The sequence below is a fragment of the Rhinoraja longicauda genome, chromosome 37 (assembly GCF_053455715.1).
Source record: "Rhinoraja longicauda isolate Sanriku21f chromosome 37, sRhiLon1.1, whole genome shotgun sequence".
Lineage (NCBI taxonomy): Eukaryota > Metazoa > Chordata > Chondrichthyes > Rajiformes > Arhynchobatidae > Rhinoraja > Rhinoraja longicauda.
This window is the reverse complement of record NC_135989.1, coordinates 1999194-2143372: the sequence shown is the minus strand read 5'-3', so window position 1 is coordinate 2143372 and position 144179 is coordinate 1999194. Positions and strand designations below refer to the sequence as shown.

At 45.7% G+C, this 144179-nt stretch overlaps 2 protein-coding genes across 3 annotated transcripts; one reads left to right on the top strand and one right to left on the bottom strand.

Moving 5' to 3' along the window:
- Nucleotides 1–24534: 24534 nt before the first annotated feature.
- Nucleotides 24535–93672, top strand: znf653 (zinc finger protein 653). 2 transcript variants are annotated; one of them, XR_013549444.1, is made up of 9 exons: nucleotides 24535–24821; nucleotides 38464–38513; nucleotides 41094–42023; nucleotides 45731–45815; nucleotides 58955–59066; nucleotides 66586–66700; nucleotides 77990–78089; nucleotides 86965–88183; nucleotides 93651–93672. XR_013549444.1 is itself a non-coding variant. In XM_078429565.1 (8 exons), exons 1-8 carry the CDS (start codon nucleotides 24541–24543, stop codon nucleotides 87140–87142), a joined length of 1851 nt encoding a protein of 616 aa, XP_078285691.1. In that variant the 5' UTR covers nucleotides 24535–24540; the 3' UTR covers nucleotides 87143–89540. The 2 variants fall into 2 exon arrangements, 1 of the variants encoding a protein (XP_078285691.1); XM_078429565.1 differs by lacking the exon at nucleotides 93651–93672 and having other exon boundaries at nucleotides 86965–89540.
- Nucleotides 93673–113690: 20018 nt separating this feature from the next.
- Nucleotides 113691–114524, bottom strand: LOC144610564 (cysteinyl leukotriene receptor 1-like). Its single transcript, XM_078429371.1, has one exon. The coding sequence runs from the start codon at nucleotides 114522–114524 to the stop codon at nucleotides 113691–113693; it is 834 nt and encodes a 277-aa protein (XP_078285497.1).
- Nucleotides 114525–144179: the final 29655 nt, after the last annotated feature.

Sequence of the window (144179 nt, the reverse complement as noted above, 5' to 3'; positions counted from 1 at the left end):
ATCTCCTGTTCTCGTGTTTCCAAATGGGATGCAACAAGGTTTTTGCTGCATTGAGTAACTTAAGATGTCTTGCTGCAGGAAAGGTGCTGGAAGAACCCTGATGCGGCTGTGCTGGTGGCTGGAGATTTCAATAGGGGAAATCTCAAAAAGGTCATGCCCAACTTCTACCAACACATCACGTGTGTCACCAGGGGGGAAATAACTTTGGACCACTGCTACACGCCGTTCAGGAAAGGCGACAAGGCCATTTCTCTCCCTCCTTTTGGAAAATCTGACCATGCTGCCATTTTCCTGCTGCTGGAGTATAAACAACGGATAGTACGGGGAAACGGCAGTAACGAGGGACGTAAAGCGGTGGTCTGACCATTCAGAGGCCAGGATGCACTGAGCGAAGTCGATTGGAACATGTTCCAAGCAAGTTCCAGAGACGTAAATGAGTTTGCGGAAGCGGTTACGGACTTCATTGCCACAATAGCCGATACCATCATCCCCACGGTAAGGGTCAGTATCTTCCCTAACCAAAAACCATGGGTGGACAGGTCTATTCGCGTGACCCTGAATGCTCGCACCGCTGCTTACAACTCCGGCCTGGCATCCGGCAACATGGACGACTACAAGGGAGAGTCCTACCGACTGCGAAGGGCAGTGAAGGATGCAAAAAGGAGGTACCAGGATAAGATGGAGTAACAGATGGAGCAGCAGGACACCAGGTGCCTTTGGCAGGGGTTACGGACAATAACTAGCTACGGGTCCAGCACCCCCTCAACCGGAAGTGCCGGCTCCTCCTTAGCTCATGACCTGAACTCTTTTTATGCACGGTTTGAGACGGGTAACACCACCAGCTCGCCGTCTAAAAACAGCACCGAGGGGGCGCTGGCTAGCGAGGCTGGAGGGGGATCCACCGCCGGGGATGTGCACACATTCTCGGTGTCCGAGCATGAGGTGAGGTGGGCTCTGATGCGTGTGAACACGAGGAAAGCTGGAGGCCCAGATGGTATATCTGGGCGAGTGCTAAAGTCTTGCGCTACTCAGCTTGCTCCAGTGCTCACCACAATATTCAACCTCTCCTTGGCCAAGTCCGTGGTCCCTGCATGCTTCTAAAGATCCATCATTGTACCAGTGCCAAAGAATGCCTCTCCAGCGTGTTTAAATGACTACCGACCGGTGGCCCTCACCTCGGTTGTCATGAAATGCTTTGAGAGGCTAGTCAAGAAGCACATCTGCTCCCTCCTTCCTCGCAACATGGACCCACTACAGTTCGCATACCGTCCGAACAGGTCCACGGATGATGCGGTCTCCCAGGTTCTACACACCGCTCTCTCTCATCTGGACAGACAGAAGGGGGGCTATGTGAGGATGCTGTTCATTGACTTTAGTTCAGCTTTCAACACAATAGTCCCCAGCAGACTGGCTGAGAAGCTGCTGGAACTGGGGCTTAGCACCCCTCTGTGTGCCTGGGTCCTGGACTTTCTCACCGCCAGGCCCCAAGTGGTCAGGATGGGGGAACACACATCTAGCTCCCTCACCCTGAACATAGGATCCCCCCTACTGTACTCCCTGTACACACATGACTGTGGGGCCAGGTTCAGCTCAAACTCCATCATCAAGTTTGCTGATGACACTGTGGTGGTGGGCCGGATCTCCAACAACGATGAGAAGGCCTACCGGGAGGAGGTGGCTGATCTGGCACTCTGGTGTCAGGACAATAGCCTCCTCTTGAATGTCACTAAAACGAAGGAGCTGATTGTGGACTTCAGAAGGGCTAAACATCCAAGGACGTACACGCCACTGGAGATAAATGGGTCTTCTGTGGATAGGTTGAGCAGTTTTAAATACTTGGGAGTCCGCATCACAGAGGATCTGACGTGGGCAACGCACATTGCCGCACTGGTGGGTAAGGCAAAGCAGCGCCTTTACCACCTTAGACAACTGAGGAAATTCAGAGTGTCTCTGAGGATCCTTCATTGCTTCTACTCTGGGGCTGTAGAGACCATCCTGTCCGGCAACATCACAGTCTGGTTTGGGAACAGCTCTGCCCAGGACAGGATGGCCCTGCAGAGAGTAGTGCGTTCGGCAGAACGTACCATGGGAACTACACTCGCCCCCCTGCAGGACCTATACATCAGGAGGTGCAGATCCAGAGCAAGCAAGATCATGAGGGACCCCTGCCACCCCAGTAACGGACTGTTCCAGATGGTACGATCAGGCAAACGCCTCCGCTGTCACGCTGTAAAAACGGAGAGGATGAGACGGAGTTTCTTCCCACAGGCCATCAGGACTGTCAACTTTTATAACCCCAGAGACTACATTTTTGTCTACACTATAGTAACTTATTAACTTTATTTATATGCTGTAACTGTAATTCTTTTTTGTGCACAATCCGCAGGCATTGCCACTTTCATTTCACTGCACATCATGTATGTGTATGTGACAAATAAATTTGACTTGATAAATTTGACTTGGACAATCCAAGTCCTTATGTGACCATTCTCATGGAAGTTATGATCCACATTATCAACAGCTTTCCTTTCTCCAAGGCAGCCCATTGAAGGAGCAATGTTTCCTTTTAAAATAAAGAACAATTTCAAGCTTGTCTTGTTGTCCTCAACTCTATCGTTAAAAGAGGCTTCAGAAGCTGGTCGGAATTTTCAAATCAATTTCATGCACAATCAGTAAAAGAACTGCATTGTTTTTCCCAGTCGTTAAGCTGCCCAAATAACGAATTACTTTGTGAGAAAGGAGAGCTGTTTAGATTGCTTGCACCAGTAGTGGGGAAGAGGGAATGTGTGTGTGACTACATGCCCTGGGCACATTGTAAACAGCTGCAGTAAGAGGCAGCTGATGGAAATACAGCACAATTGATCATTTCATTGATGAGGGCAGAGAATTTTTTTTAAAATGTTTTTCTTTCCCTTCTTTCATAGTCAATAACATATGACTAGCTTATGCCAGCAGCAGGAGAACTCCAGCACAAAATTTAGATATTTACTCACTCTTGTTTCAACAGATTTTTCTTTACCGATGAACGAACAATAAACTTACCTCTTTGCAAAAGAAATAAATGGCTTAGTGGTTGAAAAAAAGAGAGCTACACAGATGTTAGTTTGTCAACATTCTTTGGTCTAAAAGTTTTCTTTTATTTAACATAGGGCGGCATGGTGGCGCAGTGGCAGAGTTACAGCCTCACAGCGCCAGAGACCCGGATTAGACAATAGACAATAGGTGCAGGAGGAGGCCATTCAGGCCTTCGAGCCAGCACTGCCATTCAATGTGATCATGGCTGATCATTCACAATCAGTACCCCGTTCCTGCCTTCTCCCCATACCGCCTAACTCCGCTATCCTTAAGAGCTCAAGATTCAATCCTGACTATGGGTTCTGTTTGTACGGAGTTTGATATTCTCCCCGTGACCTGCCTGAGGTTTACCCGGAATCTCCGGTTTCCACCCACACTCCAAAGACATACGGGTTTGCAAGTTAATTGACTTGGTATAATTGTAAATTGTCCCTAGTGTGTGTAAGATTGTGTTAATGTGAGGGGATCGCTGGTTGAGCTGACTTGGCAGACAGGCCGAAGGCCGCAGTTTCTGCGCTGTATCTCTAAAATAAACCAAAAAATACATGATTTTCAGACCATTCAGCTCAACTGATTTTTCTCAATTCCTACGTAAGTAATTTCCTCAGGAGCAATTCTTCAGTGCTTTTAGAGACAGGGTCATACAGCAGTGAAGCACGTCCTTCGGCAAAACTTGTTCATGCCGACCAAGATACTCCATCTAGGCAAGTCTAATCTGCCTGCATTTGGCCTACATCTCTCTAAACCCTTCCTATTCATGTACCCTGTCCAAGTGTCTTTCAAATGCTGTTATAGCACCTGCCTCAACTACCGCCTCTGGCAACTCGTTCTGTATACCCATCACCCTGCTTGAAAATGCCAGATGCAGGAAAAATGTTCCCAATGTTGGGGGAGTCCAGAACCAGGGGCCACAGTCTTAGAATAAAGGGGAGGCCATTTAAAACTGAGGTGAGAAAAAACTTTTTCACACAGAGAGTTGTGAATTTGTGGAATTCTCTGCCACAAAAGGCAGTGGAGGCCAATTCACTGGATGAATTTAAAAGAGAGTTAGATAGAACTCTCGGGGCTAGTGGAATCAAGGGATATGGGGAGAAGCGAGGCACGGAGTACTGATTGTGGATGATCAGCCATGATCACATTGAATGGCGGTGCTGGCTCGAAGGGCCGTATGGCCTCCTCCTGCACCTATTTTCAATGTTTCTATGTTTTAAAATGTTGCCCCTCAGGTTCCCATTAAATCTTTCTTCTCTCATCTTAAATGCATGCGCTCTAGTTCTTGATTCCCCTACCCTGCATAAAGACTGCATTCACTCTATCAATTCCAGTGATTTATACACATCTGTAAGCCTAAAGGACCCTATAGGACAGACCCATATCGTGGCAACATCCTTGTGAACTTTCTTTATGCTCTTTCCACCTTAATCACATTCTTCCGATAACAGGTTAACCAAAACTGAACACTCCACCATCTTGTACAACTGCAACATAACGTCCCTACTTCTATACTCTATACCAGGCCAATGAACTAAACACCTTCTTGACCATAACGGAGAAAGGGATTATCATTGTATAAGTAGGATAAACAAAAGGACACGAAGGGCTGGAGTAACGCAACAGGTCAGGCAGCATCTCTGGAGAACATGGTGTTTCAGGTCGAGATCCTGCAATAGACAATAGGTGCAGGAGTAGGCCATTCAGCCCTTCGAGCCAGCAGCACCATTCATTGTGATCATGGCTGATCATTCACAATCAGTACCCCGTTCCTGCCTTCTCCCCATATCCCTTGACTCCGCTATCTTTAAGAGCTCTATCTAGCTCTCTCTTGAAAGCATCCAGAGAATTGGCCCCCACTGCCTTCTGAGGCACAGAATTCCATAGATTTACAACTCTCTGACTGAAAATGTTTTTCCTCATCTCCGTTCTAAATGGCCTACCCCTTATTCTTAAACTATGGCCCCTGATTCTGGACTCCCCCAACATTGGGAACATGTTTACTGCCTCTAGCGTGTCTAATCCCTTAATAATCTTATAGGTTTCAATAAGATTCCCTCCCATCCTTCTAAATTCCAGTGTATACAAGCCTAGTCGCTCCAATCTTTCAACATATGACAGTGCCGCCATTCCGGGAATTAACCTAGTGAACCTACGCGGCACTCCTCTTGTCATAAAGGCCAACATTCCATTGGCTTTCTTCACTGCCTGCTGTACCTGCATGCTAACTTTATGTGATTGATGAACAATGACAGCCAGATCTCTTTGTACTTCCCCATTTCCTAACATGACACCATTCAGATAATAATCTGCCTTACTGTTCTTATCACCAAAGTGGATAACCTCACATTTATCCAAGAAATTAATGTATATGTGTATGTATTAATTAAATATGTATTAATAAATTAAATATGTATTGATGTACATTCGGATGATAAACATAAGTTGCCTGAGAGTGGTAGAGTTGCTGCCAAGTCATCCTGCATCCTCATAGCATCCACCTCACAGTTCACACTGCCACCCAGCTTTGTGCCATCTGCAAATTTGCTAATGTTACTTTTAATCCTTTCATCTAATTCATTAATGTATATTGTAAATAGCTGTGGTCCCAGCACCGAAACTTGCGGTACCCCACTAGTCACTGCTTGCCATTCTGAAATGGACCCGTTAATCCCTACTCTTTGTTTCCTGTCTGCCAAAGAATTTTCTATCCATGTCAGTACCCTACCCCCAATACCATGTGCTCTTATCTTACCCACTAATCTCGTATGTGGGACCTTATCAAAGGCTTTCTGAAAGTCCAATCTATGATATATACAGTAAACCCTTGTTATAATGGACCGTTTGGGGGGGGATGATGTCCGTTCTTGCCAAATATCCACTATAATCGAGTCAGATGTTTTTATTATATACAGTGCCCTCCATAATGTTTGGGACAAAGACCCTTTATTTGATTATTTGCCTCTGTACTCCACAATTTGAGATTTGTAATAGAAAAAATCACATGCGTTAAAGAGCACATTGCCAGATTTTAATAAAGGCCATTTTTATACATTTTGGTTTGATCATGTAGAAATGACAGCAGTGCTTATAAATAGTTCCCCCATTTCAGGGCACCATAATGTTTGGGATGCAGCAATGTCATAAAAGTTGATGAATGCTTTTAATTTGTTTTGCTGAGGAACCAACTGACTTTATCTGATACAAAACCAACAAAAAAGTGGATGCTGAACTTTCGAAAACAGAAACTTTGAAATAGTCAGCAGATGGGGCAGCATCTGTGGAGATTGTAATAATCAAGCTTTCAGCTGGATGACCTTTCATCATGTGTAAGAAGGAACTTCAATCAAATACCCCTCATCAGGTGTAAGTTCTGCTTCTCTTTCCACACTTTCGACTATTTCCAGCATTTTCAAGCTTTCTTTTTGATTTCAGCACCTATATTTTATATTTATTTTCACACAGACGTGCATGGTCTATTTCTCTTAAATTTCAAGTTATTTAATTTGCGGTGAATTGATTGAAATGGATTAAAACACAAAGTGCTGGAGGAACTCAGCAGGTCATGCAGCATCTGTGGAGAGAATGGACAAATTATGTTTTGGTTGGAATTCTTCTTCAGATTCAGACCTTCTTCGGGTCTGAAGAAGGGTCCTGATCCAAAATATCATCTGTTCTTTCACCTCCACAGGTCTGCCTGACCTGGGAGTTCCTCCGGCACTTTTGTATTTTGCTCAAGATTCCAGCATCTGCAGTTTCTTGTGTCTTTAATTTAAATTGATGTTGTACGGTGTCATGGCCCAGTCTGTTGTACTACCATAGCAAGTTCAAGCCTGGAATATTGTTTATCTGAGCAAATATCTGTGTTAACAAGAGTTGTCTGCAGTGTTAAAAGTTACTCCTTCGCAAGAACAACACTAAAGTCATCCAGAAAAAAATAATGACATATCATATCATATCATATATATACAGCCGGAAACAGGCCTTTTCGGCCCTCCAAGTCCGTGCCGCCCAGCGATCCCCGTACATTAACACTATCCTACACCCACTAGGGACAATTTTTACATTTTACCCAGCCAATTAACCTACATACCTGTACGTCTTGATACCTGATCAGGTACGTCTACATACCTGATTGCTTCAGAGCTTCACCCTATTCATTCCTTCTTTAGTAATCCCACTGCCAACTGAGAAAGCCAAAGGTACTGAGTATAGGGGGTGACTTTGTAAAATGCAGCAACACAGTCTCCAATCACCCTTGCATTTACATGTGGAGTGCTGCATCGCCACCTATGGAACTCCAGTGGAAATGCAGATTATGAGTTTGAGTTTAGTTTAGTTTCTCGTCACTTGTACCGAGGTACAGTGAAAAGCTTTTGTTGCGTGCTAATAACCAGTCAGCGTAAAGACAATACATGATTACAATCGAGCGATTCACAGTGCACAGATACATTATAAAGGGAAGATAGACACAAAAAGCTGGAGTAACTCAATGGGTGAGACAGCATCTCTGGAAAAAAGGAACGTTAAACGTTCAAGAACAAATGAAAAGGGCAATTGTTAGCTGTTTGCTGGGTGAGAACGAGTACAGATAACAATAGCCTGTTTTCTTTATCATCGTTACTTTTTTGCAGGTCTTTCATTCATTTGTTCTATATCTCTCTATCTCGTCTACATCTCTCATTTCCATTTCCGCTGACTCTCGGTCCGAGGAAGGGTCTCAACCCGAAACGTCACCTGTTCCTTTTCTCCGGAGATGCGGTCTGACCTGCTGAGTTACTCCAGCTTTTTGTGTCTCGCTTTGGTTTGAAACCAGTATCTGCAGTTCCTATACATTATAAAAGGAATAATGTGAATAGCATTTAAAGCCTGTAAAGTCCGATCAAAAATAGTCCGAGGGTCTCCAATGACGTAGATAGTAGGTCAGGACTGCTGTCCAGTTGTTGTTTGGATGGTTCATTTACCTGATAACAGCGGGGAAGAAACTGCCCCTGAATTGGGTTTGTCATCCTGAGAAAATCAATGAAAATATACAGTACATGATGACCAGCATTGGAAACCTTCACCTCACCTCAGAAAACCCATGGATTTATTTTCCTTCTGCCCTCATACCGAGAAAATCTTGTTCTCGCAGCAGGAAGAAATCACTTTCTTAAAATGTTTCTTTGTGACTACTTCTCGGCAGGCTTTAAGTCAATGGGAATTGGGGTTTTGAGAATGGGAGATGAGTGTACAAAGGGAAGGGAAGGAAAGGAACAGGGCACAGGGTGGGGGGAGGAGAAAGAAACATAGAAATTATGTGCAGGAGGAGGCAATTTGGCCCTTCGAGCCAGCACCACCATTCGTTGTAATCATGGCTGATCATCCACAATCAGTAACCCGTGCCTGCCTTCTCCCCATATCCCTTGATTCCATTAGCCCCTTGAGCTCTATCTAACTCTCTTTTAAATTCATCCAGTGAATTGGCCTCCACTGCCTTCTGTGTCAGAGAATTCTACAAATTCACAACTCTGGGTGAAAACGTTTTTTCTCACCTCAGTTATAAATGGCCTCCCCTTTATTTGTAGACTGTGGCCCCTGATTCTGGACTCCCCCAACCTCGTGAACATTTTTCCTGCTTCTAGCTTGTCCAGTCCTTTTATAATTTTATACGTTTTTATAAGATCCCCTCTCATCCTTCTAAATTCCAGTGAATACAAGCCCAGTCTTTCCAATCTTTCCTCATATGAAATTCCCGCCATCCCGGGGATTAACCTCGTGAACCTACGCTGCACTGCCTCAATAGCAAGGACGCCCTTCCTCAAATTAGGAGGCCAAAACTGCACCCAATTCTTCAGATGCGGTCTCACCTGGGCCCTGTACAACTGCAGAAGGACCTCTTTACTCTTATACTCAAATCCTCTCTTTATGAGATGGTGGAACAATTAGGAACGCAGTTGGGTAACATCCTTCCCCCCTCATTTTTTTGTGTGCCTCCCACTCCACTCCCAATTCTCTCACCATCACCATTTCCATTTTTACCTCCTTACCCTTCCCCAAGTTCCCTTCCACCCACATCCCTCCCTCCTGCTTTACATTTCACTCTTCTTTCCTTATCTAACACCCTTTTGTCTCCTTCACTTCAAGCCTTGGCCACTTGCTCCACATATCTGCCAAGCAAACCCACCTCACCTGTATCCACCTATCACTTGCCAGGCTTTGTCCTGCCCCACATCTCTTTTCAAACTTTCTCCCCCCTACTCCAATCAGTCTGAAGTAGGGGCCCCTGACACAAAATATTGCCTGTTCATTCCCTCCCCAGATGATGCCTGACCTGCTGAGTTCCTCCAGCATTTTGCATTTTTTTAAAGATTCCAGCATCTGCAGCCTCTTGTGTTTTCTGTAGTGAAACAAAAGATTTGGTAACAATGGTGGGAGAGTGCAGCTATGTGAGGGAAGCACATGTGTCCTCTCACATCCTAAAGACGTGTGTGTTTGTAGGTTAATTGGCCTCTGTAAATTGTCCCTAATGTGTAGGGAGTGGATGTGAAAGTTGTCTAACTTAGAACCAGTTTGAATGGGTGATCGATGGTTGGTGGGACGAAGGACCTGTTTCCATATTGTATTGTTCAATCAATCAAACGGAAACGTTTTTATTTCAGTCTGAAGAAGGGTCTCGGCCTGAAACGTCATCTATTCCTTCTCTCCAGAGATGCTGCCTGTCCCGCTGAGTTACTCCAGCATTCGGTGTCTATCTTCGAGTTAAACCAGCATTTGCAGTTCCTTCCTGCAAAACATACATTTCCAGGGTCAAGGTGCGAATGAGGAAAAAGTAGTGCTCTGATGAGTTTTTCTAGCATTGTCTTTCACTTTCCAGAGAGAATATGTGGTCCAGTAGTGCAGCTGTAGAGTTGCTGCCTTACAGCCCCAGGGACCCTGAATGGATCCTGATGGCTGGTGCTATCTGTACGGAGTTTATGTGATCTACCCATAACCGCGTGGGTTTACCCCGGGTGCTCCGGTTTCCTGCGTTCCAAAGACATACCGGCTTAATTGGCTTCGGTAAAAATGGTAAAATTGGCCCTAGTGTGTAGGACAGTGCTTGTGTACAGGGATCGCTGGTCGACGCACACCCGGTGGGTCGAAGCGCCTGTTTCCACTCTGCACCTTTAAATTAAACTAAACTAACTGCAATAAGTCTTATTAAAATATACAAAACTCTTGAGGCATTGTTAACACATGCAGATCACAGAAAAAAGGGAATGAAATGAAATTGCTCATATCTGCCACTACTGAAAACATACATTGAACCCAGATTATTTTCCTTGAACTAAAACAAACTACAGTACAAACAACGGGGTGCCGACGATGGCTGCCTGGCTGTCTGTCTTTTCTTTATGTTTTGTTATTTTAAGTATGTGTTAAAAGTAGGTTTTAGTGTTTCTTGGTTTGTTTTGTGTAAGGGGTCGGGGGTCTGGGGGAAACTTTTATCAATCTCTTACAACACAATACAATACAATATATCTTTATTGTCATTGTACAGGGGTACAACGAGATTGGGAATGCGCCTCCCATACGATGCAATAAATTAATCAGCTAATCAACAGAAATTTAGACAACCCAGAGAAACAAAATTAGAAACAGTTCAAACAGTATAAAGTGCAAATAGGTCTGAGCCGGGTCGATGTGCATCGTGATCATCCGAAGGAGACCGTTCAAGGGGAGGCACTCAGCAGAACCGGTTCAGAGCAGCTATAGCTCTGGGGATGAAGCTGTTCCTAAGTCTGGAGATGCGGGCGTAGAAGGCCTTGTAACGTCTGCCAGATGGTAGACGTTCGAACAGACTATTGCAAGGGTGTGAAGTCTTTATGAATGCTGGTGGCTTTCCTGAGGCATCGTGTGTTGTAGATGCCCTCCAAGGCTGGAAGCTGTGTCCCGATAATCTTCTGAGCTCTGTAGACTACCCGCTGAAGAGCTTTCCTCTCCGCCTCTGTGCAGCTGAGATACCACACAGAGATGCCATGCGTTAGGATGCTCTCTATGGTGCAGCGGTAGAAGGTCGTCAGCAGCTGTTGGGGTAGACCAGACTTTTTCAGTGTTCTTAGGAAAAACAGTCATTGCTGTGCCTTCTTGACCAGTGCAGCAGTGTTATTGGACCATGTGAGGTCCTCCGAAATGTGAGTGCCCAGAAACTTGAAGCTGGACACTCTCTCCACACTGTCCCCGTTGATAAAGATCGGGACGTATTCCCCATTATGTGTCCTGCGGAAGTTGATGATTAGCTCCTTGGTCTTAGAGGTGTTTAGGGACAGGTTGTTATCTGAGCACCAGTCCGCCAGGTTCTGCACCTCCGCTCTGTAGTGTGTTTCATCACCGTTGGTGATCAGCCCGATCACCGTTATGTCGTCTGCAAACTTGACAATGGTGTTGGTGTCGAATGCAGGAACACAGTCGTGTGTGAAGAGGGAGTAGAGCATGGGGCTCAGAGCACAGCCCTGTGGTGTGCCGGTACTCAGGGTGGTGGTGGAGGACAGGTGCGGGCCCATTCTCACTGCCTGCAGTCGCTCCGTCAGGAAATTCAGGATCCAGTTGCATAACGACGAGCTGAGGCCTAGCTGGTGGAGTTTGGTGATGAGCTTGGTGGGGATGACCGTGTTGAAGGCAGAGCTGTAGTCTATGAATAGCATTCTCACGTACGTGCTCTGTCTCTCCAGGTGAGTCAGGACAGTGTGAAGAGCCAGAGAGATGGCGTTCTCTGTGGATCTGTTTGCCCTGTATGTGAATTGATGCGAGTCCAGTGAGGCAGGGATGGTGGATTTGATGTGTGAGAGGACCAGCCTTTCAAAGCACTTCATGACTATAGGAGTTAGGGCAACCGGATGGTAGTCGTTCAGGTTGGTGATCTTTGCTTTTTCCGGCACCGGCACTATGGTAGCCAACTTCAGGCACTTGGGGACCTTAGCCAGAGATAATGACAGGTTAAAGATCCTGGTGAATACATCAGCCAGCTGTTCAGCACAGTCCTTCAGTACCCTCCCTTGAACTCCATCCGGGCCTGCAGCCTTGCGTGGGTTGACCCTATACAGAGCGCCCTGAACTTCCTGTGTGCTCAATGTTAAGACCTGTCCCTCCGCTATGGCCGGGGTTATTCCACTCAAGGTGGTGTTGCCAGTTTCGAAGCGGGCAAAGAAGGCGTTAAGCTCGTTGGTTAGTGTGATACCACTGTGGGGGCAGGCAGGGCTGCTCTTGTAGCCAGTGATGTCCCTGACACCCTGCCACATGCTTCTGGTGTCCGTGGTGTTGAAGTGGTCTTCCACCCGTTGCCTGTGGGTGTCTTTGGCCCTTTTTATACCTTTGTTCAGGTTTGATCTGGCAACACTGTATGCTGAAGTGTCACCTGATTTAAAGGCATTGTTGCGTGCCCTCAGAAGGTTCTGTACCTCCTCATTCATCCAGGGTTTCCGGTTTGGGAACATCTTTATTTCCTAGTCCACTGTGACATTCTCCACACAGCAGTTGATGTAGGAGAGCACAGTGGATGTGTATTCCTCCAAGTCTACCTCTGAACCACAGGTCGCCTGTTGTGCAAACAGGTCCCAGTCGGTGCAATCAAAGCAGTCCTGGAGTTGTAGGGTGGCATCCTCGGGCCATATTATGACCATCTTTATTGTAGGTTTGGTCTTGCGGATGAGGGGGTTTGTATGTGGGCAGTAGAAGCAGTGAGAGGTGATCGGATTGTCCCTGGGGTGGGCAGAGGAGAGCTCTGCAGGCGTCCTTTATGTTGGTATACACCTTATCCAGCGTGTTTGAACCCCTGGTAGGCCACTGCACGTGCTGGTGGAATTTGTGGAGCGCGGCTCGTAGGTCGACCTGATTAAAGTCCCCGGCAACAATGAAGGCACCGTCAGGGTGGGCATCCTGCTGCTTGCTGATGGCCGAGTGCAGCTGTGCTAGCGCTAGGTTAGCATTAGCCTGTGGGGGAATGGATGCGGCCATGATGATGACCACAGTAAACTCCCGAGGCAGATAGAACTACCTACATTTGAGCAGTAGGTACTCCAGGTCTGGGGAACAGTAGCTCTCTATTGCAGAGTGGGTGGTGCACCAGTCATTGTTGATGTAGATACAGAGCCCACTGCCCTTACTGTGACCGGAGTCCTTTGTTCTATCGGCCCGATGTAGTGACCGGTCCGTTAGCTCCACAGCCCCGTCGGGGACCACGTCTCCGTAAAGATCAGCGCACAGCAGTCTTCCAGGGATCGCTGGAATTGGTGTTGATCCATAGCCTTACCTCATCCAGCTTGTTGGAGAGTGACCGGACATTGGCGAGAAAGACGCTTGGTAGGGATGGTCTTTGTGGAGCCCTCCATAGCCTGGCCCACCCCCACTCTCCCTCCATAGCCTGGACTGCACCCGATCCCGCTCTCTGTCCGTAGCCTGACCTGCACCCCACTCTCCGTCCATCGCCTGGCCTGCACCCCACCCCTGCTCTCCGTCCATCGCCTGGCCTGCACCCCACCCCCGCTCTCTCTCCGTAGCCTGGCCCACCCCCGTTCTCCCTCCGTAGCCTGCACCCCCACCCCCGCTCTCAGCCCATAGCCTGGCCTGCACCCCTGCTCTCTGACCGTAGCCTGGCCTGCACCCCCGCTCACCGTCCACGTTTTTGCTTCCTCTCCCTGCACTGTCTCCGTCTCCTTCCCTCCAGTGTGGTGGTCCAGGGGGCTGTTCTGCTTAGCTCCGTCGGGATTTTGGTGAGGGTTCTGTAGTACTCACAAGCCAGCCTCTTGCAGCCACGTCCGATGTTGAGCAGCTCCGTGCGGCTCCATGTGTGATCTGCCTTACGTGTTACATCGACAGACATGCCATTTTTTTCCGTGTCGTATCACCGTCCCCCATTGTGGCCTAACATCGTGGTGCGGCTCAGCCTTTCCTGGAGACCGACCCGGCTCTTCAACACAGGCGCGGCGCGGAGTTACCATCGTGGGGCTGCGTTCCCCTTGCTGGGGATCGACTGTGGAGAGCTCCAACCGCGGCCCTGTGGACTTTAACATCTTGGAGCCCAGTTTAAACATCGCGGTCCCTGGTTAGAGACTGAGTCGGGACTCCAAACCGTGGTGAGTTTCAACCGTCTCAATTAGGGCTTTGGATCGCCGGCTGCAGGAGCTTTGATAGCCCCGATGGTTCGACAGCCCCGATCGTGGAGAAGAAAGAGGGAGAGAATGGACTTTATTACCTTCTATCTCAATGAGGAATGTGGGGATGTCTATGTTAAATTTCATGTGGTTGTGTGACTTACTGCTTTTCACTTGGTGTGGCTGTATGTTAACTCGAATTTCACTGTAGCTTATGGTACATGTGACAATAAACCCATCTTGAATCTCTTGAATCTTGAATCTCTTGAATCTTGTGGGAACCAGATGTAACCATAAGGCATTGATAGCGTAGACAGCCGTAACGTTTTGCCATGATGGAACTATCAAATAATACTAGAGGGCATAGTTTTACGGTGAGAGGGACAAAGTTAAACAGAGATGTGCAGGGCATATTTTATACATAGAGGTGCCTGGAGTGCTGGTGGAGGCAGATATGATAGTAGCGTTTATGCGGCTTTTGGATAAGCACATGCAGGGAATGGAGAGATATGGATGTGTGCAGGCAGATAAGAGGTTGTCTCGACATAGGGTCAAAGAGTCACTCGGCACAGAAGCAGACCCTTAGGCCCAACTTGCCCATGCCAACCAAGTTGTTCCACTCATACTGCCCACATTTGGCCCATATCCTTCTAAACATTTCCTGTCCGTGTACCTGACCAAATGTATTTTAAATTTTGTTACAGTACCAGCCTCAATTATCTCTTCTGGCCAGAAGGGCCTGAACCTGTGCTGTACTATCCTGTAAGTACAAAACCCATCTACAAAGATGATATTCAACCTTCATTCTAATCGGAATGATGGACCCAAAACAATTTAAAATAGTGGGATAAATAACATTGACTGCAACACTCTTGTCTGCTCCTATATGTTCGATTATTTTTTATTCAAGGTACTGCATATAATGGTTCAAAATGAGTATTTCTTATTACAAAATAAACTCATAGAGTAAATAAGATTTGTGGGGAAGTGAAATCATTTTGACAAAACATTGGAATTGTAGGACTGCAAGACACAGATTGAGTTTGGAACATGGAAGTTATTACTACTTGTTGGCAGTAAGGCATTTGACAAAGTTCCACATGGAAGGTTGATTCAGAAGGTTAAATCGTTGGGTATTAATAGTGAAGTTGCAAGATGGATTCAACAATGGCTGAATGGGAGATACCAGAGGGTAATGGTTGACAACTGTATGTCAGGTTGGAGGCCAGTGTCTAGTGGAGTACCCCAAGGATCTGTGTTGGGTCCGCTGTTGTTTGTGATTTACATCAATGATCTGGATGATGGTGTGGCAAATTGGATTAGTAAGTATGCAGATGATACGAAGATAGGTGGTGTAGTTAATAATGAAGTAGATTTTCAAAGTCTACAGAGAGACTTGGGCCTTTTGGAAGGGTGGGCTGAAAGATGGCAGATGGAGTTTAATGCTGATAAGTGTGAGGTGCTGCATTTTGGTAGGACAAATCAGAATAGGACGTACAGGGTAAATGGTAGGGAATTGAGGGATGCAGTGGCACAGAGGGATCTGGGAATAACTGTGCATTGTTCCCTGAAGGTGGAATCTCATGTGGATAGGGTGGTGAAGAAGGCGTTTGGTATGCTTGCCTTTATAAATCAGAGCATCGAATATAGAAGATGGGACGTAATGTTAAAATTGTACAAGGCATTGGTGAGGCCGAATCTGGAATATGGTGTGCAGTTCTGGTTGCCAAATTATAGGAAGGATGTCAACAAAATAGAGAGAGTACAGAGGAGATTTACTAGAATGTTGCCTTCAGAATTAAGGGACAAAAGTTTAGGGGTAACATGAGGGGTAACTTTTTTACTCAGAGGGTGGTGGCTGTATGGAATGAGCTTCCGGTGGAAGTGGTGGAGGCAGGCTCGATTTTATTATTTAAGAGTAAATTAGATAGGTATATGGATGGGAAGGGATTGGAGGGTTATGGTCTGAGAGCAGGTAGATGGGACTCGGTCGGAGAAAGTGTTCGGCATGGACTAGAAGGGCCAAACTGGCCTGTTTCCGTGCTGTAATTATTATATGGTTATATGGTTATATATATATCAGCGAAAACATTATGACCTGATGAGCCAAAACATTATGACCACCTGCCTAATATGCTGTTGGTCCTCCGTGTGCAGCCCCATAGGCAGCAGGGTGCGATGACCTGTGTATTGTAACACATTCCTCTCGTGACCCCCATTTAAATTTTCTGTGACTTGTGCCACAGTAGACCTTCTGTCGGTTCGGACCAGACGGGATGGCCTTCGCTGCCCTCGGGCATCGATGAGCCTTGGGAGCCCAACACCCTGTCGCCGGTTTGTGGTTTGTCCCTCCTTGGACCACTGTCGGTATGTATCATTACTTCTGACCGGGAGAACCCCACAAGCCTTGACATTTCAGAGATGCTCTGACCCAGTCGTCTGGCCAGAACAATTTGCCCCTTGTCAATGTCACTCAGGTCTTTACTCCTGCCCATTTCTCCTGCATCCAACACATCAACTTCAAGGACTGACTGTTCACTTGCTGCCTAATATATCCCACCCTTGACAGGTGCCATTGTAAAAATATAATGAATGTTATTCACATCACATGTCAGTGGGCATAATGTTTTGGCTGATCAATGTATATATTGCACAAAATGCTGTAGTAACTCAGCAGGTCAGGCAGCATCTCAGGAGAGAAGGAATGGGTGACGTTTCGGGTCGTTCACATTCACAGCCATTGTTCGACACCCCTTCAGGCTGCCAGCCATTACGCCATATAGTGAGGTAAACTTCTTTGGAAAATGAAATAGACTCTGCCATCCTTGCCTCGAGCTGGACCAAGTTTATTTTGATTGGTTGAAAGATACAGGATGGAAAAAGGTACTTCGGCCTACTGAGTCCACGCCAACCATTAATCTGCTGCTCGCAAACTAGTTCCTTGTTATGCCACTTTTGCAACCACAGGCTACACATCAGGGCCAATTCATACATAAACTCACACCTCTTTGAGATGTTGGAGGGAACAGGAGCATCCGCAGCAAACCCACACGGTCGTACAGAGGATGTGCAAACTCCATACAGACAGCACCCGAGGACAGGATCAAACCCGGGTCTGAGGTGCTGCGAGGTGGCTGCTCTTCCAGCTGCATGATCGTGCATCCTCAGCTTTATTTGAGAGAATATAAAAGCAGATTTTACAGATTCCATGATAGGATCTGTGCCCCCCAGCACAATGAATTGATACATCATGCAAGTCTTCAGGATTGCATGTAACAGGCATGCAGGTTTTAAATCAACTCTGTTTCAGACTATGTTGACATGGCCTGTACTGCAATGGGCTGGTGTGCCGTGTGCGCAGCTCAATCTTTCCTCAATGACAAACAGTGTTGACAATGAATAACATTTAAACATGTGGGTTATTTGGCCTCAGAGCTCTATGCCTGTGTTAATGTTATAGATAAAACTTAGAGTCAGAGTCATAGAGTGATACCGTGTGGAAAACAGCCCATCGGCCCAACTTGCCCACATCGGCCAACATTTCCCAGCTACTCCAGGCTCACCTACCAATGTTTGGCCCATACTGTAACCCTCCAAACCTGTGCTATCCATGTACCTGTCTAACTGTTTCTTAAATGTTGGTATAGTCCCAGCCTCAACTACCTCCTCTGGCAGCTTGTTCCATACACCCACCACCTTCTGTGTGAAAAAGTTACCCCTCAGATTCCGATGAAGTCTATTCCCCTTCACCTTAAACCTATGTCCGCTGGTCCTCGATTCACCTACTCAGGGCAAGAGATCCTTTACATCTACCCAATCTGTTCCTCTTGTGATTTTACACACCTCTATAAGATCACCCCTCATTCTTCTGTGCTCCATGGAATAGAGACCCAGCCTGCTCAATATCTCCCTATAGCTCACACGCTCTAGTCCCGGCAACATCCTCGTACATTTTCCTGTACCTTTTCCAGCTTGACAACAGCTTTCCTGTAACATGGTGCCCAGAACTGGACAGAACTTCAATCCACTTTTTCTCTCCAATGCCTGTCAAAATTTTTTCCAAACATGAAGTGGTCGACTGTTTGAGCACCATTGCGGGGCATGGACTTACCATCGGAGCGTGCGATCCCTAGCCTGGGATCGATGCGCCAACTGCGGCCTGCGGACCACCATCGAGAAGCTCGCATCTCGGGTAGAGACCGATGTCGGGTGCTCCAAATCGCAGGTTTTCGACCAGCCCCGGCTGGGAATAGATCGGCCGGCACGGGGGAGTTGAGATTCCCCCCCGATGCGGGAGCTTGATTGCGTCAACGCGAGGGTCCAAACTCTGCCGGCTACGTGAGTCAGGATCGCTCCGTCAACAGAAGGCTTGAGGCCCCCGACCGCGGGAGAACAAAGGGAAGAGATTGATCTTTTTTTCGCCTTCCATCACAGTGAGGAAGGAATGTGGAGGAGTCACTGTGGTGGATGTTTATGTTAAAATGTATTTTGTGTGTTCTTTTGATTTTTATTCATATGACTGTATGGCAAATTAAATTCCTCATATGTTGCAAAACATACTTGGCTAATAAAGTATGATTATGATTACTGCATCTGGATCTGAAGACATCCTGTTGATACCCGAGTACAAATGTAAGAGAGTAATAATAATTTGAGTGGTAACTTTTTCACACAAAGGGTATGGAACGAGCTGCCAGAGGAGGAAGTTGAGGCAGGGACTATACCAACGTTTAAGAAACAGTTAGACAGGTACATGAATAGGACAGGTTTGGAGGGATATGGACCAAATGCGGGCAGGTGGGACTCGTATAGCTGGGACATGTTGGGCGCTGTGGGCAAGTTGGGCCAGAGGGCCTGTGTCTACATTGTATCACACTATGACCATGACCACTGCTGGCAGCACGTTCCAAGTACTCACCATCCTCTGTGTAAAATAACTTGCACTGCATTTCTCCTTTAAATTTTGACGCCCTCACGTTAAAGGTGTGCCCTCTGGTATTTAATTTTTCCATCCTGGGGAAAAGATTCTGGCTGTCTACCCTATTTGTGGCTCTCACTAGTTTAGATACTGCCATTAGGTCTGTTTGCCAACACAGGTGTTCCTAAACAATCCAAGTCTGCCCAACCTCTCTCTGCCTGTAGTTAATACCCTCTAATCCAGGCATCCTACATTTCGTAGTCTCCTTTTTAAGTCAGTGTTTGAACACCAAAAATTATAATGCCTTCTACATGAATTCATCAATGTGACAGTAAAAGAGATAATATTTGCCGAAGAGGTTTATTACCTTGATATTAATACATTAGTGATCTTTCCACACATCTCCCTGGTTAGGCGGTGCCACCAAACCTATGTTTAAGATCAATGATAGGATTTCATTGGGATGGCAGGACTTTCATATGAAGACTGGATAGACTCGGCTTGTACTTGCTGGAATTTAGAAGATTGAGGGGGGATCTTATAGAAACTTACAAAATTCTTAAGGGGTTGGACAGGCTGGATGCAGGAAGATTGTTCCCGATGTTGGGGAAGTCCAGAACAAGGGGTCACAGTTTAAGGATAAGGGGGATGAGAAAGTTTTTTTTCACACAGAGAGTGGTGAATCTGTGGAATTCTTTGTGGTTTCCATTTTTGTGGAAACCTCCAACAAGCGGCTCACACAATAGGCGAGGTGCTCTATTTGAACAAATCATAGGTGCTGCAATTTATACAACTCAGGTTTAACATCGTTTTTGCCCTATTATTATCTATGTATTTGTAGGAAGGAACTGCAGGTGTTGGTTTACACCGAAAGTAGACATAACAAGCGGGAGTAACTTAGCGGGTCAGGAGCATCTCTGGAGAAAACGTCTCGGGTCGTTTCAGACTTCAGATTCAACTTGTTGCCTATTTATTTGCATATGTATTTGCATATATATATATATATATACATAAACACACATACAGAACTTTTTTTTCTTTTTAATGGTGTTAACAGTTTACATATCTGTTGTGCAGCTGCAAGTAAGAATTTCATTGTTCCGTTTTGGGACATATGACAATAAAGCATTCTTGCCTTTTGACTCTTGACACTTGAGCAGAATCTTCTGCTCTTTGGCTTTAGAGCACTATGACCTGAAGATAGACACAAAAAGCTGGAGTGTGACTGGTCTGTGTTCTCTTGCTGGTCTGGCAGCTTAACACAAATGTGTGAGGTTGGCCCATAATACTCCCTCAGCCACCGATCTTGTGGGTGGTGCAGTATTTTATTTAGCAAAGTCAGTTGTCATTTACCTGGGGTCGACAACACAACCTAGTACCGGGACTGTGCAGGAAGGATACTGGTTTACACCAAAGGCACAAAATGTTGGAGTAACTCAGTGGGACAGGCAGCCTCTCTGGAGAAAAGGAATGGGTGTTTTGGATCGAGACCCATGTTCAGACTGAGAGTCAGAGGAGAGGGAAACTGGAGATATGGAAGGGTAAGGTGTGAAAACACATATCAAAGGGGGGCTAATGCTCATGAAAAATGTTGAATGTTTCATTGTTAGCCGAGGAGAAGGTGACAACAAGCAGACAATCAGTAAAATTTAATCAGGACAGTGAAATGAGTAAGAGAACTAGGATGGTGTGAGGGGGATGGAAAGCAAGAGTTACTTTAAGTTAGAAAAATCAATTATTATACTGCTGGGTTGTAAGCTGCCCAAGTGAAATATGCAGTGTTCCTCCAATTTACATTGGGCCTCACTCTCTGACAGTGGAGGAGGCCCCCAGACAGAAAGATTACCCTACCATCCCCCCCCCCCCCCCCTCCTCCTCTCACACTCTTGAGCACCCAGCCCCTGTGCTCCAATCTGTCTTTCTCCACAGACCAGGTGAGGAATGCGCTCAGAAAAATCAATGCGAGGAAGGCGGCTGGTCCGGATGGCATCAGCTCGAGGCTCCTCAGGTCCTGTGCAGACCAGCTGTGCAGAATAGTGGAGCAAGTCTTCAATCTGAGCCTGAAACTGGGGAGAGTTCCACAGCTGTGGAAAACATCCTGCGTGGTACCGGTACCAAAGACGCAGCACCCAAAGGAACTCAACAGCTACAGGCCAGTGGCACTGACATCACAACTGATGTAGACACTGGAGCGTCTGGTCCTCGCCCATCTCCGCCCCCCTGGTGAGACCATCAATGGATCCGCTGCAGTTCACCTACCAGACTCGCATCGGGGTGGAGGACGCCATCATCTACCTGCGGAACAGAGCTCTTTCTCATCTGGAGAAGCCGGATAGCACTGTGAGAATCATGTTCTTTGATTTCTCCAGTGTATTCAACACCATCCAGCCTGGGCTTCTGGGGGGCAAGCTGGAACGCACAGGAATGGATCACCACCTCACATCCTGGATTCTGGACTACCTCACCAACCGACCACAGTATGTGAGAACAAAGGACCTGGTCTCAGACAGGGTGGTCTGCAGCACCGGGGTTCTGCAGGGAACAGTGCTAGCTCCATTCTTGTTCACCATGTACACTGCGGACTTCAGGCACAGCTCTGCAGACTCCTATCTACCAAAGTTCTCTGATGACTCTGCCATCGTTGGCCTCATCACGGGCGACGAGGACAGGGCGTACAGAGAACTGATCAAGGAGTTTGTGGACTGGTGCCAGCGGAAGTGCCTCCGGATCAACGCGGGGAAAACCAGGGAGATTTCCGCAGGCGCAGCCAGATCCCCCCCGACATCCAGGGAATGGACATCGAGAGGGTGGATTCTTATAAGTACCTGGGTGTCTACCTCAACATTAAACTGGACTGGACTGAAAACACCGATCCGCTATACAGTAAGGGCCAGAGCAGACTTTATCTAAGGAGACTCAGGTCCTTTGGAGTGCAGGGGGCACTCCTAAGGACCTTCAACAACACGGTGGTTGCATCGGCCGTGTTCTATGGAGTGGTCTGCTGGAGCAGCAGCATCTCAGCGGCGGAAGGGAAGAGACTCGGCAGGCTGGTCAGGAAGGCCAGCTCTGTCCTGGGTTGCCCCCTGGACTCTGTACAGGTGGTGGGAGAGAGGAGGATGATGGCAAAGCTAACATCGCTGCTGGACAACGACTCCCACCCCATGCAGGACACTGTCACTGCACTGAGTAGCTCCTTCAGTGACAAACTCCTTCACCCCAAGTGCGTGAAGGAGAGATATAGGAGGTCCTTCCTTCCCGCTACTGTGAGACTGCACAACCAGCACTGCTCCCAGCAGACGAGTCAACAATAACAGCTAAGAACACACAGAAAACTGATGACAATTTATGTATCTTTTATTTATAATGAATTAGCTCTTGCTTTCTTGCTATCCACTTTGCTGCTGTAACACTGTAAATTTCCCCGGTGTGGGACGAATAAAGGAATATATTATTATTAGTAGTAAGGGAATAGGAGGGAGAGTTAAAGTGGTTCGCAACTGGGAGATTGCTAAGGCCTAGGTGGACTGACTGGAGGTATTCAACGAAATATAATCCTCCTGATTAATTTTACTGATTGTCTGCCTCCTTGTCATCTTCCCTTCAGCTAGCAACGGACCATTCTACATTTTCCTTGATCGTCGTCTGTTTTGCTCAATTTTCACACCTTACCTTTCCATATAGAAACATAGAAAATAGGTGCAGGAGTAGGCCATTCGGCCCTTCGAGCCTGCACCGCCATTCAATATGATCATGGCTGATCATCCAGCTCAGTAGCCTGTACCTGCCTTCTCTCCATACCCCCTGATCCCTTTAGCAAAAAGGGCCACATCTAACTCCCTCTTAAATATAGCCAATGAACTGGCCTCAACTACCTTCTGTGGCAGAGAATTCCACAGACTCACCACTCTCTGTGTGAAGAAATGTTTTCTCATCTCGATCCTAAAAGACTTCCCCCTTATCCTTAAGCTGTCACCCCTGGTTCTGGACTTCCCCAACATCGGGAACAATCTTCCCGCATCTAGCCTCTCCAACCCCTTAAGAATTTTATATGTTTCTATAAGATCCCCCCTCAGTCTTCTAAATTCCAGCGAGTACAAACCCAGTCTATCCAGTCTTTCCTCATATGAAAGTCCCGCCAATCTGGTGAACCTTCTCTGTACTCCCTCTAAGGCAAGAACGTCTTTCCTCAGGTTAGGAGACCAAAACTGCACACAATATCTCTCAAATCCCTCTCCACTCTCAGTCTGAAGAAGGGTCTCTATCCAAAACCTCACCTATTCTTTATATCCAGAGATGCTGCCTGTCCCGCTGAGTTACCCCAGCATTTTGTGTCTAACTTTGGTGTAAACCAGCATCTGCAGTTCCCTCCTACAATTGTAGAACGGTTCATTGTTGGCTGAGGGGAAGGTGACAACGAAGCATACAATCAGTAAAATTAATCAGGAGGGCAGTGAAACTAGTTGGAGAACTAGGATGGAGGGATGGGGAGAGAGAGAGAAAGGGTTACTTGAAGTAAGAGAAGTCAATATTGGAGGAACAGCACCTCGTAATTCGCTTGGGCAGCTTACAGCCCAGCAGTATGAACATTGATGTCTCTAACTTTCAATAACATTTGCTTTCCCTTTCTCTCCATCTCTCCCCCTTCCCAGTTCTCTGACCAGTCTTACTGTCCCCAATTAAATTTTACCCGTTTGCTTTGTTGTCACTTTCGTCCAGATAAGAATGGTCCATTCTACATTTTCCTTGATCCCTTTTGATGTCTGTTTTTACACCTTATCCTTCCTTTTTTCTGTATCTCCCTCGGCGCTCACTTGCAGTCTGAAGAAGGGTCTTGACCCGAAATGTCACCCATTCCTTCTCCAGAGATGCTGCCTGTCCCGCTGAGTTACTCCAGCATTGGGCGGATAGGGCAGTCACGGTGGAGCAGCAGTAAAGTTGCTGCCTTACAGCGAATGCAGCGCTGGAGACCCGGGTTTGATTCTAACTACGGGTACTGTCTGTACGGTGTTTGTACATTCCTGTGTGTTTGTACAGCCCTGTGTGTTTTCTCCGAGATCTTCGGTTTCCTTACACACTCCAAAGACGTACAGGTTTGTAGGTTAATTGGCTTGGTATAAATGTAAAAATTGTCCCTAGTGGGTGTAGGATAGTGTTAAAAATTGTCCTGAGTAGGTAAAGGATACTTCCAGTATAGTCCCTGGTGGACCCTTCATAAGTGGTGCCCACAAGATACAAGAAGCAGATTTTGTGTCTATGGTAATGTGAACCAGCACCTGCAGGCCAATGTTCACCTGCACATGTGGGTGAGGGCGAGCGGACCTGACTTCCGGCGCGGGTGGGCGGCCATGTTGGTGAGGGCGGCCATGTTGGGTGAGGGCGGCCATGTTGGTGAGGGCGTGCCCTCTGGCCCGGAAGTGCAGGTGGTTTGTGTACACCGGAGGCAAGATGGCGGAGGGCGCGGAGTCGGTCGCTGGGCCGGAGGCAGAGGCAGAGGAAGGGGCAGGCTCCGGTCCCGCCGCAGCCGAGGCGACCAAGAGGGGCCGCGGGCGGCCGAGGCTGAGCGACAGCGACCGCTTGCGGCAGCGGGTCAACAGCCGCAAGAAGTACGACAACCGGCGCATCTACATCGGCGAGACGTTCGGCGTGTGGGCGGCGCTGCGGGAGCGCTACGGCTGGTCCGACAAGCGGCTGGCGGAGCACCTGCTGCAGCTGGAGCAGCGGCCGAGGTGACGGCGCCCGGCCCGGCCATTCCCCCACCCTCGCGGCGCGGACACCGTCCCCCGGTCCCGCCCCCTATTCCCAGCCCCGCCCCTTGTCCCTGACCCCGCCCCCTATTCGCAGCCCCGCCCCTAGTCTCTGACCCCGCCCCTAGTCTCTGACTCCGCCCCTATTCTCAGCCCCGCCCCTAGTCCCTGACCGTCCCTATTCTCAGCCCCGCCCCTAGTTCCCGACCCCGCCCCTAGTCTCTGACTCCGCCCCCTGTTCTAAGCCCCGCCCCTGTCCCCGACTCCGTCCCCTTCTGCGCTGCCCCGCCCCTTAGTCCCTGACTCCGCCCCCTATTCCCAGCCCCGCCCCTGGTCCCTGACTCCGCCCCTATTGTCAGCCCCGCCCCTAGTCCCTAGACCCCCCTCCCCACTGCACTGACCCCCACCGTGCTGACCCCCCACCGCGCTGACCCCTCCCCTCACCACGCTGACCTCTCCCCATTACACTGAGCCCCCCTCCCCACCGCACTGACCCCTCCCCACCGTGCTGACCCCTCCCCCACCGCGCTGACCCCTCCCCCCACCACACTGACCCCTCTCCATTACACTGAGCCCCCCTCCCCACCGCGCTGACCCCTCCCCACCGCGCTGACAGCTCCCCACCGCGCTGACCCCTCCCCACCGCGCTGACCCCTCCCCACCGCGCTGACCACTCCCCACCGCGCTGACCACTCCCCACCGCGCTGACCCCTCCCCACCGCGCTGACAGCTCCCCACCGCACTGACCCCTCCCCACCGCGCTGACCACTCCCCACCGCGCTGACCCCTCCCCACCGCGCTGACCCCTCCCCACCGCATTGTCCCCCTCCCCACCGTGCTGATCCTTCCCCACCGCGCTGACCCCTCCCCACCGCGCTGATCCTTCCCCACCGCGCTGACCACTGCCCACCGCGCTGACCCCTCCCCACCGCATTGTCCCCCTCCCCACCGTGCTGATCCTTCCTCACCGCGCTGACCCCTCCCCACCGCGCTGACCCCTCCCCACCGCGCTGACCCCTCCCCACCGCGCTGACCCCTCCCCACCGCGTTGACCCCTCCCCACCGCGCTGTCCCCTTCCCCACCGCGCTGATCCTTCCCCACCGCGCTGATCCTTCCCCACCGCGCTGACCCCTCCCCACCGCGCTGACCCCTCCCCACCGCGCTGACAGCCCCCACCGCGCTGACAGCCCCCGCCCCCTCGGCGCTGATCCCGCTCTCCGGTTGCTTACCCCTCCCCCACCTTGCCACTGGCCCTGCCCGAGACGAGGCTGCTCATTCGCCCCCCCCCCCCCCGCTACCGAGACTGGCCCTGTCCCCTGATGTTGCACCTGCCCCCTTAATACTGTCCCCTGCCAACGCCCCTCAGTTGCCTACTCTCACCCCTCCACACCGTGTTCCCCGTCTCCCTTCCCACCAGTGCTGTCTCCCCCTCACCTCCACCAGGCAACTCCCCCATCTCCCTTTCTCCCCCCCCCACCCCCCCCAGTGCCATCCCCTTCTCCCTGCATCCTCTACTCTCCTTTCCATACCCACTCCGCCTGCCGCTTCCCTCGCCACCTCCCATGTCTTCCCCTTTTCCCCTCCCTCAGCGCACTCCCCCCTCACCTGTCCGCTGGCACGGCCACTCTCCTCACCAATGCCCCATTTTCTCCTCCCCCCAACGTTGCCCTCTCCTCTCCCCTTCCTTCTCTTCCCTTCCCCAGGGACACCAACTCAGCATCCGATCCCCAGCTCTGCCAATTCCTGCTCCCCGGACACTTGCGACCCTGCCAGAGATTTCGTGTCCTCAGAATGAAGACATTTCTACACACCTCAGTTTTGAATGACTGACCTTATTTTGTAATTGTATGGTCCCTAATTTGTCAAAATATGTCAACATTTACCCTGTTAAGCCCCTTTTGGATCTTGTAGGTTTGAAGTAAGTGTCTGATTCTCCTTAGCTCCAAGGAATACAGACCTGGACTGTATAGTGTCAGTTGAGGCGCAACGTTGCCATCCTAGGAATTAGCACGGTGATTCCCCATTGGACTGCTTTCAATGCCACTATATATGAATGCATGAATAAGTTTATTGGCCAAGTATGTGCATATACAAGGAACGTGCCTTGGTGCTCCACTCACAAATGACAACACAAACATACAGTTAACAATTACAAATAAAGCATAACCACATCAAAACAATAAGGATACAGCATTACGGTCTAAACATGTGGGTGAAAATAACCCAGAACAAAAAAGAGACTACAGACTTTGGTTATTGAGTAGAACTATCACTCGTGGAAAAAAAGCTGTTTTTATTTCTGGCTGTGGCTGCTTTGACAGTCCGGAATCGCTATATTTAGATAAGAGGACCAAAAAATGTGCCTAAATGCTTACTTAAATTCCAGCTATCTTACACTGAACGGCAACATAACATCTTGCATGCTAATTTACAGATTGGATTTGCTTGCTAATTTTGTGATTCCTCCATGGGAACACCTCAATCTCTCCAAACCCCAATCATTTGCAGTCTCTCTCACTCCATGTATATAATAATCCTCATTTTACTTCCTGATACTGGTGCATGGCCACACACATCCATCTGCCAGGTTTTTAACCGGATGTCCCATTGCAAAATTACAATGCCATCATCATATCCTGTCTTTCCACCTATTTTTGTATCATCGGCACACTTGGAATCTTTACATTTCCTTCCCTCTACCAAGTCATTAATGTAAGTCTTAAACAATTGAGTGACTACTCCACTGAAAATTACTCATTTATTCCAACTCTAGTTTCGACTGTATGTAACAGCCAGTTTTCAGCCATGTTAGCACACTTCCTCCAATATCTTGGACTCTTAATTTATGCACCAGCCTCTTATCAAATTGTAAAATGTCTTTCAGAAATGTCAATGCGCCACACCTGCAGATTATTCTCTATTAACTTGCTATTGAGGGAGTGCAACTTAGGTTCACGAGGTCAATTCCCGGGATGGCGGGACTGTCATATTATGAAAAATGGAACGACTGGGCTTGCGTTCACTGGAATTTAGAAGGATGGGAGGGGATCTTATAGAAACATATAAAATTATAAAAGGACTGGACAAGCTAGATGCAGGAAAAATGTTCCCAATGTTGGGGGAGTCCAGAACCAGGGGCCGTAGTTTAAGAATAAGGGGGAGGCCATTCAGAACTGAGATGAGGAAAACTTTTTCACCCGGAGAGTTGTGAATTTGTGGAATTCTCTTCCTCAGAAGGCAGTGAAGGCCGATTCACTGGATACTTTCAAAAGAGAGTTAGATAGAGCTCTTAGGGCTAATAGAATCAAGGGATATGGGGAAAAGGCAGGAATGGGGTACTGATTGTGGATGATCAGCCATGATCACATTGAATGGCGGTGCTGGCTCGAAGGCCTGAATGGCGTACCTCTGCACCTATTTTCTATGTTAACTCTCCCTGTTACATCCTCAAAGAATTTGAGCAAATTTCTCAATGCGTGATTTATGCAACTGACGTTTCCAGTAAGATTAAATGGAATGTTGCGAATGGGTGCGTGAGATTAAAAAGCATTTGGGAACTGGGACCCCAGTAAATGTAAAGAGAGTGTAGGAAATTGGCTCTAATAAGTTTAAAGGGAGAGGCAACAGGGCCCTGATGAGGGTAAAGGGAGCATTGAAAACAGGGCCCTGGTGAGTTTAGATGAAATGGGTCCCAGTGAGTTTGAGTGGAGCACAGGGATCCTTTAAGGGATTGCAGGGAACATTTCCCAGTCAGCCAGATACCAAGTCACTGGGATTTCCAAATAATCTGATGGGAGATTATTGGAATTCTTCTGTAGTCTTTCTTTAAATACCACCAACCATCTAGCTTCTGCAATCCTTTTGGTGAAGAAGTCTTGAGATTACATTCTCTGTGAGAAGAACTATATACCTGTTTTAATTACACCCCCCCTTCCAATACTGCAACTATACTCCCACTACCCAAACCCTTCCCAACCCCTGTCCATTCCTTTTCCCTTGGACTGTTTATGGCTACCTGAGAAGCTGATAATGCAGTGTAGGAAGGAACTGGTGATGCCGGTTTAAACCGAAGATAGACACAAAAAGCTGGAATAACTCAGCGAGACAGGGAGCATCTATGGAGAGAAGGAATTGACGTTTCGGGTCGAGTCTGTAGATAGGTCTCGACCCGAAACTTCACCCATTCCTTCTCTCAAGAGATGCTGCTTGTCCTGCTATTTATTCACAAAATGCTGGAGTAACTCAGCAGGTCAGGCAGCATCTCAGGAACAGTCTGAAGAAGGGTCTCGACCTGAAACGTGAGTCTGAAGAAGGGTCTCGACCCGAAACGTCACCCATTCCTTCCCTCCTGAGATGCTGCCTGACCTGCTGAGTTACTCCAGCATTTTGTGAATAAATACCGTCGATTTGTACCAGCATCTGCAGTTATTTTCTTACACTGCTTGTCCTGCTGTGTTACTCCAGCATTTTGTGTCAATCTATGTTGATAGTACAGGGTTACCACTGATTTTCTGGCAACTAGTGGTCTGGACATCTCCTTTAATCCGGACAAAATTGTGAGTGCACATAAAATCGCCCCAAACATGTGGCCTCCAGGCTGGGTGAGGTGGCCGATCTCGACCTCATCAGGGCTTCAGCACCGATCAGCAGGTCGAATTTGTTCCAGGCGTCTGGACTCTGGAATTGTGGACAGGCTGGAACTGGCAGATCTGTTCCAAGAGCTGAATTCTGTGACCGATCAGTGGGTTAAATTTGCCATCTGCGGCAGGGGCTTTGGAACTCTGGTACGGCCTGAGTCAGCAGATATGTTCCCATAGCTGACCTCCGCAGCCAATTTTGTGTTTCTTGTCCCCTGGAGGCCGTGACCTCTGTTGGTCCAGAAAAAAGGGAAAATACAGCAAGGCCGTGGATCAAAGGCTGCCGGAAAATCGATGGTGCACCTGTACTGTCTTGTTTCTGACAACTTTGCACTGCCATGCAACTGTGTAAGAGTATAAGCTGAGGTCAGTCCACAAAATCTAAGTTAACACTTTTGAATTTTGCTGCCTTCAATAACTGTACCCACTTTAAGTAAATGTTTCTTTCTCAGTCAGTTTTAAGTTTGGCTTAGAATTATTCACAAGCCGATTCTGTGTTTTCATCACCTTGGCAACCCCGTGTGACACAGAAATGCTTGGTGCTTATTTTTGTTGTATTGCCACTAGATGGCATGTGCTTTCTCCATTTTATTTTAGTTGTGCTTTGATGTGAACATTTATCACATTAGTCTTTACTCCTCATGCACCAATATAATCAAATTGTATGCATCAATGGTCATGCAATTTAAGTACTATTCAATATAAACTGCTCTGCTTTTAACATGAGCGTTTATCACAAATCCTAATGCAGATTCATATGTCAAATCGAGTTTATTGTCATGTGCACAAGTATGATCAGGTACAATGAAAACGTTACTTCCAGCAGCACATAGACTCAGACAACACACAAACCATACTTTATACATAAGTTATATAGAAACATAGAAAAATAGGTGCAGGAGGAGGCCATTCGGCCCTTCGAGGCAGCACCGGCATTGTGATCATGGCTGATCATCCACAATCCATAACCCATGCCTGGCTTCTCCCCATATCCCTTGATTCCACTAGCCCCTAGAGCTCTATCTAACTTAAATCCATCCAGTGATTTGGCCTCCACTGCCATCTGTGGCAGAGAATTCCAGAAATTCACAACACTCTGGGTGAAAAAGTTCCTTCTCACCTCAGTTTTAAATGGGCTCCCTTTTATACTAAGACTGTGGCCCCTGGTTCTGGACTCGCCCAACATTGGGAGCATTTTTGCTGCATTTCGCTTGTCCAGTCCTTTTAATATTTTATATGTCTCTATTAAGATCCCCTCTCATCCTTCTAAACTCCAGTGAATACAAGCCTAGTCTTTGCAATCTTTCCTCATATGACAGTCCCGCCATCCCATGGATCAATGTCGTGAACCTACGCTGCACTGCCTCAATTACAAGGATGTCCTTCCTCAAATTAGGAGACCAAAACTGTACACAATATTCCTGATGTGGTCTCACCAGGGCCTTATACAACTGCAGAAGAACCTCTTTACTCCTATACTGAAATCCTCTCGTTATGAAGGCCATTAGCTTTCTTCACTGCCTGCTGTACCTGCACGCCAACTTTCAGTGACTGATGTACAAGGACACCCAGGTCTCGCTGCACTTCCCCCTTACCTAACCTGACACCATTGAGATAATAATCTGCCACCTTGTTTTTGCCGCCAAAGTGGATAACCTCACATTTATCTATATTATACTGCATCTGCCCACTCACTCAACCTGTCCAGGTCACCCTGCAACCTCCTAACATCCTCTTCACAGTTTATACTGCCATCCAGCTATGTGTCATCTGCACACTTGCTAGTGTTGCTTCTAATTCCTTCATCCAAATCATTAATATATATGGTAAACAGTTACGGCCCCAACACTGAGCCTTGCGACACTCCACTCGCCAATGCCTGCCATTCTGCAAAAGACCCACTTACTCCTACTCTTTGCTTCCTGTCTGCCAACCAATTCTCTGTCCATGTCAACACCCTACCCCCAATACCATGTGCTCTAATTTTGCTCACCAATCTCCCGTATGTGAAAAGGTTAAACACTGCAAAAACTAGACATTGGTGCAAAATACAAGAAGGAGAAGTCCATGGTAGTGCAAGTGGTAATCTGTATTGTTCTATTGCTGAGGTAGGATTAGAGTTGAGCATGCAAGTTCAAGAACCTGATGGTTGTCGGAAAGTAGTTAGTCGTGAATCTGGTGTGGGAGTCTGAAGAAGGGTCTCAACCCGAAACGTCACCCATTCCTTCTCTCTGGAGATACTCCAGCATTTTGTGTCTATGCTTGCTGTCCTGTTGAGTTACTCCAGCATTTTGAGTCTATCTTCGGTACTTCAGAGAACCATATAACCATATAACAACTACAGCACGGAAACAGGCCCGTTCGGCCCTACCAGTCCACGCCGACCACTCTCTCTGACCTAGTCTCATCTACCTGCTCTCAGACCATAACCCTCTAATCCCCTCTTATCCATATACCTATCCAATTTACTCTTAAATAATAAAATCGAGCCTGCCTCCACCACTTCCACCGGAAGCCCATTCCATTCAGCCACCACCCTCTGAGTAAAGAAGTTACCCCTCATGTTACCCCTAAACTTTTGTCCCTCAATTCTGAAGCTATGTCCCCTTGTTGGAATCTTCCCCACTCTCAAAGGGAAAAGCCTACCCACGTCAACTCTGTCCGTCCCTCTTAAAATTTTAAAAACCTCTATCAAGTCCCCCCTCAACCTTCGACGCTCCAATGAATAAAGACCCAACCTGTTCAACCTCTCTCTGTAGCTTCAGGTAGCGCAGCGGTAGAGTTGTTGCTTTACAGCGAATGCAGCGCCGGAGACTCAGGTTCGATCCTGACTACGGGTGCTGCACTGTAAGGAGTTTGTACGTTCTCCCCGTGACCTGCGTGGGTTTTCTCCGAGATCTTCGGTTTCCTCCCACACTCCAAAAGACGTACAGGTATGTAGGTTAATTGGCTGGGTAAATGTAAAAATTGTCCCTAGTGTTAATGTACGGGGATCGCTGGGCGGCACGGACTTGGTGGGCCGAAAGGGCCTGTTTCCGGCTGTATATATATGATATGATATGATATTAAGTGCTGAAACCCAGGCAACATTCTAGTAAATCTCCTCTGTACCCTCTCCATTTTGTCAACATCCTTCCTATAATTTGGCGACCAGAACTGCACACCATACTCCAGATTCGGCCTCACCAATGCCCTGTACAATTTTAACATTACATCCCAACTTATATATTCGATGCTCTGATTTATAAAGGCAAGCATACCAAACGCCTTCTTCACCACCCTATCCACATGAGATTCCACCTTCAGGGGACAATGCACAGTTATTCCCAGATCCCTCTGTTCCACTGCATTCCTCAATTCCCTACCATTTACCCTGTACGTCCTATTTTGATTTGTCCTACCAAAATGCAGCACCTCACACTTATCAGCATTAAACTCCATCTGCCATCTTTCAGCCCACCCTTCCAAAAGGCCCAAGTCTCTCTGTAGACTTTGAAACTCTACTTCATTATTAACTACACCACCTATCTTAGTATCATCTGCATATTTACAAATCCAATTTGCCACACCATCATCCAGATCATTAATGTAAATGACAAACAGTGGACCCAACACAGATCCTTGGGGTACTCCACTAGACACTGGCCTCCAACCTGACATACAATTGTCAACCATTACCCTCTGGTATCTCCCATTCAGCCATTGTTGAATCCATCTTGCAACCTCACTATTAATACCCAACGATTTAACCTTCTTAATCAACCTTCCATGTGGAACCTTGTCAAATGCCTTACTGAAGTCCATATAGACAACATCCACAGCCTTGCCCTTATCAATTTCCCTGGTAACCTCTTCAAAAAATTCAAGAAGATTAGTCAAACATGACCTTCCAGGCACAAATCCATGTTGACTGTTTCTAATCAGGCCTTGTTTATCCAAATAATTATATATATTGTCCCTAAGTATCTTTTCCATTAATTTTCCCACCACAGACGTCAAACTAACAGGTCTATAATTGCTAGGTTTACTTTTAGAACCTTTTTTAAACAAAGGCACAACATGCGCAATGCGCCAATCTTCCGGCACCATCCCCGTTTCTAATGACGTTTGAAATATTTCCGTCATAGCCCTGCTATTTCTGCACTAACTTCCCTCAATGTCCTAGGGAATATCCTATCAGGACCTGGAGACTTATCCACTTTTATATTTTTCAAAAGTGTCCGTACCTCCTCTTCTTTAATCCTCATAATTTCCATCACTACTCTACTTGTTTCGCTTACCTCACATAATTCAATATCCTTCTCCTCGGTGAATACCGAAGAAAAGAAATTGTTTAATATCTCCCCCATTTCTTCCGGCTCAGCACATAGCTGTCCACTCTGACTCTCTAATGGACCAATTTTATCCCTCGCTATCCTTTTGCTATTGACATATCTGTAGAACCCCTTGGGGTTTACTTTTACATTACTTGCCAAAACAGCCTCATATCTTTTTTTCGCTTTTCTAATTTCCTTCTTAAGATTCCTTTTACATTCTTTATATTCCTCAAGAACCTCATTTACTCCCTGCCGCTTATATTTATTGTATATCTCCCTCTTTTTCCGAACCGTGTCCAATTTCCCTGGAAAACCACGGCTCTTTCAAATTAGTATTCTTTCCTTTCCACCGAACAGGGACATAAAGACTCTGTACTCTCAAAATTTCACCTTTAAATATCCACCATTTCTCTATTATATCCTTTTCATAAAACAAAAAGTTCCATTTCACTCCTTTTAAATCCTTTCTCATCTCCTCAAAATTAGCCTTTCTCCAATCCAAAATCTCAACCCTTGGTCCAGATTTGACCTTCTCCATAATTATATTGAAACTAATGGCATTGTGATCACTAGACCCAAAGTGCTCCTCAACACATACCTCCGTCACCTGACCTGTCTCATTTCCCAACAGGAGGTCCAACACTGCCCCTTCTCTGGTAGGTACCTCTACGTATTGCTGCAAAAACCTATCCTGCACACATTTTACAAACTCCAAACCATCCAGTCCTTTAACAGAATGTGATTCCCAGTCTATGTACGGAAAATTGAAATCACCCACAATCACTACTCTGTGCTTACTACTAATACCTGCTATCTCCTTACATATTTGCTCTTCCAATTCTCGTTCCCTATTTGGCGGTCTATAATACACCCCTACAAGTGTTGCTAAACCTTTCTCATTTCTGAGTTCCACCCAAACAGCCTCCCTAATCGAGCCTTCTAGTCTATCCTGCCAAAGCACTGCTGTGATATCCTCCCTGACAAGCAATGCAACACCCCCACCTCTTGCCCCTCCGATTCTATCACATCTGAAACAATGAAATCCTGGAATATTTAATTGACAATGTTTTGATTGGTGAATGGTTCCCTCATGTCTAGTCTTCAATGGTTGTTTCAGTTTCTCCTGTTGGAGCTGTGGTCTGGTTCTGTGGCTGCTCTTATGCTGCATCCTCTGTTATCTGACCATTGATTTCAGTCTCCCAAACATCTTCAGGAGCCTTGCTCAGATAGGGCTGATTCCTACGTTACATTACACTTTCCTTGAATTTACCTTGTGATCAAAGTTATGAAAGCTTTTGGATAACTACAGTATTTTTCTCAGTGTCATTGTTGAATTTTGGCTGTCTCAGCTGGCAAAATTCTGTTTGTGGTATGTTTCTGTGTGTGCTTTAGTTTTAGGTTCAGAGATATAGTGTGGAAACATGTCCTTGGGCCAACCAAGTTCACGTCAACCAGCGATCAACCGTAAACTAGTTCTATCCTACACACTAGGAACAATTTTCAGAAGTCAAACTAAACTACACACAAACACAAGGGACAATTTACAATTTTGCCAAAGCCAATTAACCTACGAACCTGCACATCTTTGGAGTGTGGGAGGAAACCGGAGCACCCGGAGGAAACCCACGCAGTCACAGAGAAAATGTACAAACTCCATACAGACAGCACCCATAGTCAGGATCAAACCTTGGTCTCTGGTACTCTAAGGTTGTAACTCTACCACTGTGCCACTGTGTTGCTTTTTTGTCTTTCCCAGAACATATGCCTCCTTTTCAGAATTCTAAACTTAAACAGCAATTGTGGCCCTTCTCTGCAGAAACTCAGTGTTTCTAGCAAATTGACACTTAAAAATTGATACAACATGCTCAGAGTCTTCATACACTATGTTGCTTTGTACCTTCACTTGCAGTTATTCTTACTTTAATGTACTTGTTGCATTATGTGGCATTATGTGGATGTATTAAAGAGGGAGTTAGATATAGCTCTTAGGGCTAACGGAATCAAGGGATTATGGGGTGAAAGCAGGAACAGGGTACTGATTTTGGATGATCAGCCATGATCATATTGAATGGCGGTGCTGGCTCGAAGGGCCGAATGCCCTATTTTCTATGTTGAACATAATGCACAATCTAAAATTAAAATTAAAACTGAATCTCAAATAATCCTAATACCATCTGATGCCAAGGATAGATCTCTGTCTTTAAATAAAAATAGACAGAGAATATTGAAAAAAGACTGCAGGTCAACCAGAATCAAAGTTTCAAGTTAAACCTGGCCCAAACCAAATGCATCGGTGTTGGTTGGGTACTGAAACTTTAACTTATTTAAATTGATTGCATTCACTTACAGCATGTAGCAAACTGTGCCAAATCTGAACACTTACAGTATTTTTAATACTCTTATTATCCCGAGCCTCCCAAGTACAGTTGCAGCCATTAGGGCGTGGGTCAGATAGTTGTTGTACTTCGTGGTCCGGTACCTGTTGTACCTTTAGTAACTCTGGACGGACCACAAGTACACGTGTATAAAAGGTTACAATGCTGGAGCTCAACTCCAGGCTGTTTATTCCGTGGTCATCTGGATCCAGAGTGACCACCCAATCACACCAACCTCTTATATACGCATTCCTGCACATGCAAACAAAGTAGTCCTTGGGATACACAAAGTAGTCCCAGGCAATATCACAACATCCCCCTTGTCTTATAAAAGAAATATATATATATATATATATGTAACAACAAACTCTCAACACAAACGTTTTTTTGAAACACCATAAAACATTAACAAATATCAACAGTAACGTGCAGGTTTCTTACTGGCACGTCCCGAGCGTGTCACATAATCCCCATCATCATTACGGGCCGGTCGTTCCTCCGCTTCACATTGGGTCTCAACCCTATCGCTGTCTGGGGGGACACAATGGGGACCAACCCCTGGCTTCTCCAGTGGAAGATCTCTCAACTGCACTCGATTCCTCCTGAACCGATTTCCATTCGGCGTCTCAATAATGTAAGACCTTGACTGGGGTTCGTCGCAGACCGATCTCACTTCTGCTGGAACCCAGACCTGATTCGCTCTATCCAGAACCCGGACCTTCTGTCCAGAGTGCAATGGCAACAAGTCATGTCTCTTGACTGAACTGTCAAACTGTGCCTTCATATTCTGCTTACGCTCCTCAAGTCGCTCAAAGGTCCTCTGCCCTTCGTATGCCTTGTTCATGTCAAGGTTCGTGGGGAGAGGCGTCCGAATCTGTCTTCCAAACATCATCTCCGCCGGTGACGGTAACTTGGAATCAATCGGTGTAGTGCGCAAGTTGAGTAAAGCTGCTGCTACACTCTGTCTTGTTGCCAAGGACTTCTTGATAACAGACTTCACCGTTCGTACCATGCGCTCAGCCAGCCCATTCGACTGAGGGTACCTAGGCGACGACGTTGTATGGGTGATTCCCCATTGCTTGCACATGGACTGGAAAGCTTCACCCACAAATTGTGGACCATTGTCGGAGATGATCTCCGTCGGTGCTCCTAGCAGACCAAACATTGCAGTCACCATATTAGCAACCATGGCACTCGTGGTGCTAGTCAGTCGGTTCACCACCGGAAACTTTAAAAAAAAAAAAATGTTTTAATTAATTTTTTTAATGACTTGTGAACCTTTTCCGCTTGGGTTTCTCTTTACCTTTCTAGGCAAATCACCAAACCGCTGCCACCATGTTGTACTTCGTGGTCCGGTACCTGTTGTACCTTTAGTGACTCTGGACGGACCACAAGTACACGTGTATAAAAGGTTACAATGCTGGAGCTCAACTCCAGGCTGTTTATTCCGTGGTCATCTGGATCCAGAGTGACCACCCAATCACACCAACCTCTTATATACGCATTCCTGCACATGCAAACAAAGTAGTCCTTGGGATACACAAAGTAGTCCCAGGCAATATCACAACAATAGTCAGGTGCTAAAAGTTATGATTATTTCATTGTTACAAGTTGGCAACATATTTGTTTCATCGAAACAAAATACTCGAAGCTGCCAGGTGCTGGCAATGTATTACTGCAGTGATGCTAGATGCTTTTAGATGCCAGTGCACATGGAGCTAAAGATACATTAGTAACTGAAGAAAGCAGATTTTTCATAAGCACTGTCTGCATAATGCAGCCAAACCATACTTTGCCTGATAACCTTTCCAATTAGGAAGGTGAAGTATCATCATTTTCTGTTTAGATTCAGCTTCTGACAGTGAACGTCTGGTGATGTTGTTGAGGTCTTGTGGTCTTCCTGGATACATTAAAAAAAAACTTGTATGTATTTAACTGTTTTCATGTTCTTTGTCTTTCCCAATTTGAATAAAATGCTTTTATTCAACAGTTGGAATATTTTGGCCTTTGAATATAATCATGAGTACGGTGTAGGTGATTCTGGGATTGAGTTGACCATTTAATCAGAGAGGAGCTGGATACTGTGTACTATTTACTCCAGTATTGTTATTGTACATATGTGCATCTCTTAAGGCAGTCCTTTGAAATCAAGAATGATTACTTCCCTTCCAATTCTGAAGTGACTGATGAGGCCAGTCTATATACTGCAAAACCTATTGTCTTGACCTTTGTACCAACCTTTCAAGAATAGCAAAACACGAATTGCCCTCCTCATGATTTTATTATATATTACAGCAAATCTGGAGCAGAACACCAGAACTCGAAAATTAAATCCTCGCATAAAGGTAAGTTTGTTGATCAGCTGGCTGAGGAAGTTCTGTATTAATATCTCAGGAGTTACTTAGAGTGGGGTTTACAGCAGTAATTACAAGACAGTACATTTTTCTGTTATACTCAAAATGATGGAGTGAGTTTGATGCTCTTTTTGACTTTTGACAGTGAATGCAGGAATACATGCAACCAGCTTTACTTCTCCATTAAAACAATTCTAATCTTTATTTTCTAGTAAATTGAGGATGGTTTAGTTTAGTGTAGTTTAGAGATACAGCGCGGAAACAGGCCCTTTCGGCCCACCGGGTCCGCGCCAACCAACGATCCCCGCACATCAACACTATCCTACACCCACTAGGGACAATTGTTTTTTACATTTACCGAGGGAATTAACCTACATACTTGTATATCTTTGGAGTGTGGGAGGAAACCAAAGATCTCGGAGAAAACCCTCGCAGGTCACGGGGAGAACGTACAAACTCCGTACAGACAGCAGCCGTAGTCGGGATGGAACCCGGGTCTCCGGTGCTGCATTCGCTGTAAGGCAGCAACTCTACTGCTGTGCCACCGTAGTTCTGTGCTTTCCTGGGATTGTTCATAAACAGGCAGGTTGTTATGAGTGGACATGGGATTTTTCAGGATTCCTGTGATTGTCTCTGCTACAGTTTTGCTGGCTTCCTGCATGTCACTCCCATTTCAACTATTGATGGGTGGAAATTGCATGGCCATGTAATTATTTCTTATTTAGATTTGGACAGTTTGGTATATTTACACCCGTTTGAAGAAGGGTCTCGACCCAAAACGTCGCCCATTCTCTCCAGAGATGCTGCCTGTCCCACTGAGTTACTCCAGCATTTTGTGTCTACCTTCGATTTAAACCAGCATCTGCAGTTCTTTCCTTCACATGGTATACTGATGGTCACATGGTATAATTACAAATGCATACTTTGATACTTGGTGGTGATCCATTTCCAGTCATTTGTCGTTTGGCAACGTTCAGTGTTGAACGACATTGGTGAATTTAATTGCTGTCAGTGGAAGAGAGGACATAGCGACTTTTGCTAGGTCAGAGATTCTGTTGCACAGCAACCCAGTGAATCTTTTGTTATCGATGTTGAAATGCAACAGGTTCTTTTCAGCCAGGTAATGAACATCAAAAGAAAACTGCATATGCTGGAAATTTAAAACAAAAAGAGAAAAAAAATAAAAGAGCAAATGCTTGACATACTCAGCAGGTCAGGCAACATTTGCAGAGTGAGGGAGAGAGATTTAATGTTGAAGTTCAAAGACGCCTTATCAGAACAGGGAAGGAAGATTTCCACCATTTTCTGTTTTCAGGTTTACTGCCAGTGGAGCCCATTTAAAATCCAGGCATTTATCAAGGTAAACTGTTGGAATCTAATGTGTAGTAAATCCATGCTTTCCTGGCCAGTGATTCCAGATACTGGCTATATATTTTGCTAATTCCCCAGGGTTGCTGAGGGGAGCCTATGAACAATTGCAGAGAACATTTGACATGGTTATTTCTGCCAAAGTTGTGAATCTTCTTTGCAACACAGGCCAAAAATATCTGGCCCTGTACAGAATAATTTTCCCTGGTTTTTCATTTAATCTATTTTTCCATTCACTTCTTGAAGCTTTCATGTTGGTTGGATTGCATAATACAAACTGCATTGACTGAAAAGTCATAACTGACTAATTGTGTTTCTACAAAGTTTATTTTGTGGTTTGACTGTTGCTTTGTGTGGCATTATGTAATAGATTCTTTGCTGCATACCTGCAAGTTTCCTACGCTGTGGAATTCTCAATCCATAACAAGACCCAAGGCCTCAAATCATTAAACATCAGAGTTGGTTTAGTTTACTTGAGCAAGGGGAGATGTGCCTCAGTCAAAGGCTGTGATCACATATCCAATGTTGGTAAGCACAACAAAATATGTACACACCAAGAAAACGATTTTTGATCAAGTAGATCAATGTGTTAATCACATTGCTGAGTTTACATCAGTCACGCAGGTTGTACAACATTGTGTCAAGCATCCCATTAGGTTTTGCAACACTAAAGGGTTTACTTCTACATAACTCATGTAGGTGAGAGCCAAAAAAATCAATTTCTTCAAATTGTGACATGGATGGGTTAGTGTGCTCAGAATTCCGACCTCATATAACCCTTTGTTAAGTGTATTAGGTTGCTTCCAAAGTTTGGAGATGGCATTGGATTTTAATTATTCAATTTCGCTTGAATTAAAATATGGAAAGTAATTGAAGAAAAAATCAGTGATAATTAGCAATGAGATGTTGCTTGACCTGCTGAGTGTTTCTAGATTTTAAAAAAAATATGCAAGATACTTAATAACTTAAAGCTTTCACACTGAAAGACCTGGTGAGTGCTAGTGTAGAAACTTGTAATATACTGACACTGTGTACAAACTGCACATGTCTGGCCAAACGCCAGCATTTGGCGATTAAAGCTCCTATCTCATTTAACAAAGGATTTATTGGTGCGATGCGGAGTTGCAATATATAGATCAGAAATTCTGGGTCGAGTCCCTTATCTGTTCACAGTTATTTAGATTCTGTGCTGTTTGCCCACAGTAAGAAATCATGCAGTTAACTCGTTGAAGACTCTGGTAGTGTGGTACGAGCACCATAAGCAGACGTGCAAGCAGGAACTGCTGCTGTTTGAGCTTCAACAGATTTGCGACTGCTCGGTGGCTGTGGTGTGGCAGTGTGAGGCAGGCCACCAGTATCTACACCTCATGCAGCCTGTGCAGAAAACCTGCCATTCCCATGCCGTTGAACCCACTGTCAAGAGCAAGCTGACCATCAGCCACTCGGAGGAAACTCTGAATCAGCAGGAGTGCGTTGTGGAGAAAAAGAAGAGCAAAACCAAAAGGAATGCAATCAGAAAGAAGGCAGGGCAGTCCAATGAATTGTACATGAAGTGTGAATCAGACACGTCGACATGTGATGAATCTGATTCGGATCCGAAATTCAAGGAATATTTCAATGTGAAACTCATTGATGTCGAAGCTAGTGAACCCAGTTGTGAAGATGGAAATAAAGTGAATGGCAAGCCACAAGCCTTGAGTTCGGGAGGGAAATCTTCCAAAGTGGAAGAGACAAATGGAGAGCATGAGAGGACAGAGATTGATGAGCCACCATCTTCATGCCAAACTCAGTTGCCATGCAAGTGGTCCATTGTTGAAGACGATACCCCTTCGTTGCCAGCAGAGCTTCCTATGTTGAATACTATAGTACAGATTGTTGAGAAGGATCCATTGTACTCCTTAACTACCAATTGCCCTGTAACTGTGCAGATTTCCGCAGTACAGAGTTCAGAAATCAGCAATGTTACAGAAGAATTTGAACAAGTGCCCTTGGACACTGCACAACAAGTAAATCCTGCTGAATATGAGGAAATGACTTGTACGTTCGCAGAGCAGTTGACCTACGTAAATCCAGTGGTTGAATGCTACACCGTTGAGGAACAGAATGAAGCTACAGAGTGGAATGACCATCCAGGTACTATTTCATATATTTTAACTGTAATGGACATTATTTCATTCATTTTTCCATCTTTTTTGTCAGTTACAAGAATTGCTAACACAATTCTTATTATGTTAACAAGTCTGTTTTTGCACTGTGGGTATTCATGCCACTTTCTTATTAAAGTCAGAATGTAGTTCACCTTTCCCAAACAAAGTCTTCACAAGCACATGCTTGATCAATGTGACTCAAAGCATTGAATAGTTTCAGAATTTGGAAGGCACTTGGAAAGACAATTTGGCTGATATTTTAATGATAAATCGTTTTGCATTAAAATCTCGAACAGGCTGTTCGCGATCTGGAGATGAGTGAGTAGGTAATGTTACCTGGTATTGTGTCAAGGGTTAGTATGAAGTGAGTAAACCTGGCTTCAAGGGTTAGTATGAAGTGAGTTCTAAAAAAACACTGATCTATACCTAAACAAGCAAATGTTATTTTAAACATCTTTTGATTCATTTGTGCTACAAACGTCAATGGATTTTGAATGAAAATACTCTGAAATTCTTCCTTGGCTACCTATTTAATCTACCTGTTTAATTATAGCATTAATTTCAGCATTAATTGCATATTTTTTGCATTATTGCAAATGTTGCAGGATATGAGTTTCCACTTAACCTTTCCTTTGTGCTCTGCCAGGCTTATCCATGTCTGCAGTTGCACTATTTGTGTCACCTTTATCCTTTTGCCCATTATAAGCTATCACAAAGAGTTTTTAATGGAATGAGCAAGTGTGTGGTCTTAAAATGTTGCAAAAATATTTGCTGTGCTGTGTCGCTTTGGAGGCAGTGAAAGCTCTTTTAAAATCTAGAAATCTAATCATTTGTTTAGTTAGCCAGTGATGACATCCGCATTTACAGTGGGGTGGTTGGACTTGGCCAAAGGTAAGTGCATTTTTATTCAACGAAAACTGCAAATTGAATTTTTTTGAGGTCTTTGGAAAGATGATTGCTATAATTACTTACTGCTTTCACAAAATAACCAGGAATCTAAAAATGGATCCACACCGTTTTCCCACCTTGCCCATCCATATCTCTCATTTCCCTCTCCCCTGACACAGTCTGTAGAAGGGTCTCGATCCGAAATGTCACCCATTCCTTCTAACCAGACGTGCTGCCTGTCCCGCTGAGTTACTTCAACATTTTGTGTCTATCTTTGGTGTAAACCAGCATCTGCAGTTCCTTCCTACACTCTTCTGATGCATTTTAATTCAGTTTAGAGAGACAACATGGAAACAGGTCCTTCGGCCTCGGAATCTACATCGAGCATTGATCAACCATTCACACTAGTTTTATGTAATCCCACTATCGCAAACACTCGCTTCACACAAGGGACATTTTTCAGAGGGCCAAATCCGCACATCTTTGGGATGTGGAGGAAACTGGGGGATTCGGAAGAAACCCATGCAGTTACAGAGAGAACGTTCAGACTCCGCACAGACAGCACTCGAGATCCGAAAGGAACCCGGGTCTCTGGCGCTGTGAGGTAGTGCAATACCAGCTGTACCACAATCAATTAGCTGCCCTAATCAATAATTTGTACCGATGGAACAGTGTTGCACAGCTTCACATTCACAAAATAATTTAAATACGTAACAATTTCATTGTTCTGTTTTGGGACATAGGACATTAAAAACATTCTTGACACTTAAAAAGGTGGCTGTTACAAGCTTTACAGGCATGTGAATTGTCCGTGGATTTCCGCATTTTTAATATCCATTTTTCGCGCTTTTTGCATGGTTTCCGCGTTTTTCACTTTGCCAAATAAACAGAGAAATCAGATCAAAAAAAATAAAGGAAAAAAACGATGTACAGACTTGTAATGAACACTAGGTTCCACTAGAGGTCGATAGGGGTTCCGCGAGAAATCCCCCACGCGCGCCCTGGAAGTCTCCCCGGAAATGTGGCACCCAGGCTGGGCAAGGCAGCCAATCTTGACCTCATCGGGACCTCCGTGGCCACTTTGTCAATTCGGCCACTAGAGGTCGCTAGAGGTTCCGTGAGAAATTCCCCGCGCCGTGGAAGTCTTCTCGAAATTATGGCACCTAGGCTGGGCAAGGCAGCCAAACTCGACCTCATCGGGACTTCCACGGCCGATCGGTGGGTTGTTTTTGCAACCTGCAGCCGGGGCTCTGGAACTCCAGCCCAGGTGGAGCCAGCAAATCTTGCCCCATAGCTGTCTTCCTTGGCCTGCTGAATAAACCAGCAAAGCTCTGGAACCAAGAGTGCCAGAAAATCAGTGGTGGAACTGTAATGAGTAAATATTAAATTTAAGTGCAAGATTATATAACTAAATTAATTAAGACATGGTTAAAATATAAAACACAGCAGAAAAGCCAATTATGACCTTATTGGGTTGATTATCAATTAATGTGCGAATTTACTTCAAAATGACACTAATGTACAGTGACATATTCACATTATTTTGTAATGTCTGTTTTGACTTTGAAATGCACTAAAAGAGTCTTGAAACTGGTAATTTTGTGTGTACATTTTTGACCCCCTGTTGCAAGCGCTCGGATCTTTTCCTCTTTTTTTTATTGACCTCATTCACATGCCTGTCTGAAGCTTGTATTTGTTCCTTATACAGTTTTTACAGATTATATTATATGCTTTGCCATTCATTCATTACTCTAAAATCTATGTCATGGATATTTAAATTAAGCGTTAGACACAAGTTTTTTACGTTGCAGTGTTTTAGAACACGACCACTCCACAAAAATATAAACTACATCCGGACGAATTGTAGTGGCTGTTGTAGGTAAACAGTTCATGTACATGATAAATGTATGCCCACACTGTCTACATGTACATAAGCCAACCCTGTGATCTGATTTTCTTTTAATGTCCCCCAAATGATTGAGTGAAATATTGTGGTGTCTAGTTAACTCATTTTAAAAGGTTCGAGTTATCACCATTTTCAAACTGAACACATTGTAATTCAGTCTTAATGTGACTGCAAATTGCAGCTGTCTGCCAATTAGCAGGACCTGCCATTGCATTTTCATTATATATTATCATGATGAGGGATTGATTTAAGACGTGACAATAAATTAAACTAATTTATCTTAAACGAAAGCCACAAAAATCAAGCATGTTGCTGAAAACAGAATAGTTAGATTCGAGATGGTCTATTATCTTTCAATAGATTTGCTTGATGACAAGTGATTGTTGGCAGTATGTTTATTAAAATAAAAACAACAGCTGGAATCCTTTAATTCATGGCCAACAATAATAAATACTGTAGGAAAGAACTGCAGATGCTGGTTTAAATCGAAGGTAGACACAAAATGCTGGAGTAACTCAGCGGGACAGGTAGCATCTCTGGAGAGAAGGAATGGGTGACGAGACCCGAAACGTCACCCATTCTTCTCTCCAGAGATGCTGCCTGCTCCGCCGAGTTACTCCAATAATAAATGCTGTGTACTTGTGCTTATGAGAAATAATGAATAAAATGAAACTATGTTCAAGATGGAAAGACCACATTCCAATTAGTATTTAAACGCAGTTAATTAACTCTTCAGTTTCACATCACGATTCATTGAACAGCAGGAATTTCACCTTTGCGTATTTGATCGGATTGTAGTGCTATGTTGTTGCAACAAATAGTTTTACAACAAGGATTACACCTTGAGATTGAATTATGTGTGGCTCAGAATGACATATTTTTGTTGTTTACTCATGCAGATGGGATAGTAGAGGGAACAGTCATTGATGACTCTGCCTTGCCTCCAGTCGAAGCAGGTGAAAATGTACAGGACGTGCCACATAAGTGAGTGTTAATGCTTTGGTGATTAGGGCATTAGGCTTTGTTCTTATATTATATTCCCAAAGAATCTCACGTTTCCACAAGCCTACTTTTTTAAAGTACCTATTATATATTTACCTTGACTGATAGGGCAAAGTAGATAGCAATGACAATTATTAGTACTGTTGGGATCAACAATTCAGAAATATATGTTTATATTCAGGAATATATATTGCATCCTTTGCAATAGATATGTGGTTGACCACAATGCCCTCTGCCAAATATGATGCCAAATATAGATCTTGTACTGGGTTAGGAAGAGAGGCTTGTTGGCTTTAGATTTCAAGTGTCTGGGACAACTGTGTGGTTTCCATATCTAATTTCTTCAGTGATTTATCCTTGCATTAGATTCGCTCTGGTAGAATTACCTGAGTCTTATTGAGTCTTGTATGTAGCAAGTAATGCTCAGGCAAGTGTGAAATAGCTCTGAGGACGTAACCCCTGAGTGGATTACTGACGTTAATATTTGCAGTATGGGTGAACAAAACAATTAAAGGCAGGTTTTTTTTTCATTGATTCAATACTTCATCTAAAATGGGATTGCTCATTATATAATTTTGTGGCTAAAGTAGAGCTTTGTTTAATCAGGCCTGGGTTTACAGACTGATTATTTACAAAGACAGACTGATGGTTTGTGTAGGAAAGAACTGCAGATGCTGCTTTAAGTCGAAGATCGACACAAAATGCTGGAGTAACTCAGCGGGACAGGCAGCATCTCAGGAGAGAAGGAATGGGTGACGTTTCGCCTCGAGACCCGTCTTCAGACTGATGTCAGCGGAGTGGGTGGGACAGAGATAAAATGTAGTCGGAGACCGTAAGACTGGTAGGAGAACTGGGCAGCGAGAGGGGATGGAGAGGGAGGGAAAGCAAGGGCTATTTGAAGTTAGAGAAGTCAATGTTCATACCGCTGGGGTGGAAGCTGCCCAAGCGAAATATGAGGTGCTGTTCCTCCAATTTGCACTGGGTTTCACGCTGACAATGGAGGAGGCCCAGGACAGAAAGGTCAGATTGGGAATGGGAGGGGGAGTTAAAGTGCTGATCAGGTAGGTTAAGGCGGACTGAGCGGAGGTGTTCAGCGGAACGATCGCCGAGCCTGCACTTGGTCTCGCCGATGTACAGAAGTTGACACCTGGAACAGCCGATACAGTAGATGAGGTTGGAGACTGATGGTTTATTGCTTATGGGAAAGAAAATTGACATCTAACGTCCAGTTACAGATATCTCATTTCAGCTTGGAAGTGCTAGGCAAAAACAAAATATTTTTGTTCTCCCTACAGTTATAACAATTTGATGAATGACAGGTTAAGCGCATGTTACTTCTGATCTGACCTAGGTCCTCCTTTTGCTTTATGTCACTTTCCCGTATTTCACCCCCTCTGATTTCATCCATTTACCACACATTTCACTCACAGGCTTTCTTTTAGGGCCGGCTCAATGGCGTAGCAATAGAGCTGTTGCCTTACAGCACCGGAGTCCCGGGTTCAGTCCTGACTACGGGTGCTGTCTGTATGGAGTTTGTATGTTCTCCGTGTGACCATGTTGGTTTCCTCCAGAGACATGCAGGTTTGTAGGTTAATTGGCTTCAGTAAAAATTGTAAATTGTTCCTTGTGTGTAGGATAGTGCTCATATACGGCTTGTTCCCTGGTTGGCATGGACTTGAACGCCACTTAATCCCTGCCAAGTCCTCCCTCCCCCATCTTGCCATTCACCTATCCTTTATGCCTCCAATTACCACCTTCCCTACTTAACAGATTGCAGCTCTAACAACCTTTATGTTCCTGCTTCTCACTTTCCAGCACCTGTCCTCGCCTTCACCCCTGCCACCCCCCCTCCCCCTTGCACCTGGCTGCACCTGACACCATCTGCCTTCATAAGGTTAGAAGGAATAGGAGTAGAATTAGGCCATTCGGCCCATCAAGTCTACGCCGCCATTCAATCATGGTAGATCTATCTCTCCCTCCTCACCCCAATCTCCTGCCTTCTCTCCATAACCTCTGACACCTGTACAAAACATTCCACAGATTCACCATTCTCTGCGGAAAGAAATTTCTCCTCATCTCCCTCCTAAAAGAACGCCCTTTAATTCTGAGGCTCCGACCTCTAGTCTTAGACTCTCCCACTAGTGGAAACATCCTCTCCACATCCACTCCATCCAAACTTTTAACTATTCTGTACGTTTCAATGAGGTCATCCATCATCCACCTACCTCTGTCTCCTAACTGCACCTTCCCACTCTCCTACCTGGGACCATCTGCCCATAACCCTTCACCCCTCCTCACTCTACCGGGCACCTCTTCCTTTTGTCCCACTATTCTCCTCTCATCCCCACTACATCCTGATGCATGGTTTTGATCCGAAACCTCAATCATTCATTTCCCCGCACAGATGCTGCCTGATCTGCTGAGTTTCTCCAGCAATTTTTTTGTTGATCTAGATTCCAGCATCTGCAGTCTCCAATGCTGTAAACCCAAATACCTTCAGTAATAAAAATTTTAACATTAACATCATACTTAAATAGCACAATTATATTTTGATGGATTCTTTTATCAATAACAAAATCTTGCACGGTGCTCGAAGTGGGAGACCAATTAACTTTAGGTGAAATTTCTTTGGAGAAATCTCTTAATAGTCCACACAGACAAGAAATAATTTCTTTAGTTTAGATTTGTGACCTTTACCCGTCCATTCTGAACAAGATGCCCCATCTGCTAGTCCCATTTGTCCGTGTTTGGCACTATCGCTCCAAATCTTTCCTATCCATGTACCTGTCAAAATGTATTTTGAATACACTTCTCGTATGAGGAAGATTTAACCTTCCAGAGCACCCCACCATGTGGAACCTTATCAAAGGCCTTGCTGGTCCATCGAGACAACATCTATAGCCTTGCCCTCATCAATCCTTTCAGTTACTTCTTCAAAATACTTTGCTCCTTTATTGTTTGTCACAGCTGATCCCATGATAAGTGGGAAGTGACAATGTTGCCCTCTTTATAATAAGACATTGCAAGCATTTATAAGTTAACTATCTATCTATATATCTATTATACTATTAAAACTCAGATCTTGTGTGGAATTTATATATATGTATATATATTTGATTTCGCTGATTTCTCCAAAACGGTAAACCGTAGTGCCACGATTTTTGCACAGCATTAATCACCACGCGGACAGCTGCTGGAAAATGATGTTTTTGTTTAATTCGGTCGCATATTTTTTAAGTTACAGAGGTTTTAAAGCGTTGCCCCCCCCCTTATTGAAGTTTCTATAGGGGGCGCTGCGGTGCGGCTGTGCTCAGTACGCATGCGCGGAATCTCCTCACTCTGTGCTCAGCACGCATGCGCGGCATCTCCTTACTCGCACCAAAAAAATGGACGCCGTTAGCGGCGCCAGCCAGAGATCACCGGCTCCCCTCTCCTCTCTACTCTTGCTTCTCTCCTCTCTCCCACACCCGGGAGACCCTCTCCCCGCTATCCCCCCCCCCCCCGGGCCTTTCACTGATGTGATCCCCCGCACCCCCCCCCCCCCCCGGCCCCCCCGGGCCTTTCACTGATCCGATCCCCCGCACCCCCCCCCCCCCCCCCGGGAATTTAACTGATGCTAAGAGTGTGTCTGGGGGAGAGAAAATGGGGGGGAGGGGGTCTGAGAATGGGGACTGAGGAGGGGGACAACAGGGGTCCTGCGGAGGGGACTTGGTGGTGGGGGAAAGAGGGGTACTGGGAAAAGGGGAGGTCCATATCCCTCCCCTCTCCCCATCCCTCCCTCCTCCCCTCCCCCCCCTCTCTCCCCCTCCCCTCCCTCCCCCCTCCACACCTCCCCCCCCATCTCTCATTACCCTCCACCCTCCCTCCCCCCCTCCATCCTCCACACCTCCCTCCCTCCACCCCTCCCTCCCCCTCGATCCCTCCCCCCTCCACACCTCACACCTCCCTCCCCCCTCCACACCTCACACCTCCCTCCCCCACACCTCCCTCTCCCTCCCTCCCCCCTTCACTCCCTCCCCTCCTCCCGGTTAAAATGGAAACCCTAAGAGGACGGGCCAAAGGGGAGAGTGTGGGGAGAGTAAGAGTGAGGCTGGGGGACGAGAGAATGGAGGGTGTGGGGACGGGCCCAACGGGCCCTCTTTGCTAGTAGACTACAAAAACTCAGATCTTGTATATATATATATCTGTATCTATGTATCGGTGATTTCGCCAAAACGGTAAACCGTAGCGCCACAAGCCTGTCGTGTGGCACCTTATCGAAGGCCTTCTGAAAATATAGGTAAACAATATCTACAGCCTCCCCTTTGTCCATCCTGCTATTAACTTCCTCAAAAAACTCCCAGCAGATTCGTCAGCCAAGAATTTCCCTTCACAAAACCATCCTGACTTTGGCCTATTTTATCGTGAACTTCTAAGTACTGCGTAACCTCATCCTTTATAATTGACACTAAAACCCTACCGACCACCGGGCAGGCTAACCGGCCTATAGTTTCCGCTCTTCTGCTTTGCTCCCTTCTTGTATAGTGGGGTGATATTCGCAATTTTCCAATCTTCAGGAACCACTCCTCCCTCTAGTGATTCTTGAAATATCACAGCTAATGCCTCTACAACCTATCGAGCCCATCTCCTTCTGAACCCTTGGCTGCAGTCCATAAGGTGACTTATCCACCCTCAGACCTTTCAGGTTTTCTTGTACCTTCTTAGTTGCCACCCCACTAACTTCCACTCCCTGACTCTCTAGGATTGCAGGTACACTGCTGGTGTCTTCCATTGTGAGGACGATGCTAAAAAAGTAATTCAATTCCTCTGCCTTTTCTTTTCTCACTATCACTTCTCCTGCATCATTCTCCAGCGTTCACTCTTGCCTCTTTTTTACTCTTTATATATCCGTAGAAACTCTTGCTGTCCTCTTTTATATTATTACCTAGCTTACATTCGTACTTCATCTTTTCTCTCCGTAATGTCCTTTTAGTTACCTTTCAGTGTTCTTTAAAAACATCCCAATCCTCTGGCTTCCAGCCAATCTTTACAATGTTATAAGCCATCTCTTTTGCTTTTATGTTGTCCTTGACCTCCCTTGTTAGCCATGGTCATCTTATTCTCCCCCTGGAATCTTTTGTCCTGTTTGAGATTAAATTATCCTGCATCTTCCGAATTATCCGCAGAAATTCCTGCCATTGCTGCTCTACCATCATACCAACTAAAGCCCCTTTTCAGCCAATCTGTGCCAGCTCCTACTTTGTGCCTTGGTAGTCCCCTTTGCTCATCTGTAATACCAACACATCACCTTCTCCCTTCCAAATTGTAGGTTAAATCTTGTCATATTGTGGTCACTACCTCCCAGTGGTTCCTTTACCTCAAGTTCTCTTATCTCTGGTTAATTGCACAACACTAAATCTGGAAGTACCTTATCCCTGCTAGGCACCACTGCAAGCTACTCGAAGAAACTATCTCGGAGGCACTATAAATTCTCTTTCTTGGGGTCCAATGCCAGCCTGATTCTCCCAGTCTACCTGCATATTGAAATCTCGCATGACCACTGTAGCATTGCCTTTCCTACACGCCGATTTTATTTCCTGATGCAACTTGTACCCTCTATCCTGCTTACTGTTTGGGGGCCGATAAATAACTCCCATTAGAGTGTTTTTACCCTTGTAATTTTTCTGTTCTTCTCACAGGAACTCTACATCTTCTGATCGTATGTCATCCTTTGCTAAGGATTGAATTTAATTCCTTATCAGCAGTGCTACCCCACCCCCTCTGTCCACCTGTCTGTCCTTGCGATAGGATGTGTAGCCCTGAATATGTAGCTGCCGGTTCCAATCCTCTTGTAGCCACTTCTCCGTAATGCGTTCAACATCATACCTACCAATTTCCAAGTGTGCAACAAGCTCATCCACATTCTCCCTTATGCTACCATTGGACCAGCGACCACTGTTCTATCAGCTTTCAAATAAAGACAGGCACCCCAAGAAAATTAAAATTCTGAATTAGGCCAAGGCCAATTTTGATGCTAACGTTGATTGGAATCGGTTGCGGGCAAAGGGATTTCCTGGAAGTGGGGTGTTTTTAAAAGTGTGATGCAGAGATTTCTGGGCAATCATGTTACTTCAGAATGAAGGTAGGTGGGAGGAAGGAAGCCTGGATAACGAGAGAAATTGAGGCTTTAGTCAGGAAAAAGAAGGACACATGGGACAGTTATGGGCAGCCGGGATCAAGTGTATCCATGGAGGAGTTTTGGAAACTGGGGAGCATATTTAAGAAGAAAATCGGGAGGACTGATAGGGGGCAGGAGATAGCTCTGGCAGATAAAGTGAAAAATCCAGAGGTTTTACATGTTTCTTGAGGGGAAGAGGGTAACAAGAGAGTGAACAGGGCCTTTCTGAAACCAAAGCAGTCAGCATTCTAGATCACTGGAATCTCTTCTGGGCAGGGATGACCTGTACAAAAGGGATGGGTTACACCTTAATTGGAGGTGAACCGCCATTCTGGCAGGCAGGTTTTCTAGTGTTACACGGGTGAGTTTAAACTAAACAGTGGAGATGGGGGGTGGTAGATGGGATCAACAACGTGAAAGCATATGCATGCAGTTGACAGGAAAGAGAATGTAGGAAAGGTCACGTTTAAACTAATAGGGTAGGGGTATGGGAAGCAAGCGAGGAGAGAGATGGCCATAAAAAGAGGACAGGTGGAAAAGGTAGAAGGGAGAAAAGAAAAACAAACTTGAAAGCTTTGTGCCTTAATGCGAGGAGCATTCATAATAAGGTGGATGAATTGAATGGGCAGCTAGTAGTTAACGGACGTGACATAGTTGGGATTACAGAGACATGGCTCCAGGGTGACCAAGGCTGGGAGCTCAATATGCTGGGAGGAGAGACAGAAAGGAATTGTTGGCATTGCTGGTTAAAGAGGAGATTAATGCAATAGTAAGGAGAGACATTTGCTTGGATGCTGGAGAATCTGTATGGGAAGAACTGCGAAATAGCCAAGAGCAGAAAACGCTTGTTGGAGTTGTATACAGACCACCAAACAGCAGTAGGGAGCTTGAGCATCAACCAGGAAGTTAGGGATGCATGTAGCAAACATACAGCAGTTATCATGGGTGACTTTAATCTACATATAGATTAGGCCAACCAAATTGGTACAGCGCTGAGGAGGGTTTCCTGCAATGTATACGGATGTTTTTTTAAGCCAATATGTAGAGGAACCGACGAGAGGGCAGGCCATTCTAGACTGGGTATTGTGTGATGAGGAAGGATTAGTTAACGATCTTGTTGTGCAAAGCCTCTTGGGCAACACTGACCATAATATGGTAGAATTCTGCATTAGGATGGAGAGTGATACAGTTAATTTAGAGACTAGGGTCCTGAAAAAGACAGGAGACTTTGAAGATATGAGATGGGAATTGGCTTGGATAGACTGGCAAATTATACTTAAAAGGTTGACGGTGGAGATGCAATGGCAAAGATTTAAAGATTGTATAGATGAACTGCAAAAATCGTTCATCCCTGCCTAGTGAAAAAATAAAACGGGGAAGGCGGTTCAACCGTGGCTAACGAGGGAAATGAAGGATAGTGTTAAATCCAAGGGAAAGGCACATAAATTGGCCAGAGGAAGCAGCAAACAAGAGGACTGGGAGAAATTTAGAATTCAACAGAGGAGGACAAAGGAATTAATTAAGAGGGGGGATAAAAGAGCATGAAAGAAGCTTGCGGGGAATATAAAAACTGACTAGTCTTGAGAGATGTCAAAGGGAAAAGATCAGTGGATACAAATGTAGGTCCCTTGTAATCAGAGACAGGTAAATTTATAATGGGAAACAGGAAAATGGCAGAACAGTTAAACGCGTACTTTGGTTCTGTCTTCACTAAAGAAGACACAAACAATCTCCCAGAAAAACTATGGGTCCGAGGAGCCAGCGCTGCCCTCGCAGCTGCGGCTTGCCTGCAGTCCATTTGTCTTTTGTGTTTTTTGTTGTTTTTGTCTGAATTGTAGTTTAAATATGGTGTAGTGTTTGTGGTTGTGTGTTATGTGGGGGGGGGGGGGGGTGGGAACTGTAACCTTGTATCTCCTGAACGGAGACCCGACCTTTGTTTCTGTGTCATGTCTCCGTTCCCGCTGCGGCCTACCATCGGCCATGCACCCGGAGCTGGCGGGCTCCGGCTGGGACCACCTGGGCAGAGCCCGCAGCCCGGACTCACCACCTGCGGCACTGGCTGCCTTCGGATGCTGAGGGAGCGGCTGCGACTTGTCTCCGGAGGCTTCAGCGTGGGCCTCCTGGAGGTCGGAAGCCCGCAGGCCCCTGGGTGGGGGCCGACATCGGGAGCTCCGGCAGAGGCAGCGACTTCGCCCGCCCCGGATCGCAGGGCTTGGGTCGTCCCGACCTTTCACCGTCCGGCGCGGCCTGAAATAGGCCGCGGGATTTTCTCCGCCCGACGGGGGCTCCAATGTTGGGAGCCCCGACCGCCCTGACGTGGCAACTCCAACAGCCTGACCGCGGGAGAAGACGACAGGGGAAGAGAGAAAGACATTCTGGCTTTCCATCACAGTGAGGAGGGACTGGAGGAGACTCACTGTGATGGATGTTTCTTTTGTTTGGTGTTAGTTTATGATTGTATGTGTTATTGCATTTTTATTGCTTATTCTTATTGGTCTTATTGTTGAACTGCGGGTAATTTTTCATTTCACTACACATTTATGTGTATGTGACAAATAAACGACTATTGACTATTGATCTAGTCGGAGGGAGGAACTGAAGGGAATCCAAATTAGTCAGGAAAAGGTGTTAGGTAAACTGTTGGGACTGAATGAAGGCAGATAAATCCCCAGGGCCTGATGGTCTGCATCCCAGAGAACTCAAAGAGGCGGCCCTGGAAATTGTGGGTGCATTGGCGATCATTTACCGATGTTCCCTCGATTCTGGATCAGTTCCTGTGGACTGGAGGGTAGCCAATGTAACTCCACTTTTTAAGAAAGAGGGGAGAGAGAAAACAGGGAATTATAGACCAGTTAGCCATACATCGGTCGTGGGGAAGATGCTGGAGTCAATTATTAAAGATGTAATAGCAGCGCATTTGGAAAGCAGTGACAGGATCGCTCAAAGTCAGCATGGATTTATGATGGGGAAATCATGCTTGAATAATCTTCTGGAATTTTTTGAGGATATAACAAGTAGATTGGATAAGGGAGAGCCAGGGGATGTGGTGTATCTGGACTATCAAGCCTTTGACAAGTTCCCACACAATATTAATGTGCAAAATTAGAGCACATGGTATTGGGGGTAGGGTATTGACATGGATAGAGAACTGGTTGGCAGACAGGAAGCAAAGAGTAGGAATTAACAGGTCCTTTTCAGTATGGCAGGCAGTGACTAATGGGGTGCCGCAAGGCTCGGTGCTGGGACCCCAGTTATTTACAATATATATTAACGATTTAGACGAGGGAATTAAATGTGAACAAGTTTGCGGATGACACAAAGCTGGGTGGCAGTGTGAGCTGCGAGGATGATGCTATGAGGCTGCAGGGTGACTTGGATAGGTTGAGTGAGTGGGCAGATGCATGGCAGATGCAGGATAATGTGGATAAATGAGAGGTTATCCACTTTGGTGGCCAAAAACAGAAAGGCAGATTATTATCTGAATGGTGTCAGATTAGGAAAAGGGGAGGTGCAATGAGACCTGGGTGTGCTTGTACATCAGTCACTGAAAGTATTATGCAGGTACAGCAGGCAGTTAAGAAGGCTAATGGCATGTTGGCCTTGATTGCGAAAGGATTTGAGTTCAGGAGCAAGGAAGTCGTAGTGCAGTTGTACAGGGCCCTAGTGAGACTGCACCCGGCGTATTGTGTGCAATTTTGGTCTCCTAATTTGAGGATGGATATTATTGCTATTGAGGGAGCAGAGCGTAGGTTCACCAGGCTAATTCCCGGGATGGCGGGACTGTCATATAACGAAAGAATGGGTCGACTGAGCTTATATTCACTGGAATTTAGAAGGGTGAGAGGGGATCTTATAGAAACATATTAAATTCTTAAGGGATTGGACAGGTTAGATGCAGGAAAAATGTTCCAGATGTTGGGGGAGTCCAGAACCAGGGGTCACAGTTTAAGAATAAGGGGAATGCCATTTAGGACTGAAATGAGAAAAAACTTTTTCACCCAGAGAGTTGTGAATCTGCGGAATTCTCTGCCACAGAAGGCAGTGGAGGCCAATTCACTGGATGTTTTCAAGAGAGTTAAATTGAGGTCTTAGAGCTAAAGGAATCAAAGGACATGGGGGAAAAAGCCGGAACGTGTTTCTATGTTTCTATGTTTTTATCTTGTGTGAACACGCAAAGATAGGCAAAGTCCTCAATGAGTTTTTCCATTGTTACCGTGGAGAATGACATGAAGACTGGGGAATTGGGACAGCTAGTGGAGATGTCTTGAGGATGGTTGAGGAGCTGCTGGGCATCTTGAGGCATATGAAGTGCCTTGCTAAGGTCCGTGTAGACCAGGTCTACAGCTTTGCCTTCATAAAGAGAGGAACAACATTAGTCACCCTCCAGTCATCCGACTCCTCGTCTGTCCCTTACTGAATTCATACATCTGACCCTTACTTGGATATATCTTATTAGGCCCATGAGATTTATCTGCCTTCATATGCCTCACGGCGTCCAGCACCTCCTTGACCGGAATATGGATTGTTCTCAAGACATCTCAATTAACTGTCCCAAATTCCCTCACCTTCATGTTTTTCTCTACGGGGAAAATAGAAAGATATGCTTGCCCATCTCCTGTGCATAAATGACCGCAATGGTTTATGGGCTGCCCTCTTCTCTTTCTAGTTACCTTCTACCCTTGATCTATTGCAATGTTGGATTTGGCATCATGTTTGGCACAGATATTATGGGCCGAAGGGCCTGTTGCTATGCCTTTTCTATTGCTATTTCTATTTCTATGCCTGTTGCTATGCCTATGTTCTCTGACTAGGATTGGAGGAATTTTCTGCTGATTCGTATGGTGTTTACAATGACATAGTACAAAATAAGTGTCATTGGCAAAACTTTTCCCATGCATTCAATGTGTTCTTACAGAGTGTCCATGACATGGGTAAAATAGCTTTTAGAAGGCCATGGGTGATGGAAATTGTAACTCCGACTCCACCCAATAGTAGAAATAACCAACTGCAGGAGGAACCATATACCTAAATTAAAGAATAGGGTGACAAAGCTTTTACAGCAGGTAATAGATTATTCTTTATTCTTCACATGGACCTTTTCACCCTGTAATCTCCACACCTTATCCTTCTTTTACTTTCACTTTCATGTGTTTGTTTGGCTCTCTGTTAAATGATCTCATTATAAACATTCCATGGTTTGACATTCTAACTCTCAGCAAAACGATTTCAAGTCAAGTCAAGTCAAATTTATTTGTCACATACACATACACGATGTGCAGTGAAATGAAAGTGGCAATGCCTGCGGGTTGTGCACAAAAAAGAATTACAGTTACAGCATATAAATAAGTTAATAAGTTACTATTAGTGTCGACAAAAATTTAGTCTCTGGGGTTATAAAAGTTGACAATCCTGATGGCCTGTGGGAAGAAGCTCCGTCTCATCCTCTCCGTTTTCGCAGCGTGACAGCGGAGGCGTTTGCCTGATCGTAGCATCTGGAACAGTCCACTACTGGGGTGGCAGGGGTCCCTCATGATCTTGCTTGCTCTGGATCTGCACCTCCTGATGTATAGGTCCTGCAGGGGGACGAGTGTAGTTCCCATGGTGCGTTCTGCCGAACGCACTATTCTCTGCAGGGCCATCCTGTCCTGGGCAGAGCTGTTCCCAAACCAGACTGTAATGTTGCCGGACAGGATGCTCTCTACAGCCCCAGAGTAGAAGCAATGAAGGATCCTCAGAGACACTCTGAATTTCCTCAGTTGTCTAAGGTGGTAAAGGCGCTGCTTAGCCTTACCCACCAGTGCGGCAATGTGCGTTGCCCACGTCAGATCCTCTTTGATGCGGACTCCCAAGCATTTAAAACTGCTCACCCTATCCACAATAGACCCATTTATCTCCAGTGGCGTGTAAGTCCTTGGATGTTTAGCCCTTCTGAAGTCCACAATCAGCTCCTTTGTTTTAGTGACATTCAAGAGGAGGCTATTGTCCTGACACCAGAGTGCCAGATCAGCCACCTCCTTCCGGTAGGCCTTCTCATCGTTGTTGGAGATCCGGCCCACCACCACAGTGTCATCAGCAAACTTGATGATGGAGTTTGAGCTGAACCTGGCCCCACAGTCATGTGTGTACAGGGAGTACAGTAGGGGGCTAAGGACGCAGCCCTGGGGGTATCCTATGTTCAGGGTGAGGGAGCTAGATGTGTGTTCCCCCATCCTGACCACTTGGGGCCTGGCAGTGAGTGCCCAGGCACACAGAGGGGTGCTAAGCCCCAGTTCCAGCAGCTTCTCAGCCAGTCTGCTGGGGACTATTGTGTTGAATGCTGAACTAAAGTCAATGAACAGCATCCTCACATAGCCCCCCTAGCTGTCCATATGAGAGAGAGAGGTGTGTAGAACCTGGGAGACCGCATCATCCGGGGACCTGTTCGGACCTGTTTCTCCTGAGTTCTTCATTTAATAATGGCTCGCTTGCACTTATGGACCTGTTTCTCTTTCGTAAACTCTCCATATCTTAGATATTCTTTGCACGTGAGGTTGATTGATCACTGACTTTCCTGACAGCCATTTGCAGATTAGTTGTCCACGAGGCACATTATTTCAAAGCATTATTGTGGTTTTGTCCCATTATTCACATGCATTTCCCAACTGAAGATACCAGTAGCAGGCAAGGTAGGCCATAGTTAAGGTCATCTGGAGCACAATGCTGAGGTCCAGCCTATTAGTTTAACTCCCAGTCATTGCTGGGAATTTGTGATCTTTGTAATTAAGCCGAAGGTATTTATTCACAAAATGCTGGAGTACCTCAGCAGGTCAGGCAGCATCTCAGGAGATTGATTAATTAATTAATCAACCAATTAATTAATTAATTAATTAAGCCGATTTTTTGTGACACCTGTAGATGTCCAAATAACCAGTGAGTTGTGTAAGTAGGTATATTGACACAGTCTAATCTTTGCACCCTCTTTCAGACCAAAGAGGAAAAAACGGGGTCATGTTATTGATGCTGACGGGATATTTCAGCTGTTTCATTGTACGCATGAAGGATGCAGCCAGGTGTACATCACGTTAAATAGCTTCCAGGCAAGTACTGACCCTTGCAAATAACTCTAACTTGTTTAAAAGTCATAAGCTTGTCATGAATTCGAGAGGAGGGTAAGAAAAACACCATTAATTCAAGGGACAAATGTATTTAAATGTCATATTCTTATAGGGACGGTACAGTGGCACAGCGGTAGAGTTGCTGCTTTACAGCGCTAGAGACAGGGGCTCGTTCCTGACTACAGGTGTTGTCTGTACGGAGTTTGCACGTTCTTGTGACCTACATGGGTATTCTCCAGGATCTCTGGTTTCCTTCCACACTCAAGCCATAAACTTTTGTAAGTTAATTGGCTTGGTATAATTATAAATTGTTCGTAATGTGTGCAGGGTAGCATTAGTGTACTTGTGTGGGGATCGCTGGTCGGCACGGACTCGGTGGGCCGAAGGTTATGTTTCCGCGCTGTATCTCTAAACTAAAAACTAAAAAAAAAAGCACTGTGACCAGAACAATGAAAGTCTTAAGGGCCTGTCCCACTTAAGCGATTTTTTAGGCGACTGCTGGCGACTGTCAAAGTCGTAGCAGATCGCCAAAATTTTCTTTGACCACGACAATGCCGAGACAGGTCGAGATTACACTGCCTTCGGAAACATCGCAAAATTCCCACGCTTATCAATGCTTCTCCGGCGTCCTAATCTTCGCTGAAATCACTGACAAGTTGGTAATTACTTGAGAGTTTTGAAATATAACATCTTGCCCGGGTTACTTGAAAGCCAAGCTTCACGGTAACAAGGCATAAAGTGGATTGACTTCCAGTTTACTAATAGCAGTATTAAGAAATTTAATTTTAAAAGTGGTTGAGTGGATTTTTGTGGGGAGTGTGGGCATTCTTTGAAAATGTACGGGAGATGCATATCTGGTTTCTGGGTTGCATATCTGGGTTGGGAGCCTACTTTAAATGTAATCGCTGATGGCCATAAACATCGTGAAAAGTCCTACGCTTACCTGACCGTCACACTGTCGCCTCCAATCTACCTGTCAAATGTCCTGACGGTAAATAAATTGGTTAAACACAAGTATTTTATGGTATCTTCAAATGACTTTACTTAATTTAATATTACATGCTTCTAAATGCATCTAAAACCACCTAGCAAACCTGGGGACAGCATGCGACAGCGCCCGCAATAAGCAACGATACCTGGCGACAAGCCAGCTGTCGCCGAGGAATTTCACTCCGGATGATTTCTCAGCGACGCGCCGAGATCCACTACGATTCTCTGAAGACTCCTCACGATCATGCCCGCGAGACCCCGGCGAACTGTCGGCGACAGCCTAGTAACCAGCAGTCGCCTTATAATCGCCTAAGTGAGACAGGCCCTTTAGTTACTGCAGCTGTACAGGCACATTAACTCAACAACACAGCACCTGAATATACACTCATTTATCAGTTACACTGGGTAATCATACCATCATAATACAACCCAAGTAGAGTTCCTGCCTTATAGTGAATGCAGCGCCGGAGACCTGGCTTTGATCCTGACTACGGGCGCTGTCTGTACGGAGTTTGTACGTTCTCCCCGTGACCTGCATGGGTTTTGTCCGAGATCTTCAGTTTCCTCCCACACTCCAAAGATGAACAGGTATGTAGGCTAATTGGCTTGGTGCATATAAAAATTGGCCCTGGGTGGTTGTAGGACAGTGTTAATGTGAGGGGATCGCTGGTTGGTGCGGACCTGGTGGGCCGAAGGGCCTGTTTCCATGCTGTATCTCTAAACTAAACTATCCCAAAGTACGTAGTGTAATCCATACAACGTCCACAGTAGTTTGTTGCAGAGGGAGGGTTGTGCTTAGAGTCGAGCAGGGTGGATAAAGAGCCTGATGGTTGATGGGGAAAAGGCTATTCTTGAACTTGGAGGTTTTGGGCTGATGCGCCTTCTTCCCGATGGTAGCAGCAAGCTGACAGCATGGCCAAGTTGTTGTGAGTCTTTGATGATATTAGCTGCCTTCTTGATTCAGTACTTCCTGTAGATCCCTTGAATAGTGGGAAGATCAATATCTGATAATTGGGCAATGTCAACTAATTTTCATTCTTGGGTGTTTTGAGTTACCGAACCAGGCCCGTGTTGCCACTAGTCAGTATACTCTCCATCATACTGTAAAAGTTCAATAGAGTATTCAGCGAAAAGGCAAATAAATGTCAGATGCTGATAGGCTTTCTTCGTGGTTGAATCAAAGTGCTTGGGCCAAGATAGAACTTCAGAGGTGTGCATGTCCAGTAACTTGAGCTGATTACTCTCTCCACCGCAGTCTTGCTGATAAAGACAGGTTCATGGATCTTTGTCTTTCCCTTTCTGAAGTCAACAATCCGCTCCATGATCTTGCTAATGTTAAGACCAAAATAGTTGTTCTGACACTATTCAATCAGATATACTGTAATAAAGTCATACGTCTTTCAGCAAGCCAACCAAGATACCCCATCTAGGCAAGTCCCATTTAGCCCAGATCCCTCTAAACCTTTCCTCTCCAACTACATGTCTGAGTGCCTTCCTCAACCACTATGTCCATAAGATCACCCCTTGGATGCCCCAAAGAATAACGTTCTAGTCTGCTCAATATCTCCATATAGTTCAGGCCCTTGAATCCTGGCAATATCCTCATAAATCTGCTCTGCATTCTTTCCAGCTTAATAACATCCTTCCATGACTGATGCAGGCCTGTGTGCCAAAAGCCTTCTTCACCACCCTACCTACCTGTGACTACTTTCAAGGAACTGTGTACATGTACTCCTCGATCCCTCTGCTCCACAGCACTCCCCAAGACCTTACCATTCACCGTGAAGGTCTTGCCCTGGTTTGACTCCCCAATATGCAACATCTCACACATTTCTGAAACTCCATTTGTGTTTCCTCAGTCCACTTGCCCAGCTGATCAAGGTCCTGCTGTAATGTTTGATAACCACTTGTCCTCTCCCCACTATCCTTGTCACACAAGGCAGATGAGGCAGCTTTGATGTTAAAGATAACCTGGTAAGGTGACACAAGTAACACATTTTGTGATATTTATAAAGTTTCAATTGTTTCATTCAATTTGTGTAAATGACCACAATGCTGAAAGACTAATTTATGTCCATGTATAAAATCTGATGACCTCTATTTTCCATGAATGGTATTCAGCAGTTTGGTTAACTGATAAACTGGCTTTAATTTTTTTTTAAATACCCACAATTAAATTTCAGCATTTTAAATCATGCAACAAAATGAGAACTTGGTAGTCAAAGCAATTTAAATTACCTTAATTTGAATAAATAATGAATTAGTCACTGAATTCCTGCAAAGACAACAATCCTTGACCACAAATTTTCCAAATATTTTACTTCAGCTCAATTGTAAGCAATTTTGGCCACCATATTTGAGGAAGGATGTGCTGGCTCGAGAGAGGGTCCAGAGGTTCACAAGAATGATCCCAGGAATTAGGGGGTATGGGGAGAAGGCAGGAACGGGGTTACTGATTGTGAATGATCAGCCATGATCACATTAAATGGTAGTGCTGGCTTGAAGGGCCAAATGGCCTACACCTATTGTCTATTGTTTATTGAATGAGTAGGTTATCCGATGAGCGTTTATCGGCACTGGGCCTGTAGTCGCTGGAGATTAGAAGAATGAGGGGGGACCTCATTGAGACATACAGAATGGTGAAAGGCTTGGATAGAGTGTATGTGGAGAGGATGTTTCCAGTAGTGGGACAGTCTAGAACTGGAGATCAAAGCCTCAGACTTTCATTTAGGAAGGAGATTAGGAATTTCTTTACTCAAAGGGTGATTAATCTGTGGAATTCTTTGCCACAGAAGTCTGTAGAGGCCAAGTCAGTGAATATTTTTAAGGCAGAGATAGATAGATTCTTGATTAGTACAGGCGTCAGAGGTTATGGGGAGAAGGCAGGAGAAAGGGGTTAGGAGGGAGAGATAGCTTAGCCATGATTGAATGGTGGAGTGGACTTGCTGGGCTGAATGGCCTAATTCTACTCCTATTTATTACGACCTTATGACCTTAACTAAGTATTTTTACATTGGAATTTACACAGGCAAGTCTATTTCTGTCTTTCTTCTTACAATCTGATCAGTTTAGTTTAGAAATACAGCATGGAACATTTCGGCTCACTGAGTCCACGCCACCCATCACTCACCCATGCACTAATTCTATCCTACACACGAGGGACAATTTACAGAAGCCAGTTAACCTACAAACCTGTATGTCTTTAGAATGTGGAGAAAACCGAGGCACCCAGAGAAACCTACATGGTCACAGGGAGAATATGCAAACACCACACAGACCTCATCGAGGTGAGGATCAAACCCAGGACTCTGACCCCATAAGGGAGCAACTCTGCCACTGTGCCGCCTTGCTATCTAAATTCATCAAGACTTAAGTACTGTAAGAAAATAACTGCAGATGCTGGTACAAATCGAAGGTATTTATTCACAAAATGCTGGAGTAACTCAGCAGGTCAGGCAGCATCTCGGGAGAGAAGGAAAGGGGGACGTTTCGGGTCGGGACCCTTCTTCAGACTGATGTCAGGGGGGCGGGACAAAGGAAGGATATAGGTGGAGACAGGAAGATAGAGGGAGAATCGGGAAGGGGGAGGGGAAGAGAGGGACAGAGAAACTATCTAAAGTTGGAGAAGCCAATGTTCATACTGCTGGGCTGCAAGCTGCCCAAGCGAAATATGAGGTGCTGTTCCTCCAATTTCCGGTGGACCTCACTATGGCACTGGAGGAGGCCCATGACAGAAAGGTCAGACTGGAAGTGGGAGGGGGAGTTGAAGTGCTCAACCACCGGGAAATCAGGTTAGTTAAGGCGGACTGAGCGAAGGTGTTGAGTGAAACGATCGCCGAGCCTGCGTTTGGTTTCGCCGATGTAAAGAAGTTGACATCTGGAGCAGCGGAAACAATAGATGAGGTTGGAGGAGATGCAGGTGAACCTCTGTCTCACCTGGAAAGACTGTTTGGGTCCTTGGATGGAGTTGAGGGGGGAGGTAAAGGAACAGGTGGTGCATCTCCTGCGATTGCAGGCGAAAGTGCCCGGGGATGGGGTGGTTTGGGTAGGAAGGGACGAGTGGACCAGGGAGTTACGGAGGGAACAGTCTCTGTGGAACGCAGAAAGGGGAGGGGATGGGAAGATGTGGCCAGTAGTGGGGTCCCGTTGTAGGTGACGGAAATGTTGGAGGATAATTTGTTGGATACGCTGGCTGATGGGGTGGAAGGTGAGAACAAGGGGGATTCTGTCCTTGTTACGAATGGGGGGAGGGGGAGCAAGAGCGGAGCTGTGGGATGTAGAAGAGACCCTAGTGAGAGCCTCATCTATAATGGAAGAGGGGAAGCCCCGTTTCCTGAAGAATGAGGACATTTCTGATGCCCTAGTGTGAAACACCTCATCCCGGGCGCAGATGCGGCGTAGACGGAGGAATTGGGAGTAGGGGATAGACTTTTTGCAGGAGACAGGGTGGGAAGAAGTGTAGTCCAGATAGCTGTGTGAGTCAGTGGGTTTATAGTAGATGTCAGTCACTAGTCTGTCTCCTGTGATGGAGATGGTGAGGTCCAGAAATGGGAGGGAGATGTCGGAGATAGTCCAAGGGCAGGATGGAAATTGGAAGTGAAGTGTATGGTCAGTGAGTTCTGCATGGGTACAAGAGCCAATGCAGTCGTCGATGTAGCGGAGGTAGAGTTCGGGAGGTAGAGACTAAAGTACTGATAATTTGAAGTACAGCTGAACAGGAACTACATATTTCCCATCATCTGTGCTATAATCAAAGGGGAAGAACTGGGCATTGAATGTGTAAAAGTACATTGAATATAGAGGCTTGTTTAGAAGTGCACAGCGGCAATATTTCATACAAAAAATTGCCACAAATAATAATGACATGACAGGCCTGTTAAGTCTACAGAAGTGTCCTGACAAAATATTGTCTGTCCATTCCCTCTACAAATGCTACCTGACCTGTTGAGTTCCTAATTGCACTGCTTTTGTTTCAGGATGCCAGCAACTTCAGCTTTGTGTGTCTCCAGCTTATTAATTTGTTTATAATAACATAGGCTTGTATTCACTGGAGTTTAGAAGGATGAGAGGGTATCTTATAGAAACATACAAAATTATAAAAGGACTGGACAAGTTAGATGCAGGAAAAATGTTCCCAATGTTGGGCGAGTCCAGAACCAGGGGCCACAGTCTTAGAATAAAGGGGAGGCCATTTAAAACTGAGGTGAGAAAATACTTTTTCACCCAGAGAGTTGTGAATTTGTGGAATTCTCTGTCACAGAGGGCAGTGGAAGCCAAATCACTGGATGGATTTAAGAGAGAGTTAGATAGAGCTCTCGGGTTAGTGGAATCAAGGGATATGGGGAGAAAGCAGGCACGGGTTATTGATTGTGGACGATCAGCCATGATCACAATGAATGGCGGTGCCGGCTCGAATGGCCTCCTCCTGCACCTATTTTCTATGTTTCTAACATAACAATACCGCAAAACGCAATGCACTGAGGCTTCATGTAATTAATTATGCGAGGCTTGACTGTTGAATAGATAAGTAATTTCAATTTGATTAAATAGTTCTGCTATTAATGATGTTGTCACTCTGCTTATCTCCTGTCAATACGTTATTGAGGAAATTTACACTTTATCCATTTGAAAGTGCTAGTATGTTGCTTATCTCCAGTTTCTACTGCTCTCATTGTAACGATGGATCTGATAGACCTCAAACAACCAGTCCAGCTATCCCTCAGCTCATCTTTTCATGCTATCCAACATTTACAAATCAGATGTCAAAAAAAGGCAATCAGTAATGTTGGTGCTGCTGTGAATCCTCATTTGAGGATGATTTGATGCAATTTGTTTTCATCAATTAGAAAATAACATTTCAGCAATAGATCTGTAGACCAAAGGTATCATTCCCAGAGAATATAACTGGAATTTATTGGAACAGATTTGCACATTGGTTTTAGCAGGTCAGCTACAACCTTACTTGGATAATCTTGAATAGTAGAACTGAATTTGATTTTTTGAGTTTAATGAAGAGAAGCAGTGTGCAAATAAGCCATTCGGCCCACCGAGTCCACACCGACTAGTGATTCCCGCACATTAACACTATCCTACACGCACTAAGGACAATTTACATTTATGCCAAGCCAATTAACCTACAAACCTGCACGTCTTTGGAGTGTGGGAGGAAACCGAAGATCTCGGATAAAACCCACGTGGCCACGGGGAGAATTACCAACACCATGCAGACTGCACCCGTAGTTGGTATCGAACCCGGATCTCTGGTGCTGTAAGCACTGTAAGGCAGCAACTCTACCGCTGCGCCACTGTGCCATTGATAAAATTACACATTTGCTTGCAATTGTTCCCTGTCATTGTTTAATTTCAACAAATAGATAAAAAGGAATTGTGTTCACTACTGCCACGCGAAAGAAGGGGATGTTAAGAATTGTAGTGTCACAATCCAGCAAATGTTTGTGCAAAACAAAACTGTTACCTCATTTCATTTACAAAATCTTTTATTTCTGTCCAGAATCATGTCAACCTGGTGCACAGAAAAGGGAAAACGAAAGTCTGCTCACACCCAGGTTGTGGGAAGAGGTTTTATTTATCAAATCACCTGCGGAGGCACATGATCATTCACTCAGGTAGGTCTCAGACTAAATTCTACTGCCTTATGTGGAGGAATTTCTGCCCTCGTTTTTAGTGCTGAGATTTTGAATTTGGTCTGTTTTTAGGGAAGTGGAAACTATGAAAATCAATTCTTTAAGCTCCTTTTGAATATTGCAAATCAGGAAATTGGAAGGTTTAGTGATGTGCAGGAAGGAACTGTTGGTGCTGGATTAAACCGAAGATAGACACAAATTGCAGCTGGTGATCAGAGTGGTGACAAGAGTGGTGACAAGTCTGAAGAAGGGTCTCGACCTGAAAGTTCACCCATTCTTTCTATCCAGTGATGCTGCGTGTGTCGCTGAGTTACTCCAGCATTTTGTGTCTATCGAAGGTTTAGTGATCTCTGGTCACCAGCTCTTCTAATTGGTAAGGAGATGTTTTCTATGTGGTTGTTGCACATCAAGCCATTTTGAATCTGACTGCATCTTTCGTCCAGATAGGTTAATTAGTTCCTTGTGCATTTTACTGGTGTTGATATCTTTAAATGGGTGTTGAGTTATTAATGAAACAGTCCAAACTAGTTCAGCACAAGTGCATATCTAGATGAATTTCTCATTTCCTGAGGAAATGTGTTGAGGAAATTTCTCCGCTGCCTGACAAAATGGCCGCTGTAGCGACCATAGAGAATGGTCCAGGTCGTCGAACCCTCGGATTGGCCAGCGAGGTCACGTGGGAACGCGACCATGGGGATTGGTCCAGGGAGCGACATCGCTGATTGGCCAGCGATGTCATGTGCGCGTTTGGCGCCCGATTTAGTTAGTTCGACGAAGTCTTCGAGGAAGACAGTAAGTTTGTGATGGTTGTCCTTTACCTTGTTGTTTAACTCTGTATTCGAATATTGCGGCTGCAATAAACTTCTTCTACAACCAACAAGTTTCGGACTCGCCATATTGGTGACCCCGACGTGATCTGGACGATCACCGACTAAGCAGGAACCCGACGCCTCGTTGACGATGACCGCGCCGGGCACACCGGAGTCAAGCGCGGCAAGCGTTCATCTTCCGTTGTTTTGGACGCACGCACCGCAAGCTTGGTTTATCCACACCGAAGCTCAATTTCATATAAAGAAGGTGTCGGACGAATCCACGATGTACTACTACCTCGTCAGCGCTCTATCGCCGGACACAACCAAGCGCGTGATGCGGTTCATCGTGAATCCACCTGCGGAAAACAAGTACGAGGCCATGAAGAAAGTATTACTGCGAATCTTCGGGTTTAATAAGCATGGTGGTGCGGCAAGACTCCTGCACCTACCGGATCTTGGAGACCAACTGCCTTCCGTCCTCATGTCCGAAATGATGATGCTAGCCGGTGAGCATACGGATTGCCCTATGTTCGAACAGGCATTCCGCGAGAGACTTCCCGAGGATGTCCGACTGCCGCTCACGGATTGTTCTTTTAAGGACCCCGAAGCATATGCAGCGAAAGCGGACGCCCTCATAGCGGCAAAAAACAAGGCAAGTGGTTCGATCAACAAGGTCTCGACATCAGTGACCACGCCACAGCGACGGCAATATGGCGCCACATCTCCCGCCAATTCTCCGAAAGCCCGCCAAAAAGACCCGCACAAGCGCGGCTGGTGCTATTATCACCTACAATGGGGTAACGACTCCCGCAACTGCCGTTTGCCTTGTACCTTCGCGGGAAATGCCTCGGCCGATCGTACATAGGGGCAGTTACGATTGGCCAGAACCGGCGCCTCTATGTCCATGATCGATTCACGGACACAGAATTTTTGGTAGACACGGGAGCCATCGTCAGCATAGTGCCGCCGACCGACCTCGAAACCAGATCGGGTAAGACAGGTCCCACCCTCATCGCGGTTAATGGCAGCCCAATTCGCACTTTCGGTACACGGAAGATGTCCCTTGTGTTAGGCCTCCGCACGTACGAATGGCCATTCATCATAGCCGACGTCAAACAAGCGATCCTGGGCGCAGATTTTCTCTGGGCTTTTTCACTGGTTCCTGATGTCCGCGGTAACGACCTCCGACCCTCCGCCGAAGATGAGCACGTCGCTCCGACAATCGCCTCCTCGCCCAGCCCTACTGTCCAGGCCGTAGTCGCGGCCCCCGACTCGTATGCTGCGATTCTGGCAGAGTTTCCAGAGCTGCTCATCCAACGTTTTGACACGCCTTCGGCCAAGCACGGCGTGGTCCATCACATCCGCACCGAAGGCCCTCCCGTTTTCGCTCGGGCCAGGAGACTACCGCCAGACAAACTGGTGGTGGCACGGGCGGAGTTCAGGAAGATGGAGGAAATGGGAATTGTCCGTCAGTCTGACAGCCCGTGGGCCTCGCCGTTACATATGGTCTCCAAGGCATCTGGGGGGTGGAGACCATGTGGCAATTATCGGCGTCTCAATGCTGTCACCACGGCTGATCGCTACCCCATACCGCACCTGCAGGATTTTTCATCCGGGCTGGAAGGAGCGGTGGTGTTTTCCAAAATCGATTTGGTGCGAGGATACCATCAGATTCCGGTGCGACCGGAGGACATACAGAAAACTGCAACAATTACTCCGTTCGGGTTGTTTGAATGGTTGCGTATGCCTTTCGGTTTAAAGAACGCGGCACAGGCTTTCCAGCGACTGATGGACCGCGTAGGCCGGGGTTTACCCTTTTTGTTTATTTATTTAGACGACATCCTGGTCGCCAGCCCCTCAGTGCAGGAACACCAGGCCCATTTGCGGACCGTGTTCCAGCGGCTCCAAGACCACGGGCTCATTATCCAACCCTCCAAATGTCAATTCGGCCTTCCTGCTCTTGATTTTCTAGGGCACAGAATTACCCCTGCCGGCGCCTCCCCTTTACCCGAGAAGGTGGAGGCTATCCGGGCATTTCCCAGGCCCACCACAGTAAAAGGGCTACAGGAGTTCGTAGGCATGGTTAATTTCTACCATAGGTTCGTTCCGGCAGCTGCGCGAGTCATGCGCCCACTTTTCCAATGCCTTGCAGGGAATCCGGTAGAGTTGATATGGTCCCCGACCGCAGAGTCGGCTTTTACAGCAGCTAAGGCAGCCTTGGCAGGCGCCACCATGTTGGTCCATCCGAGCCCCTCCGCCCCCACGGCCCTGACGGTTGACGCCTCTGACGTGGCGGTAGGCGGGGTTCTGGAGCAGCAGGTCGGTGGCCGTTGGCAGCCTTTAGCGTTTTTCAGCCGGCAACTAAATTCGGCCGAGCTGAAGTATAGCGCATTTGACCGAGAGCTTCTGGCTCTCTATTTAGCTGTTCGTCATTTCAGGTACTTCCTCGAGGGCCGCCCATTTGTGGCATTTACGGACCACAAGCCATTAACATTTGCTTTTTTGAAATTGTCTGACCCATGGTCGGCCCGCCAGCAGCGGCACCTGACTGCTATCTCCGAATTTACCACCGATGTCCGTCATGTCGCGGGTAAGCTTAATGCCGTTGCTGACGCCCTGTCTAGACCTGCTTTTCCCCCTATTTCGGCGGTGGACTGCGAAGTGGATCCCCAGGAGCTTGCGGAGGCACAGCTTCTAGCGGATACCGTTTCGGCTTACCGGTCCACCTCTTCGAGGTTGAAGTTGGCCCAGGTAGCTTGTGGGTCGGAGGGCACAAAAGTCTGGTGCGATGTTTCTCTTTCCCGTCCCAGGCCGGTAGTACCGCCCTCCCTTCAGCGCCGGGTTTTCGATGCCATTCATGGGCTGGCGCACCCGTCCATCCGCTCCACCTCCGCCTTGGTAGCAGCGAGGTTTGTCTGGCATGGCGGGGTGGGCACGTTCCTGCGTGCCCTGTCAGACCGCTAAAGTCCAGCGCCACGTCCAGCCCCCCGTACAGGATTTTGAGGTCCCGGCTGTTCGTTTTTTCCACATCCACGTGGATTTGGTCGGGCCTTTGCCTTCCTCCCGGGGCTACACCCACCTCCTCACGGTGGTGGATCGGTTCACCCGGTGGCCAGAGGCTTTCCCATTGTTTGATATTTCGTCAGCGTCTTGTGCTAGGACTTTGGCCCTTCATTGGGTAGCTCGTTTCGGGGTCCCGGCAGTTATTACCACTGACAGAGGGCCACAGTTCTCTTCGTCCCTCTGGGCCGCGCTGGCAGAACTGTACGGGTCCAAGTTACAACCCACGACTGCATATCACCCCCAGGCAAATGGACTCGTAGAAAGGTTCCACCGCCAACTTAAGGCGTCCCTCAGTGCAAGGCTTGAAGGCCCGGACTGGGTAGACCAGCTCCCTTGGGTTCTTTTGGGCATCTGGACTGCTCCTAAGCTAGATCTCGGTGCGTCGTCCGCAGAGCTAGTATATGGCTCGACACTTTGAGTACCCGGAGATCTGTTTCCGGACCCTTCAGACCAGCTGCCTACAGTCCCATCAGTGTTAGCATCTCTCCGGGAACGGGTGGGCTCCCTGGCTCCAGTTCCGACTTCACGTCATGGGTGTCCCATGGTACATGAACCGCCTTCCCTGAAGGACTGTGAGTTTGTTTTTCTGCGAAAGGATTCCCATCGCGCCCCGTTGCAGAGGGTCTATCAAGGGCCGTTCCGGGTTTTGCGTAAGGGAACGGCTACCTTCACCTTAGACATGGGCGGCAAGAGCGAGCTCGTCTCGGTGTCCCGGCTCAAACCTGCCCATTTGGATCCGGATCAACCAGTCCTGGTCGGTCAAACCCCTAGGAGAGGCCGACCTCCGTTAGTTCCGCTCAGTCCAGGACCCCCCGTTCCGGCAGTTCCTCCAGGACCCCCCGTTCCGGTAGTTCCTCCAGAACCTCCTGTTCCGGCTGTTCCGCCAAGTCCGGAACCCCCGGCTCCTGTGGTGCAGGCTGTCCCTCTCCGTACTCGTTATGGTCGCGAAATCCGGCTCCCGGCTAGGTTCCGCACCTCGGGTTCTGGGGGGGGTCATGTAGCGACCATAGAGAATGGTCCAGGTCGTCGAACCCTCGGATTGGCCAGCGAGGTCACGTGGGAACGCGACCATGGGGATTGGTCCAGGGAGCGACATCGCTGATTGGCCAGCGATGTCATGTGCGCGTTTGGCGCCCGATTTAGTTAGTTCGGCGAAGTCTTCGAGGAAGACAGTAAGTTTGTGATGGTTGTCCTTTACCTTGTTGTTTAACTCTGTATTCGAATATTGCGGCTGCAATAAACTTCTTCTACAACCAACAAGTTTCGGACTCGCCATACCGCGACCATAAAATTGTGTGCTTTCTGTTGAAGGGAATTAATCCCGTAAGTGCAGGCCGACAGGGCTGGAGTTGTCTTCATTAGGGAAGTTCGGGTGGTAACATGATCCGGTTGTTCAGTTAATGAAGTGGCTACGATTTTTCAACTTCTTGTATGATTGGGGGATTGAGAAGCATACAATTTAATTTATAAACTGTAAGATTAAGTTGCCATCATTGGGAGGAAATTTTCTAATTTTTTGAGATTTTAACCTTTGTTTACTTGTCACCTCTTGAGCATTCCAAAATACTGTTAAGCTGTGACGTGAAAAGATTCTAAATGCTGTGTTTACTTGGCAAGCATTCAGCCTAACGGTTAAACCGTGATAAGCTCAAACAACTGTCTGCCCCTGTATTTTTCATTGGCTCACTTATTTTTTTTAAGCAACGGTTGAGAAGGGTGGGTTTCAGTGATGTTGTCCCATTGAATAAATCTTGGAACAAGTCTGTGTGGCACTCTGACTGTAACTGTTAAGTGATTAGTAAGTGGTATCCGAGGACAGAAAGCATACATTTTTGTCTTGAATATCTTGCCTCAGAGGATAGCATAGGGCCCTTTTCGGTTCAAATTATACTTGCTGACACCATTTATCGTAATTAAACCCCTCATTCTTTCCATACATAAGCTATCCAAGTGGGAAATGAAGAGTAGGAAAGAAAACTGCAGATGCTGGTTTAAATCGAAGGTAGACACAAAATGCTGGAGTAACTCAGCGGGTCAGGCAGCATCTCTGGAGAGAAGGAATGGGTAACGTTTCTGAAGAATCAGCCTGAAGAAGGGTCTCGACCAGAAATGTCACCCATTCCTTCTCTCCAGAGACGCTGCCTGACCCGCTGAGTTACTCCAGCATTTTGTGACTACCTTGAAAAATGAAGTGCTGTTCCTCCAGTTTGCATGTGGCCTCAAGCTGTCGATGGAGGAGACCCAGGACAGAAAAATCTCAGTAGACTCAGTGACCATTTTGCTGAACGCTTGTGCACACTGCCATGACCTACTGGATCTACTGGTTGCTAACCATTTTAACTCCTTGACCTCTCTGTCCTGGGCCTCTTCTAATGCAAGAGTGAGACCATACACAAACTGGATGAACAGCACCTCGTATTCTGCTTAGGTAGCTTACAACCTAATGGTACGAACATTGAATTCTCCAATTTTAGGCAACCAATTTCAAACCCTCACCCGCACTCCCTTCTTCCCCCCCCCCCCCCCCCCCCCCGCCACCCCACCCCCCTCCCCCAGACACCCTTCCCTGTGACCTGCCTGGGTGCACACCCATTTCTCCCCTCCTTTCCTTCCACCAATATTCCTTCCCATGGCTTCACAATTTACACTTCTATCCCAATCTCAGACCTTTTGTGTTGTCACCTCTGGCCTTTGCCTAACCATCTTGTCTATCAAACCCCCCCCCCCCCCCTTACGTGTATCCACCTATAACTTGCCATGCTTTGTTCTGCCCCTCCTCTTCCAGGTTCCCACTCCACCACAATTGCTGCAAAAGAGTCGTAACTCGAAATATCACCTATCCATGTTCTCCAGAGGTGCTGCCTGACCCACTGAGTTACACCAGCATTTGGTGTCTTAAAGCTGATGGAGCTGTGAGCACTGTCCCCAAATGGCTCTTCCACTGAAACACCAGTCACCTGGCCAAGCTCATTTCAGAATACCAGGCCCAGTATGGTCCATCTACGAGGATAGACACAAAATGCTGGAGTAACTCAGCGGGTCAGGCAGCATCTCTGGAGAGAAGGAAAGGGTGACGTTTCGGGTCTGGACCCTTCTTCAGACTCATCTGGTCCGTCTACGAGTTCGACTGTCCACATATTGTTTTAGGAAACCCTCTTGGATACACGTAACAATTCCTGCCCCGTTTAATCCTTTGAAATAAATAAGTCGCAGTCAATTGTGGTGATGTCTACAACGTCTCTACCAACTCCAGTCTGTTCTGTGATGTCTGTGCACCTCTGCCAAACTGCAGCAAAGTTCACAGCAATATAATCCTAAATCTGAACTGTAATAAAGCTATGCCGTCTTCTAAAGTTTAAGTAGGGTGTTGACATGGATAGAAAATTGGTTGGCAGACAGGAAGCAAAGAGTAGGAGTAAACAGGTCCTTTTCAGAATGGCAGGCAGTGGCGAGTGGAGTGCCGCAAGGCTCGGTGTTGGGGCCGCAACTGTTTACCATATATATTAATGATTTGGAAGAGGGAATTTGAAGCAACACTAGCAAGTTTGCAGATGACACAAAGCTGGGTGGCAGTGTAAACTGTGAAGAGGATGTTAGTAGGTTGCAGGGTGACGTGGACAGGTTGAGTGAGTGGGCAGATGCGTGGCAGATGCAGTATAATATAGATAAATGTGAGGTTATCCATGAGGCAGATAAATGTGAGGCAGATTATTATCTCAATGGTGTCAGGTTAGGTAAGGAGGAGGTGCAGCGAGACCTGGTTGTCCTTGTACACCAGTCACTGAAAGTTGGCGTGCAGGTACAGCAGGCAGTGAAGAAAGCTAATGGCATGTTGGCCTTCATAACAAGAGGATTTCAGTATAGGAGTAAAGAGGTTCTTCTGCAAATGTATAGGACCCTGGTAAGACCACATCTAGAGTATTGTCTACTGCACCTCCGCTCTACGGGGATGAAACAAACTATAGAGCGGAGGTGCAGAACCTGGCGAACTGGTGCTCGGATAACAACCTGTCCCTAAATACCACCAAGACCAAGGAGCTGATCATCAACTTCCGTAGGTCACATAACGGGGAATACGCCCCAATCTCTATCAACGGGGACAGTGTGGAGAGAGTGTCCAGCTTCAAGTTTCTGGGCACTCACATTTCGGAGGACCTAACATGGTCCAATAACACTGCTGCGCTGGTCAAGAAGGCACAACAACGACTGTTCTAGTTAAGAACACTGAAAAAGTCTGGTCTACCCCAACAGCTGCTGACGACCTTCTACCGCTGCACCATAGAGAGCATCCTAATGCATGGCATCCCTGTGTGGTACCTCAGCTGCACGGAGGCAGAAAGGAAAGCTCTACAGCGGGTAGTCCATAGAGCTCAGAGGGCCATCGGAACACAGCTACCAGACTTGGAGGGCATCTACAACACACGATGCCTCAGAAAAGCCACCAGCATCCACAAAGACTCTTCACACCCCTGCAACAGTCTGTTCGAACTCCTTCCATCGGGTACGCCCGCACCTCCAGACTCAGGAACAGCTTCATCCCCAGGGCCATAGCTGCTATGAACCGGTCCTGCTGAGCCGGATGGTCACAACGCATAGATCAACTTGCACTTTACCCTGGCTAAAACTGTTACATTTGTTTCGTTGGGTTGCTGTTGTCTAAATTACTTAAATTATTGCATCGTATGGGAGGCGCATTCCCAATCTCGTTGTACCCCTGGGTACAATGACAATAAAGATATATTGTATTGTATTGTATTGTATATTGTACAGTTTTGGTTCCGTAATTTGAGGAAGGACATCCTTGTAATTGAGGCAGTGCAGCGTAGGTTCACGAGATTGATCCCTGGGATGGCAGGACTGTCATATGAGGAAAGATTGAAAAGACTAGGCTTGTATTCACTGGAGTTTAGAAGGATGAGAGGGGATCTTATAGAAACATATAAAATTATAAAAGGACTGGACAAGCTCAATGCAGGAAAAATGTTCCCAATGTTGGGCGAGTCCAGAACCAGGGGCCACAGTCTTAGAATAAAGGGGAGGCCATTTAAAACTGAGGTGAGAAAAAACTTTTTCACCCAGAGAGTTGTGAATTTGTGGAATTCTCTGCCACAGAGGGCAGTGGAAGCCAAATCACTGGATGGATTTAAGAGAGAGTTAGATAGAGCTCTAGGGGCTAGTGGAATCAAGGGATATGGGGAGAAGGCAGGCAGGTTATTGATTGGGGACGATCAGCCATGATCATAATGAATGGTGGTGCTGGCTCGAAGGGCCGAATGGCCTCCTCCTGCACCTATTTTCTATGTTTCTATGTTAATCAGATGAACTGGCCCATCTCTCATCTCAGCTTACAGGAGAAAACAGGCTTTTGGACTATCAGCAACAGCTATACATCAGCAGGAACCAGTGTATTGGAACATGGGTTCTAAAGCATATAGATGGCAAACTGGTATTGGTTTATAATTTTGTAAACCTGTGTAATAAGATACAATGTGAAACTTCATTCCGGGTGTCATGGTAGCGCAACGGTAGAGGTGCTGTCTTACAGCGCCAGAGACGCGGGTTCGTTCCTGACTAAGGGAGCTGTCTGTACGGAGTTTGTACATTCTCCATGACCGTGTGGGTTTTCTCTGGGTGCTCCGGTTTCCTCCAACACTCCAAAGAAGTACAAGTGTGTAGGTTAATTGGCTTCTATAAAATTGTAAATTGTCCCTAATGTGCTAGTGTACGAGGTGATTGCTGGTCGGTGCGGTCCTGGTGGGCCGAGGGGTCTGTTTCCAGGCTGTATCTCTCAAGATAAATGCTATCCAGATAAATCTATCCAGATAAATCATACCTGAGTACAATCAAACCATAGACAAGTACAGTAACTGGTGCAACGTGAAGAGAAAAGGGTGCAGATTATATTGTTCCAGCTGCAGACAATGTCCTGGTAAAAAAGTGCAAGAGTTGCAACGAGGCAGATTGGGAGATGGGAATTGCATTCAATGGTCTGATAACAGCGAGAGATAAGTTAACACATATTTCTTAGCATGCTATGAATTGCAAATTGATGTGGCTCAGATTTTACATGCAAATGTCAGTTTTAAATTGAGCTGCTTACCCATCTAACAGGAAGCAAGTCTGAGGATTGACAGTCTTAGAAAGTACCTAACATAACGTATGCTTTATAATGCCTAACCTGTCAATTGTGGGCACGACTTGGGTGTCCCAGTGGTAAAAGTATAGCTTGCTGAACCACCCCACCATATATTCTGGGGAGCATTCATGGCCCCTAAATTTCAAAAGTGTTTCTAGGGCTGGGAATTAAAGTAAAGGGTAGTTGAGTTCGATTTTGTATAAAAAAAAAGATTAATATTTTAAATTACGTGCTATGGTATTTTTGTCTATTTTATGAATAATTCAAAGCGTGACTTGTTTACTTCAGTTGCTGTTGCTAAATGTCAGAGATATTTAAAAACTCAAATGATGCATAGAGTGGTGTATATTGGTGGGCGGCACAGGTGTGTTATCTGTGCAGAGTTTGCATGTTCTCCCTGTGACGGTGTGGGTTTTCTCTGGGTGCTCCATTTTCATCACATACTCTAAGGACGTGCTTGTTTGTAGGTTAATTGGATTTGGTAAAATTGTAAATTATCCCTAATAAAAAGGATAGCTTTAGTTATCAGGGTGATTGCTGGGCGGCACGGACTCAGTGGCTGAAGGGGTTGTTTCCACGCTGTATATCTGAAGTCTTCTTCTTGCGTTTGAGGCAGCAGAAGTTATGAAGCTGCTTCTGCTTCTGCTGCCTCTGTTTGTTGTCGTTCACCTGACTGAGGTCAGTTGACAGGGCTCACCACGGGGAGGTCGACAACGTGAGCCCCATCTGAAGTCTAAAAGTAAACCAAAACTCTTATCGGTGGCAAATTAGAGGGATGGGCTTTGGTTGCTGTCGAAGCTCTTGCCAAGATCTTTTCAGAGCCAAGGTCTTGCTGCTGCTCAGGCTGCTCTGCTGAAGTCTGTAAAGTGGAGACTGCACATCTGCATCTACTGAGTGCGGGCATGAAGCAGTCAGACTGGTCCAACAAGATATGGCACAGTAGATATGCTGCAGCAAATAAAACAACTGCTGATGTTGAAAGTCTGAAATAAAATTGCCATTACTTCACATGCTCGACAGCATCTGGGGAAAAAGAAACATAGTTGGCCTTTTGGGTCAAAGCCCCGTCATCAGAACTGGTTTGTGTTTTTTTGACATTTTTTGATTTTTAGTTGGATGTTGCGAGGCTGAAGTTAATCCTGGGTTGGAAAAGAAAGCACCTGAAGTCTTGGCTTTTAACCTCATGCTGGTTCCATGAAATGTTCCGTTAAATGAATGGAAAATCTCTTAATTCTAATTCCACAATTTCCTTTCATCTAGGAGTGCGAGATTTTATTTGTGAAACTTGTGGGAAATCATTCAAAAGGAAGAATCATCTTGAAGTTCATCGAAGGACACACACTGGAGAAACACCACTGCAGTAAGTTTATTGTTCAACTGATTTTCACTTTGGGAAAGCAGATGAGTCAAGTGCTTGTAGATTTATTCATGTGGCCTTTGTTTGCCTGTAACACATCACATAGTCATAGATTTACAGCATGGAAACATGCCCTTCGGCCCAATTTGCCCATGCCTACCAAGTTGCCCCATCAACACTAGTCACAGCTGCCTGTGTTTGGCCCATATCCCTCGAAACCTTTCGTATCCACATACCTGTCCAAATGCCTTCTAAATGTTGTTATAATACCGAGCTTAACCATCTTTGCTGGCAGCTTGATCCATATACTCACCACCCTCTCTGTAAAACAGAGTTGGTCAGAGCAGGTTCCTGTTAAATCTTTCCCCTCTCAGCTTAAACCTATGTCCCTTGGTTCTTGATTCACCTACTTGATCCCCCTCCTCTCCCCCCACTCTCCATCAACAACAACATAGTCACATCTGTGGAGTCATTTAAGTTCCTTGGAACCAACATCTCTAGGGACCTTAAATGGGGCCACCATCGCCTAAACAGTCAAAATGGCCCAACAGAGGATGTACTTCCTGCGGCAACTGAAGAAACACAATCTGCCACAGGCAATGATGGTCCAATTCTATACTGCTATCATTGAGTCCGTCCTCACCTTCTCCATCATGGTCTGGTTTGGCTCACCCACCAAGCACGACATCCGGAGGCTGCAACGGATCGCTCGCACAGCTGAGAAGGTTGTTGGCTGCAACCTTTCCCCCCATTGACGAACTGTACACTGCAAGGGCCAGGAAGCGAGCGGGCAAGATCATCTCTGACCCCTCTCACCCTGGCCACAAACTCTTCGAAGCACTTCCCTCTGGAAGGCGACTCCGGACTGTCAAAGCAGCCACAGCCAGACATAAAAACAGCTTTTTTCCACGAGTGATAGTTCTAAATAACCAAAGCCTGTAGTCTCTTTTTTGCTCTGGTTTATTTTCACCCACATGTTTAGACCGTAATGTTGTATCCTTATTGTTTTGATGTGGTTATGCTTTATTCTTAATTGTTAACTGTATGTTTGTGTTGTCATTTGTGAGCGGAGCACCAAGGCACATTCCTTGTACATGCATACTTGGCCAATAAACTTATTGATCTCATTCATCTCACTCATCTGTGTAAGACTCTGCATCTTAATTATCTATTCTTCTCATGGTTTAACACTTCTATAAGTTCACCCCTCAGGCCCCGGCACACCATGGATTCCTACCCTAACCAACCTGTACCTTTAGCTCAGGACCTCAACTCCTGGTAATATCTTTGTAAATCTTCTCTGCACTCATTTAAGCTTAACAACATTTTTCCTATAGCAGGGTGATCAAAACTGATCAAATGTGGCCTTGTACAACTGTAACATAACATCCCAACCCCCGTACTGAACACCCTGACTGATGATGGCCAATGTGCCAAAAGCCTTCTTGACCACCCTATCTACCTGTGATGCCACTTTCAAGGAACAATGTACCTGTACTCCTATATACCTCTGCTCTACAACACTCTCCAGAGCCCTGCCATTCACTGTGAAGGTCCTGCCCCTGGTTTGACTTTCAAAATGCACCACCTCACACTTATCTGCATTAAACTCCATTAACCATTCCTCAGCCCACTTGCTGCTGCAATCTCATGGTTCCAGAGGCCTGGATTCAATCCCAACCTTGGGTGTTGTCTGCACTGAACTTTTGCTCAGTCCGCCTGGACCTACCTGATCTCCTAAACACTTTAACTCCTCCTCCCATTCCCACACTGACCTTTCTGACCTGGGCCTCCTCCATTGTCAGAATGAGTCTAAATGCAAATTGGAGGAACAGAATCTCATATTTCGCTTGGGCAGCTTACAGCCCATGGGTATGAAATGATTTCTGGAACTCCAAGTAAGCCCTGCATTCCCTCCCTCCGTCCCTCCCTCTCCATCCCTCCCTCTCCATCCCTCCCCCACTCAAGTCACACCAGCTTTTCATTCTCACCTAGCAAACAGCTAACAATGGCCTGTTTCCTTTATCATTGTTACTTTTTGGCATATCTTTCATTCATTTGGTCTATATCTACATCATCGTCTGTATCTCTCATTTCCCTTTCCCATGACTTTCAGTCTGAAGAAGGGTCTCAACCCGAAACATCACCCATTCCTTCTCTCCAGTGATGCTGCCCATCCCGCTGAGTTACTCCAGCATTTTGTGTCCATCTAGAGCCTGCATATTCTTCCCAAGAGCACATGGGTTTCCGCCAGGTTCACCACTTTACTCCCACATTCCATAAAGTGATGATAATCGTTAATTGGTTATCGTAAACTAGCGGTTGATGTTAGTAGCAAAGGGATCAAAAGGGAGTGATAGAATGTGACATAAAATAATTTGCTGGGCTAAAAGGGAAGTAAGGGAAGCAGAGTGGACTGATAGCCTTTTGTCTACTGGCAACTTCCATGGACACGGGGCAAAAGACCATCTGGATTCTCTTAGGTAACAGAAAAAATGCTTGCCACAATGGAAAGGAACGCTTCCATTTTGCATCACGATATACATAGTCATAAAGCGATGTAACGTGGAAACAGGCCCTTCGGCTCAACTTGCCCACACCGGCCAACATGTCCCAGCCACACAAGTCCCACCTTCCTGCTTTTTGCCCATTGCCTTCCAAACCTGTCCTATCCATGTACCTGTCTAACTGTTGCTTAAACATTGGGATAGTCCCTGCCTCAACTACCTCTGGCAACTTGTTCCATGCACCCACCGCACTTTGTGTGAAAAAAGTTACCCCTCAGATTCCTATTAAATCTTTCCCCCTTCACCTTAAACCGATGTCATAGAGTCACACAGTGTGGAAACTGGCCCATCTTGCCCATGTCAACCAAGGTGCTCATATACACTAGTCTTACCTGCATGCGTTTGACCCATATCCATCTAAACCACCCTATCCATGTACCTGTCCAAATATTATTTAAACTTTATGATAATACGTGCTTCAACCAATGATTGACACAAAATGCTGGAGTAACTCAGCGGGTCAGGCAGCATCTCAGGAGAGAAGGAATGGGTGACGTTTTGGGTCGAGACGCTCAATGGTAATTTATTTCAGGATGGCGAAACTACCTATGAAAGTGCTTTACGATTGTATACATTTCAATCATTGGGGTAAATTTCTGAATCAAACATAATCAACCATTATGTTTTGTGTAAGCTTAAAAAGAAAGGAGTTTGTGTATTGGTAATATTTTACATGTGATCTAAGCTTCTGTTGGTTACGTTGTGCAACAGTGAAGTAGGTGGAAAATGTTGACAAAAAAGGAACTGCAGATGATGGTTTACCAAACGCAAGGGCAGAACAATGGTGAATATGTAGCACAATGGCACATGGCTGGCACAGTGACACAGCCTCGCAGTGCCAGAGGACCAGGTTTGTACCTGACCTCGGATCCTCCTGTCTGTGCGGAGTTTGAATGTCCTCCCTGTGACCGTGTGGGTTCCCTCCAGATGCTCTGGTTTCTCCTTCATCCCAAAGACGTGCGGGTTTGTAAGTTAATTTGCTCTGTAAATTGCCCCGAGTGTGTAGGAAGTGGATGTGAAAGTGGGATTACGTATAGCTAGTGTGAACTGGTGATTGATGGTCAGCGTGACACGGTGGGTCAAAGGGCCTGTTTCCATTCTGTATCTCTAAACTAAACTAAATCTGCACTGACCGCCAAGGCCTACTGGATTTCTCAGTTGCTAACCATTTTAACTGTCCTTCACATTCCTAGACCGACTATTCTGTCCTGGGTCTCCTCCATTGCCAGTGAGGCCACATGCAAACTGGTGGAACAGCACCTGGTGTTCTGTTTGTGTAGCTTACAACCTAACGGTATGACCATGGAATTCTCCAATTTTAGGTAACGTGGATCCCCCACCTGGATGTGCGCCCATTTGACCACTCCCCCTCCCCCACTTCTTCCACCCATATTCCTTCCTGTGACTACAATTCACACATCTTCTATCCTTCTCTTAACACCTATTGTCTTTTCAACTCTGGCCTTTGTCCAACCATCTGCCTATCAACACTTCTATCCACCTATAACTCATCAGGCTTTGTCCTGCTCCTCCTCCTTTTCCAGCTTTCTTCCCTTCCCTCCCCTCCCCACAATCAGTCTAAATAAGGATCCCCCATCACCTATAAGAATCACCTATCCATGTTCTCAAGAGATGCTGCCTGACCCACTGATTTACTCCAGCACTTTGTATCTTTTTGTTTGGGAAAATATGCCAACTTTCCAATTTTTTTGATACCGTTGTCCTGGAGTCCACATAAAAATTAATTAAAAATAAGATGGAAGACAGATAACTGGCATAAAGCACTGCTATTATAATTTTCTGCTTCACACTGCTTTTTGCAGATGATGTAGCTAAAGAAGAGAATGCAGCGTGACAATGTTGTTGGATGTTCTCGAATTATTATTGTGGAGCCTGCTATAAAACATTATGTTCTATTAATAACTGATACCTTGAGGCATTCTGTGTGGGTAACTCGTATTTGAAAGAGCTCAGTGTACTAGTAATCTGGGCAAACTCGATTGTCCTTGTTGAAAATTTAATTGCTGCTGATTTGGAGAGTATTGAACATGTTAATCTTGTCATAGAGCTGGAAAAGGTAAATAAATCAGCCCTGGTCTGTTTCTGGTTATTGTTCCAGCTCCCTGATGAGGTAATCTTGCAACGTTGTGCAAAATGGGAGGGCTATTTCCATAATTTCTTCCTTTGTGTCCCTGCTGTATTTTGTTGTGCCCCCCTTTTTGGTTTGATTTATCCTTTGATATTCTAATATATCAATAACAAATACTTAGTAACTCTCCAGAGCTGAAGAGAAGAGATTAAATGAGATCAGCTTGGTGTGTGTGCCAGCCAGAAGTGTTATAACTGGTGGTGGAGATGTTCATGAACTTTAAACGCAAGTCAGCCAATGAACCCTGTTCACATATGGGAACTGACTGTATCTCACAAAAGAGTGATTTCTGGGGAAATTTGAAATGGATGGTATTGTGGTTTTATGTAAAGATATCAAAATAAATTGGAAAATAAAAATAAATGCACAGGTTAAATTATGTGGGTAGGATGAGCTGCTGAGTGTATGTTTCAAATCAGTAAAATGTGAAAATGTAAGTTTCGTATTTATCTATTTCCTTTCCCAGCCTCAAAAAGAATTACACTTGAAGTTTAGTCTCTGTTGCAACATGAGGCGACGTGGTGCCAATTTGGGAGCGGTCAGATTGCACAAACAGTGGGGTGATGATGACCAGGCAATCCGTAAATTTGAAGTTGATAATGGGGCACTAGCTCACAGCAGCATTTTACTGGAACAACAAAAGAGGAAAAGGACAGGTCCATAAACTAGACATGGCAGGAGCACATAGTCTTTCCAGGCAACATCTGGATTACTGGGAGTGATTCTGGCTGCCACACCACAAGAAGAGCAGAATGGCCACAGGGAAATGAGGAATACATTTATTAAATATGACTTGAAGTTCCAGGGTTATATCATGAGACAAAATTGCAGGAACTAGGATTGGATTTCAGGGAAAATGTGTAGGAAGGAACGACGGATGCTGGTTTATATCAAAGATAAACACACAAAGCTGGAGTAGCTCAGTGGGTCGGGCAGCATCTCCGGAGAAAAGGAATAGGGACAGATGTTACATCTCCTGCGGTTGCAGACTCATCCCTTCCCGCCCAAACCACCACCTCCGTGGGTACTATCCCCTGCAACCGCAGGAGATGTAGCATCTGGCCCCATATTTCTTCCTCGACTCTGTCCAGAGACCCCGACAGTCCTTGCAGGTGAGGCAGAAGTCCATTTGCACCTCCTCCAACCTCATCTACTGTATCTGCTGTTTGGGGAGCATATTGGGGAGACCAGGCGAAGGCTCCGACATATTGGGGAGGTCAAGCGCAGGCTTGCTGATCGTTTCGCTGAGCACCTCTGCTCAGTCTGCCTTAGCCTACAGGTTAGCCTATTAGTCTGCCAGTTGCCAAACACTTAACTCCTCCACCCATTTCCACACTGACCTTTCTGTCCTGGGCCTCCTCCACTGTCAGAGTGAGGCCCAGCGCAAATTGGAGGAACAGCACCTCATATTGCTTTTGGGCAACTTTTTCACCCAGAGAGTTGTGAATTTGTGGAATTCTCTGCCACTGAAGGCAGTAGAGGCCAATTCACTGAATAAATTTAAAAGAGGGTTAAATAGAGCTCATGGGGCTAGCGGAATCAAGGGATATGGGGAGAAGGCAGGCACAGGTTCCTGATTGTGGATGATGAGCCATGATCACAATGAATGGCGGTGCTGGCTCAAAGGGCCAAATGATCTCCTCCTGCACCTATTTTCTATGTTTCTACGTAACTTACAACCCAGCGGTATGAATATTGATTTCTCTAAGTTCAAATAACCCATGCATTCCCTCTCTCCGTCCCTCCCCAACCCCAGTCATCGTACTAATTTCACTGTCATCCTGTTGACCGTTTGCATCTCACTGTTTGCATAGCTCGTTGTCACCTTCCCCACAGCCAACAATGTACCATTGTGAGTTCGACCTTTCCTTGATCGTAGTTGCTTTTTGCTGATCTTTCATTCATTTGTTCTATGTATGTTCTTTATCTCACATTTCCCTCTCCCCTGGAGGCCCTGTCCCACTTAGGCGATTTTAAGGCGACTGCCGGTGATTAGGCTGTAGCCGACAGTTCGCCGGGGTGTCGCGGGCATGATCGTGAGGAGTCTTGCAAGAATCGTAGTGGATCTCAGCGCGTCACTGAGAAATCATCCGGAGTGAAGTTTCTCGGCGACAGCTGGCTTGTCGCCAGGTATCGTTGCTTATTGCGGGCGCTGTCGCATGCTGTCCCCAGGTTTGCTAGGTTCTCTTAGATGCATTTAGAAGCACGTAATATTAAAATAAGTAAAGTCATTTCAAGATACCATAAAATACTTGTGTTTAACCAATTTATTTACCGTCAGGACATTTGACAGGTAGATTGGAGGCGACAGTTTGACGGTCAGGTAAGCGTGGGAATTTTCACGATGTTTATGGCCATCAGCGATTACATTTAAAGTAGGCTCCCAACCCAGATATGCAACGCAGAAACCAGATATGCATCTCCCGTACATTTTCAAAGAATGCCCACACACTTTTCACAAAAATCCATTTAAACATTTTTAAAATTAAATTTCTTAATACTGCCATTAGTAAACTGGAAGTCAATCCAGTTTATGCCTTGTTACCGTGATCCTTGGTTTTCAAGTAACCCCGGGCAAGATGTTATATTTCAAAACTCTCAAGTACTTACCGACTTGTCAGTGATTTCAGCGAAAATGAGGACGCCGGAGAAGCATTGACAGCATGTGAATTTTGCGATGTTTCCGAAGACGGTGTAATCTCGACCTGACTCGACATTGTCGTGGTCATTGTCGTCGGGTAAAAGAAAATTTTGGCGATCTGCTACGACTTTGACAGTCGCCGGCAGTCGCCTAAAAAATCGCCTAAGTGGGAGAGGCCCTTGACTCTTAGTCTGAAGAAAGGTCTCGACCCGAAATGTCACCTATACCTTTTCTCCAGAGATGCTGCCTAATCCGCTGAGTTACTCCAGCTTTTTGTGTCTATCTTTGGATTTCAGGGAAGTTGGGTAGTCTGATTTGATTGAGGGTTTGGTGCGGAGGGAGAAAACATTTCCACTGCTTGGGGAATCCAGAATTGGGGGGGGGGGGGAGGATGGAGGGACGGTCTAAATATTAGAGCCAGTCCTTGCAGGATAAAATGTGGAAACACCTGCGCAGGAAATAAATAGGTAATAATTGACACTCTTTTTGCAGACATCAGTTAATTTGTATTAGGTCTAACATTAGGGATATCAAAAAAGTGAACTGAGGTTTAATGTCTTCCCACTCTCGTAAGTCATTTTGAGATAACAGATTGCTCTGTGATGGAAGGGAGATAGACACAGAGTGCCGGAGTAACTCAGCGGGTCAGGCAGCATCTCTGGAGATAGACACAGTGCCGGGGTAACTCAGCGGGTCAGGCCGCATCTCTGGAGATAGACACAGAGTGCCGGCGTAACTCAGCGGATCAGGCAGCATCTCTGGAGATAGACACAGAGTGCCGGCATAACTCAGCGGGTCAGGCCGCATCTCTGGAGAAAGGAATAGGTGACGTTTCAGGTCGAGACCCTTCTTCAGACTGAGACTCAGGGTGGGGGACACTTGAGGTATGGAAAGGTACAGAACAAAGCAGAGCCTGCATTGATGACTCGGGAAAGGTGGAGTCCACAGTGGTCCATTGTTGGCTGGGATGAGGTGAAGGAATGCAAATAGTGAAATTAGCAAGAGGATTAGGGTGGGGGAGGATGGCGTGAGGTTACTTGAAGCTCGAGAAATCAATATTCATGAATGGTAACATGGTTGCGATGAACATGGTAACATGGTTCCACTGACAATTACTGATGAGCCTGTACTCAATTAAAGATCTGAATTTGAACAATGCCAAGTATGAATGAGGTTAATTCGTTAAGAAATACAGTGTGGATCCAGGCCCTTTGGCCCATCACGTCCCGCGCTGACCAGCAATCCTTGCACACTTCCACTATCCTACACACAACAGGGACAATTTACCGTTATACAAAGCCAATTAATTTACAAACTTTTATGTCTTTGGAGTGTGGGAGGAAACTGGAGCACCCAGAGAAAACCAACGCAAGTCACGGGGAGAACGTACAATCTCCGGACAGACAGCATCCATTGTCAGGATCGTACCCAGGCCTCTAGTACTGTAAGGCAGCAACTCTACCGCTGCGCCACCGTGCTGTCCTTAAATATTCATTGGGCTTTTCTCCTTTGTGTTTGCAGGTGTGAAATTTGTGGATATCAGTGTCGACAGAGAGCTTCACTAAACTGGCACATGAAGAAGCACGACACAGACATACAGTACAACTTCACCTGTGAACACTGCGGCAAGAAGTTTGAAAAAATGGCCAGTGTCAAGTTTCACAAGTTAAAAAGTCACCCTGAGTACCAGACCAGTTGACTTGACGTTGCTGGACATGTACGGCTGCAGCAAGAGGCATATGCACAAACCCTCCTTGACAAGGCATAACATTTGTGCAAGCACTATTTATTCAAACATCAAATTTTATATTTTCAGCTTCTCTATATTAAATATTTTCAAATTGTTGCAGGTTCAGTGGGGTTTGTGGTGCGGGAGAGTTTGGGTGGAAATGCAATGAGTTTACTTGAATCCCGGGCCTGTGGAATGGCTGGTGTCTGAGTGGAGGCCACTCTGGACAGGAATAAACCTGGTGCAACTCTTCAGACCACTTGAAGAGACTTCTTATTTAATCAGATCTGCAGCATGCCTGGCTTTGAAGTTGGTAGCAGCCGGCAGGTGAGCAAAGAAACATGTTTACTGTTGAAAATCAAAATAGCCTATGACTGAGTGAAATGGAGCAAGTGGATTAACACAAGTGGATTAACACTTGTACATTAAGGCAAACATACTGAGCACGTGTTAAGGGAATTGTTTCATGTCAAGCCTGTTTTCATCAGAACTGGAAAAAGTTGGAGGTAAAATATTTCAATGATCCTTTCATGTGTACTCTCTTGGCCATGTGTAGTTTTTGTGGGCAACTGTTACTCTCCTGCTCTAGTCCATACTGCAGTTACCCTTACGTGAACCATGATGGTGAGTCAGGCTCCTCACCACACAGGCATTTGGATCAGTTGTATTGCGCTGGATAATGTCATTCAGTATAGAAAATGGAATCCAACCTGGCCCATGCTACTCATTACAAGTCTATTACAACCTGGCCCATGCTACTCATTACAAGTCTATTACAACCTGGCCCATGCTACTCATTACAAGTCTATTACAACCTGGCCCATGCTACTCATTACAAGTCTATTACAACCTGGCCCATGCTACTCATTACAAGTCTATTACAACCTGGCCCATGCTACTCATTACAAGTCTATTGAGTCATTTGGAACCAATAGGCTGCCAGGCAACAGGATTAAACTTACAAATGGAAGGAAATATTGGCAAGGCATACTGGTTTCCAAAGACATAGAGGTTTGTTAATTGACTTCTATACAATGCCTCTTGTGTGTACGATGTGGAAGTGGGATAACATCGAACAAGTATATGGGTGATTCTTGTACAAAGGTCCTGTTTCCAAGCTGTATCTCTAAACAAATCTAAACTAAATAACAAATTTAATGTCATTATCTAAATGGTGATCTTTACCATTTAGGTCACATATACCAATGGTCACATATACCAACACAGTACCAACCAAAGTACTGTGTTGGTGTATGTGAAATCATGAAATGCTGAACTAGGGTGCAGGATAGAGTTTACAACTTCACAAATTCAACCCAGACCCAGATACTTGTTAGTAGATTTTGATCTGCAAAATAATCTATTCAGTTATATGTAAGCAAAGTCTTTCACTTTACTGCGTTAACTGTTCTGATGCAGATTGGCAGTGAGATGCACTTTGCTTCAGTGTTTCCAGATAAAACAAGGCAAAAGCTGCTTTGGTTCTTGATCCAGATAATACTCTCACTGGAGGAAAAAAAACTGCAGATGCTGGTTTAAATCGGAGGCAGACATAAAATGTTGGAGTCTCGACCTGAAACGTTACCCATTCTTTCTCGCCCGAGGTGCTGCCTAACCCGCTGAGTTACTCCAGCATTTCAGGTCATACTCTCATTGGAAGTGTGTGAGCGAATGGTGAGTGCAGGAACAAGATTCCTCTCCCATTTGAACATTGATTGAACTGACAAAAGAAAGAGTCAAAAAGGATACAGACTGCCAACAGACTAGTTGACCATTATGAGCTGGTACCAAGAAAATGGAAAATATCGGCAGCAGGAGGAGAAAACATTTGTGTAGTCTGTGCTGCTCTTCACAGTAACCAGCGAAAGATTTCATGAATTAACAAAATCATTCAATATGCAACGTAGATGAGACTACTGAATTAAGGAGCTTGAACTGCACATTAAATTAAATGTTTACACATTGGCAATTTTCAGATGAAGTCTGTTACTTAGATAGTTCTGCTGTTCATTGTTCTGGTCTTCAGTGTGGACTAGACAGTCAAGCAAGCTGTGCGTGGTGTTCTGAGTTCACTGCAGCAGTTCGCACCAAAATTTTTGGTTCTTGCAAAAGGGCAAAAGCAAAACGTTGGCAAATGAACAAGGTGCCTGAGATCAGCGTTTCACAGTAAGATCTGGCTTGTGCAGCAGGAGTTATGGCACTTTTTAAAGAACCACGAGTGTAAATGGGACATGTTGGTTAGTGTGGGCTGGTTGGGCCAAAGGGCCTTTTTTGACAGTCTATCTATGACCCCACCTAATTGTGCATTAGCTGATACATCTACAGTGCGACACTTCTCCCTCTCCTCCCGTCACACAGTGCTGGTGCATGAGCATTTACTGTACGCCTTTGAGGTCTTGCGAATGTTAAAATGGCGTCATCACCAAAAGGACGGTTTACAAGCTTAACCAGTACGGTGACAATGTTTGAATGTACATTAAGAGTTTTTATTTTATGATGTTTTACATTGGTACATGTCAAATTATTTTATTGTATATTTTGACTGTTATTTTTGGGGACTGTTATTTATGCCAAGAGTAATATTTGCATGATGTTACAAGCTGAACCCAAATCTCAGTCTGTGGTCCATCTCTAAAGGGTAATATGCGACATTGATATGATGGCAGTTGAACCCGGCAGGAGCTGTGGTATTTCCGAGCCATTTGTCCCAACCCTATAATCTGTTACCACTTTCAACTGCATCTGCAACTAGGTGGATGATGGATGTTCAAACTGTCCTCTTGCCCTGAGAAGATGGCCGTGAGTGGTCTTACAATTGTGAAGTCCCTTAGAATATTTTTCCACATGTAAAAGGTACTTTCATAAGTTTATGTGATAGAAGCAGAATTAGGCCATTCAGCCCATCAAGTCTACTCTGCCATTCAATCATGGTTGATCTATCTTTCCCTCTGAACACCATTCTCCTGCCTTCTCCCCATAACCCCTGACATCCTTCAGAACTTTCCTGCTGAACGTGTTTCCAGGTCCTAGATTTCTTGTGATAACTGTTCCAATTTCCAGAATTGGTTCACATTAGTAAGGAAAAAGTAATAATCTTCTGTACAATGATTCAATGATGCTTTATTTATCACATAAGCAACTGCACAATGAAATTATTTTTGCATGTTTTACACATGCAGGTGCCTCCACTTTTGGCACTATTATTCAAAGTCTAATCGGCCCCCGCGCTTGAAGTACTCGAGCAGTTCCCACGAACTAACGTCATCACAAAATGCTTTTTTTTTCCCGCCGAGTTTCTCCCCCCCGAGACCTGAAACATCATCCATCCTTTTGCCCGACCCGCCAAGCCACTCCAGCACCCCTTGTCTTGCTTATTCATCAACCAAGGCAGAGTGTGCATCCTTCCCAACCCTTCTGAATTTGATGGTATGTTTTCGCTTTCTTATTTCATTTCTGCCATTCTGATTTCACCTCCCATTTTTCCGCAAAACAGTCGGTTATTGTAATTTGTCAATTTGGCCGCGAGAGGTCGCTAGGGCTTCTGCGAGAAATCCACCCATGAAAGTGTGGGACCGAGCGAGGCTGGGCAAGAATGCGACATGAATGTTTTTGCTTACTTTTTTTTTGCTGAAAAGGTGCATTATGTGCCATATTATGAATTATGATGTAAAATTCTGAATTTTGTACATCAAAATTATGTATTTGTAAAATCAAATGTTGGGAGGTCGGAGAGTGGTAGTGGAGCCATGAGTACTGAACCAAAAAGTGGGAAAATGGCCTGGTGTACAGGTCATTTCCCTTTCCCACACAATTCCCCATCCCACTCCTCCCCCGGCCACTCCCTTATACCCTTCCCCTCCCAGCATTCTCTCCCACGTCCGCACGGCTATTTTAAGAGAATGCTTTTCTAATTTGAAATGCACTTATCCTTTCTCCTATTACTTATTAACTCAAACGAAGAAAATCAATTCCAGTTCTGAAATGCTCTGTGTTCTGTTAATAATGTACTATTGCGCTTTGTAATTTAGTTGCTTTAAATAGATTATTTTATTTCCATAAATTTCACTCGAAATTAATCATTTGAAATATAAGTGTTGAAATCTGTAAACTTTAGTTATATCAGCTGAAAAAGCACCTATTCACCCCTTGGAAAATTACCCAAAGTAGATTTGTACATTTTTTACAGTCTTTTGGATGTGATGCACCTTGTGTCTAAAACTGTGCCAGATGCAATGACATTGTAGGCAGCTGATTGGATTGAGACCTGAGCAAGATTCCTTTTTTGATGGCCATTTTAAGCTACTGATTCACAGGGGCTGTTAGACGATGTCTTCAAAGTTTAGTAGTTGCGGTTCATGTGATAGGAACAGAATTAGGCCATTAGTCGACTCAGCCATTCAATCATGGCTGATCTATTCCCCTCTTCATCCTGCCTTCTCAGCATAACCCTTGACACCCGTACTAATCAAGAATCTTTCTATCTCTGCCTTAAAAATATCCATTGACTCGGCCTCCAAAGTCTTCTGTGGCAATGAATTCCACAAGCATTCCTGCAGTGAGCATTCATAAGTGCCATTTGTAAAACTAAACACTGCGAAAAAGAATACTTAATTTGTCAAATCTTAACGGTATTAATGACGAATAGATGCTGGTTTAACTTCAGGACCTCTGTGCCTCTGCAAAGATCAGCATTTATTTCCCATCTCTAATTGCACATGACAAGGTAGGATTCAGCTACCTTCTTGAGCTGCTGCAGTCCTTTTGGTGAAGGTGCTTCCACAGTGCTATTGGGAATGGAGTTCCAGGATTTAGACTCAACCATGATGAAAGACTGGTGTGTAAGGAGGAACCCCAAATGCTGGTTTAAACCAAAGACTGATGAAAAAAGCTAGAGTAACAGCAGGTGAGGCACCATCTCCAGAGAAAAGGAATAGCTGACTTTTCGAGTTGAGACCGTTATTCAGACTGAAGTCTGAAGGGGAAAGGGAAATAGATATAGACGGTAAATAGGACAAATGATAAGCAAAAAGCAACGATAATCAAGGAAAGGTAGAGGCCACAAGAGTCCATTGTTGGATGTGGGATAGGTGATAAAGAGATATGCAAACAGATTCAACAGGGCAACAGTAAAACTAGTACAACGACGAGTGTGGGCGAGGGATGGAGAGGGGATACAAGGGTTTCTTGAAGTTAGAGAAATCAATAAACTTACCGCTAGGTTGTAAGCTGCCCAAGCGAAGTATGAGCTGCTCTTCCAACAATTTGCATTTGGCCTCACTCTGACCATGGAGAAGGGCCAGGACAGAAAGGTCAGTGGGAATGGGAAGGGGAGTTAAACTGTTTGGCAACTGGGATATCACATAGGCCAAGGCGGACTGAGCGAAGGTGTTAAGCGAAACCAGTAGGTCTGCACTTGGTATCGCTGATATATTGGAATCCACACCTTATCAACAGATACAGTAGATGAGGTTACAAGGAGGAGGTGCAAGTGAACCGCTGCCTCACCTGAAAGAAACATGGAAAAATAGGTGCAGGAGTAGGCCACCTTTGTGCCAGCACAGCCATTCAATATAATCATGGCTGATCATCAAAAATCAGTACCTGTTCCTGCTTTTTCCCCATATCCCTTTATTCTTTTAGCCCTAAGAGCTAAATCTAACACTCTTGAAAACATCCAGTGAATTGGCCTCCACTGCCTTCTGTGGCAGAGAGTTCCACAGATTCACAACTCTCTGGGTGAAAAAGCTTTTCCTCATCTCAGTCCTAAATGGCCTCCCCTTATTCTTAAACCGTGACCCCTGGTTCTGGACTCCCCCAACATCAGGAACATTTTTCCTGCATCTAGTTTGTCCAATCCTTTAAGCTTTGTACATGTTTCTATAAGATCCCCTCACATCCTTCTAAATTCCAGTGAATGCAAGCGCAGTCGACCTATTCTTTCATCATATGTCAGTCCCGACATCCCGGGAATTAACCTATGCTGCACTCCCTCACTAGCAATAATGTCCTTCCACAAATTAGGAGACCAAATTTGCACACAATGCTCCAGGTGTGGTCTCACCAGGGCCCTGTACAACTGCTGTGGAACCTTGCTCAAATCATCTCGCAATGAAGGCCAACATGCCATTAGCTTTCTTCATTGCCTGCTGCACCTGCATGCTGAATGGACCTGGATGGGGTCGAGGGAGGAGGTATCGGGACAGGTGTTGCATCTGCTGTGGTAGAAGGTACCTTGGGTGGGGGGGGGGGGGGGGGTAACGAAAGACTGGTGTCATTACCAGGTCAGTATATGCGCAACGTGGAGGCTATCTGCTAGTGGTAATGTTCCCATACACCTGTCGACATTGTTCCTGCAGGTAGTCAAGGTGATATTTTGGGAGAGGCTAATGAAAGTTTGGCGAGTTCTTGCAGTGCACCTAGTAATCGGTACTAGATTGTCAGCCGCAGTTTAACATTCTCTTCTTACCTGTTTTCACAGATGTACGCTTTTGGTTACTGAGGGCACTGACTGACAGGATAATTGATCCATAACACTGGTTCTCAAGAATGTGTGAGCCTGATTTCATTGCCAGTTGCCTCGGTTCCCCTTTGAACTCACGACAGTGAGAATCTGGTGCAAAAACACCAGCTGGAGGAACTCAGCAAGCCTGTCTAGGGAAAAGGAAAATATTGTATGCTTGGGCCCCTTGAGACTGATTGAGTATAGGGATAATGTGTAGGAAAATAACTGCAGATGCTCGTTCAAATTGAAGGTAGACACAAAATGCTGGAGTAACTCAGCGGGTCAGGCAGCATCCAGATGTCAACTTCTCTACATTGGCGAGACAACGCAGGCTCGGCGATCGTTTCACTCAACACCTTTGCTCAGTCCACCTTAACCAACCTGATCTCCCGGTGGCTGAGCATTTCAACTCCCCCTCCCATTCCCAGTCTGACCTTTCTTTTCATGGCCCTCCTCCAGTCTCACAGTGAGGCCCACCGCAAATTAGAGGAACAGCACCTCATATTTCGCTTGGGCAGCTTACAGCCCAGTGATATGAACTTCTCTAACTTCAGATTGCTCCTCTGTCCCTCTCTTCCCCTCCCCCTTCCCAGTTCTCCCACTGTCTTCCTGTCTCCACCTGTATACTTTCTTTGTCCCGCCCCCCCGACATCAGTCTGAAGAAGGGTCTTGACGAAACGTCACCCATTCGTTCTCTCATGAGATGCAGCCTGACCCGCTGAGGTACTCCAGCATTTTGTGTCTACCTTCGAGTATAGGAAGCTGGTTAAGAGGTAAAGAGAATAGGTGGGCAAGAACCTGCTCGTGATAAATGAAGTAAAAAACACAAAGTGCTAGAGTAACACAGCGGGTCAAGCAGCATCTGTGGAAGACATGGATAGACCACGTTTCGGGTTAGGATCCTTCATCAGACTAGAACGGACCTGACTGGAAATGTCATCCATCCAAGGCCCCCAGAGATGCTGCTGCCTGACCCATGAAGTTGCTCCAGCACTTTGTGTTTTATTCAAGATTCCAGCATCTGCAGTTCATTGTGTCTCCAAGTGAATAAATGTCTCCTCGTGGGGAGGGAGTGATTGGCAGATGGGTGGAGATAGTACAATGGACGCCAGTTCTTGACCCACTCATTCCCAACACTGCCAGCATTCTCCTCTCTACTATCAGTCAGAAGCAGGTACTTGACCCAAACAATCTGTCCATTTCACTCCATAGATGTTGCTGGGCCTGCTGAGTTAATTTGGCATTTTGTTTTTGGCTCAAGGGGAAGGCAGGAGAATGGGGTTAGGAGGGAGAGATAGTTTAGTTTAGTTTAGGGATACAGCGTGGAAACGCCCTTTTGGCACACCCGGTCCACGCTGACCAGCGATCCCAGCACACTAACACTACCCTATACCCACTTGGGACAATGTTTACATTAACCAAGCCAATTAACCTACATACCTGTACGTCCTTGGAGTGTGGGAGGAAACCAAAGATCTCAGAGAAAACCCACGCAAGTCACGGGGAGAACGTACAAACTCCGTACAGACGGCACCCGTAGTCGGGATCGAATCCGAGTCTCCAGCGCTGCATTCGCTGTAAGGCAGCAACTCCACCGCTGTGTCACCATGCCGTTATTGAATGGTGGAGTCAATTTAATGGGCTGAATGGCATAATTCTACCATCCCTTATGACCGAAGATGACAGCATCCACAGTATCTTATGTCTCCAGAATCGGGTGCAGTAATATTTGTTGATATTCAACTCCCCGTCACTTGTCATTGATTCAGCTTTCCTAAGAAATGTATTTTTAATAAAGGCATAAAAAATCATTCTGGCTTTCGGGTGTCTGCAATCATATTCTGGAGGGCAATAAGGCAAGGACATGAAAAGGCCCATATAACTGGTGCTGTCTTTCATTGAAAAAAACATTGCTGTGAGGCCAGTGTAGTTGCAGTTATGCTGCTTTGCTGGGATTTGCAAATATAAGTGGTACGATATGAAAGACAATGGTGTGGTGGTGATGTGGATAGAAAGGACGTTCGACGTGGTGCAGTCTTGGCAGGGGAGGGTGGAGGGCAGATTACATTCTTGCCTTCATAAGTGAGAGCGTAGAATAGAGAAGTTGAAATATTATGATTGCAACTTTAAAAAATGCTGATAAGGTCTTACTTGGATGGCCATGCTAGCGGAAAGATACAAAAGTTAGTGGTTTTGCGGATAGTGAGGATGGTTGTGAACGATTGTAATAGGATCTGGATCGATTGGCCAGGTGGACAGAGGAATGGTTGATGGGATTTAATACAGAGAAGTGTGAGGTTTTGCATTTTGGGAAGTCGAACATGGGCAGGACATACACAGTAAATGTTAGGCCTCTGGAGAGTTGTAGAGCAGTGGGATCTAGGAGTGCAGGTGAATGGTTCCTTGAAGGTCGAGTCGCAGGCAGACAAGGTGGTCAAAAAGGCTTTTGGCCTTCATCAGTCAGAGTATTGAGTATAGAAGTTGGTCATGTTGCAGTTGTATCAGACGTTGGTGAGAGGGCCTTTAGAATATTGTGCTCAGTTCTGGGCACCATGTTATAGGAAAGATATTGTCAAGCTTGAAAGAGTTCAGAAAAGATTTACGAGCGGCAGGAACTGGGAGACTAGTCAGGATCGAGGGAAAGATGAACGGCGCAAAGTGCAGAGAGATCCTTGATGAAAACCTGCTCCAGAGAGTTCTGGACCTCAGACTGGGGCAGAGGTTCACCTTCCAAAAGGGCAACGACCCTAAGCATACAGCCAAGACAACGCAGGAGTGGCTTTGTGACAAGTCTGTGAATGTTCTTGAGTGGCCCAGCCAGACCCCGGACTTGAACCCGACCGAACATCTCTGGAGGGACCTGAAAATAACTGTGCATCGACGCTCCCCATCCAACCTGACAGAGCTTGAGGGGATCTGCAGAGAAGAATGGGAGAAGTTACCCAAATACAGGTGTGCCAAGCTTGTTGCATCATTCCCTAGAAGACGTGAGGCTGTATTCGCTGCCAAAGGTGCCTCAACAAAGTACTAAGTAAAGGGTCTGAATACTTATGTAAATGTGATATTTCAGTTATTTATTTTTAATTACTTTGCAAAAATTTCTAAACACCTGTTTATGCATTTTTAGTATGGAGTATTGTATGTAGATTGATGACAAAAAAATGAATTTAATCCATTTTAAAATAAGGCTGTAACGTAGCAAAATGTGTAAAAAGTGAAGGGGTCTGAATACTTTCTGAATGCACTGTAGTTTGGGAAAATCAGGTTGGTACTGAATCCCAAGAGAATTAATTTGTAGAATGCCCATGAGAAGCCTTCTTAAAACAGCTCATGGCTGAGCCCACTGGGGAAAAGGTCATTTCTGGATTTGGTGTTGTGTAATGAACCAGATTTGATTAGGGAGCATAAGGTAAGGAACCCCCTCGGAGAAGTTGTGTTGTGGTGAAATGCACCAATCTGTATGGTACATTTCTGATCACAGGCTTACCATCCGAAATGCAAGCCTCCACTAACAAAATCTACTGCTTCCACCAAACAATCATATCCATTTGACTGTTTTACCCTGAATCCCATTTGTTCTAACTTTCAGGAGCATTTCTATCAAGTGGGACCTTGTGGAAGGCTTTGCTAAATGTAAACCTTGCTGATGTTGGGTCCTCACTCTGAAATATCAAAAATCCCTTGCCGCCACAGAGGCCCCCACTGAATGTTTCCAGTCGTTCGCACTTTGCCCCAGATTCCAGCAACTGCTGTCTCTTGTGTCTATCATCAAACATGGTCATTATGGTCAATTGCGAACCAAACACACCCAGGCCTTACAGAGTGAGCAGTAATTCACAGAGGTGTGGCTCTTAAACTGGTGCAAAAGGTCAGTGTGATCACTGGAGATGGATGAATATATCGAATGATATCGTCCTGCATTGCCGCACATGATATTTGGTGAACAGGTAATGGGCAGGGCAATGAAAGAAGTGACCAATGGTCAGTCAAGTGCCTGAATCAATGACAATATCAAGTGCCGATCATATTCCTGCATAAGCAGCAGCAGTGTATGTCATTGCAGTTACAATTAAGACCAACTAGACAATGATATTAACAGTAATAATAATAATACATTACATTTATATAGCGCTTTTCATATACTCAAACACGCTTTACAGGGATTTAGAGAACATAGGGAAGTGAATAAATAGATAAATAAGTAAACGAACAGAGAAAGGAGATAGAGGGTGGGGTGACCTTCAGTGGTTGAAGGCAGTACTGAACAGGTGAGACTTCAGTGATGTTTTGAATGTGGTGAGTGTGGAGGAGTCTCTGACGGTTTGAGGTAGTGAGTTCCATAGGGTGGGAGCAGCGATGGAGAAAGCCCTGTCCCCCCAGGATCTGAGTTTGGTCCGGATGTGGGGGGATAGGAGATTGGCAGCAGCAGAGCGGAGGGTGCAGGTGGGAGTGTGCCTGTGGAGGAGGTTGGTCAGGTAGGATGGGGCCAGGTTATGGAGGGCTTTGTAGGTCATGAGGAGGATTTTGTACTGGATTCTCTCAGGGATGGGGAGCCAGTGGAGTTTGTATGGTCACGGATCGGGGTGTGGGTGAGTAGACGTGCAACGGAGTTTTGAATGTATTGAAGTTTACTGATGATTTTTGAGGGTGCGCCATAGGGGAGGCTGTTGCAGTAGTCCAGACGGGAGGTGATGAAGGCGTGGATGAGGGTTTCTGCAGCTGTGGAGGAGAGGGATGGACGGAGACGGGCAATGTTTTTGAGGTGGAAGAAGGCTGTCTTTGTGATGTGTTTGATGTGTTTGTCGAAGGAGAGGGTGGCACAGCGGCACAGCTCGTAGAGCTACTGCCTCGCAGTGCAAATGGCTAGCATGTTTGATCCTGACCTGGGGTGATGTTTCATTTTAGTTTGAGATACAGGGCAGAAACAGGCCCTTTGGTCCACCGACTCCACACCGACCAGCGATCCCCGCACATTAACACTATCCTACACACACTCGGGACAATTTACACTTATGCCAAATTAATTAACCCACAAACCTGTACGTGTTTGGTGTGTGGGAGCAAACCAAAGATCTCGGAGAAAACTCCCGCAGGTCATGGGGCGAACGTACATACACCATACAGACAGCACCCGTAGTCAGGATCGAACCCAGGTCTCTGGCGCTGTAAGGCAGCAACTCTGCAACTGCACCACTGTCTGAAGAAGGGTCTCGACCTGAAACGTCACCCATTCCTTCTCCAAGATGCTGCCTGACCTGCTGAGTTACTCCAGCATTTTGTGATATCTTTGATTTGTACCAGCATCTGCAGTTATTTTCCAACACCGTGATGCACCTGTCTGTGTGGTGTTTGCCTGATCTTGTGACCACTTGGGTATCCTCCAGGTGCTCTGATTTTCTCCCACATCCCAAAGACATGCCAGTTTGTAACTTAATTGGCCTCTGGTAAATTGTGCATAATGTATAAGGAATGGGTGGGAAAACATAGAACTAGGATAGTGAGGTAGATTTTCAAAGTCTACAGAGAGACTTGGGCCTTTTGGAAGTGTGGGCTGAAAGATGGCAGATGGAGTTTAATGCTGATAAGTGTGAGGTGCTGCATTTTGGTAGGACAAATCAAAATAGGACGTACAGGGTAAATGGTAGGGAATTGAGGAATGCAGTGGAACAAAGGGATCTGGGAATAACTGTGCATTGTTCCCTGAAGGTGGAATCTCATGTGGATAGGGTGGTGAAGAAGGCGTTTGGTATGCTTGCCTTTATAAATCAGAGCATCGAGTATAGAAGTTGGGATGTAATGTTGAAATTGTACAGGGCATTGGTGAGGCCGAATCTGGAGCATGGTGTGCAGTTCTGGTCACCAAATTATAGGAAGGATGTCGACAAAATGGAGAGGGTACAGAGGAGATTTACTAGAATGTTGCCTGGGCTTCAGCACTTAGGCTACAGAGAGAGGTTGAACAGGTTGGGTCTTTATTCTTTGGAGCGTAGAAGGTTGAGGGGGGACTTGATAGAGGTTTTTAAAATTTTGAGAGGGACGGACAGAGTTGATGTGGGTAGGCTTTTCCCTTTGAGAGTGGGGAAGATTCCAACAAGGGGACATAGCTTCAGAATTGAGGGACAAAGGTTTAGGGGTAACATGAGGGGGAACTTCTTTACTCAGAGGGTTGTGGCTGTATGGAATGGGCTTCCGGTGGAAATGGTGGAGGCTGGCTCGATTTTATTATTTAAGAGTAAATTGGATAGGTATATGGATAAGAGGGGATTAGAGGGTTATGGTCTGAGTGCAGGTAGATGAGACTAGGTCAGGGAGAATGGTCGGCGTGGACTGGTAGGGCCGGACAGGCCTGTTTCCATGCTGTAGTTGTTATATGTTATATGTTATAGTGCAAAAGGATGATGAATGGCCAATTACCTGAAGGGCCTGTTTCCATACTGTATCTCTAATCATCCTTCCTATAATAGAGTAATCAAAATGGGGCACAGTACTCCACGTTTTGCCTCAGTAAGGTCCTGTACAACTGTAAAATAACATCCCAACTTCTATACACAATACCCCAAGTGATGAATGCCAACGTACCAAAAACCTTGACCAATGTCCTTGCCAATGTACCAAAAATCTTGACCAAAAACCTTGACCAACCAAGTATGACATCACTTTCATTGCACTATGTACCTGTACTTGTAGATTTATCTGCTCGACAATGCTCCCCAGGGCTCTTCCATTCACTGCGAACGTCCTGTCCTGGTTTGACTTCACAAAATGCAATACCTCGCACTTATCTGCGTTAAACTCCATTAGCCATTCCTCAACTCACTTGCCCAGCTGATCAAGAGCCTGCTGTCATTTTTCATAACCATCTTTATTATCAACGATAACACCCACTTTAGCGTCCGATGCAATTTTACTAATCATACTAATCATATTACAAACACAGAAACATATAAAATAGGTGCAGGAGGAGGCCATTCGGCCCTTCGAGCCATCACGCCATTCATTGTGATCATGGCTGATCGTCCACAATCAATAACCTGTGCCTGCCTTCTCCCCATATCCCTTGATTGCACTCGTCCCTAGAGCTCTATCTAACTCTCTCTTAAATCCATCAAATGATTTCTCTTCCACTGCCCTCTGTGGCAGAGAATTCCACAAATTCACAAATCTCTGGGTGAAAAGGTTCCTCCTCACCTCAGTTTTAAATTGCCTCCCCATTATTCTAAGACTGTGGCCCCTGGTTCTGGACTCCCCCAACATTGGGAACATTTTTCCTGCATCTAGCTTGTCCAGTCCTTTTATAATTTTATATGTTTCTATAAGATCCCCTCTCATCCTTCTAAACTCCAGTGAATACAAGCCTAGTCTTTTCATTCTTTCCTCATATGACAGTCCCGCCATCCCATGGATCAATCTCGTGAACCTACGCTGCACTGCCTCAATTACAAGGATGTCCATCCTCAAATTAGGAGACCACAACTGTACACAATACTCCAGATGTGGTCTTACCAGGGCCCTATACAACTGCAGAAGAACCTCTTTACTCCTATACTGAAATCCTCTCGATATGAAGGCCAACATGCCATTAGCTTTCTTCACTGCCTGCTGTACCTGCACGCCAACTTTCAGTGACTGGTGTACAAGGACTCCCAGGTCTCGCTGCATCTCCCCCTTACCTAACCTAATGCCATTGAGATAATAATCTGCCTCCTTGTTTTTGCTACCAAAGTGGATAACCTCACATTTATCTATATTATACTGCATCTGCCACGCATCTGCCCATTCACTCAACCTGTCCACGTCACCCTGCAACCTCCTAACCTCCTCTTCACAGTTCACACTGCCACCCAGCTTTGTGTCATCCGCAAACTTGCTAGTGTTGCTTCTAATTCCCCCTTCCAAGTTATTAATATATATGGTAAACAGTTGCGGCCCCAACACCGAGCCTTGCGGCACTCCACTCGCCACTGCCTGCCATTCTGAAAAGGATCATTTTTCTCCTACTCTTTGCTTTCTGTCTGCCAACTAATTTTCTATCCATGTCAACACCCTACCCCCAATACCATGTGCTCTAATTTTACTCACCAATCTCCCGTGTGGGACCTTATCAAAGGCTTTCTGAAAGTCTAGATACACTACATCCATTGGCTCCCCTTCATCCATTTTACTTGTCACATCCTCAAAAAATTCCAGAAGATTAGTCAAGCATGATTTCCCTTTCATGAATCCTTGCTGACTTGGACTTCTCCTTTTACTGCTATCCAAATGCACCGTTATTACCTCTTTAATAATTGACTCCAGCATCTTTCCCACCACCGAAGTCAGGCTAACAGTTCTGTAATTCCCCATTTTCTCTCTCGCTCCTTTGTTGAAAAGTGGGATAACATTAGCTATCCTCCAATCCACAGGAACTGAACCTGAATCTATTGAACATTGGAAAATGATCACCAATGCGTCCACTATTGCTAGAGCCACCTCCCTGTGGACCCTGGGATGCAGACCATCAGGCCCAGGGGATTTATCATCCTTCAGTCCAATTAGTCTACCCAATACTATTTCTCGCCTAATGCAAATTTATTTCAGTTCCTCTACCCCCCTAGATCCTCTGTCCTCCAGTACAGTCCTCCAGTATTCTCATCCAAAAGATTGATCAAAACTACAAACAGCAACAGGCCTAGCACCAATCCTGAGGCATATCACTAGTACAGGTCTACAGACTGAAATATACCCTTCCACCATCACCTTCTGCTTCCTGCCATGAAGCCAATTCTGTATCCAGTTTTCTATGTCTCCCTTTATCCCATGCAATCTAACCTTCCAGAGCAGCCTACCATGCAGAATCCTACCAAAGGCCTTGCTGAAATCCTTTTTGACATTGCCTATGGCCTTGCCCGCATCAACCTTCACAAAACTCATTTAAATTTGTAGAACACAATCTCCCAAGTACAAAACCATGTTGACTATCCCTAATCAGTCCCTGTCTAACTGCATAAGATATGTAAGAAAGAACTGTAGATGCTGGTTTAAATCGAAGGGAGACACAAAATGCTGGAGTAATTGGTAGATGAATGTTGCCAATGACAATGCCTGGCATCACTTTGCAGCACGTTATCGCATGCAAGCCTTCCCACAATCGCCGACTGTCCATGCTGTTGCCTTGGGACTCCAGCTTGATCTAGAATTTCTTCTTCTTATCCTTGGTGGATTTGTGAAGTGATTAAATAGATTTTTGCACTGCTCAGGGTCGTTTGACTATAGAATATTGGACATACAACAGTACACCTCAGCAACAAGCCCTTCAGCCCAGAATATCTGTGCTGATCACGATATCAAGACCAACTCTTATCTGTCTGCACGTACTCCATATCCCTCCATTCCCTGCACATCCAAGCCTATTGTACAAGGCATTGGTGAGGCCGAATCTGGAGTATGGTGTGCAGTTCTGGTCGCCAAATTATAGGAAGGATGTCAACAAAATAGAGAGAGTACAGAGGAGATTTACTAGAATGTTGCCTGGGTTTCAGCACTTAAGCTACGGAGAGAGATTGAACAGGTTGGGTCTTTATTCTTTGGAGCGCAGAAGGTTAAGGGGGGACTTGATAGAGGTTTTTAAAATTTTAAGAGGGACGGACAGAGTTGACATGGGTAAGCTTTTCCCTTTGAGAGTGGGGAAGACTCAAACAAGGGGACATAACTTCAGAATTAAGGGACAAAAGTTTAGGGGTAACATAAGGGGTAACTTTTTTACTCAGAGGGTGGTGGCTGTATGGAATGAGCTTCCGGTGGAAGTGGTGGAGGCAGGCTCGATTTTATTATTTAAGAGTAAATTAGATGGGTATATGGATGGGAAGGGATTGGAGGGTTATGGTCTGAGAGCAGGTAGATGGGACTAGGTCGGAGAAAGTGTTCGGCATGGACTAGAAGGGCCAAACTGGCCTGTTTCCGTGCTGTAATTGTTATATAGTTTTATGGTTAAAAGTCTCTTAAATGCCACTATCATATCTGCCTCATCCACCAACCCCGATAGGACATTCCAGGCACTCACCACCCTCTCTGTGAAAAAGCTTGCCCCACACTTTTTGATGCAAATTGGAGTTGGGAGACCTTGTGGAGGAACAGGAGTAGGGGCGGGAGAGTGTGCCGGGTGTCCACAGTTATCTGCTAGGTATGTCTGTGTTTCCTCGTAATAGTCACAGAGGGGAAGGGCACATTATCGAATCTGCTCATGGCGGGACATGCTCTATTGTTTAATTCAGGGGTAACACATGCATGTACCTGTAACATTATAACAATAAGCAAAGACATTAATGGGCATGATGTGACCAATTCCATAAATTCACAACAAAAACAAACAGTATCTCGTTGAATACCTATTGATGTGGGTCCACTATTATTCTTGGTTATTTGATAATAAATTACAGCAGAGTGGGGAGAAGGGTGGTGAGCACATGTTTACAGTTAACTCTCATGGAGAAAAATAGTTTTAGCACACATTTCAAATGTAAAGGAAAAGAAAGGACCGGGCTTTCCCCAAACTCGCATGTCCTCGCCACTTTTTCAACAGACATTGCGTTTTAAAACACAGTTCTATAAATTTATTTTGCACAGAATAGCAGAATTGTTCATTCAGTCACATGTTGCCTCCTCTGAAGCTTGTGATCAATTCAAATATTGGCCCCACACAAATACAAAAGTCAGCCTTTCACTCACTCACTCACCTCACACATCCTCAAAATAAACGTACAAGTTCTCACACGTCATGCAAAGTTTTAAATTTCGGAAATCATTTGCACTTTAAAAGTGAAGTAAATGACATTTTTCAACAGTTAAACAGTTAATAGAACATCGTAATGTACAAGCATGCAAAATATTGAGAAAATAGTGAAACTTTAATAGTTAAAACAATGTCGTGCTGTAGGATCAAACCATTGTTTTTCCATTCCCTCCAGAAATGCTGCCTGCCAAGCTGAGCTCCTCCAGCACTTTGTATTTTTCTCAATATTACAACATCTGCTGTTCCTTGGGTCCCCAGAATGCTGAAATGTATTAACATGCCAAACAAATAAGTAAATATCCTTACATCAACCGAAACTCCCGCAACCTCCAAGATTTCTCACAGTTCAATCTCCAATCTATGATATGACTTGGATTATATGGGCTGTTTGTTGCAGAGATATGGGCAACCTGTCCCATTTCACAACATCTCCTTCCAGGACTTTATTTCAGATCTTTGTTTCCACTAATGTTTATGGTAAATGTGTTGAAGTTTATTTACCACATCGATTTCTTTTTGGCCTGGTCTATTAATGATGGCTACTTCTGTGCTACCACTTTTAGTCCTCTCTTCTGGTCCATCCTCCTGGCCTATATATTAGAGGAGGTGGACCCCTCGCCCATTCTCATTATGATGCCCTGCGTCTGCCGTGTAAGTACACACAAATCCTGTGTGCCTCTCTCTTGTACGAGTTCCACTTACCCCAGAAAAGAGCTCAATGATCCATATATCTGAAGCCCTTCCTCCTATGCCATGTACATAGCCACATATTCAACTACAATATCCTACTATTCCTTGCCTTTCTAACTATTGGTGAAGTTAGTAATCAGGAGATCACAACCCTGGAGATCCTGTTTCTAGCTTATTATACTCCCTAAATTTTCATTGTTGGATCTCATCTTCCTTTCTATCAATGTCACAGTTACCAGTATGGATCACGTAGTCTAGCTGCTCATGCCCTCCTTTCAAAATATCCTGCGTGCATTGACATTGACATCATCCTTGACCCTGGCATCTTTACTTTTTTGTTATGTTCTTGTGGTAGTAGGATAGAGCTGTTTCAGATATGTTCTCATGTTTGTACTGACCTGGTGTATATCCTGGGAATGCACCAAAATGTGTTTCATTGTTCTGCGGTTTCCAGCCCTATCTCAGTGTGGTGTGTTGCCAAATTAATCTGACATGAGAGGATGTTCCGAAACAGGTATTAGTAACAAGCATATCACTGGATATCTTGTTTTTATTGAACAGAATTTTGCAATTTTTGGCAGTATCCACTTGAGTCTTGCTCCAGAAGATTCTATCATTTCTGTTTCTGCTATTCACCTTGTCATTTCAAAACAGTGTGATGTGAGTTTTCCTGTTACTTACAACCATGTTACAATTCTGGAAAACTGTTTACCACTATATGCCTACCACTATATGCCCTGCACATTTGTCCAGATTCCATGTTCCTTTGGGTGCCCTTCACCAGATTTTTCACTCTGCAGCAAAAGAGACCCTCTGATCCAAAGCTGAGCGCGTCTAAAAAAGGAAACATACGGTTTTATGTCAGAATTAATAACATTACAAAGTTAGGAACAAACTATAAAAGAATCAAGTAACAGAACATAAAATATTACAGCTGGAGAGAAGGAATGAGGAATGTGTGACGTTTCACGTCAAGACCCTTCTTCAGACTGATGTCAGGGGAGTGGGCGATACAGGGATTAAATGTAGTTGGAGACAGTAAGACTGGTCGGAGAACTGGGAAGCGGGAGGGGATGTTTCAATCTTTGATTTAAACCAGCATCTGCCGTCCTTTCTTACACAGAAAACATTACAGCATAGGAAGGCACGAAGAGGCCATCATGCTGGTGCTGATACTTCTATCATAGAAACATAAACATCGAAAATAGGTGCAGGAGGAGGCCATTTGGCCCTTCGAGCCAGCACCACCATTCATTGTGATCATGGCTGATCATCCACAATCGGACTCTCTTTTAAATTCATCCAGTGTATTTCCATCCAGGAAATTTGACATTGTTTTTCTACTGGAACAAAAGGTTTTGACAGTCTAACCTATCTATGCCTCCCATGTTTTAATAACTTCTATTGGGTCACCCATTAGTTTCCGATGCTCCAAGAGAAAACAATCGGAGTTTGACAATCCTTTATATAACCAGTACTCTCCAAACGAGGCAACGTCCTGGTGAAACAATAACGACATATCAAACCAAGCAAATGGAAGTTAACGAGGCAAAGTGTGAGGTTGTGCAGAAGGGATCAAAAAGTGGATATAATCTAAAGAGAGAGAGAGGGCTAATGAGTGAAACACAAGGGGACCATAGAAACATAGAAACTAGGTGCACGAGGAGGCCATTTGGCCCATCGAGCCAGCACCACCATTCATTGTGATCATGGCTGATCGTCCCCAATCAATAACCCGTGCCTGCCTTCTCCCCATATCCCTTGATTCCACTAGCCCCAACTAGTCCTCTATCTAACTCTCTCTTAAATCCATCCAGTGATTTGGCTTCCACTGCCCTCTGTGATAGCGAATTCCACAAATTCACAACTTTCTGGGTGAAAAAGTTCCTCTCACCTCGGTTTTAAATGTCCTCCCCTTGATTCTAAGACTGTGGCCCCTGGTTCTGGACTCGCCCAACATTGGGAACATTTTTCCTGCATCTAGCTTGTCCAGTCCTTTTATAATTTTATATGTTTCCATAAGACCCCCTCTCATCCTTCTAAGCTCCAGTGAATACAAGCCTAGTCTTTTCAACCTTTCCTCATATGACAGTCCCGCCATTCCAGGGATCAATCTCGTGAACCTACGCTGCACTGCCTCAATTACAAGGATGTCCTTCCTCAAATTAGGAGACCAAAACTGTACACAATACTCCAGATATGGTCTAACCAGGGCCCTATACAACTGCAGAAGAACATCTTTACTCCTATATTGAAATCCTCTCGATATGAAGGCCAACACGCCGTTAGCTTTCTTCACTGCCTGCTGTACCTGCAAGTCAATTTTCAGTGACTGGTGTACAAGGACACCCAGGTCTCGCTGCATCTCCCCTTCCCTAACCTAACGCCATTGAGATAATAATCTGCCTCCTTGTTTTTGCCGCCAAAGTGGATAACCTCAAATTTATCTATATTATACTGCATCTGCCACGCATCTGCCCACTCACTCAACCTATGCACGCAACCTTCTAACATCCTTTTCACAGTTTACACTGCCACCCAGCTTTGTGTCATCCACAAACGTGCTAGTGTTGCTTTTAGTTCCCTCTTCTAAGTCATTAATATATATGGTAAACAGTTGAGGCCCCAACACCGAGCCTTGCGGCACTCCACTCGCCACTGCCTGCCATTCTGAAAAGGTTCCGTTTTCTTCTACTCTTTGCTTCCTGTCTGCCAACTAATTTTCTATCCATGTGAACACCCTTTCCCCCAATACCATATGCTCTAATTTTAGTCACCAATCTCCCGTGCGGGACCTTATCAAAGGCTTTCTGAAAGTCTAGATACACTACATCCACTGGCTCCCCTTCATCCATTTTACTTGTCACATCCTCAAAAGATTCCAGAAGATTAGTCAAGCATGATTTCCCTTTCATAAATCCATGCTGACTTGGACTTATCCGTTTACTGCTATCCAAATGCACCATTATTATCTCTTCAATAATTGATTCCAGCATCTTTCCCACCACCAAAGTCAGGCTAACTGGTCTGTAATTCCCTGTTTTCTCTCTCTCGCTCCTTTCTTGAAAAGTGGGATAACATTAGCAATCCTCCAATCCACAGGAACTGATCCTGAATCTATTGAACATTGGAAAATGATCACTAATGCGTCCACTATTTCTAGAGCCACCTCCCTGAGGACCCTGGGATGCAGACCATCAGGCCCAGGGGATTTATCATCCTTCAGTCCCATTAGTCTGCTCAATAATATTTCTCGCCTAATGAAAATTTCTTTCAGTTCCTCTACCCCCCTAGATCCTCTGTCCTCCAGTACATCTGGGAGATTGTTTGGGTCTTCCTTAGTGAAGACGGATCCAAAGTACTTGTTCAACTCTTCTACCATTTCCTTGTTACCCATAATAATTTCACCCGTGTCTGCCTTCAAGGGACCCACATTTGACTTTGCTACTCTTTTTCTCTTAACATATCTAAAGAAGCTTTTTCTGTCCTTCTTTATATTCTTGGCCAGCTTCCCTTCGTACTTCACCTTTTCAGCTCGTATTGCCTGTTTTGTTACCTTCTTTTGTCCTATGAAAGTTTCCAAATCCTCTGGCTTCCGGCTAATCTTTGCTGTGTTATACATCTTTTCTTTTAGTTTTATTCTATCCCTAACTTCCCTTGTCAACCACGGTTGCCTCCTACTCCCCTTAGAACCTTTCTTCCTTTTTGGAATGAAATGATCCTTCGTCTTCCGGATTATGCCCAGAAATTCCTGCCATTGCTGTTCCACTGTCAATCCTGATAGGATCCCTTTCCAGTCTACCTTGGCCAGCTCCTCTCTCATGCCTTCATAGTCCCCTTTGTTCAACTGCAACACTGACACTTCCGATTTAACCTTCTCCTTCTCAAATTGCAGATTAAAACTAATCATATTATAATCACTACCTCCAAGCGGTTCCTTTACCTCGAGTTCTCTTATCAAATCTGGTTCATTGGACAACACTAAATCCAGAATTGCCTTTTCTCTGGTGGGCTCCATTACAAGCAGCTCCAAGATTCCATCTCGGATCTTGTGTTCTATTAAAACTAAATGTTTGCAGACAAGTCTTCAGTTTATTATTTTCATGTGTACCGAGGTACAGTGAAAAGCTTTTGTATACCCGCTATCCAGTCAAAGAAAAGACTAAGTGTGATTCCAATCAAGCTATCCCACACTTTGTTAAGAAGGCAAGTGGTATTTTGTTCTTTATTGCAAAAAGTGGTAATGTTTAAGAATGGGGATATTTGTTATAATTATGCAGACTATCGTGGAGGCTAATACTGGCGCATGATACACAGTTCTGGTTCCGCCTATCTAGAAAGGAATTGGACAAAGTCCAAAGGAGAATCTTCATACCAGCTCTTGGGAATGAGGAATTGTCCTGGACAATTTAGCTTTTTTATTGCTTGAAGTTTAAAAGTACAAACATGTGATCATATTTAAACATGTAGGTTCCTGAAGGGGCTTGAGAGGGCAGATGGATGTTAAAATGCGTTCATAAGTGAGGTAGGTCCAAGAGGAGAATACTTCAAAATGATGGGATCATCATTTAAAACTGAAGGTCCCAGAACCTTCTACTTTGAGGGTAGTAAATCATTGAAGGACCTGGCACTGATGGATTCGCCAACTGGTCAAATCATATGGAGCTTCTTTGTATCTTCCTCACACGTCATAACCCAATAACTGTGCGTACTCTGCAAAAGTGGAATTTTACATTCCCCATTCAAACTATTGACCCATGTTATGAAACTCTCGGGCACATATTCTGATGCCCACGATACCCCAGCAGTTTTTCCTTTCTCCCCCTTCGTTATTTCCAGCCGTAAACCAATTCCCAATATTTGGAAGATTTTGGCCAGGCCCTCTTCAATTTTCGCCCTTACCTTTCTCTGCAATCCTACAACATGACCTGGAACAGATGAACCATTAACTCCAAGTGGATTTGTGTTTTACCAGTGTCTTCTCTTTATCATTCCACAAAATGAATATGATCACCATTAGTTGATTTGCTGAGATTCCAGACGTATAGTATGTTTTCCCTTGGACAGATTCATGTAAAAAAAATCAGCTTGGACTTCTCCCTCCGTTAGTCTATCAGACTGCCCCATCTTGCTTTATATCATTGATGTGCAGCTCTTTCAGACTGATTTTCCTGAATATGTACTTAGAAAATCAGTTTGGTGTTCTTCATAGTTATACAGTTGTTACCAACCTTTCCCTTTACCCCTCTTCCCTCTCTTTTTGCCTTCACTCTAACATTTGTGAAATTAGTCTAAAGGGCCTGTCCCAAGTAGGCGATTTTTTTAGGCGACTGCCGGCGACTGTCAAAGTCGTAGCAGATCGCCGAAATTTTCTTTTACCCTACGACAATGAACACGCCAATGCCCATGGCTAAGAGATTACAACGTCTTCGGAAACATCGCGAAATTCCCACGTTTATCAATGCTTCTTTGGCGTCCTAATTTTCGCTGAAACCACTGACAAGTCTGTAATTACTTGAAAGTTTTGAAATATAACATCTTGCCCGGGTTACTTGAAAACCAAGCTTCACTATAACAAGGCATAAACTAGATTGACTTTCAGGTTACTAATAGCAGTATTAAGAAATTTAATTTTAAATGTGGTTAAATGGAATGTTGTGCGGTGTGTGGGCATTCTGTGAAAATGTACGGGAGATGCATATGTGGTTTCTGGGTTGCATATCTGGGTTGGGAGTCTACTTTAAAAGTAATCGCTGATGGCCATAAACATCGCGAAATTCCCACGCTTACCTGACCGTCAAACTGTCGCCTCCAATCTACCTGTCAAATGTCCTGACGGTAAATAAATTGGTTAAAAACAAGACCATTTAAACCCCTCTTTATAACACTAATTTGTGTTGTCTTTTCACTTATAAAACAGTTGACTTTGGCAGAACCAAGAGATCAGAGTCATGGAGTCCCAGAGGGATACAGTTTTGGCACGGAGAGCCGTAGCGCCGGGTTTGTTGCCGCCTGACCTCTGTCTCTCTGATGCATTGATCATCCCATCTACCAATGCTGCCACCTTTATGGGTTCTCTGGACTTGTGCACTTGTGTGTTCGACAATATTCCCATTCTTGGTATATACCCTGTCTGTATCGGACTCTCAAAATACATGGCTTCACATTTGCAGGGACAGAATTACTGCATTTGATGTCTTCTTTCGCCAACTCCCAAGAAAGGACATTTATCAAATTGCTTCAGACCGTTTTGATGTCAGTAGATACTGCCTGACTGCTGTGGCTTTTCAACAGTTTCTGTTTTTATTCCTTCCTCGGAAGATACACACTGTAGAGCGGGACATTTGTTAGATAGCGCGATTCACAGTCGCCGGAACACACGGACGATTGGAGTACGGTTCCATGCAATGAGAAAGATTGTCATTTGAACGACAGGCTTTCTACAGATTATGACTGCAGGGGAAAATCCTGATAAAGATACACACATGGTACCCTTGCGGGAAAAGGAAGAGACTCGCTGGGCACATGGTCACTCGCACTGGAAGAAACTCTCCCTGTGTACAACGATGCTGGCTGCACATTCTACATCCACGCCGATAGACTCTCCGTACACATTCGAGAGTCGGAATCCGCGCTGAACAAGTTAGATCTGGTCACGAAAGGTGGGAATGCACGGGGACATACGAGACTGCCCATGCTGGAATCATGAGCAAAACACAGATGACTGCAGGAACACAGCGTGTTAGAGTCATAGAGCCATAGAGTGATACAGTGTGGAAACAGGCCCTTCGACCCAACTCGCCCACACCGGCCAACAATGTCTCAGCTACACTACTCCCACTTGCCTGCGCTTGGTCCATATTGCTCCAAACCTGTCCTATCCATGTACCTGTCTAACTGTTTCTTAAACGATGGGATAGTCCCAGCCTCAAATACCTCCTCTGGCAGCTTGTTCCACACACCCACCTCTGTGTGAAAATGTTACCCCTCGGATTCCAATTAAATCTTTTCCCCTTCACCGTGAATCTGTGGTCCTCGATTCCCCTAGTCCGGGCAAAAGACTGTGCATCTATTCCTCTCGTGATTTCTGTACACCTCTAAAAGTTCCCCCCTCATCCTCGTACGTTCCATGGAATAGAGACCCAGCCTACTCAACCTCTCCCTAGAGCTCACATCTTCTCGTCCTGGCAACATCCTCGTAAAATTGCATTGTGTCGGATTGCATTGGTGGAGGGAGTGGTCAGGTGACGTTTCGGGTCTGGACCCTTCTTTAGATTATATGCATCTTCACGCTGAGATTGTATGTTCACCGCTTTCTGCGGGCATTTCGTTGGAAATTTCCAATGAAGTGTCGCTCTAATCGATTCCTCGTTAAAACTCCCAGGCACAGATGCGTCGGTGCGGTCCGAATGGAAAACCCGGCTCCGTGAATCCAACCCTTCCTCCGCGTTGCTTGGTCAGGGCCATACAGCGAATGAAACATGTACTTTCACCACACCCACTTGTTTTCCAGCCTTTTATACGCATTCTTATTCATTAACTTCTCCGAGAACCGTAGATACAAGGAATCACACATCACAGAAAGATTGAAATTTGCAGCCGTGTAGTTGGCGGACAGAGCCAAGGCGGCACATTCCACCTACCAAGGTCCAACCGATCAACAAGAACCTCTTGGCGCGATTCCGAGTCTAATAGCAATGGACAATGAGTAGAGCTGCTGGCTCGCAGAAATAGCGAACTTCATGCGCCGTTAACCTCCCATGACAGGGCTGTGAATTCTCACGTTCTCGCCGTGACTCTCTGTGTCCCCACCTGTGATTTCCCCACAACTCCCCTAAATATGCCAACTGCTATACGGCGCCAGTATTTAGATGATGTGTAGAATCGGAGTGAAAGGGAATAGAGGCGTTGATGCCAAACTAGAGAGAATGAAGTGCGTTCGCGTAGATGTCGAGTAGATGAAATGATCGAATCGAGATCACAGGCGACCCAACTAGGGCTAATTTCCGCGAGGTATCTCTTTAGTACGGTTAGTTTGATTAGAACGGTGTCAGGGATTATGGGGAGAAGGCAGGAGAATTACGTTGTGAGACAGATAGGTCAGACAGTATTGAATTGCGGAGTTGAATTGATGGGCCGAGTAGTCTAATTCTGCTCCTATCACTTATGAACTTATGAATAATTCTTTTTAAAGTGTACAAGCCCTTTGGGCCATCGAGTCCATCGGTCACCCGTTCACACTAGTTCCATGCAATCCCATCCTATACGTTGGAGGCAATTTATTGAAACCAGTAAATCTATAAACCTGCACACGTTTGGGATGTGGGAGGAAACCAGAATTCTTGGAGAACGGCAGGTCACAGGGAGAGCGTATAAACACCGCAGAGATCGCTCAGGGGGTTGTAATCGAACTCCGGTCTCTGGCGCTGCGAGGCAGCTGCTCCAACGCTGCACCACTCTGCTGCCCACAATTCTAATCGTCATTTTTTCTCGTCACTGTTGCTTTTTCGAATAACCTGCCAATCCCGAGAAGACAATGATTCCTTTCTGAGCGGCGCTCATTTGTGTAGTCTATTAATTAATTTAATAACAGAGGTGACTGGATATTTTGCTGCATTCATGAATTGTTCTCTAAATTTGGACTGTGTCACTCCATAAATAAACGTATTTGTGCAGCAACTTAATGTCCGTAACATGTATCCTGACTGTGAAAATATGTGTTCCGAATCGCTGTAATTATTGGGATCCGCCCTGGCAATTGTGTAGTAAAGGAATTCGATAACGTGCAGCAGCCACAAGAGGATGAAGCTGCCGGATATGGTGAAGAGCAAAATCATGGACCGCCTCCTGCTCTGCACTTCTGGGTCTCTGCTGTTCTCCTCGTTGTTTGGACCCTTCAGTCCCTTGCGGACGCGATTTGCCACCAAAATGTGTCTGACTGTCAGAGCGTTGAGCAACAGTATGAACGCGAACGGGAGCAAAGGTGTCAGGATCGTATCCATCCAATCAAATGCCACCCACCAGCGATCCGTAAAGTAGCTCGGCTTCTCGAAACAGTCCCAGGGTACGTTGTCGACTACCCTCGACGGCTCTTGAGTGAAGTAGACTGGAATGTTTTTCAGACCGAGCAGAACACCGGTCGTTGCCAGAACCGCGGCCGCAGTTTTCGCGGTGCAAAATTTTGCTTTCAGCTTCTGCCAGCAAATTGCAACAAAGCGATCAAAGGTGAAAGCAACGGTGAACCAGACCGAGCATTGTACTGCTGCGTTTAGCAGTGCGGCGACAACACTACAAACAGGCGTGATGTCCAGGAACGACCCCCGAAAATAATAGTAACTGATTCGCCAAAGTATAACGTCGGTTACGATGGTCATCAGATCCGCCGCTGCCATGGCCACCAGGTAGCGAGTGGTGCAGGTAGAGAGGCCGCACTTTCCCCGGGACAGGATCGCTATCGCCACTAAATTCACTGAGGAAACAAATTAAACAATTACTGAAACGATTCTCATCTCAGTCACGGGGTCTCCGGCCAGACGGCTGTGGCTGACTTTGACTACAGTCAAACTTTGATTCGGCGTCAGCGAGGGGTGGACATTTAGGAAGGATGGAGCGACGTAGAACTATAGAAAATAGAAAGTAGGTTAGTTACCAAAAATTGGATAGTTCAATTTATACGGTTGGGTCGTAAGCTGCTCAAGCGGAATATGAGGTGCAGTTCCACCTAATTTCGTGTGACCTCACACTGGCAAAGGAGGAGGTCCTGGACAGGAAGGTCGGCATGGTGGAGGAAAAGCGGGTTGATATGAATAGCAACCGGGAGATCCAGCAGGCCTTGGCGGACCGAGTGAAAGTGTTCGCTAAAACGGTTGCCGAATCTCGACTTGGTCTCGACAACGTAAAGGAGGCCACACTGGGAATACTGGATGCAGTGGATGAGGTTAGCGGAGGTACGCATGACCCTGTGTGTTATCTGTACGAACTGCTGGGGTCCCTGGGTGGAGTAGAGGGAGAAGGGGGAAGGACATGTGATGCATCTCTTACGGTGGTAGGGGCAAGTACCGAGGGAGGGGCTGGAGTGAGTGGTTTGGATGGGAGGGATGCATAAACCAAGGAGTTGCAGAGGGAGCGGTCCCTGTGGAAAGTGGAATTGGGTGAGGATGGGAGATGTGACGAGTGGCGGGGTTGAAAATGTCGGAGAATGCAGTATTGCATGCGGAGGCCGGTGGGGTGAAAGGTATGGACCAAGGGAATTATATCGTATAAGAAAATAACTGCAGATGCTGGTACAAATCGATTTATTCACAAAATGCTGGAGTAACTCAGCAGGTCAGGCAGCATCTCGGGAGAGAAGGAATGGGTGACGTTTCGGGTCGAGACCCTTCTTCAGACTGATGTCGGGGGTGGGACAAAGGAAGGATATAGGTGGAGACAGGAAGATAGAGGGAGATCTGGGAAGGAGGAGGGGAAGGGAGGGACAGAGGAGCTATCTGAAGTTGGAGAAGTCGACGTTCATACCACCGGGCTGCAAACTGCCCAGGCGAAATATGAGGTGCTGCTCCTCCAATTTCCGGCGGGCCTCACTATGGCACTGGAGGAGGCCCATGACAGAGAGGTCAGACTGGGAATGGGAGGGGGAGTTAAAGTGCTGGGCCACCGGGAGATCAGTTGCGTTAATGCGGACCGAGCGCAGGTGTTCAGCGAAGCGATCGCCCAGCCTGCGCTTGGTTTCGCAAATAAGTTGACATCTAGAGCAGCGGATGCAATAAATGAGGTTGGAGGAGGTGCAGGTGAACCTCTGTCTCACCTGGAAATACTGTTTGGGTCCTTTGATAGAGTTGAGGGGGGAGGTAAAGGGACAGGTGTTGCATCTCGTGCGGTTGAAAGGGAAAGTGCCCGGGGTTGGGGTGGTTTGGGTAGGAAGGGACGAGTGGACCAGGGAGTTACGGAGGGAACGGTCTCTGCGGAACGCAGAGAGGGGAGGGGATGGGAAGATATGGTCAGGGTGGGGTCCCGTTGTAGGTGACGGAAATGTTGGTGGATGATATGTTGGATCCGCTGGTTGGTGGGGTGGAAGGTGAGAACGAGGGGGATCCTGTCCTTGTTGCGAGTGGGGGGAGGGGGAGCAAGAGCGGAGCTGCGGAATTATATCATTGCTCCGTCCGCGAGGAGGGGGATCTCAACTCCTTGGTTTATTCATAACCCCCCCCCCCCCCCCCCCAACCCACACTCTCTACGGGTACTTTTGCATGTTGAAGCAGGAGATGTAACACCACCTCCATTTTCAGAATGAGGCCACATGCGAACGGGAGGAACAGCATCTCATGTTCCGTTTGGTTATCTTACAGCCTGATTGTATGAACATTGTATCGTCCAATTTACATACTAACCTATAACCGTCTACTATCTTCCTCTCTTTCCTGTTCCCGGACTTGCACCAATTCTTGCACTAGCATCAATTTCTACCACCCGTCCCCTTCCACATACATCCCTTCCTCTGGCTTCACAATTGTTACCTCTTCCATCCTTACCGCACACCTGTTGCCTGTTCACCTCTCAACATTGTGCAACCATCTACCAGTCAATGCCGACCCCCACCCCACCCCCACCACCCGTTTACATCTAACACTCGCTGAGCTTTCTATTACCCATCGGCTCTTACAGAATTCCCCCCCCCCCGGCACAATTAGTCTGAAGACGGGACCGGACCTGAAAGGTCACCTGTCTATACTCTACAGAGATGTTGCCTGACCGCCTGAGTTATTCCAGCCGTTTGCCTGGGGACTTTGTGCGTGATGTTCCAGGAAATGATCTATTGTGCCGATATATAGTAGGATTCGACGGAATAACATGCAGAACAACATTTTTTGCACATGTGACAATCAACAAACCAAACCAAACCGAATCTGTACCTCCCGCCCGCTTGATCTTTACCGAGTGAACAGGGAAACGCGCTTTTCTATTGCGGAATAACGTTTGAGTAATAAGCCAAGTAAAAGCACGCTTGAAGCTGAATATAATCCTCCGAGCGAACTAGTTTCACTCTCCAAATGTCCGAATCATGCCGGTTTAACGGAAATTCAGTGATACTGAAATGCAGTTAGACCATAGACAATAGATAATAGGTGCAGGAGTAGGTCATTCGGCCCTTCGAGCCAGCACCACCATTCAATTTGATCATGGCTGATCATTCTCAATCAGTACCCCGTTCCTGCCTTCTCCCCATACCCCCTGACTCCGCTATCCGTAAGAGCTCTATCTAGCACTCTCTTGAATGCATTCAGAGAATTGGCTTCCACTGCCTTCTGAGGCAGTGAATTCCACAGATTTACAACTCTTTGACGGAAAAGGTTTTTCCACATCTCCGTTCTAAATGGCCCTTATTCTTAAACTGTGGCCCCTGGTTCTTGACTTCCCTAACATTGTGAACATGGTTCCTGCCTCTAACGTGTCCAACCCCTTAATAATCTTATACGTTTCGATAAGATCCCCTCTCATCCCCTCCAGTGTATACAAGCCTAGAGTGGTGAAGGTGTGGAATTCTCTGCCTCAGAAGGCAGTGGAGGCCAGTTCGTTGGATGCTTTCAAGAGAGAGCTGGATAGAGCTCTTAAGGATAGCGGAGTGAGGGGGTATGGGGAGAAGGCAGGAACGGGGTACTGATTGAGAGTGATCAGCCATGATCGCATTGAATGGCGGTGCTGGCTCGAAGGGCTGAATGGCCTACTTCTGCACCTATTGTATATTGTCTAGTCGCTCCAGTCTTTCAACATATGACAGTCCCGCCATTCCGGGAATTAACCTAGTAAACCTACGCTGCACGCCCTCAATAGTTCAACAGAAATCTCGTGACATCGCACACCTGGCTGAGAATAAAAGGCACTAAATACCCGTTGCACGTCGCATGAGTGAAATGGAACAGGATACATTGTCTTAACTAGCTAACATTAGTAATTCCTGTATTCCTTCGTCGTCGTTTCTCTATATTAGCACCATCAAGTACTTTGTGTCAACTGCAGACTCGATTGTAATCCGACTGGATACTGATCACTATCCGTGAGAAATATACTGTCTTCACACCAATTTAAGGACTTTTAAAGTAAACAGTGGTTCACGGAACAGCAGCTGGGTGCATTTAATGTCTGGATAACGGGCTCAACCTTTGGACGAGGGTCTAGTGGTGAACGCCGATGAAGGATCGCGGACTACTTTCAGTTTCTCACTTGGAAACAATGTCTGCTATAACAAAACACGGATAATCTGCGGGTTCGGAAATTCCTACTGATTTATAGGTAATCTATTCCTATTTACAGATTTGAAGAAAGGTCTCGACCCGAAACGTCACCCATTTCACCTTTCCAGAGATGCTGCCTGACCCGCTGAGTTACTCCAACTTTTTGTGTCTATCTCTAGGTAATCTATCCCTTGATCCCATGAAATTTGCGTGCGCTCTACATCCTCAGCTATTTTCAAACTTACTGTCATCTCTGGAATACATCTTATAATACTTCATAAGATATTTAGCCATGAAATTAAAGTATATCGTGGTACTAACAAAGAATAAGAGTCCGGGTCCATTAAAGTCCGGAGGGTACCGAATTACTGGAGTTTCAATCGTAATCATAAATCCTCTAGCGCATGCCATGAGTTTGCAAAACCAAACCTTCCCCCACTACCCTCCGTGCGGCTGTTTCAACTGTTAGTTTATTTTCAGCCGATACAACTGAATAAACCACAGACGGCGCTTCCACAGACAATGATTTTTGTTTACAGATAGTTTTACGCATTGTTGACACATTTATCTCTATTACATTACCGTCGGGGACAGGACGAGTCCGTGGAATCATACACTCGTACAAACAAAATTATAAAATATATGCTGCTAAAGTTCTTACCAGGAACTCCAACAACGGCAAAGATCAGATAACATATTTTTCTCACGCTGTAAAATGTGGCACGCATGTTGTTCGAGAAGCAACCTGTTTCAGAGTCTACTTGGTCGCTCTAAGGTGACCTCTGAGCAAGTGCCGTTCCATAATGATTAATTTATACCCTCCAGTTATTTCCCGCTCAACCTTGCGAGCATTCTGCATAGTTGGACATTTGCTGTTGTTTTCACAAACTGGAGAAGCATCATTACGTCATTCACGTTAACTGGCAATTGTAATGATGAATGTTTTGCTACACTATGGGATTGCATAACGTGAGCCAGGAGGCAATTGTGTCCCAGAATGTTGAAGATTGTTGTCTGAAGACAGATCTGTACTCATGGGTACCTAATACAATGTCTCTTTTGACGTTTTTTCGTCGCTCTGCTGTAATCTCCAGTCAAATTTCTAATTTCTCATAATTTAATGTGGAAAATGGCGTTGGTTAAAAATCATTCAATTATCAAGACAACGACGTGGTTACTATGTTCAGGTAGTTTCTTTATCTAAGTCATGATGGGAACAGAGATTTTATATTGAAGTATCTCTGTTAAAAACATGGGACATAAAACGCTTTGGCCCGCATTGTCTTTTGCGAATGTAAAGCCAAGATAAACTACTCTCTGAAAATAGACACGAAATGCTGGAGTAACTCGGTGGGACAGGCAGGATCTCTGAAGCGCAGGAATGGAAGACGTTTCGGGTCGAGACCCTTCTTCAGGCTAGTTAGGGATAAGGGAAACGAGAGATATAGAGATAAACAACAATGAATGAAAGATGTGCAAAAAGGTAACGATGATAAAGGAAATTGACCATTGTTAGCTCTTTGTTGGGTGAAAACGAGAAGCTGGTGCGACTTGGTGTGGGAGGAATGGAGAGAGGGAATGCCGGGATTATTTGAAGTTAGAGAAATCAATATTCATACCACTGGGTTGTAAGCTGCCCAAGCGAAATATGAGATGCTGTTCCTCCAATTTGCGCTTAGCCTCATTCTGACAATGGAGGAGACCAAGGACAAAAAAGGCAGCGTGGGAATGGGAAGGAGAATTAAAGTGTTTAAGGACAGGGAGATCAGGTAGGTCCAGGCGGTCTGAGCGAAGGTGTTCAACAAAAGGATTGCTCAGTCTATGTATGCTGTCACCGATGTATAAGAGTCCACATCTTGAACAGCAGATACAATAGAGGAGGTTGGGGCAATCTCTGAACCTCTACCTAACCCGAAAGGACTGTCGGGGTCCCTGGACAGAGTCGATGGAGGAGATATAGGAACAGGTGTTGCGACCTCTGCGGCTGCTGGGGCAGGTACCTGGGATGAGTTGGTTTGGGTGGGAGGGGATGAGTTAACTAGGGAGTTGCGGAGGGAACGGTTTCTGCGGAAGGTGGAAATGGGTGGAAATGGGAAAATGTGGCTAGCGGTGGTATCCCGTTGGATGCGGCGAAATTGTCGGATGCGACGGCTGATGGCGTGGAAGGTAAGGGCTAGAGGGACTTTGTCTCTGTTGCGACTAGCGGGAGGGGGAGCAAGGGCGGAGCTGCGTGGCATCGAGGAGACACGAGTGAGGGCCTCATCTATGATGGGAGAAGGGAACCCCGTTCGCGAAAGAATGAGGACATCTCAGGTGTCCTGGTATGGAACACCTCATCTTGGGCGTAAACGGAGGAAAACTACTCTCATCTGCTTACACACGGTCTATATCTCTCTATTCCCTGCATACTCTTGTGTCTATCCAAAAGTCTCTAGAACGCCGCTCTAGTATCTGCATTCATCACCACCTCTGGAAGAGCGCTACAGGCAACAAGCAACCTCTGTCTAAAATCTTGGCCCCACATACCACATCTGAACTTAGCTCCAACCATCTTAAAGCAATGCCTTCTATTCTTTGACATTTCCACCCGAGGGACAATATTCTGATTATGTACTGTATCTACGCCTATCATAATTGTATATATTTATATCAGGTTCTAGGGTTAATAATATGCCTGTAATTGCTGCAAAGTCCGGCATAAGGGAGCTCATAAGTCTAGTGACACCTGTCGGAGTGACGGATGATTTATGTTGTTCAGTTCAAAGTTACAGCATGGAAACAGATCCTATGGCCCTCAGAGGTCACACCGACCAATGATTACCTGTTCACACTAGTTCTACCTCATCCAGTTTTTCAACCACTCTCTACACATTTCGGGCAATCTCTAAAGAGGTCAATAAGCCGATAATCCCGCACATCCTTTGGATGTCGCTAGGCGTCTGACCATCCGGAGGAACCCCACGTGGTCACAGAGAGAACGTGCAAACTCCACCCACACAGCTGTTCAGGTCAGACCCGGATCTCTGGCGCTGTGAGGCAGCAGGTCTACAGCTGCGCTTCTGTGCAACAGCGATAGATTCTATCTCGTTTATACGCTATGTTTCATTCAGCCCATATTGAAACACTGTCCATTCAGTGATCAGAGAGCATTCAGCTCAATCTTCGTGGGGATTGTGGTGGTATCGCAGTTATCAAAAATTACAACAGGGCATTAAATAGGTGGGCAATTGGGCTGAAAAGGCAAATGGAGTTGAGTGCCTCGAAGAATGAGGTGTCTATAGGAATTTTGGTAATGAAAGCCACGGCACAAAAAATACAGTGAATGATGAATGATAGCCTCCCCTCCCCCCCCCCCGGGAGTGTTTTGGAGCAGAGTGTACAGATGTACAATTCCCTGAAAGTAGCATCACTCGTAGATAGGGTGGTAAAGAAGGCTTTTGGTGGGTTGGCTTTCATAAGTCAGGATATTGTGGACGGACGCTGGGATGTTATTTTAGTGTTGCATTGGTCCTTGGTGACGCCGTATTTGGAGTAACGTGTTCAGTTTTGGTCACCTTCCAAAGGCAGGATGTCATTAATGTCAAAATGTAGAGACGATTTACGAGGATGTTGCTCGGACTTCAGGGCCTAGACTTGAGAATTACAAGAAGAGATTGGGGAAACGAGGACTTCATTTCTTGGAGTGCAGGAGGCTAAAAGGTGATCTTATGGAAGTATATAGAATTGATCAGGTGTAATCAGAGAGTCATTTACCCATGGTAAAGGGTTGAATGACCAGAGGAGACATGTTTAAGGTGAGGGGGAAATCTTTAATCGGAACCTGAGGGGCCTCGTTTCTACTCAGGAATAAGATAAGGGCTATATGGAATGAGCTGCAAGATTTTGTAGTTGAGGCTAGTTGTGGGTTCTGTTTGAAAAGTCATTTGGACATGTGCATGGATAGGAAAGGTTAAGAGGAACATGTGCTAGAAGCGGGGAAATTGGGCAAATGGGACTTAGATGGAGCCTCTTGGTCGATGTGAACGAGTTGGTCCGAAGGGCCTATTACCATGCGGATACGGATATCACGATGATCAGTTTACATTCTGACGTTTATCTTATTCCTGAGTCCGACCTGGTGTAGGATTCACAGTTGAAGTGCATCGACTGCACCCAGGGCTCTTCGGCTCCCCACAGGAGTAATACCGCCGTCTTCTGATTGTTGCCGATCCAAGCGGGAACAACGCAGCCGTCTGGAATGGCAGCGGACGCTGTCGGAGAACGGTAACGGTGTAACTCTGCATATGCATGTCTCTTTACTCACTGTGCTCGTTGTTGGTATAAATGTGCATCAGATATCACAGACTGTTTGTACTGCAAATATCAAGATTCATTGACCAGTGGAGTTGAAGGTATGATCTGTTTCTCCGTTTGTGCTCGGGTGGATTTGGTGTCACCCAGGTACGGCAGGGCTAAAGAGTATTCGGTCCCGGTCGCTCATCGCCCACCGAGACCATTGTGTCATTTCCTTGCTAATACTGATTTCGCTTCGTCCTCCCTCTCACTGCATCCTGCGTTCCGGAACGTTACCGGGTTTGTTTGTATCTCCACATCCGGGAATGGTGAGACAACGAATGGAAGCCATCTTTTTGCAACGCAACAATACTGAGTGTGCGCCATCGAAAGTGTTATTCGACTAGATGTGTGAATTTCCTCCGCAGTTTCTGTTGGTGTGATATTGTCACTGAAGGGAGAAATCTAAGTCGCTATTTGCAACATTTCGCTCTTCACGGACAAATACCTAATGTAAATTTAAGGGAGATTTGTGTAGCAGCGGATGTTCCATAAAGTGCACCGAATGTTCTCCCTTTACGTTAATATAAATCGTGCTCTCCCTTTCCTCCGAAGGTGCAGCCAAATGTTTGTGTCTCAGAATGGGTAAGTATTGCAGAGAACGCGTTAATCGTCAAATTATACCAATAACGTAGATCATTAAAGAGGAGCGAAGGAGAACAGAAGAGCTTTTAGCATGTGTGTGTCAGTGGGCAGCGGAATCACATCGCAATGTGAGAGTGTGCACGCCTATTACAAACCCACTCACACGCACCGTTACCTTAATTGCACCCTGTCTCTTGCAAGGACGCCGTCCATTGCTCTGTTGTAGAGGGATTCATCCCACGTGTCTACTCTGGGTCCCGCTGTTCAAACCTCGTCTAACGCCTCCCCAACACACAATGAGTTTGCCTGCTCCTTAACATTGACTGCAACACTTCAACAGATCATTCTCTGACATTTCCACCAACTCCTACGTGATCCAAAAACCAGTCATATCTTCCCATTGCCACCATTTTCTCATTTTGCTGACACCAGTCCTTCTGTAGCTGCTTGGTTCATTAATCCATTCAAACCCAAACCATTCCCTCCTCAGCTTAAGAAAAAGCTATTCTTTCCCCAGGTGTGTTCCTCTTCAATTGTAGGAAATGTAACATATTTTCGTTTCCCTCCTTAATCGCCTAAATCGCCTGCGAGCCAGAGGTGATCATGCACCTCCGCTAACCTTACCTGCTTCATTTGGTCCTCCCGATGTGTTTTTCTTTACATTCACCAGACCAGACGTAGACGAGGCAATGGATTCGCTGAAAGCTAACGCCTTGCCCTCCAAGGTCTCCTGGATCATTTGGCTGCTAATCCATTTAACGCCCTTTCCAATTACAAAAAAAAAGATTTTCTGTCCGTGGCCTCTTCCATTCCAGTGAGGTTACCTGCAAACTAGAGGCTACACCTTATGTTCCGTTTGGATTGTTTATATTATGAACATTGAACTTTCCAGCATGAAGTAATGACCCTTAACTCTCTCTCTCTCTCTCTCTTCCCCCGCACTATTGCACATTCATTTCCCCCCTATTCCACCTCGTCGCACTGCACCTGCCCCTTATTAAGTACATACCTCTAACTAATTTATGTTTTGTCGCTTCTCTTCTCTCACTGCTGTTCCACCCCTATCTTTCCCTCTCGCTTTACATTTCCTTCAGCTTCTCTCATACCTGACATCTTTCCGTGTCTTTTATCACTTGCTCCATCCACCTGCTAATTCTACATGTATAGACCTATCACTATTTCGGGCTGGCAGACCAGTGGTGTGACTCCACCCATTGCTGTTTGTGGTCTGTAACAATGACTTGGATGAATACATACAAGGTAAGATGAGTAAGTTTGCAAATGTCACTGAAGTGCGTGGCAGAGCAGACAGTGAAAATGTTTATAATGTACACCAAAACATTGATCAACTGGGTAGGTTGGCCGAAGCTGGGACCTCACTCCACAGTTGTACAATACATTAGTGAGGGTGCATGTGGAGTATTGTTTCACTTTGATTTCCATTCGATTGTTGCTGGTAAATTTACAAATTACATTAAACGTGAAGCGTTGTGATACACCTGTTAAATATATACTTCATTAGGTCTGGGCACTTTACGAGACTCAGATGGACATGAATGCCGCTGGTTAAATAGAAACATAGAAACATAGAAAATAGGTGCAGGAAGAGGCCATTCGGCCCTTCGAGCCAGCACCGCCATTCATTGTGATCATGGCTGATCGTCCCCAATCAATAACCCGTGCCTGCCTTCCCATATCCCTCGATTCCACGAGGCCCTAGAGCTCTATCTAACTCTCTCTTAAATCCATGCAGTGATTTGGCCTCCACTGCCCTCTATGGCAGAGAATTCCACAAATTCACAACTCTCTGGGTGAAAAGGTATTTTCTCATCTCAATTTTAAAAGGCCTCCCCTTTATTCTAAGACCGTGTCCCCTGGTTCTGGAATCGTCCAACATTGGGAACATTTTTCCTGCATCTAGCTTGTCCAGTCCTTTTATAATTTTATATGTTTCTATAAGATCCCCTCTCATCCTTCTAAACTACAGTGAATACAAGCCAAGTCTTTTCAATCTTTCCCCATATGACAGGGCTGCCATCCCAGGGATTGATCGTGAACCTACGCTGCACTGCCTCAATTACAAGGATGTCCTTCCTCAAATTAGGAGAACAAAACTGTGCACAATACTCCAGATGTGGTCTTACACAACTGCAGAGGAACCTCTCTACTCCTATACTTAAATCCTCTTGTTATAATTGCAAACATTCCATTAGCTTTCTTCACTGTCTGCTGTACCTGCACGCCAACTTTCAGTGACTGGTGTACAAGGACACCCAGGTCTCGCTGCACCCCCCCCACCCCTTCCCGCTTACCGAAACTAACTCCATTGAGAAAATAATCTGTCTCCTTGTTTTTACCGCCAAAGTGGATACCTCACATTTATCTATATTATACTGCATCTGCCACGCATCTACCCACTCACTCAACCTGTCCAGGTCACCCTGCAACCTACTAACATCCTCCTCACAGTTTACACTGCCACCCAGCTTTGTGTCATCCGCAAACGTGCTAGTGTTGCTTCTAATTCGCTCTTCCAAAACATTAATATATATGGTAAACAGTTGCGGCCCCAAATCTGAACCTTGCGGCACTCCACTCGCCACTGCCTGCCATTCTGAAAAGGACCCGTTTACTCCAACTCTTTGCTTCCTGTCTGCCAACCAATTTTCTATCCATGTCAATACCCCACCCCCAATAACATGTGCTCTAATTTTAGTCACCAATCTCCCGTGCGGGACCTTATCAAAGGCTTTCTGAAAGTCCAGATACACTACATCCACTGGCTCCCCTTCATCCATTTTGCTTGTCACATCCTCAAAAAATTCCAGAAGATTAGTCAAGCATGATTTCCCTTTCATAAATCCATGCTGACTTGGACTTATCCTTTTACTGCTATCCAAATGCACCGTTATTACGTCTTTAATCATTGACTCCAGCATCTTTCCTACCACCGAAGTCAGGCTAACTGGTCTGTAATTCCCCGTTTTCTCTCTCGCTCCTTTCTTGAAAAGTGGGATAACATTAGCCATCCTCCAATCCAGAGGAACTGATCCTGAATCTATTGAACATTGGAAAATGATCACCAATGCGTCCACTATTTCTAGAGCCACCTACCTGAGGACCCTGGGATGCAGACCATCAGGCCCAGGGGATTTATCATCCTTCAGTCCCATTAGTCTACCCAATACTATTTCTCGCCTAATGAAAATTTCTTTCAGTTCCTCTACCCCCCTATATCTTCTGTCCTCCAAATACATCTGCGAGATTATTTGTGTCTTCCTTAGTGAAGACAGATCCGGTACGTGTTCAACTCTTCTGCCATTTCCTTGTTCCCCATAATAATTTCACCCGTGTCTGCCTTCAATGTCATTACGTTTTACACGCGGGGTCTTTTGGCGCCTACCATCGATGTGACATGCTAATCTTGGAATGGAGCCCAGGCGCACACATTTAATGCTTTGCTGTTCATGACAGCCAGGTAAATGATGCTGGCTTCCGATCGGTGTTCCTGAGCCAAGGAGGAATAGTCAGACCGATTGGCGCCGCCTTGAACAAATCGTCCACAATGACTTACCCGCCAGCACCGTTATCACACCATGACCGCTAAAGCAAGACACCACCTCGCTCAGTATATGGATTACAAAGTCTGCGGCTAGCTCCGACATCTCCTCGCGTCATTTGATCGTGAAGAAAAAGCCAGCGGAAGATGAGAAACATCTTTCTGTTCCTCGTTGGAATATTGCTCGTTGCTCATGCGTTCGCGGGGAAAGAGGAAGAAATGAAAAGGATAGGTGGGTAAACATCTTTGCGTTCACAAACCTCGAGAGTGTTGACTTAAGTCTGCCTCCTTATCGATCGGCATTATTATTGTCAATGAGTGATGTTCAGAGGGTTTGTCAGAATATACGTACACTCGGTTAGAAGAGTGCCATATCATGATGCTAGAGAACATTTCCCACATTTGAGTTCGGTTTGAGACCCAGCTGCGATACACAAATCTCATGTCCCATCCAGCAGACGGAAACAACATATATATTTACACGTCTACTGTAAACCTACCGACTCTCACAGCCAGTGGGACTACATGACTTCCAATCACGACTCTTGCAAAGACGCAATTCCTTACTCTCTGTTCTCAAGATCAGACTTTCCAGTCTAGAGCAACCGAGATGCTCCCTATCTTGAGCAAACGTGGTTTTCTCCCTTCTGTCACAGATGGATCATGCAACCACGCTCGCCTTTGTCCCGTAGTTCTTCTCTTGCCCCCTGCCCCAAGGCGAACAAGGATTGAGTTCCCCCTGTCCTCGCCTTTGAATGCAGCAGCGTCCGCATTCTTCGAAACATGTCCATCCCAGTACGAGTTACGTCTCTCAATTTCCACCCCTTTCGGCCAGAGACCGCTTCCTCCGCAAACCTTTGGTTCACTGATCCATTCCTGCTCGCACACACCCCTCCCCAGGTAGTTTGCTCTGCAACTGTAAGGAATCTATAGCCTCCTTTTTGCTCTGGTATTTTATTTCGTTCCTCAAATGTGTAAATTATAACATTTTATTCTTAATTATTTACTGTATGTCATGTTACTTGCGAGCAAAGCACCAAGGCAAATTCCTTGTATGTATACATACTTGGCTAATAAAATGTATTCAATTCAATTCAATTCAATTCAATTCAATTCAATTCAATTCAATTCAATTCAACTGCAGTAGATATAACCAACCACCTCACCCCCAGTTCCCTCTCTTCCCCAGCTCCCTCATATGTCTCCCTTCTATCGTCCTGCCCTATTACTTTCCTCTCCTTGGCTTCAACATCACTACTCTTCAAATGTGCTTCACCCCTCTTGTTCTCTGGCGTTTGATCCAACCATCTGCTTGTCAACATGACCACCCTCGCCTAATTATTCACTGGCATGCTTTGGTCTGCCTCAGCCCATTTCCGGCTCCCCCCCCCCTTACAACCAATCTCAAGAAGGGTCTCGACTCGAAACCTCACATATGTAGGTTCTCCACAGATTCGGCCTGACCTGCAGAGTTACTCCAGCAATTCGTGCCCTTATCTATCCTTTATATATTTAATTGTTCTTCCATATCTTTGTCCCGTTGATTTTAAGCGCCGCTCATGAAACGGGCGCTCTCGACTTTACGAGACATATATTACATTTTTTATCCAAATCAATCTCCCCGAAAGACAAGTGGGGGAAAAAATCAACGCATCGACACAAAAAGCTGGAGTAACTCAATGGGACAGACAGCATCTATGGAGAAAAAGAATGGGTGACGTTTCGGGTCGAGACTCTCGAGAGATTGCTGCCTGTCCCGCTGAGTTACTCCAGCTTTTTATGTCTATCTTCGGTTTTAACCAGCATCTGCAATTCATTCCAACGCATATCTAACGCTTAGTAAGCTGAAATCGAACTGGGTTTGAGGAAAAGAGAGAAAGACGAGAAAGAGTTTTAAGAGGTAATTAAGGGGGAAAGGAGACATTAACGGGGCGAACTCTTGAAACAGCTTCCTTTTTATTCCCACTCTTCGCTCCTCCTGTTCGCATCCATCCACATCCCTCCCTCCAACTCGACAAGTCACTCCTCTTCTTTCTGAACTGACACACCTTTATTTTTAAAAATTATCTTTATTGAGTCATCAAAAAATGGGTAGAGATTATGTTTCCATATCCAAGCCATTTTTTTTTCCAAATGCACATATCAAAAAAGAACATTTGAGTATTATACAAAGAACATGGCAGGCATATTTATAAAAACAACATCAGAAAAATAAACAATGGAAAAAAGGGTAAATAATAAAAATAAAAATAAATAAATACATAAGTAAAGTGCAGAAGGCGACTACAGTATATAGGGAGCAGTTCAGTGCAGTAATTCTTTTGTGAAGACTCTCGTTTCTAAACCTTCTAACTCTCTTGTCCTCTATCCCTTACTCACTCATAATTTCAATTAAATGGATGGGTTAGAGTGTAGATAGGTTTGTGTTATGTGTCAATATTCTCCTGTGCAAGCAATGACACAAATGGTTGCCAGATTGTATTAAATTGGTTCACTCTATCCTTTGGAACATATCTTATTCTTTCTAAATGTAATGTACTGGCCAAGTAATGGAGCCACGTTCTGGAATTGGGAGCTGTTGGTTTTTTTTTCCATGACATGAACATTAGTTTCTTTGCCATAATGGGACAGTATGAGAGGAATTGTCGTTGAGCGGCTGTGAGTTGTCTTGATGATTGAGATACCCCAAGATGATTGATAAGGGCTCTGGGTTTAATGGGATGTTAAGAATGTCTGAGATATTCTTAACTATATCAGACCGGAAAGAGGTGAGTTTAGGGCACGATACAAAGTTATGAAAAAGAGCAGCATCTGAGGAGTGAGATATATACTGTGTATTTTTGCCTTTGGAGTAGTGAAGTCTATGTATATTTTTTAACTATATGAGGCAGTGCCTAGCATTGTTTGAGCGCCTGTGTATAAGTTTGAGGCTTTCCTCCCATATTTCATCTGCTATTTGCACATTTATGTCTCTTTCCCATTTGATCTTCTACTTCCTAGAGGATGGAAAGGTTATTGATAGAAGGACAACATTCATATAGGAGATGAATTTGTCTTTATATTGTGATGTTTTAAGGCAGTCATCTATTTGAGATTGCCTCTCAACTTCAAATCCCGCCAGATGTTTTCGTATATAATCTATTTGCAGGTATCTGAATAAGTTAATATTTGGGAGTTGAAGTCTCGTTCGTAACTGTGTAAATGTGGCAAACCTACCATCGATATATAGGTCTCCAACACTGTGGATTCCTAATTCACTCCACGAAGCGAAAGTCTTATCTAAAATAGATGGCTTGAATGTGGGGGTGTTTGCAATGGGAAAAGCGATATAGGTTTAAGTTCAAAATGCGTTCTGATTTGCTTCCATATACGTATCAAATTGTGGATAACAGGATTTAATCCATTAGATGGTTTATCAGTAGGAGCTAGTAGGATGGTACCTATCGAGTATGGGTGACAATCTTCTTGTTCTAGTTTTAGCCAATTCAGAGGGATGTTTGAGTTGTCAAGCCAGAAAGCAAAGACTTGATGGCAGAGGCCCAATAATATAACCTGAAATTTGGAAGAGCAAGCCCGCCCATAGTTTTTGGTTTGTCGAGTTGATTTTTGCTTATCCTATGAGTTTTGCAATTCCACAAGAAAGTTATTATTATCGAACCTAATCTCTTTAAAATGTTTTTGTAAGAAAGATAGGAATATTCTGAATTAGATACAGTAGCTGGGGTAAGTAGATCATTTTAATGATATTCACTCTTCCGAATAAGGAAATTAGGAGAGTTTTCCAGTCTGATTTTGCTTTTTGGGTTTTCTAATAAGGGAAGGAAATTGCCCTTTCCTCCGCATACAAATATATTTTATTTGTAGTGTCTTTCGTGTCACAACCATGAATAGGAGGATCAAATCGAATACTCCGAGCAAGAGGTTCTATAGCGAGGGCAAATATTAATGCTGATATGGGGGCAGCCTTGTCTTGTTCCCCTGAACAAATTAAAGGGAGGCGAGACCGTTTGGTTTGTGAGAATTCGTGCTGTCGGATTTTTATACAGAAGCTTAACCCATTCCAAAAAGTTGCATCCAAAGTTAAATCTCTTGAGGAGCACGAATAAATATAGCCATTCAATCTGGTCAAATGCCTTTTCCGCGTCAAGCGTTAGTATAGCCAAGTCGTTGTTTCCTGCTGTTTTTGTGTACATGATATTAAGCAGACTTCTGCAGTTGCAGGGGAAAGTGCCTGGGGAGGGGGTGGTTTGGGTAGGAAGGGACGAGTGGACCAGGAAGTTACAGAGGGAAAGGTCTCTGCGGAACGCAGAAAGGGGAGGAAATGGGAAGATATGGCCAGCAGTGGGGTCCCGTTGGAACTGACGGAAATGTTGAAGGATGATTTGTTGGATGCGCTGGCTGATGGGGTGGAAGGTGAGAACGAGGCGAATTCTGTCTTTGTTGCGAATGGGGGGAGGGGGAGCAAGAGCGGAGCTGCTGGATATAGACAAGGCCCTGGTGAGAGTTTCCTCTATAATGGAAGAGGTGAAGCCCCGTTTCCCGAAGAATGAGGACATCTCTGATGTCCGAGTGTGAAACCTTTCATCCCGGGCACAGATATGGCGTAGACTGAGGAATTGGCAGTAAGGGATAGACTTATTGCAGGAGTGGGAAGAAGTGCACTCTACATAGCTGTGGGAGTCAGTGGGTTTGTAGTAGATGTCAGTCACTAGTCTGTCTCCTGTGAAGACCCATAAATGGTAGGGAGATGTCAGAGATAGTCCAAGTATATTTAAGAGAAGGATGGAAATTGGTGGTGAAATGTATGAAGTCAGGGAGTTCTGCATGTCTACATGCACCAATACAGTCGTCGATGTAGCGGAGGTAGAGTTCGGGGATGGGGCCAGTGTACGTCTGGAACAGGGATTGTTCAACGTACCTGACAAAGAGGCAGGCATAGCTAGGGGCCATATGCGTGCCCATAGCTACGCCTCTGGTTTGGAGGAAGTGGAAGGAGTCACAGAAGAAGTTGTTAAGAGTAAGAACCAGCTCTGCTAGGCGGAGGAGAATGTTAGTAGATGGGGATTGGCTGGTTCTACGGACGAGGAAGAAACGGAGGGCTTCAAGACCATCCTTGTGGGGATGGAAGTGTAGAGTGACTGGACATCCATGGTGAAGATGAGGGACGGGGGGACAGGGAACCGGAAGTTATCGAGGAGACGGAGAGCATGTGAGGTGTCTTGGACATAGGTAGGAAGGGGTTTGGTTAGGGGGATAGGATGGAATCGAGGTAGATGAAAATAAGTTCGGTAGGACATGAGCAGGCAGAAACAATGGGTCTGCCGGGACAGTTCTGTTTATGGATTTTAGGGAGAAGGTAAAATCGGGTCTTGCGGGGCTGGGGAACGACAAGGTTGGAGGCATTAGAGGGTAGCCAGAATTGGCGAGGTCAGTGATGATGTTGATGATTAAGGTCTGGTGTTTGTCGGCGGGGTCATGGTCCAGGAATATGTAGGAGGAGGTGTCTGAGAGTTGTCGTCTGGCCTCGGTCCGGTAGAGGTCAGCACGCCAGACCACCACAGCACCTCCCTTGTCAGCAAGTTTGATGACTAAGTCAGGGTTGTTGCAGAGTGAATGGAGGGCTGCAAGTTCAGGAGGGGAGAGGTTAGAGTGAATGGAGAATTTGAGGCGGTTAATGTCACGCCGGCAGTTGGAGATGAAAAGTTCTTGTGAGGGTAGTTGGCCAACTGGGGGAGTCCAAGAGGAGGGGGTCCGCTGGAGACGGTAGAAGGGGTCACCAGTGGGGGGCGAGGACTCCTTCCCATCGAAATACTCTCGGAGGCGGAAGCGACGGAAGAAGAGCTCCACGTCATGGCGGACCCGGAACTCGTTGATGTGGGGGCGGAGGGGACAAAGGTGCGGCCACTGCGAAGGGCAGACTGGGGGGGGGGGGGGGGTCAGGGGGGATGGTGAACACCCGTGTGGGGGTTGGGGTCGGAGGAAGGCAGGGGGGCAGGCCGAGGTGGAGGGGATGTATGGTGAGGGGGTGGTAGGTTAACAGAGCAGAGGGGGGCATGAGGACCGATGCGGGGAGTAGTTAGGGGCGCCTGCCCGGAGGGGGAAGGGGGAGACCCAGTGAAACCCCTGCTGAGGTTCCCTGTAGGAGGGGGTGGGCAGTAGGACCCAGCAGAGTCAGACCATGCGCTGTAGTACTCTGCCTCGTGGGGACTGTGGGCCCAGCGTGGAGCCTGTGAGCCGGGTGAAGCCGCGGCCCGCTGCTGGGCCCCGGGGCCGGGTACAGCGACGGCTGCGGTCTGCTGCTGGGCGGTGTAGTGTGCCTCATGATGTTGCTGCCCACCTGAACAATACCCGGAGACACTGGCATTCTTGCATCAGCCGAAGTTCTTACATCTTCCCACATTCCACTCTGTCCACTGACATTCTGCTGACGATGTTCAACTCTGTGTTGCTGTGTTCAGAAGTCGAGCTCTCCCATTTATATCAATAATGTCAGCAGAGGTTTCCGCTCCATTGTTTCTTTTCTTTAACATGCATGCGATTTCTGTGCTTGGCCCGCAGTCAGATCTGAGACTACCCTTTTCCAATTTGAATTGATACATTTATGCCCGACTCACCTTCTCTCACGATTAGGTAATTCCATTTTAATGTACATATATCAATTTGTATAGTCGCATTGGTTAATGCAGCAGACCGTTCATACGAACCTTCAGGAAGTGCAAACATTCTACAATTACTGGCATTTATCCATTCAGTTCGAATCGCGAACAAGGAAAAAGGTTAGACAAAGGCTCTTCGTCAGCAGGATTCCGGTCCATCCTCAATACACGGAATATTTCAATCCTATTTTTCAAGAAAGGAGCGAGAGAAAAAAACGGGGAATTATAAACTACTTAGCCTGACATCGGATGTGACAATTAAAATGGATGAAAGAGAGCCAGTCGATGCAGTAGTGTATCTAGACTTTCAGAAACCTTTAGACAAGGTCCCACACAGGAGATTGGTTAGCAAAATTGGAGCACATGGTGTTGGGAATAGGGTATTGACATGGATAGAGAATTGTTTGGCAGACAGGAATCAAAGAGGGGGATTAAAGGGGTCCTTTGCAGAATGGCACGCAGTGGCGAGTGGAGTGCCGCAAGGCTCGGTGCTGGGCTCGCAACTATTTACAATATATATTAATGATTTGGATGATGGAATTAGAAGTATGCAGATGACTCAAAGTTGGGTGGCAGTATGAACTGCGAAGCGGATGTTAGGAGGTTGCAGGGTGACTTGGACAGGTTGAGTGAGTGGGCAGATGCATGGTAGATGCAGTGTAATGTAGATAAATGTGAGGTTAGCCACGTTGGCGGCAAAAACAAGTAGGCAGATTGTGGTGTCAATGGTAATAGATAAGATAAAGGGGAAGTACAACGAGACCTGGGTCCTTGTATACCAGTCACTGAAAGTTGGCGTGCCGGTACAGCAGGCAGAGAAGAAAGCTATTGGAAGGTTGACCTTCATAACGAGAGGATTTGAGTAGAGGAGGAAGAGGTCCTTCTGCAGTAGTATAGGGCTCTGGCGAGGCCACATCTGGCGTATTTGAGGGGGACATCTTTGCTATTGAGGCAATGCAGCGTCGGTTCACGAGGTTAATCCCCGGAATGGCGGGACTGTCATACGAGGAAAGATTAAAAAGACAGGGCTTGTATTCACTGGAGTCCAGAAGGATGAGAGGGGATCTTGTAGAGACATATACAATTATAAAAGGACTGGACAATCTAGATGCAGGAAAAAGGCTCCCAATGTTGGGGGAGTCCAGAACCTGGGGCCACTGTCTAAGAATAACGGGGAAGCCATTTAAAACTGAGGTGAGAAGAAACTTTTTTACACACAGAGAGTTGTGAATTTGTGGAATTTTCTGCCACAGAGGGCAGTGGAGGCCAATTCGCTGGATGGATTTAAAAGATAGTTAGATAGAACTCTAGGGACTAGTGCAATCAAGGGATTTGGTTCGAGACAGGCATAGGGTACTGATTGTAGATGATCAGCCATGATAACAATGAATGGCGGTGCTGGCTCGAAGGACCAAATGGCCTACTCCTGCACCGATTTTCTATGTTTAATGTTTCCCGAGTTTTTCCCCTGCATCTGTAAATATAATGATCTCCCGACTGATTACTCTCGTTATATTTTGTGTACAGAACGGTGCCAGCTGCGGAGTGGAAAATGTCAGAAACATTGCACCAACGGCCTTCTGGAAATCGGAGTTTGCTACGCTGGGAACAAATGCTGCAGACCAAATAAAGCGAACTGGATCCTTCGCTCGGGAATTTAGTTTCATTTGGGTATGGTATGAACTGGCTGTCACAACTATGAAAAGAAGTATCAATAAATAATAGTTGCATGATCACAGCTTCGCCTCCCATTTCCTCTATTTTGCATTAGTCAACTCGAAGTGTAGTTTATAAGGAGATGCTGCACCCACACGCACTGACCGGAAATGACTGAAAGCCATGTTTATTTGGTCTACCTTCAGGAGCGCAGCTGCAAATTGTGCGATGTGAAAGCAATTGAGACAGATATGACATTTGGAGAGCGCATACACTCAAGGTAAAAAAGCGGCAATAATCATTCACTTCTAGACTGCCTGATGCATTTACATACAGACCACATGGTTAGAGTCAGAGAGAATCAATGCCTTATTCCCCACGCACCAACCCCAACCCCAACCCTAGTCCGTGTTTCAGAGTTTGTTATCATCACAAAACGCAGTAACTATTAATACTGCTGACAGAATATTCATCTTCAGGATTGGTCAATAAATGGGTGGCACGGTGGCGCAGCGGTAGAGTTGCTGCCTTACGGCGAATGCAGCGCCGGAGACTCAGGTTCGATCCTGACTACGGGCGCTGTCTGGACGTTCTCCCCGTGACCTGCGTGGGTTCCTCCCACACTCGAAGGACGTACAGGTATGTAGGTTAATTCGCTGGGCAAATGTAAAAAAAATTGTCCCCAATGTGTGTTGGATAGTGTTAATGTGCGGGGATCGCTGGGCGGCGCGGACCCCGGTGGGCCGACGGGCCTGTTTCCGCACTGTATCTCTAAAATCTAAATGCACGTCGCAGAGAGGCGAATGTCTCCAGAAAATGTAGATATAATACCCTCTTGTCTGTATTCAACACTCCTCTTTCCAAATTATTCACCGGGTTGCCTGCTGCTACACTTTCTAAACTTCCTGTCCTATTTCTTAGTCGGGTGACTTCGGTAACCGTTCTGGTCTCCTTTCCTATTTAACTTTATTCGTGCATTTCCAATCATGTTGAACGTCCTCCCAGATATTTAGTTCAAAGTCCCAGTTACAATCCTTACAATCCTGAGTATGGGTTTCACCAGAACCTTGGTTCTAGAAGCGTTCAGATAGATTCCGCCGCACGGGAACGCATCTCCTATGTGGGAGATTATGTTACTGGAGAGGATACTGGACACACGCAAACCCACACAAGCAAACGTAAACACACACACACACACGCAAACACACACACACAATCACACGCACACGCACACGCACACACACACACACTCACACGCAAACACACACACACACGCACACACATACACACGCAAACGCAAACACACACACACACGCAAACACACATGCACACACACACATACACATGCAAACACACACACACACACACACACCACACACACACGTATACTCACAAACACACACGCACATACATACAGAAGCAAACGCAAACACACACACACACACACACACACACTCAGATACGCAAACACACACACAGGCACACACACCACATACGCACACACACACACACACACACACACACACACACACACACACACACACACATACACACACACATACACACACACCACATACGCACACACATATACACACACCACATACGCATACACATGTAACGTGCGCATTTGTATGGCCAGAGGCCGATAAGAAGCAGAAAATATAATTTGTTGATGGGAGATTGGGCCTCGTGACTGAGTATTGTGAAGAGGTAGCAATGAATATTGATGAAGGCGATAGTGTAGAATTTGCTTCATGGAAGGAAGCAGAGGGTGGCAGTGAAATGTCTTTTTTTGGGGGCGGTCACGGTGGTGCAGCGGTAGAGTTGCTGCCTTAGAGCGAATGCAGCGCCGGAGACCCGGGTTCGATGTCGACTACGGGTGCTGTCTGTACGGAGTTTGTAGTTCTCCCCGTGATCTGCGTGGATTTTCTTCGCGATCTTCGGTTTCTTCCCACACTCGAAATACGTACAGGTTTGTAGGTTAATTGGCTTGGTATCTATGTCAACACACTACGTCCAATACCATAAGCTCTAATTTTGCCCAATAATCTCCCGTGTGGGTCCTGTGTGGCGTCAAACAATGCTACGTCCTCGCTCCCACACTCTTTGGGATTTTGTTCGCTCTGCTCCTGATACATGGCTTCGGCACCGCAACAGAGGGGACCTATCTACGTACTAGATCAGATGGCAGACTCTTCAACCTCACCAGTCTCCGAGCCAATACAAAAGTACGTGAAGCTCTCATCAGAGACGTTCGCTGATGACGCAGCAGTTGTGTCCCACACCCAGCAGGAACTACAGTCACTGATGGACCGCTTCTATCGGGCTTGCAAGGACTTTGGGCTGACCATCAGCCTGAAGAAGACGAACGTCCAGGGACAGGATACAGAGGCACCACCTGTCATCACCATCGACGACTACGAACTCGATGCCTTCCATCAGTTCATGTACCTCGGCTCCACCATCGCCGACAACCTCTCCTTGGACACAGAGATTGACAAGAGGATCAGGAAGGCAGCTACAACTCTCGCTTGCCTCACAACTCGAGTTTGGAGCAATCCAAAGCTGAGAGTGAAGACAAAGATAGAAGTCTACAACGCCTGTGTCAACAGCACGCTGCTGTACGGCAGTGAGACATGAACTACGTATGCCAGACTGGAGAGAAGACTCAACACCATCCACCTAAGAAGTATCCGCCGTATCCTGGGTATATCCTGGCAAGACAGAGTGTCCAACGCTGAGATCAGTCTCACGCTGGCCTTCCGAGTATGTACACTCTACTCAGGCAGCGCAGGCTGCGGTGGCTGGGCCATGTCCACCGCATGGAGGATGGCCGTATTCCAAAAGACATCCTCTATGGAGAGCTGACATCTGGGAGGAGAACCATAGGCTTCCCGCAGCTACGTTACAAGGATGTCTGCAAGAGAGATTTGAAGGCACTCAACATCGATAAGGAGCCCTGGGAGAGCCTTGCAGCTGACCGTACGAGGTGGAGATGTACCCTGAACCAACATCTCGAAATGGGGGAAGAGAAACTGATGAACGCAGTGGCAGACAAGGGGGCACGCAGAAAGGAGCGCAGCAACTTCAACTGACTAGAAACCACACACAAATGTGACCTTTGCGACAGAGACTGTCACTCCCACATTGGTCTCTTCAGCCACAAGCGATGCTGCTCTAGCTGGGGTGTGGAGCAAGCAGCCAACTAGGATGCATCACCCATGGTCAGCCATGGCCGAGGGGGCCTAAGAACTAAGAAGGGTCCTTATCAATGGCTTTCTGAAAGTCTAGGTACACTACATCCACTGGCTCTCCCTTGTCCATTTTACTTGTTACACCTTGAAAAAATTCTTCATGATTTGTCAAGCGTGATTTCTCCTTCGTGAATCCATGCTGACATGGACCGATACTGTTACTGCTGTCTAAATGCGCCGCTATTACATCTTTAATAGTCGACTCCAGCATCTTTCCCACCACCGATGTCAGGCGAACTACTCAATAATTCCCTGCTTTCTCTCTCCCTCCTTTCTTAAAAAGTGGGACAACATTAGCTACCCTCTAATCCACAGGAACTGATCTAGAATCGATAGAACATTGGGAAATGATCACCAATGCGTCCGCGAATTCTAGAGACACCTCCTTGAGTACCCTAGGATGCAGACCATCACGCCGTGGGGATTTATCAGCCTTCAGTCCCATCAGTCTACCCGACACCATTTCCTGACTAATGTGAATTTTCTTCAGTTCCTCCATTACCCGATGTCGTCTGGGAGATTGTTTCTGTCTTCCTTAGTTAAGACAGAACCAAAGTACCTGTTCAACTCGTCTGCCACTTCCTTGTTCCCCATAATACATTCATCTGTTTCTGTCTTCAAGGTGAGAATCTATGCTATTAGCTGATATAGTTAATTAGAGATATTGAGATTTTTAGTTGTAGATGGTTGAAGATGGTTACTTTTGTTGTTGTTTTAGCTAATATAAAACGAATGCTTATTTTCAGTAGAAAGCAGTAGATGCTTGTTGCAGAAATGTTATTATTGGGATGGAATGTGTTTGTTCGTCTAGGAGTGATAGGGAGTAGACAGGCGCAAAGGGGTTCTTTGTTCTTAAATGACTCCCTTGTCTTATAGTGTTAGCTTGTGCATTGAAACAGTTAGAAGCAAGGCCGCGCAGCTGCGAGATTGCTCGTACGATAGTAGATAAAATATTTCTTCTTTCTCAATAACAACTCCCTATATGGACTTGTGTGAAGATGGGAATTGTGACCTATATTAATGGTTTTGTTTTCTCTGTAACCATGTGAATTGTATTTAGGTTGTAATTGGTTGTGATTCCTATTTAAGACCCCTTTTTTGTTCTGTATAAAATGTTATCAATCTTGGAACAAGCTGTTATTTCCCTCTCCCCAGTTGAGATCTTTTCAGACTCCAGCAGTGTGTTTGGAGATCCTCACGGGAAAAACCCCACTATGGAATAAATCTGTTGCACTCATCCAGTAGTGGCAACATTATTTATTCAGGCTGAAGGTAAAGAACTCGGATTATCAAAGGGACCCACATTTACCTTAACTAATGTTTTCCTCTTGACGTATCTAAAAAAGCTTTTACTATCCTTCTTTATATTCTTGGCCAGCTTACCTTCGTACTACATTTTTTTCTCCCCGTATTGCCTTTTTAGTTCTCTTCTGTTGATCTTTGAGAATTTTCCAATCCTTTGGCATCCTGCTCATCTTTGCTATGTTATACATCTTCTCTTTTATTTTTATACTGTCCTTGACTTCTCTTGTCAGCCATGGTCGCCTCTTACTCCCCTGAGAATCTTTCTTCGTCTTAGGAATGAAATGATCCTACATCTTCTGGATTTTATTCCAGAAATACCTGCCATTGCTGTTCCACCGTCATCCCTGCAAGGGTCTTTTTCCGGTCAACTATGGCCAGTTCCTCCCTCATGCCTGCATAGTCCCTTTGTTCAACGACAATTCTAACACTTCCGATTTTACCTTCTCCCTCTCAAATTGCAGATTAAAACTTATCATAATATGGTCACTACCTTCTACTGATTCCTTTACCTTTAGTTCCCTTATCAAATCCGGTTCATTACACAACGCTAAATCCAGAATTGCCTTCTCCCCGGTAGGCTCCAGTACACGCTGCGCTAAGATTCCATCTCGGCGGCACTCTAGAAATTCCCTTCCTTGTGGTCCAGTATAAATCTGATTTTCCCAGTTTACCTGCATGTTGAAATCTCCCATAATCACCGTAGCATTACCTTTGTTACGGGCTAATTTAACTCCTAATGCAACTTGTACCCTATCTCCAGGCCGTTGGAGTATTTTCACACTTACAATTTATCAGTTCTACCCACAATGACTCTACATCTTCTGATTCTATGTCATCCCCCGCGGGGTTCTGAATTTCATTCCTTACCAGCAGAGCGAACCCACGCCCTCTGCTCATCTGTCTGTCTTTTCGATAGGAAGTATACCCCTGAATATTCAGTTCCCAGCTCTGATCTTCTTGCAGCCATGTCACTGTAATTACGACAACATTATACTTACAAATTGCTAACTGATCCTTAAGCTCATCTACTTTATTTTGTTATAATCCGCGCATTTATATGAACACTTTTAATTCTGTATTCACCTCCCCTCTCACGCCGGCTCCTATTTCACCTGACATTACTCTCTTACTCTAGGTATAAACCTTCGTGAACTTCCAGTCCCATTAATTCGGATATCTTTCGTAACTTTTCATGTACTCTCTTCCCATCTAACTCCAACCTAATACTCCCAATTTGTCAACTCTTTGCCTTCAAATTGGGTGCATGTTGCCTGCCGATAGACTCTCATCTCTTTCTAAACTTACTATCCTATTTATTATTCTGGGCACATCGGCATACTCTCTGTGCTCCCATTCTCCATAAATGTATCCACACTTTTCTGTTGAACCAAACTAACCTACCACTCCAAGCCACTATATAGTTTGAAACTCCATCAAATGACCTAAACACGCGACAATGGCCCCAACATGGTGCAGGTGGAGTCCGAAACATTGGAGCAGCTCACTACTTCCCCGATGCGAACGCCAATGTGCCACGAAATCACACCAAGATAAGAAAGCAACATTTATTAATTCACAAGATAACCTTGTTTCAACGTGTCCCTGGAAACAGTCCATACTTTAGAGAGTCCCCTGTAACGAAGTGTTCGGGATGAACCCTGACTGGATTTTGCCTTATCCTCACAAATTTCTTCACAAATCCAAACACTGGTAAAAGGTTTCAAATCTCCATTTTAGATCACCGTCATAGTGACTTCACTTCAACGTGCGGTGTCATCTTTGTGCACATTTGGGACTCACTTTGTCTCCTATCTCTTGGTAATATTTTGTGGGCCAGTGTCTCAATAGAAAGCGGGACTGTCATATGATGAGCGACGGTGCTTGTATTCACTGGAATTCAGATGGATGGGAGGGGACCATATAGAAACATATAAAATTATTAAGGAATTGGACACGCTAGATGCAGGAAATATGTTCCCGATGTTGGCGGAGTCCAGAATCGGGGGCTAATGTTTAAGAATAAGGGGTAAGCCATTTAGAACTGAGATGGGAAAAAACTTTTCGCAGATTTGTGAATTTGTGGAATTTTCTACCTCAGAAGGCAATGGAGTCCGATTCACTGGACGCATTCAAAAGAGAGTTAGAAAAGCTCTTCGGACTAGCGGAACCAAGAGAACCAAGAGGCGGGAACGGGGTTCTGATTGCCATGAACACTTTGAATGGCGGTGCTGGCTCGAAGGGCCGAATGACCTACCCCTGCAGCTATTGTCTATGTGTCTGTGTGTAGATACGAGGGAGGCATGAGTGGTGAGGTCTGTGAAGTGTGCAAGCGGCGGAGTTGAGGGGTAAGGTCTTGGGTCCCTCTATGGTCATGTGGAACCAATGGAGGTTGTGCTGAGGTGTGTGGTCCTTCATTTGATTTCATTATATCTTCCAGTTTTCCCTGAGTCCAGCAACGAATTATACAATAGAAGGGGGCTTGGTGACAGCCTGGGATTTCTTGATCAGTGAACCCAACCAGTGAGACAGGTAATGTATTGCATTGGAAAGACACTTGATGAGGTACATGGTTATGAACTGTTTAGACGCATATGGAGCAGAAACAGTTGAATAGGACTAGCCTTTTTAGGGCATCTTGGTCGGCCGGATCGAGGTGTGTTCCCGTGTTGAATGACTCTGCCTACGTTTTGGCTTGCCTGGTCTGCCGGCGAGTCGCATCCTGAAAATCTAATGGGCTATGAATGCGTTGTGTTGGATGACGTGGAGCAGGACAAAATATCCTACAACGTAGGGTGGGGTCATCCCTGCAATCGAAACCTGCCTTGCATTGTTTATTCCCCTGCCCTATTTTCTGTTTTACAGCTAGTGCCTTCTGTGCAGCGGGAACATTTCCCACTATCGCTTTGCACGTGAGTGCATGATCTCGGAATTAACAGACTGAGGCGAAACGGAGGGCTGATACCTTTCACGGCACGTCCTGTTATCAGAACATGTGTGCTGAAACCGATGAAACCTTAAGACGTGTTCCTTTCCTGCATCAATACTTCGGTCAGCATCACGTTCCACGCACTACTGTTTCGTCACTGAAATAGATAATTAATGGTCTTCCTCGAGGCCGCTTTCAATCGTACAAGGTATGCGGAAATAGATTGGTAGCAACGTCCAGAGTGGGATACTGATATCGATCAATGCGAGGAATTTCAAAATGAGATAAGTAATAAAAATCACCCCAGCAAGAAGGACGGGTGGACGGTGACGACTTAAACGAGGGTAGACAAGCTGATATTTGTTTTGTTTTGTCGATGCATCAGAAAGGAGAGTAACTAGGACACTGGGACAATGGGATAGATAAATCCCAAGATTCTGACCGGACCTGTAACAGGTGGCAAGGAATGGAATGGGGGGGGGGGGGGGGGGGGTTCCCTAGCGTTTATGGAGTGGACGAGAACGTGGGATAGCATGAAACTAGTGTGGAACTAGTTTGAATGAAGTGCCTGTACCCATGCTATATATTTATATTAGAACGTATCTGGTGGTTTGAGAGAGATCACTCCATCTTTGTCAGCCATCGATGAGTAAGGCAGAATAACCCGTTTTCTCACCTTATCGAGATGAGTGTGGCAACCACATGCCAATGGGCGTAAAATCAATGTAGGGACATTGCTTATGGAATTGGTTCGGACAATATATTTACTTGCAAATGAGTGGGATGTTTGGAAGAATTCAGCATGGTTTACTGCACAGGAGAGGATGTCTTAGAAAACTCGCTGATGTGTTTATTGAGGAGGCTAGTCAGAAAATTGTTTATTATTAAGCCAGGAACTCGTCGACAAAAGTCTAGGGTCAAAGAGGAGATATTGGAAGCATATTTGGGGGGCAGGTTTTCGATATGCGACAGCTTCACCTCTGTTTACAGATGTAGACACGCGAGGCAGGTCGGTTGCGGCCATTCGCTTCCATCTGCTGCTCCGTTATCGATTAATCCTGGCATTGAATATTCTGACAGCAACGGCAATAGGTAACAAATTCTCCGTGATAACGATATATTCTGTAAAAGGGAGTCAGGACTGAGGTTAGGATAGGTTCGTGGGGAGTGTTGGAACAAGGCATCGATGTCATCGGGCTGTATCCATGTGGTCTGTATGTAAATATATCAGGCAGTTAAAGGTGTGACCCAATATTGAACTTTTTTCTTTGAATGGATGTGCTCTCTCGCCGTCATGTCTATCTCAATGGCACCCATTTTACACGTTTTGCAGAAGGACACGAGAGAGCAGTATAACACACGGATCTAAGTCCTTCATGTCAAGTGCGAATGGGTGCTGCACCTTCAGCTGTAACTCCAGGCACTGTTCTTCAGGTTTGTGTGTGACCTCACTCTGGCAATGGAAGAGGGCAACGACAGAATGGACATTATTGAATATGATTGGTTGTTCAAATGATTAGCAACCTGGAGATCCAGGAGACCTTG

Coding starts and splice junctions, on each gene's coding strand:
- LOC144610564 (XM_078429371.1), bottom strand. CDS start 114,524: ATGGCAGCGGCGGATCTGATGACCATCGTAACCGACGTTATACTTTGG.
- znf653 (XM_078429565.1), top strand. CDS start 24,541: ATGGCGGAGGGCGCGGAGTCGGTCGCTGGGCCGGAGGCAGAGGCAGAG. Junction 24,822..38,463: donor CAGCTGGAGCAGCGGCCGAG/GTGACGGCGCCC, acceptor TATATATTACAG/CAAATCTGGAGCAGAACACC. Junction 45,816..58,954: donor GTACAGGACGTGCCACATAA/GTGAGTGTTAAT, acceptor ACCCTCTTTCAG/ACCAAAGAGGAAAAAACGGG.